Source organism: Mastigoproctus giganteus, chromosome 5, assembly GCF_048544385.1.
Source record: "Mastigoproctus giganteus isolate SK-2022 chromosome 5, ASM4854438v1, whole genome shotgun sequence".
Classification (NCBI taxonomy): Eukaryota; Metazoa; Arthropoda; class Arachnida; order Uropygi; family Thelyphonidae; genus Mastigoproctus; species Mastigoproctus giganteus.
The window spans coordinates 54,629,926-54,774,104 of record NC_143579.1 but is presented as its reverse complement, the minus strand read 5'-3'; the positions used below and the strand labels follow the sequence as shown (position 1 = coordinate 54,774,104).

General features: G+C 37.6%; 1 protein-coding gene across 2 annotated transcripts; it reads right to left on the bottom strand.

Moving 5' to 3' along the window:
• Positions 1 to 63,047: 63,047 nt before the first annotated feature.
• Positions 63,048 to 143,973, bottom strand: LOC150085403 (PITH domain-containing protein CG6153). 2 transcript variants are annotated; one of them, XM_090373204.1, is made up of 6 exons: positions 143,723 to 143,973; positions 132,103 to 132,146; positions 110,161 to 110,238; positions 100,167 to 100,271; positions 86,026 to 86,134; positions 63,048 to 63,243 (listed from the first exon to the last, which is right to left on the bottom strand). In XM_090373204.1, the coding sequence occupies exons 1-6, from the start codon at positions 143,900 to 143,902 to the stop codon at positions 63,142 to 63,144; spliced, it is 618 nt and encodes a 205-aa protein (XP_090229330.1). In that variant the 5' UTR covers positions 143,903 to 143,973; the 3' UTR covers positions 63,048 to 63,141. The 2 variants fall into 2 exon arrangements, with proteins under 2 accessions (XP_090229330.1, XP_090229331.1); XM_090373205.1 differs by having other exon boundaries at positions 110,161 to 110,230; positions 143,723 to 143,908.
• Positions 143,974 to 144,179: the final 206 nt, after the last annotated feature.

Genomic DNA, 144,179 nt, shown 5'->3' with positions numbered 1-144,179 from the left:
CCAAAATTAAAGGAATGGACGCTTAAAGTAGAGAGAATTTCAGCACAGTGTCTGCAATAACAAGAGACGTGAGGGAAGATTTTTACTAATTAGTTTTGTTTCTGACAGATTGTTTTGTTTTCCCAAACGGATAATTTCTTATTCTTTTCTAGTATCCTCCAACAACACTTGCTGTGCGGATAACCATTATCCTCCATGAAAATTAAAATTTCCCAACGGTATCTGCAGTAGGGCTTTATAGATTCAAGAGTCCTCTCGCTGGACACATGAAATCCGTGCCCAATCACAGAAATTTCCATCTACACCATAATTCTCTTAGGTTCTGAAAACAGTTCTTGAACTTTTCTTAGTTTTGTCCTGATCAGAGCATGTGTGAAGTCACTCTTCTTCTTCTTCCAGTCACATAGTTCCCTGAGGAGTTGTTATGGCCACCATCGAATTCCTCCAACTGCATCGATCATGTGCTATACAAGCGGCATCGCAAAATGTCAAGCCCAAAAGTTCACTGATCCCATCCTTCCACCTAGTTGCAGGTCTTCCTTTAACAGCAGTTTTTTTTAATTGGTTTTTGTTATGCACTCTGTGGCATCAGATAATGTGGTGGTATGCCATTGCCTACCACATGGCCGATTTAGACTGTGGTGTGAAGTCACACCAGTCTAAATATGAGCTACTCAGTTAGCATCGGTAACCTCCATATGATGGGTCTCGAAGATGCAGTATTTGCTCCAAGTGATGATATTTTAGATCATTACTTGTCAGGACACTGCGTTTTACTGTTTCCTTGCCTGTGGCTTCCCAAGACACGTTCTGCAAAGTGCATGTCGCTGTTTGGTAATGAAATTATTAAAATCTGCCAAAGATGAGTACGCAGTCATAACTTCATTCCACCCCTATAAAGAAGTTTTATTTTTTTGCCTGATTGGCCGTAATCTGGGTGCGAGGTTAGCCTGTGCAGACATTGCTCCTTAAAGCTCTTCAAACAGAGAAGTTTTTCCTGATTTATTTTCTGCTTTATTAGTTTAAATTGTCATATTAACTTATTTTCTAGAGTAGCTTTATATTCCTAGTTACGATACTTAGTTTAAAGTTTAACTTAGACAGAGATTTCGTAGATATTACTTAGTATCGGTAACGGTATCAAATCCACGTGTCACAAATTGAACGAGAGGTCTTTTAACCAAATTTAGTCGATTTATTAACCAATTGTTATATCAAATTATCTTCTGTAAGTAGATTATAGACCTAGTCAGGATCCTTAGTTTATTCTAAATTAAGATAGCCGAGATTTCGAAGCTAATCAATACTTACGAGTCCGTAGAAATACCGTTCGTGAATTCCCGCCATTTTTACACGATAGCATAAGCTTAGTGTAGTATACTGCATAATATAATATTGTCAATTAATCAGTAAATCTATTAATCTTGATAAACTTTATCGTCAATTAAATTGTATTTTTAACTCTATAAATATATATAACGACTTAATCGTAACGAATAATTAATACATAACTATAGTGGTACACGTGATACGGAAGTTGTATAAAGGGAACACTAGATACCGAAAAAAAAAAAAAAAAAAAAAAATATATATATATATATATATATATATATATATATATATATAACATAACTGTTTTGGGATATAACTTAAGGATTTAATTTTTGTTTTAAATTTTATTGAATTAAATTGGAATCATGACTCTGACCAGAGCAGCAAAGCAAAAGGCTCAAGCTAATGGGAGTGCTGTGGTTCAGGGGAGAACTGAGGGGGGCAGTTGCCCTCTGAATCACAGTCTATTAAAATGCACTGTTTGCTTGATGTTTGCGGAGCAGTCGGGTACGGGACATGATACTGCCAAGGGGGATGTCTTTGTGTGTGCACGATGTAAGGAGTGCAAGGAAATCAGGCGACAACTCAGCGTTGTTATGGGCCTTTATGAGACCTTGAAGGACAGGGTGGATGCCCTCGAAGGAAATAAATTGAGGGGCCCATCAAGCTCTCAGCTGCCCACATCAACGCCAGAGCTTGCACTTGGTCATCAGGCAACACAGGGGCAGCCCCCTAGGCAGAATGCGCTGGTCCCACAGGAACTAGTAGTTGTTGGTGACTCTATTGTCAGGGAAACGGGGACCATGCTTTGTAAAAAGGATAGGTGGAATAGGACCAGGGTATGTCTGCCAGGGGCAAAGGTTGATGACGTTGTAGAGCGGATATCATCTTTTAAGGGCACAAAAGGTGATATAGTTGTACACGTTGGCACTAATGATATTAAGAGTAGGAGACCGGCAGAATTACTTAGCAAGTACAGGTCACTGTTGAAAAAAAGCCGTGAATTAGGGTTGAACTTGAAAGTGTCTGCAATTCTGCCCAGACACGATAGGAGGGAGTATATGATGAGAGCCTTGTCGATCAATTCGGCCCTGGAGGGATTGTGCAAGGCTCAAGGGGTAGAATTTTTTTCAGCCTGGACTGTACTTGTTAACAGGAGAGATTGCTTCTACAGGGATGGGATACACTTAAATAGAAAGGGTGCAAGAATTTTTGCTGATGCTGTCGAGGCAGTGTTAGGTGGGTCGGAAAACTGCTAGTTGGGGGGGATACAAGGACTAATAGATTAACAGTAGCCACTGGCAGAGGTGGAAGTGATTCTTGCACTGCTTCTATTCAAATGAGCAGAAGTCTGAAAAACAAGATGCAGGATATTTCAGAGACTGCTGGTAGTCATTGCGTTACAAGTAAACACATGGGTTGTGTTAGGGTAGCTAAGAATAGAAACAGGTGCATGTATACCTGCGTGTACACCAATGCTAGGAGTTTGGTAAATAAATTTGATGAATTTGAGGTATTGCTCAAAACATCAAAGGCAGATATTGTTGGGATATCAGAGACGTGGTGTCACACAGATATAAGTAATGCGGAACTGGAATTTGGGGAATACAATGTATATAGAAAGGATAGACAGGACAGGAGGGGAGGAGGGGTTATGCTATTAATTAAGAAACACATAAAGTCAAAGGAAGTGAAGCCAGTTGACATCGATGGACAGGGCAGTGTCGAGTCAGTTTGGTGTGACATAAGCATAGGGAAATCAAAATTGAGAGTAGGAGTGTGCTATAGGCCTAATGATTCTGATGAGTATAATAATATATTGTACAGGGAAATAGAGTGGGCCAGTAAATCAGAGAGTCTTATAATGGGGGATTTTAATTTCCCAGATATTGACTGGAATTTGTGGTTTGGTCACTCGCACACTAGCAAGGCTTTTGTGGATTTATTGGATGATTGTTTTCTACATCAGCATGTTCGTGAGGCAACAAGAGGGAGCAATACTCTTGATCTGATTATCAGTAGTGATTCTTCATGCATTAAGAATCTGCAGATAAATGAACCACTAGGTGGCAGTGATCACAGTGTGTTGAAGTGGGATTTACTCAAGGAGGTAACTACCATCAGAGGTAAAGGGAAGGGTTTTTGTTTTCGTAAAGGCGACTATGATGGTCTGAGACAGTATTTAAATTCTATACAGTGGGACCAACTGATGATGTTACCAACAGCAAACTCAAAATGGGAAGCATTCAAGGAACTAATCTTGGTGGCTACCAAGCTTTACATACCAACTAAGAAATATTGTTCAAGGTTTAGGATTAAATGGTTGTCAGATGGACTAATGAGACATGTGGCAGAGAAGAAAAATGCATGGGATACATACAAATTAATGGGTGACATGGAAGCCTATGATAGATATAGGTTGGTCTGTAACCAAGTCACAAAGGAGATTAGGCAGGCAAAGGCAGACTACGAAAAATCCTTGGCAAAGGATGCAAAGAAAAACAGAAAGGAGTTCTTTACATACTTGAACTCGAGAAGGAAAGGGATGAATCAGATTGGTCCACTGGATATTGATGGTTCAACAGTTGAGGATCCTGCTCAGGTGGCTAACAATCTAAACGAGTATTTTGCATCTACATTCACGCATGAGGAGTTATTCAGGAAGGAGAATGATGTAGGTAAAGTAAACATTGGCAGTGAGCTGGATGATTTTGTAATAACTGAGAGGAAAGTGGAGGAGAGATTGTTGAGGATAAACATAAAAAAAGGCACCTGGGGTGGATGGGATCTATCCAGTTATATTAAAGGAGGCAGCAAAGGAAGTATGCAAACCCCTAGCCATAATTATGAGAGCTTCTTTGGACTCAGGGGAGGTACCCATAGACTGGAGATGTGCAAATGTAACCCCAATTCACAAAGGAGGATCAAAGGCTGACACAAGTAATTATAGACCTGTTAGTTTAACTTCTGTTCCAGGTAAATTAATGGAGGCACTGGTTAAAGAAGCACTGCAGGATCATCTAGACAAGAATTCAGTTATAGCTCAGACGCAGCATGGTTTTGTTAAGGGCAGGTCTTGCCTGACCAATTTGATTGGATACTATGATGTAGTCACAAAAGAACTGGATGCAGGGAATAACTTTGATATTATATATTTGGATCTTAGAAAGGCTTTTGATACTGTTGCACATGGAAGACTGCTGCACAAATTGGAGCAGTGTGGCATTGGAGGCAAATTGCTGCTATGGATAAGGGGATGGTTGAGTGGCAGAAGACAGAGAGTGGTAATCAATGGACACTGCTCAACGTGGACTAATGTTATTAGTGGAGTTCCTCAAGGTTCAGTGTTGGGTCCATTGTTGTTTTCGGTGTTTATGAATGATATTGATGATGGGATATCAAGTTTAATGTCTAAGTTTGCAGATGATACAAAGGTTGGCAGGGTCGTTAAGGACACTACTGACGCTATGCTGCTGCAACAGGATCTGGAAAGGTTGAACAGATGGGCTGAGAGGTGGCAAATGAAGTTTAACATTGACAAATGTAAAGTACTACATATGGGTAACAGTAACCCCAGAGCAATGTATCAACTCTGCGGTACTACACTGACAGTGGTGGAGAATGAAAAGGACCTGGGGGTAATTGTGCAGGCAGATATGAAGTTCTCTGAGCAGTGCAGACGAGCTGCAAGAGTAGCTCATGGTGTCTTGTCAATGATATACAGGAATTTTTCTAGCAGGGATAAGGAGGTGATTATTCCCTTGTATAAGGCAATGGTTAGGCCACATCTTGAGTACTGTATACAGGTCTGGAGGCCTCATTTCAAGAAGGATGTAGAGCTGCTGGAACGGGTACAGAGAAGGGCAACAAGATTAGTAAATGGAACAAAGGGTTGCTCTTACGAAGAAAGGCTTAAGTTTTGCAAATTACAGAGTCTGGAGACTAGGCACCGGCTAGGTGATCTGATAGAGGTGTATAAGGCTTTGAATGGTTTGAGCATGCTCAATGCCAATGGGATTCTTCATCTTTCTCAGAATAATCACCTCAGAGGGCATAAATTCAAATTGAGGAAGGACGGATGTCGGATAGATGTGCGGAAATTTGCCTTTGGCCAGCGGGTGGTTGGTTGGTGGAACCGACTTCCATCACTTGTTGTTGAAGTTGATAGCCTAAACAAATTTAAAGCTCAACTGGACAGGTATTTCGAACGAACGGAGGGGTGAAATGGGAGAGGGTTTTTTTTTTTTTTTTTTTTGGCTGATGCTGAATAAGCTTGCTTTCTTGCATCATATGCCTCTACTAATGCTAATGCTAATGCTAATGCTAATATGTGTTGAGAAAGCAAGACAGCTGCAAAGCATGGCTTCATTATTTCGTTTTCGGACTTTTTTTTAACTGTATTTTTCTAAACTCTAATTAATCGTGTTTTTCTTAACTGCAAATGTAGAACCATTAGCAAAAGTTTTGGAGGAGATTTATTTTGGGTTGATTATATTTGGATCCTAGTCTGTCATGCAGACTTATCGCTTTGGTCTCCTTGAATCAGTTCAGGTTCATTTTTTGTTGTAATCGTGTTCTAATGTTATCCCCTAGAAATAGCTAATCATCACCAGGAATATTCATAAACTAGATTGACATATTCGCTGTCGGGGAATAACGGTGAATTTCCCAACTTTGCTCCTAGTGATGATAGTTGGTTGTGATGATAAATGGTTTATGTTCGTTTCAGAAGGACACCAATGATATTTTTAGACTGAACCAAGAACGAGGAATAACTTTTCCATTGAGAAAAAGCAGTTGGTTAGGCACAATTTAAATTTAGAAATCGTAAAGTCTAAACGGTAATACTTAGTCCAATTTAAACATCAAATTCAAAAATTTCAACCCAAATATGGCAAAAAAATGTCCTGGCGACAAATAGCCTAAAACTAAAAATAAGCGAAATAGACACCGGTGCGTTGAAACACCCTGTACATCGAGTGGCTGTAGCCTAGTGGTCAATTTTAAAGTACGGAGTTACCCATACTTGGTGGTATCGGCGTATTCGATACCACCGAGCATAGTAATACTGTATTATTGTATTCTCCGTATTATAAACTCCTCAGATCCTATGTGGCCAACCCGAAGTGTAAACAGAGTATTTATTTATTTATTTATTAGTATAAGCGTGTCCACCTTCTCAAGTTCGAGTATCTCCTCTCTAAAGTTCACCAAAGAAGTGAAAATAACATGAGAAAAAAAATTGCTTAAAATTATGCATAGTATTTGCCGGGTTAGGATTTTTCTTCGTTAATTTTTTTATTCGATATTAAACTTATCTCGTGTGTTCTTTAACTTTGGATCCTCTCTTCGAAACTTAAGAATAGCACGAAAATAAAACCATCGTTTATATTTTGTATAGAGCATTCATAATAGTCCTTAGGTAGAGAAAGAATGGTAAAAAAAACGGTCTTTTCATCCCTGCACCGCGCAGTTCCAAAATTTTAAAGTGGAACATCTCACGTCTTTATCTTTGTGTAAGCTGAACGAGTACGTAAACGAGTCCTCCCACTGCGTTCCAAACAACTGAGGCTTTCGCGATTGTAGATTTTCAGCGGTTGGGAGAATAAAGAAGGTAGTTGGAAGCAGTGTGAAGTAGCGATTGTTAGCGTATTAGCGTCAGGCTGCACACTTGGATGGCTCTGAATGGCTGTCGAGGTGTTTCCCATCTCATTACATGGCTATCTTTACAGTTGGATGTCGGGTGAACCTTTACAAATAGTAGGTAGGATCCTGGTACTTTCCTCTTTAAAACTGCTGCAGGCATTCTCCTTCCCCATGTTCTGTTTTTTAAAGCAAAGGCTAGTTTTGTTTTCAATGATCTTACACAACACCGACCTTCTCCGAAACCAATGACAGTGGGCTCTATCTATTGGGCGACTATTTCAGGCTTTTGACTTTTCTCACCGCCTCCTGGGCTACGCCGAACAAGAACAAATACGATAGCTTCGATATACAAGACCCCCGTTTAAATAACTAATCTGCACGGACAGATTTGAAAGAAGCATTTCTGCAAAACCCACACATGAAAAGGAGTGGTACTTCTTATTGATTCTTGAAGAAATGTGGATAAACATCTTGCTTTTCCATGCTGTGCCAGTTTGGGATCGAACTGTTGAACGTCATTCACGAAGGGTTCATACGATGGAAATAGATTGATCGAACAGAGTGATGTCGGAATCATTGCTACTACCATTCATTGTTCCAGTCTGGTCCATTCTTTGCCACTAGTAAAAGGATACCACAAGCGTACCCTTATGCATTGAATCCCAGGAAACTTCTCAGATACAGATGTTCTCCCTAATCTTGTTCTCACTGAGTACACTGACTTTTCACTGGGTTTCCAGGCAGTGTTGAATGCATTGCAAATATCAACTACACCCTTCCCACAAAAAGATTTTTTTTTTTTTTTCATTTCTTCTTAAAGAAAGTCCCCCTTTCTTGCAGCTCTCACCCCAGTCATGTGTAGTTCATTAGAAGGTGGTACCAGTTATGTTTCATTCTGAAACAGTAAATTAAAATCTTCCCAGTCATACATGGTGATTTTTTTTCATTCATCATATTATTTATTTTCTTTACAGTTTCGCAATCTGAAAATTTTAGTATTAACAGTATTATTACTCTCTGGAGAACAGCTTGGAGATTTGATTGGCAACACTGAATACTCTCCAATTAACGTGAAAAAAATGGCGGCGGAGAGCACTCAGCAAAAAAAGTATTTATTTTTAAGGAATATTACAGATGTGGGAATCCAATTGTTTCTTTTCAAAGAAGATACTAACAATTTGATGTGCGTAATGGACCAACAAACCAAACATTGTTGAGGTTAGTGGATCAATCTGGGAGAACAGGCAGGCCGACCATTATTAAGAATGTTAGAGAGGGTTGATGAGGCTGGGAAATCTTGCTGTTTATTTATTTGGAATAATACATATGTTAGTGATAAACACTAGTTCACCTGTATGCAGAAATACTGCACAGAATAATAGAACGTACAATAATCAATTACAGTTTTGAACAAAATATGAGAAATATAGAGAATAATGTAAAAATTGACAGAATACTGTTAGACTTAATTGAACATAATAGATAAATAGTAGAATTTAAAAAATAATAATAATTTTAACGGCCAAGAGTCAGCTTCCTAAACTAATTTTTGGGAATAAAAATATCAATCCTCTGAAATACCCGACTCATAGATGGATAGTTGTTCTAAGAAAAGGCAAGGAGAACGTGCAATGAAGACACGTTTCCTTTTACGAGAAACGTGTCAAGCAATAACAATTAGAAAAGCAGGAGAGACGATAAAATTGTGGACTAAATTATTAACTCCTCTGACCTTGTGTAGTCGTCCCGGAGTATAATCAGAAATTTTATTTATGAAATGTAGTATGGATTTCCCAACACTGCTAAATATATATCAAGCGTTAATTTCTGTTTGAAATAAAATGGTGTAATGAATAAAACAACTCCCTGTGCTTCTATGTGGCAAGGTACTAAGATAAAAATAAATATATATATTTTTTATTTATACAGTAATTGCCAAAATAACATTAACTGAATATAACAGCGCCCCTAGTAGTAAGATTATGCGTTATGAAATAGATTTTAAGCTGCGAATATCATTTCTTCGTGCATTTGGTGTTTCATCTTATTCTTGTGACATTTATAAGAAAGGGAATGGAAAGTAAATACAGTATTCATTGTTCATTTTAGCGTGTTCTCTTAAGTTTTTCAGAAATTGAGCGAGATCCCCCCCCTCCCTAGAGCTAAAAAGCTTTTTTCCAGCTGTAACCTAGTGTAATAATGAAGAGAAAAAGTGTTTATATTCAATTCCGCAGTTGTTGTTCATCAGGTACAAGTGATCCTATAGCTATTACAAACGCTAAATACCAATTTAATATGTAGTCTGCAGAACATACACGAGTTGAAAGTAAACTATTTAGAAACACCAAAATAACTTTTTTTTTTTATGTGAAGCCACTTTTCAAATTAAACAGCGAAAGTTAAGTAAACAATTTTTGGTAAGGCACCTCATTATTTAGCAACATAGAGTCCTCTCTTTGAAATATATCTCGCGAAACTAATAAGTGAATATCATGAAAAAGGGATTCGTTTGGTTGCTTAATGTGCCACTTAATCACAGCTCTTTGGACTTCGTCATCGGTGTGGAAGTTCTTTCCCCCCATGCCTCTTTGAGTGTTCCAAAAGTTGAGTCATAAGGAGGGTCTACGTAGGAGCTCCTTAAAGAGCAAATATTGAAACTACGTTGTCATCTTGTAAGCATATCGTATTTTCCTGAGCATAGTTGACCCATTCTTCGTATGATTCTAAAATAGCTCCATTTTTTTCCCAAAATTGCGATTTAGCATTACCTCAAAAGGTATGACTTGGAATTTTTTTGGCTTTGGGAGCTGGAATGAGGCCACTCCTTTTTTGGTTCTCTCAGACACGATATCTAGGAAACCACCCCATTAGGCAATTTCATATCAACCAGCAACACAGAACATCAACTCGTTATGTTTCAAGCTCATCATTTTTTTTTTTTTTTTTTCAACGAAAAAATATTTTCTGACGGTATGCACTCATTAGTTTCGCGATGGAAAACTTTGGCGAAAAAAGGAAGTCTCCTCCTCTTTCAGTCAGCGTTTTCCATCGCGAAATTAATGCCTGGACTCCGTCAGAGAAGAATACACGTTTGTTGAAAAATAATGAGGTTCCTTACCACAAGTTTAATAAATAGTCGTTTATTTAACTTTTACTGTTTCATTTGGGTAACTTTTGTACAAGGTGGTCGAAAAATCAAAATCTCTTGTCAATGCTTATTTCTGAGGAATCAGAAGAACTGAGCCCCATTCAGATTTGCCGAATTTCATATTCCACTGTTTAGATTCAACATATCTCCTTCGTGGAACCACACATATGTAAAATACACTCCATCCGTACCTTGTATCTCATTTCGGATTGACTTATTATTTATTACATAACCAAGCAGAGTGAAATGAAACTTCACTGTAGATTGGTGTGTTCATGGTACGGTTTGCATGTTTTAAGAGGTGAAAAATGTGTCACAGGCAGGGACGTGAAGGGGATTTGAAGGAGGGTTAGTTCCCCGGGGCTCGGACATTGTGTAGGAGGATGGAGGAAGCAGCCATTGCCATAACTTATGGAAAAAAAGGAATTGTGAAAGGCGAGTATGTTGAGGCCCAGAGAGTGCTTTCTGGCTCTCGACGTCACTGCTCACAGGGTAAAATTTTTTTGCACCTCTGTCTGAGAGCCTCTAACTACTACTTAGAATAAAAAGACTTCTAAAGAAATACTCCGGTCGTTGATGGAATTTTAATTAGAATTTTTCGTTTCCGGTTCTTAACCTTTTTCGTGTAGAGTGCCTCATTATTAGCAGAACCAGATGATCAATCACCTGCTTTTGTGTACAGTTTCCTGTCACTGTAATACGTTATTTTATATATGATGTTGTCTTTTGTATTTTTATTTAATTTTAATATTACCACCGTCTGTATATGTAAACTTTTAAGAATAACTAGATGTACTCCCATTCTCGGGAAGTAGCCCTCGTGGGTAGCACAGTTGGTATAATCACAGTCCTCCCCAAACCTGGTCGAAAAGACTTGAGTTTGAATCTCGTCAATGACGGAAGGAATTTTTCAACGTGGCTCAGTTAGTCGGTCACAGGCGAGGAGAATATGATTTTTCTCCCGGAAACTCTGATTTTTTTGCCCAGCAAACCGACCACAGAACACGCGAAATTTAAAGACTTATACACTGTGCTGCCACTTTATTAGGTACATCCCTGCTGTGCATACAAATGGTTCTTCCCACAATGTTGCAAGTCACATTGCCACAGTTGTGGATATAAAGGCAGCAGAACAACCTTTCTAGTATCAGTTAAGCGTACAAACCGTAGCAAGAATGGGGAAAAGGAGTGATCTAACGGACTTCGAACGTGGCATGGTAGTAGGCGCAAGACGTGCACCTCTAGCATCTCTGAAACGGCAGTTCTCCTAAACTTTTCCCGCACCACAGTTTCAAAGGTGTATCGAGAATGATGCAACGAACAGAAAACATCCTCTCAACGGCACTGCTGTGGAAGAAAATCGCTTGTTGATGAGAGAGGTCAGAGGAGGATGGCTAGAATTGTGCAAGCAAACAGACGGGCCACAATGTCGCACATCACGTCAGGATACAACCTTGGTGCGCAGAACAAAATATCGCAACGGACCACTAGTCGCACTTTGTCGCGAATGGGCTACAACAGCCGATGGCCATATCGCGTACCTTTGTTATCAATCAAGAACAAGAGAGCACGCCTCCTGTGGGCACAGCAACACCAGCACTGGACTATCGAGGATTGGAAAACAGTTGCTTGGTCTGACGAGTCGAAGTTCCTGGTGCATCATGTTGATGGAAGGCTCAGAATTTGGCGAAAACAACATGAATCCATGAACCCGTCGTGTCTAACAACTACTGTGCATGGTTGGGGGGTAGTGTTATGGTGTGGGGAATGTTTTCTTGGAACACGTTGGGTCCATTTATACCCATAGATTCACGTCTGAATGCCACATCGTACCTAAACATCGTTGCTGACCAAGTGCATCCGTTCATGTTGACAATTTATCCTCAGTCAGATGGTTACGTCCAGCAGGATAATGCGCCGGTGCACAAAGTCCGAATCACTATGGAATGGTTCCAGGAACATGACAATGACTTTTCTTTGCTGCAGCGGCCCTCTTAGTCCACGGATCTCAATCCTATTGAACATCTTTGGGATGAGCTGGAAGGGGCTGTTCGCTGCAGGCCTACACCTCTGTCGAATCTCAAGGAACTGCGTGACACACTCTTGTCTGCATGGTACTCCACTCCTGCACAACATTTTCAGCATCTTGTTCAATCCATGCCTAGACGAATTCAGGCTGTTTTGAAGACTAAAGGAGACTCAACACGCTACTAGGTAGGTGTACCTAATAAAGTGGCAGCACAGTGTATATGCGCAATGTGGCCTAAGTTGCTGATGATAGCCTAAATAAGTTTAAGGCTCAGCTGGACAGGTATTTCAAACGAACAGAGGGGTGAAGTGGAAGTGGTTATTTTTTATTTATTTATTTATTATTTTTTTTTTTTTGGGCTGATGCTGCATAAGCTTGCTTTCTTGCATCAAATGCCTTTACTAATGCTAATGTGCTTAAAACCCTATAAGAGCTACAACTACAAATCTCGGATAGTAGCTATTCAGAAAGGGAATATGTGCTTCATTTCATTAAAACTAGTGCATACATCCATTGTTGCAGCTTCCAAACTAAACAATAAACTGATACTATGCCTTGAAATTATTAAAATAATAAATACCTTATGATCTAGTGAGTCTGTAGTTTCAAATAAGTTCTGTGGCCTTGTTTGGAAAGGTCTGAGTTAATTTTACTTTTTATGTTCAGTACAGAATTAATGCATTGCCAGGAAAATATTTGATTACTAATTAATGTTCGAAAAAGAGTTTAGAGGAAAGAGCGTTGTTAGCGTGAGAGCTCTTTTTTTTTTATCTTGGACAGTTGTGGAAATGGAAATATACAGATTGAGGTTAATCATACTCGTTAGGCTATACATTAAAATAGTGATCGGATTTGGGGACGTTCGCAGCAGTGATCAGCGCATAGCAAACTCAACAAGGTGGCGTGCAGTACTGAGACAGCAGACGTCACATCAGTAACTTTGCGAAAGGTTTATATCATCTGATTGGTGATTCCTTGGAGCTCAGTTATTACCGGGATAACCTTAGATTATGATGGAATCGGATCGACTGAAGTTAACGATCAGAAGTATACTTCAGGAGTGGAGGTAACTTGATAAAAGCTCCGTGATTTATCAGTAATATATGGTACGTTCTCTTCACTGAATAGTAGGACACTGGTGATAATTAGTTGTTGAGTTGGTTTCGGATTATACTGAATGGCAGAAGCAGATAATTAGGAACAGTACTTACTTTAACGGAGATGCTAACAAGTTCCGACTATTATTAGACATCGAATGTTAACGACCTGAGTTTAGGTAACTTAAAAGTACCTGCGGCAACATAATAGCGGGACCATATGATGGTAGGTTGAGCTCCATAGATAGGTAAGAAATAGTCGAATAGGAAGAAAGTTGAATGTTTATCCATTTCGGACAGATTGGGTTAGCCTTTGTTGATTAGTAGATTAAAATACGCCATAAATTATGGGTAAATTTCCGATTAAAATATCAAAACAGCTACGAAAAACTAGAGATGCATGCCTATATATTGGCTCCTATTCTCTTGACCATTATTAATTATCACATGTTTAGTAAACGTTATTCGTAGAATTTCCGCGTTCTCGCTATTGTATGGTATGTCAGTTTGTTGACGTAATTACCACAGATACTACAGCAAGCATCAACACATCTCATCTTATGTTTAATCTCAATTTTTTGACTTACGAACCATGAAACCCTCAATAAGCTATGAAACTATCGATTTTATCAGTGTATCTAGACACCTGTCTTAGAGTAATAAAAATGTGCATCAATATGCAACAAACCTTCGCTCTACTTTCAGTTAATAAACGAATAAATCATCAAACATCTTTTATTTTCTTTTTTTTTTTTTTTTTTTGCGGCAAAGCCACTAAAGTAATAAGACACCAGTGTATTCTATAGACGACTTACCAATTCTATTCGCCCCCCCCCTGAGTTTTGGGTTACAACCTCCGCCCCTACACGAAACTCGGGTTTTGCATCGAGAGGCAACAAGAGAAAGCAGTACTTGTTATCTGGGTATCAGTAGCGATTCTTTATGTATTAAGAATTTCCTGATAAAGGAACCCCTAAATGTCAGTGATCATGGTGTAATGAAGGAAATTTAGTTAAAGATATAACCACAGGTAAAGATAAAGATATTGCTTTCGTAAAGGCGGCTACAATGGTCTCAGATTTGTATAAATTCTTTTCAATGGAATCAGCTGATGATGTTACCAGCTTTACTTTTATTTTATTTATTTATTTTTTTTTTTGCGTCAAAGCCATTAAAAGCATAGGTTCGAATTCCTGAGGAATTCTAAAGTTGTTTGACATAATTATATTTTTTGAAGAGAGAGAGCGAAAACTGTAGGATAATGCCCAGCCATGGAATTGGTGACCATGGAAGTAATTTGGGTTTCCAAAAATACACACAATGGCAAGTAAACGATATTGGGAGTAATGATACTCTTGAAGTTCTTGTTAGGTATTTGGTTTTTAGGAGCATTAGCAACTAAGGCCATATTTCTCCAGGGATATGCGGTGGTCATTCCCTGACCTTTCCGCATCCTCCGTATTTGGTGATCAAGGGCTCGAACCCCGAGTCTAATCAAGAAGCGTGTGCTACGCACTGCTGCTCCTGCCCACCTGGCTACGGAGGCACCTTGAAGTTCTTAAATTGTTCCACTGTTCAATAGCAAAGATGTTAGATCGTAAACAGACAACTCCTTATCAGTGCCATAAAGTGAAAAATCTTGCGTTTGATAAGTTTTCAGTGATCTCCATATAAGCTAGAACTTTCCAACTGATGATCTACCAGAAGAGTTCCTATAAATACCACTATATAACTATATATACCACCACCACAAAAAAAAATAATAATAATAATAAAAAAAATATATATATATATATCCAGGCCCACACATGTTGGTTTCACACTGGCGTCACTGCCACTCACTTCAGTAGCATCCCTCCCTCTCTTCCTATGGCTGTTTAGACATACTTTACCCTCCTGAGTATATTTTCCACCAAGGAACGACAGAATGTTGCGGGTATAGTCCTCCATTCCGCTTTCAGAACAGTGACCAGTTGAGCTATCCATGTGGGTAATGTTGGTCTGGCCCACACCAAACATTCCACTTCATCCCATAGGTGTTCCATAGGATTCAATCAGAACTGCTCTGGCCATTCCAACACATAAGGTGAAATGGCGTAAGGCTTGTCCTGTTAAAAAAAAACATGGTTCGTGCCACATCATAAGGAGGAATTGTCTAAAAGGTTAAGTAGCTGTCGACATTCATGGAATTCCCACCAAAGGTTCACTATTTTGCAGGGACGTCTGATGAAATTGTCGTACTACTCTTCAATAGTCTCTGGCCACGTGGCGTGAGCTTTCTTGGTCTTACTGTGCGTTGCTGAACGCTTCCATTTCATGATAACATTTGGTAGAATTTTAGTGTAAATTAGTCTTCATTACAGACTGCGTGTATATCCAAGATGTCAGTGCCACATTGGTTGTAATTATCATTTTCCCTTGCCGAGTAGAAAGGGCCTGCCTTCGAATCCCGTCAATGACGCGAGCAATTTTATGGGCTTTTTTTCCCAACGTTCTGAGTTAATCTCAAGCGAGGATCATATAGTTTTCTTCCAGAAACTCTTATGTTTCGTCCAGCATACTGACGCCTCACTTTTATTTATTTATTCAGTTTAATAGCTGATACATGCCCCTGAACAGAACTAACTAGCAGAGCACTGGTGTAGTACGTTCATATATATATAACTTTTATAATATATGCTGTTTTGGTACTTAACACACGCATCTAAACTAACATAATGATTGCACTAAAGTTCATTCAAACATGCAGAACAGGCCACCAAAAAAATTAAAAACTTTGAAATCGATCATCTTTAATTGACATCAGAAGTGTAAATTGACAAATTTGATATGTGCGCATTTTTTAAAATTCAAAAGTACGCCATTTACATTATTTTCTGCAATATGGCAGAATTTTACTGTACAAAATCGATGGAAGTAGATTGTGAAGGCAATTTCAATATATAACAAAATATGCTGCAAATACCTGTCTGAGGCCACCTTAGAGCCACATCGTCACAAGCAAGATGCTATAGAGATTATATTGCACATTAACTTGATTTGAAAGTTACCACTGACTATTTCGAATCAAACTGCATGCAGGATTTTTAAAGAATGGGTCTTTATGCAAAGCAACTCTTGAGCCGGAGACAACACCTGATCTGTGATTACTAAGGTTGAGCTCCTGATCTCCACAGAAATATTCGGATTCAACGTACAAAGCGATTCTCAACAGGGAAAATGATTCCTGGATGTGAAGGTACAAAAGTTTTAATCCTGTGGATCTCTACAGGATGAACTAAAGCGTAGTGAGTGCCAGACCAACACAGTCCACATCCGTAGCTCAACTGATCATTGTACTTCAGGAGGAACCGAGGACTATACCCGCTGCAGGTTAACGTTTATGGTGGAAAGCCTACCGAGGAGAGGGTGTAGTGTCCAAAGGGGTGGGGACAAAACGCTACTGAAATTAGCATTAGCAGAGGCATATGATGCAAGAAAACAAGCTTATACAGCAAAAAAAAAAAAAAAAAACCATTCCCATTTCAACCTCCCATTCACTCCAAACGTTGTCTAGTTCTGCCTAGAATTTATTTAAGCTGTCAACTTCCACAACAACAGATGAAGGGTTGTTCCAGCCATCAACCACCCGCTGGCTAAAAGCAAATTTCCACACATCTATTCTACAACTCTTTCCTCAATTTGAGTTTATGCCCCTCAGGTTCGTAATCTGAGCAAGAGGAAGAATCCCATCAGCATTGAGCCTGATGAAACCATTCAAGGCCTTATACACCTCAATCAGATCACCTCTCGCAGGTGCCTAGTCTCCAGACGTTGCAGCTTGCAGAACTTAAGCCTTTCTTGGTAATAGCACCCCTTTGTTCCCCTCACCAGCCTCTCTGCCCTTCTCTGTACTAGTTCTAGCAACTCTACTCCTTCCTAAAATGAAGCCTCCAGACCTGTACCCAGTGCTCAAGGTGTGGCTTGACCATTGCCTTATACAAAAGGGATAATCACCTCCTTATCCCTGCTAGCAAAATTCCTGTATATCATTGACAATATACCATGACCTGCTCTGGCAGCCTGTCTGCACTTCTCGGAAAACTTCGTATCTGACTGCACAATTACTCCCATGTATTTTTAATTTTCCACTACCCTGAATGTAGTACCACAGAGTTGGTACATTTCTCTGGGGTTACTGCTACCTATATGCAATACTTTGCATTTGTCGTCAATGTTAAACGTCAGTTGCAACTTCTCGGCCCATCTGCGCAACTTTTCTAGATCCTGTTGCAGTATCACACTGTTATTACTGTCATTAACAACCCTGCCAATCTTTGTATCATCTGCAAACTTCGACATTAATGTTCTGAAACAGGTGACAGTGACGTCAGTGTGAAACCCAATGTGTCCGGATACTTTTTAAAGGTAATATATATGCAATGTGTATGTCACATCAAACCTATCACCGAATTACCTGACGTAGTGAAAATACCAGATGTTAAATTCACATCATCTCGTTCTTCGAGTTGTTTTTGGCTCTGCGAAATGAAGTGAAAAAAAAATTATATATATATTAATAATGAAAAGAAAGTAGTGAAATTTCCTTTCATTCTAACCAGAATTAATGAAACACACATGAATCGCTACGATAAACAGAAAGGGGGCGTTATGAATTTCGTAAGTATTAGAAATATAGGATGACAACGCAAATTTTATTTTCTACCTTAAATTGCTCATTTCTGTTAACCTGTAAGCATTCTGTTATAGTGCTTGGAGATCTACTCTTATGTCAAGTGCAATTTGATTGCGCTCCTTGATATCGATAGGATTGTCCATCAAGAATTAGTTCCATTGAGCTAAACTTATCAATCATTGCTACAGAGGGGTTCTGCTGCAAAGGATATGCTACGGCAATGTCTGAAAAACGTTAGGCTGTCGCTTAGTTATTATATCACAGATGCTCACTTCCAATCTGAACGTGTATCGATTTTTTTTTTCTCCAAGAGGAATTCCTGTTTCTCCGTCCTGTGTATTTCACAGACCTCATTTCCCGGGATTTCTTCTTTCTAAAGCTAAACTTCTGCCCTCGAAAGGCGGTGATATCATGACATTTCAAAGAGCTAGGAAAAATCGCAGAATGTGCTAATCAAAAACTGGGGAGGGGGGGGTCTGGAAATGCTTCTTCTTATTATTATCCATATGATGCAAGGAAGTCTGAGGCTTATGCCAAAAAAATACATTCTGAGTTACTCTGCGAGAGAGAGAGAGAGGGGGGGGGATCACCAAGAAAGAGAAGAATGATGATATCAAGCTCAGGACCCTGAGCGTTGACAGTGATAGAATTCAAGGGGGAAGAGAATGCGCGGTAAGTTGTAATTTGTATCTTTTATCTGATTGGTCCTGTGATGCTATTATATGTGCTGGCAAAAACAGATTACAATGAAGATTGAGACTCCATCGGAGTGCAAAAAGAGTTGTGTTTTTATGAGGCAAAAACTGAATGCATAATATATTTATCTGTTAGGCAATAATAGCATGGCCAACTGTACTTGAAAATAAATTACTATTCATTATGAACAGTAAAATAGAAAATTAGTAAAATGACCATCAGTTGGGATTGTCCATCAAGTTCTTTATATTTGGGAAAACAATTACAGGTTGCTTGTTATACTGACAACACGTCGGTATAACAAGCAAGCACATAATCGTAGCTTATCGTGTGATAAAGAAAGAGAAACATCCTCTATTTATTTAATGCTGTCTTTAAAAGACGTTTTCTTCATGGGGTTATTTCCATTAAGAACTAATTTTATTTAATTACACTAGCATTCCACAATTAGAAAAATGTTGATTAACGGGAAATCAATTAAGCAATATGCTAATTTATTTTAATAAATATCACTACAATATTGACGCATTCACGGAAGTCTCGAATGCTGATGGCGGTGCATTACTTCAGGGTTGAAGCAATTTTTGATTAGAAACAGGACACTCCTGCCATCTTACGGCATTTTACACAACTCTTAAACAACTTTAATAAAATAAGCTATTTCATCTTTAATTTTTCTCCCATATTTTTATCATTTTGGTGATTTTATTTTTGCCTGTGATTATTTTTTGTTATTGGCTTATTATATAGTAAACTGCCATTTAGAAATCTGTAATAAATGATAACTAATGACATTCTTTTTATTATTTCGCGGATATTTAACCCCGGGGGCTCACATCTGGTGAGTATGGGCTTGGCAAACCCAGGGTCCTGAGCTGGATATCATCATTCTTCTCTTTCTTGGTGATTCCTTTGTACTTCTCTCTCTCTCTCTCCTCCTCTCTCTTCTTTCTTTCTCAGGGGGTAACTCGGGAATTTTTTTTTTTTTTTTTTTTGGCTGGTGCAGCATAAGCTTCAGGCTTCCTTGTACCATATGGCTAATAATAATAATAATAATAATAATAATATTTTAACAATCAGACCTCCACTGGTCTGATTGTTAAAATATCCGCATTAAAATTAAGAAAATATTTTCTTATTAATATAGAAAATGCTCACTGCACATGAGATGGCAAAAGTCTCAGTTCTCTAAGTCTCCCACAAGATACATTAATTCCACATTGTGAAGCAAGTCATCAAGCTTTGTCTCGGTGTTGCACTTAGAATAAATAGTGCTCCTTAAGGAGGAGTATGTTGCCTTTTTGTATGCAATTTGTGCCATTACCCAGACTTCCGTTTTAGAGATTCTTTTCATTATCGGTTAAGTAGTCATCAACAGTGTAGGACCTCACAACCGAGTGATGAGAGATTGCCACAATATTAGAAATGCTATAAATAAACAGAAACATATTCTTCTCGGGAAGCTGCAGCATTTAACTGCAATATGAGAATAATGCAATCTTGTGCCCAACTTAATTTTCTCTTCGCCACGTACATAGACGAGGCACTGCCAAGTCATGTACAATAATGTTTCATATCCTCATCCCTGCGACTTTTGCTCCAGATTCCACGCACATAATCTAAAATGATTTAGATTATTTTCTAAATAATATAAATTAAATTATCTGTGGAATCTGTGATAGAACATTTTGGTTACTTTAGCAACTTTTATTAGTCAAAGTATTCTGGAAGAAAAAAAAAAAAAAAAAACGTGTAATGGATAAGGTATCTCTACGACGACCTGTCGTATTTATTATGTATTTGTGTGGCAATGTTCTTACTTATATCTCGCGTTCGTCAGTAAACATGGCCACATGGCCCACTTAAATCATTAGCACGTGGGTTCCAAAATTCTTAACATTACATTATTGTCTCCATCACTGGAGACAATAATTTTCCAGTATGCAAAATAGTTTTCCAATGACAACAAAAATAGCGGTTCCATCATTGAGGAACTTATAAAATATAGAAGTGCTTGTGTTTTGCTTACACCATAATACTGATTCATAATGCACTTCGGAACACCCCTCGCCTATGTTATGCGGTTTCGTAGACGAAACTATAGCTTAAAAGAATGAAGACGTAATTAAAATGTGACAGTGAATATGTCCAGATTGGTTATGAAAGTTAAGGTTGGCCCACCCCTAACTCATGATAAAATGGATCTCAATGAATTGAAATATTAGAAAGACATGAAGTCAGATTAAAAGGCAATTATACAAATTCAGAAGGCATGGCAATTCTCAAAGGAGTGAATATGGGAGAAAAATTAAAGCTGATATAATTCATACATAACAAAGCCAACTTAAATTAACAGTTCCAGGGTTCTGTGAAATAATAATAAATCAGATTATTGCTCCTTAATGAGTATTCCAAAATAGAAAAAAAAAATTTTCAAGTAATTTAAACGCCCCCACAGCCGGAATGATCAGGCGAACGGTGCATAAGTACACGTGTTTTGAGTGACTGTGGTTCAAGCTTGCGTAAACTACTGCGGTGCTGTTTCATGTATTCTCTCTGTCTTGTGAACTCCTCTGGTTGTACAGGAGTACAAACAGACAATTTATTCACTTTTTTGTATTTGAAAGGGAACATTCCACTCTCATTCTAGAATGGAATATTCTCCTCATGGTAATTATTCATTTAAGATGGAGCATGAAATTATCTTTATAAAAAAATACTTACTACTGTTGTAGTTACTGGATTTTTTTTAACCACTTATTTCAGTAGGGATGCAGTATACGAATCTAAACAATCCTTTATACTTTATAAGTTAGACATCTCATGGTGTCGATTTTCTCTTTCGATACATATATGACTAAGCATAGGATTTTTTGATTAAGTGGGAAAATGTTCCATGCGTGACACAAAATTTAACAAAATTAAAAAAGAAGATATATTATTTGAAGATACGCTGCAGTAAGTAATACAGCTTCTTAGCGTGTAAGAAAGTGCATTAAAAAACTACACGAATATCCGATCAGGAGTCCACTAACAACCAAGAAACGAAAGAATGAGTTAAAAGCATAATGTAAATGGCGATAAGAAGATTGATGTAGGCCAGAAATTCATCTTTTAAATGTTGACTGAAGACTCAGGATGTGTGATGGGGCTCAATATGACCGCCAAGAATAGCATCCTTCCTTTTAGTTTAGTACAGTGAGGATTGCATATCTCACTGGTATACGTCATTGTGAAAAAATCTGATCGCCTCCTATCTGCACGTAATTTACACACAGGACTTACCGAGTCGAACATGACAGCGCCAGCCGAACACAATAGAGTGAACACCTCATCTGTCTTCTTTTCAATAGATCAGGCAGCAGGAGATAAGTTGTTGGTCGTTAAACAAAATAGCTTTTCCTCCTAGTACACTACCCCTTGAACATTCTTTCCGAACTTCAGCCAAAGAAGGAAGACTAATCAAACTGCACAGCGCACCTGTTCCTTAGCAGCCCACAGTGAGAGATTTCTCCCTGAAGCACAAAAAAGTGACTGAAGATAAGAACTGCAGCCAACCTTGGGTCTGATGATGATTGATCGCCGCTACCTCCAAGCATCTTTACTGACTTTACAAACACAGCCACAAGTAATAGATTAGATCAACTTCTTAAGAAATTGTCCTGCCTTCATTAATGCTCGCTGGCGCGCGCGCACACATACGCATGCACATCAGGAGGAATGAATAAATTTCTTTTGAACCCCAAGAAACGTAGTTATCGGTGTCGATTCGGTAGGAAAGAAATAGGAAACACCCATCCCGTTTCCTATCGTTCTACCTAAAGTAGATAACTTCTTTGGGATAATAGATCTGTCCGATTTTGAGATTTCTTATCTCTCATTAAATAAGTTTCCTTTAAGGATTTTTTCACTGTTATATTAATGTTAGAAGGGAACTAAACTTCTCAGCAACTAGAGAAATTTTGCAAAATTGCTGAAGGGAAAATTCTCTGATCGCTTGAAAGAATAATTGACTTCTAACTTCATTTAAACTAACGTAAAGAGGATCAAATATGGGAAAGCTGACTGTTGTTCACAGAAACATTACTTTGACACATCTCTAATTGGGGGAGGGAAGGAAGCAGATAAACTTTACTTTATTAAGTAGCAATATTATTTGTATTATGCTTTATTATTTTTTTTATTCATTTTTTGCAAATTTTAAGTCAAAATTTGAACCTATTTACCAAAAATTCGAAGACTTCCCACACGAATGACTTCAGCTAATGGCCGTATGTATCTCAACCAGAGCCGATTTCACCAATTAGGTGAGAATACCAGTCCCCTGAAGTCTGCCCTCTTCCGTTTTTGGAGTTCCTCAATAACATCTATAATTATATAATATCTATATTATGAAATATAATAATTTCATATCTATTTCCCGGCCTTTAAGCTTTATTATTATTTAGGTTCACGAAACGAATATTCGCATTGTGGGCTAATAATAATATTATTATTAGCCCACCATATGGCTAATAATATTATTATTAGCCATATGGTGGGCTTCTTTGCACCATATGGCTAATAATAATATTAACCAGCTACCTCAGGTCTACTTTGCCCCGCTTTTCTACGGAAAATTAATTTCATTACCTATATATATAAAAGTCACTGCGTATTTTGGTGACTGATTTTCAAATAAATTTCATTACAAGTATATTTATTCTTTTCTACATAAAACAAGTATTTTTAATGTGTTAGAGATGGTATTGTAATTTTTATTAATTTTTTATCTCGAAGACGGAACATACTCAAGACATCAGTTCACAGATTTTGCGTTTGACCCTGATGAAAAAGCCCTACCACATCCAACTGTTGCATGATCTGCATGAAGATTTTCCACGTCGAGCAGCAATGTGAGCAGAACTTGTCGATCAAATTCAAAATAACAGTTTAATGGGCCACGTTTCAAGGCGACTTTTCACACTTGTGGTAAAATAAATCCCACAGTTGTATCTAGGCTTTCTAAAAAGCATCTGAGTTCACAGAATAGCAGAGACTCCTTTAAAATAAATGTGTGGCTTGGGATGACGAAGTCAAAAATTTATGGACCTTACTTTTTTGCAGAAGCAACAGTCACGGGAACTGTGTACCTTGATATACTTCAGCAGTTTCTTGAACCAAAACTTCTTAATTATGTTATTTCAAGTGTAGTGTTTCTGCAGGATGAGGCCATGTCATTACGCTCGAACTGTCCAGGAATACCTCAACAGGCGCTTTCCGAATCGGTGGATTGAGCGTGGAGGACCTAGACCCTGGGCAGCGCGTTCACCGATTTAACTCCCTTGGATTTTTTTTTTTTTTTTTTTTTTGCTTGGGGTTTCATAAAATCAAAGATTTATCGCAAGAAGATTCAAGATTTACCTGATCTTAGACAACGCATTCAGGAGGCAGTACATACAAGAAATTACCCCTGAAATGCTTGCAAATGTGTTGCGCAACGCGGATGAGCGATTTGAAATTTGCCGGGATTAATTAATTAAAGATAATTAATCTCTTGACTAATCTCGTATGTAATAATTTTTTTTCTGTTTCAAACTTGGATAATGTATAAAAATAAACTTGTAATCATGCTATTAAGTCATCACTGGATTTCTCAGTGGCTTTTTGGCACATCCTGTATAATATCTTCTCATTATTCGATAAATACAGTACTTCTTAAAAGTGCGCAGTGGCACAGTGACATCGTCACCGTCCTCACATCGGATGTAAAAGGCCCGGGTCCGAATACCGGAAATTACCCGAGAAAATTTCATTGCGTGGCTGAGTTAGTCAGTGTCAGGCGTAGGTAGCAAGGTTCACCCCCTTGCAACAGGCAAATCGATCAGAGAACACGCGCAATTCACGAACATAACTTGGGCAGATGAATGCATATTATGGGTGGCCCTAGTGTGATACTTATTTATTTGGTACTTCTTAAAAGTAGCGTATTGTCATATCAGAAAACGTTGCATGTGGTGGAGACACTCTGGTCAAATGTACGCAAAATATGCAGTTTAAAACCAATGGTGTCAGTTCACACACCTTTCATGCGGCAAATTTATACGAACTCTGTTGCTGTTATTAACTTACTATCTCTCTGAAAGAAGAGTCTGTGAATAGTCTCTCTGAAAGAATGAACTAGGTTGACACTATTCTTTATAGCTCTTATGGGATTTAGAAATTATACACATATTAAACGCTAATTAAACCCTGCGTGATAGTTAAGTTTCATAGTTAAGCGTGATAGTTAAGTTTCATAGTTAAGCGTGATAGTAAAGTTTGCAAGTTTATGAAATTTTAGGGTAGAAAGCATTGAATTTTAAGACAAACCTAGAATAAGGAAATTTAGACTTCTCAAATGGGGAAGCGTTACTTCTTTGAAGTATAAGAGGAAGACAACTCGTTCTGAAGCATTTCACAATAACACGTTATTATAAGTCATACGATACGTTATTACTACATCACTACGTTGTAAATGCATTTGCAAAACAATGTCATTATTTTCCCGGCCTGATGACAGGATATATAGAAGGCGTGAACTAAATGTTCGGGCCCTAAAACGTTGTAAATATCTTGAAATTGCGGCATCGTACAAGTTACAACTTGTCATAATCATGTTCGATTATTTGAAACGTATGAATTACTCGTTAGTCTGAATGATTGCACGTTTAACTGGTGTTTTATGTGTTTCGTTGCATTTTACAAGGAGGGATTTTACTGAGGAGAAAATGTGCATTATTTTTATTATTTATTTATTTTTTTTTTTTTTTTTTCGATTTAAGGAAAAGTGCAACAGAAACACACTAAACCTGAAAAAAAAAAAAAGAAAAAAAAACAGCTTTCGGAGGTGCTGTGTGTAGTTCGATGACTTTTCAGCAGTTCTCAAAGTTTACACTTTAGAGGACGCTTGTTCATCGAGTATTATCCTCGCTCTGGCCGCCCTTCAACTTCAGAATCCAATGATTCAGCCGCTCGTGATTTGATCAAGTGTGATCGACGTTAAATTATCCAAGGAGTTACGAGTGCAATCGGTATTTCTTACGGGACGTATCAGTCAATTTTAACACAAGACTTGTGAATGCAACACGTTTCAGCCAAGTTTGTACCTCGCATCTTCACTGACGATCACAGCTACTGTTTCTTTTATCATTACTGTACTTGTGATGAATCTTGGGCGGCTATGATCCGGAAACAAAGACACAGTCCTCTTAAAGAAGACACCATTGACTTCTCCAAGACAAAAATAATAATAATAATAATAATAAAATAACGCAAGACAATTCGATCAAATATGAAGATCGTGTTCATTGCATTTTCTGATTTTCAGTGGATTGTTCATTGTGAATTTCCTCAGCACGGTTAAACAACAAACGACGAATACTACAAAACAGTTCTACTGCGATTGCATATTGTCCTGAGGAAACGGCCAGAAACGTGGCTTGGCTTCAAGGAAATGACACTTCCATAATGACAACGTCCTGCACACTTGTGATGGTGTTTTCCATCACTGTGGTCTCCCATATTACGAATTTATCTTTATTTTATCATACCTCATATATCCTCTCATCAGACAGGATACACGAAGTTTCTGTATTCTATAGAATACAGAAACTTCGTTATGTTTTCTGTATTCTGTAAAATACAAAAATATCACTTTTAAGTTGTTGTTGTAGTAGGATTTTAGGAGCATTGGCGACTAAGGCCATATTACTCCGTGTATATTGTCTGTAAATTGCTTGTGTTCTGAGGACGATTTTGTTTGCTGGAAGAAAAATCCGAGTTTCAGGGAGTTAAAATCATACTGTCCTCCCCTGAGACCCACTAACTCAGCCACGTTGTGAAAAAGACCCATAAAAATCTCTCACGGCATCGACGGGACTCGAACTCAAGTCTTTTCCACCCGGTGTGGAGAGGATGACGATTCTACCAATCGTGCTACGCACGAGGGCGTTTGTTAAGTAAATGAATTTCACACAGTTAAGACTTATATGTAGTATTCAGTACACTGAACTTTATTTTCCCGTTTAATGATTGTTTCCCTCATATCTATATAATTTATAGATGAGCAATCACTAACGTCCTTTCACATTTGTGGGATTTCTAAATTTGGGGAGGGGATCAAAATTGATGTTTCTAAATGAAGTTTCTTTAAAGCTACGTTTCTCACATGAAATTCGATTTTATTTGCTTCACTAAATGTTTTCGTTTCCCTCACTAAACAAACACAATTTCTCTAATTTTTTAATACATCCATCAGTTCATGATGGAGGTATTAAAAAATTATGACCATGTATGTATTATATGTGTGGGTGGCTCCTAGAACATAAGTTCAGCTCCTCCTGGTTACTTTTTACTTTTTTTTTTTTAACAGACTGAAGGCCATTGTGTGTAGTGAAAAAAAAATTTTGCACGGGAAATTTTTCCTGCACAGGCAGGAAAAGGATAGTTAAGAGAGAGAGAGAGAGGGGGGGGGAGAAAAAGAAGAAGAAAAAAAAGTTCATCCAGGACAGGAAAGAAAATGAATACTGTCTTGTCATACTGTGTTGGGTATTGGCCTCTTGGCTACCTGAGAGCAGCCATCAACAGGATGGCCGCTTCCAGGCACTCATCCCTATCTGTAGGAAAGCAGGCCTACCCTACTATCTACTCACTCCCCCCTCCTTAGGAACGGGATTCCCAGGGAGGAAGTAGGACTATCTAAAGACGAAGAGGGGGAAGAGAGGAGGGAGACTTCTCTGGCCCATTGAAGTTCCAATCCAGGGTAGGATGAGGGAGAGAGAGAGAGGAGAAAAATAAATTAATAAAATAAGTAATAATAATTAATAAATAAATAATTTTTCTTTGAGAAAGAGGGGCTGCCCTGGGGGGCCCCAGCTCAGAGAAGCGAAACACGAGAAAAAAAGTTTTTCATCCAGCATGGGAATAGAAGGGGAAAAGGAAGGAGTGCAGAGAAGAGCTACTCCAACTCCATAGAGTGAGAGCAGTGTGGAGAGAGGAGAACGAAAAAATATATATTAATATTAGAATTAAAAATAAAAAAATAAAATAATAATGAGATTATGGTTATTAATTATTGCTGGGTTAGCATTGGCCAGCAGTGTACGATGCCTTGAAAACACAGCCTTGGCAAACTCCTGGAAGGAGGGGAGGTTCTCAGGGTACTGGATGAGTTGCTCCAGTTGGTCAGTTGCAAAGCTAGAGACAGTTGTCTTTAGTTGTTTACGTTGTTCTTCATATAGATCACATTCGAAAAGGATATGGAATCAGATTTCTTTGTTGCCACAGATGCAAAGATCTGTATCAATCCCAGTTGGTGGAGCTTGTCATTAAGGGAACCGTGGCCAGTGACAATGTATGTAGTTTCCAGACTCAATGAAAACCATGAGATGGTGGTTTTAGATGTTGCAAAGGTTACCATTGGGAGGAATTTTTTAGTTACTGCTCCAGTGGTACAGTTGTCCCATCTGGTCTGCCACAGATTGATAAGTTCATTGTAACATCTAGTCTTTTCTCACTTGATGTCATTATCGAGGTTCAGCTCTATGTCAAGTATGGAGGTCGGGACTCTTTTCTTTAGTTGAAAGCAGAGGCCTCGGAAGATCACAGCCAAATCCAGCGGGATTGTCCCCGTGATGACTTGAATGGCCACCGTGGACACAGTGCGGCAGAACCGATGGGTGGCAAGGATCATACTTCTTTGTATTGATTGGAGTTTCTCTTGCATTTTTACAATAGTCACTCAGTGAAACCAGGCCCCGGCAATGTAATTTACAATTGGCAAGAATACAGCTTTATAGTAGAAGAGGGGAGTCCTGCGAGACAGTCCCCACTCACATCTCGAAATCCTAACTATGGATGCAGTGAATTTCTTTACTTTTTCACTCAAGTGCTGGAAGTGGGGAAGAAATTACAACTTGTGGTCTATAACTACCCCTAGAACTTTAGTTTGCAGGACAAGTGGTAACTGAGTGCCATCGATCCTGACCAGACGGGGCCTTCTGATCAGTGGCGGATTTTGCACTTGAGAGGCCCCAGGTGCAATTCAGTTTTGAGGCCCCCCTCTAAATATTTTCGTACCACTACATGTGCATTCTACGCGCACGTTTTTACTATAGCACGCGCTCTAGATTTGGTATTGCGGTTTTAATCATTTTGGTTGCGCAATTCTTTCATACATATTTTATTAATTGGGAATTTAAAAAATTAATTCCCAATTATCACTTGCTATAAATGTCACGCCTCGTCAAACAATTCAGTTTTGATAAATACATAAGATATTATAGATACTTACTTGATAACAGAACAAAAATACTCCTACACTAAGACACCAACCACACCAAACTCTAGTAATTCATAACAGATTCGCGAGTGAAATGTTAGTTCCGAAAGCTATTAAAAAAGACGATGCTCCGTTACATGTGAGCCAGAGCAGTAGTGATTTCAGAGGCTTTAAAAGACTACTGCACTTGCTTATTGGTTCCCAATTAGTTGCGAATAGTTTTGAACCTCCTCCGCGAACAAATCTAATATCGTTTCTTGAGCAATATCGTCACAGGGTTCTTCACTCGTGGAATTACCTCCACTAGGAAAAAACTGAAAGTGTTTAATTTAAGCATTAATGATATGCATTCTACTTCAGATTCACTTAGTTCGCATAGATATTTCATATATGAAACTAAAATTACTGCAACATAGAGTGAAAACGGATACAAAAATAGATTCTGACAAGTTTAATAATGGGAAATATACATATATTAGATTAGATACATACAAACAAAAAGCTTTCGGTTGTTTTGTCAACCTTCCTCAGTTAAACTGACAGTTAAGAATGGAGCACAAGGGCGTGTACTGCCAATCTTGTACCTGAAGTGCGTGATTAACTGTTGGATGTTGAAGCCTGTGGCTGTAATGCAGGTGGACGTTGCCAGCGTTTGTCAATAGTCAGGATTGCTGTTTCGATGATAGGATGGACTTGGCATCCACCGTTCCTGTTGACTGAGGTATTGGAGCATTTGATGTTCGATTCCAACCAGGTGCGTCGGCGATAGTGGCGCGACTTATCCACAATCACGACATCGCGATGTGGGTCAATGTCGTGGTGGGTTGCCCAAACGTGTTCAGCAATAGCTGAGTGCTCCACATCCGCTAAGCGGATTGCTCTTTTTTGTTCGGAAAGCCGTTTTTCGAGCCGTCTCCCAGTTTCCCCGATGTAGCAGCTAGTGCAGTCACGGCAAGAGATGCGGTAGACCAATCCGCTTTGTAGTAGGGTGGGGTGGGGACAGGTGTTTTTACCTTACAGATGAGGGATCGTAATTTTCTGCCTGGGAGTTGTACGCATTTTATCCCATGTGATTTTAAGACTCTACAAACCTGTTGTGATAGGTTTGGGTAGTATGGGATAAAGGCGCTCGCGGCTGAGTCATTACCTTGTATGTTTCTGTTGGTCTCTACGTGGCCATATGTCTGTAGGTCACACTTGTCAAGGGTATTGCTGGGATAGCCACACCTCATGAGATCCGCCTTGACTAAAAATTGCGGTGCGCCTCTCATTTACAGAGCTAGAGTGTGTCCAGGCACGAGTTAGCAAGGTTCGTGCAGTGGCAAGAAGATGGCTACGCGCATGTGCTGCTGGAAGTTGGTAAATTGGCCAGCACACATTGGTTTACGATGGACGGTTGTCTTCAAGCACGTGCCCTCGCGCCGGACAAGGTGTCTAAGTATGGTATGGTGTTGTCCGACTCTAGCTCGATGGTGAATTTTATGAAAGGCGAGAGAATTGAGGTGGTCTAAGATTCGATCACCTAAATTTCTGGGGATAACCACGAACACATCGTTCACGTAGCGACACCAAAAGGTAATGGGGTCTGGTACATTTGTAAATGCATGACTCTCTTAATTCCTCCATCGTGATGTTTGCCGTGACCGAACTGGGGAACCCATGGCTGTGCCGTGTATTTGTTGGTAAATGGAGTCGTTGAACATGATTGCACCGCCTGTTAAGCACAGTCTGAGGGCGGTGGAGATATCGTCTGGTGTTAGTTTGGTTCTGCTGCCAAGGGTTCGATCGTTATCTAAGAGTTGCTTTGCACATGTGATGGCAAGTTCTACTGGGATGGAGGTGAAAAGTGAAACTACATCAAATGATGCCATGATTTGATTTGTGAGATGGATATGGTTCTGATCCATTCTATGAATTCACTACTGTTAGAGACGGTGTTGGTGATCTTGTCTACTAGGGGAGAAAGGAGCCTCGAGACAAACTTAGCTAATTCATAGCTCGGTGAGCCACAACAGGAGACAATGGGTCTTAACGGTGTACCTTCTTTGTGAACTTTCGGTAGTCCGTAGAACTGTGGAATGTGGCAGCCGGAGCACAGAGGTGATTACGTTATCTAAGAGTTGCTTTGTTTGTATCTAATATATGTATATTTCCCATTATTAAACTTGTCAAAATCTATTTTTGTATCCGTTTTCGCTCTGTGTTACAGTAATTTTAGTTTCATAATGAATCCAGAGCGCACAGGCCTCTTTAATAAATAAATAAATATGATCTTTATTGTAAGGTTCCTAGGTACACACGGGTATCCTCCTTTTACAAACCCTTCACGGCACTAAGCCAGGGGATAACAAGCGGCAGAGATATCATCTCGCCGGAAATGTAATAAATACATAATAGGATAAATAAACAGCAGATTGAATTTAGTTAAAAATAAAATATAATAACAATAATACATCAGATTAAAATAATAAAATAAATTAAAATAACACGGCAGTTTTCTAGAATTCAAGTTTCCCTGAAATTTTTGCTGAACCAGAGCAATCTCACATCAGTTGATGGTTGTGGAACACACGTGCAGATCCAAGATGCAACGTCTGTACTTTTTGTCATCGACGATTTTGCACAGGTTGGCGTCCAAGGACTGAGCTAGATGGAGCTTCTGATAAGGGAGGAACCGATCTTTAAAATGTAACCTTGACGGAAGAGCAAGTAGCTCGGAAGTGGAGCGGAGTGCTGGTTGAGGGATTCTCCAGCACACGGTGTCCCAAATGTTGGGCGCGCCGAGATTCTTCCAGAGATCATTTTGATGGTGAAGATTAGTCTTTTTTTGTTCATTAAGGCTGCGAATCTGGTTAAATTCAGTGCTTTGGCCATCAGTGTTGTGTAAAGTTGTGGTGGGAGATGACACTTCCAGGTAGCCCACTTCAGGAGCCAGTATTCCACAGCTGTCAATGGTTTGATTGTTGTGTCTACGGCCGAGCCCCACAACTCTACCCCATACAGTATACCTCCGAAGATCATCGTCCTGATATACGTTATCAGATTGGTGTTATGAATATGTAGCAAGTGCTGCTTGGCAATCCACTTTCTTGTTGAATTTTGCAGTTCTTCAATGTGATGATGGAATCTTAATATTCATATTTCATATAATATGTAGGGATATTCGCATAAGAGTTTACTAACTTCTCATCTTAAATTATAGTTTTATTCAGTAACGGTAATAAAGATGAGTTTAAAATTTAAAATGAAACAATTTTTTTTTTGAGACCTGAGATTTGAGGCTCCAGGCGTGCCTCGTGCGCCTGTGCAGAAACCCGCCACTGCTTCTGATGTCAAGCTTTGTTTAAAGATGATCATATTAGATTTTTCTGGATTAATATGGAGTTTGTGAGTATCGTCCAGGAAGACAGATGGTCGGGGACACGCTGAGCATTCATCTCAATTACTGATTGAGACCAACCTGAAACAGTGATGGTGAGGTCATCTGCTAAGGCTATTTTTGCGTTTTCAAATGCATTGCTGAGCCAACTTTGTAGGACCATGTTCCAAATTAGGGGGCCCAGGATGGAACCCTGGGGACACCCCTGTGAACAGGCCTGGAGACCTGTTGATGCTTGGATTTGACAATAATGGTGCATTCAGTAAAGTAATTTCTAAAAAGCTTGTATAGATTGGCCAGACAATCTGCTTGACGGAGGCATTGAAGGGCACTCTCCCACCATACTCTGTCGAAGGCTGAATTATGACCACCTATCTAATAGTATTAGGCCACCATTTTCACAGATAACAGCCGCTGTTCACCTATGCATTGACTCTACTAGATATGTACCACTGCACAGATTGCCCTCATGGGTAGCACAGTTGGTAAAATTGCCATCCTACCACACCAGGTGAAAAGCCGACCGGGCTAGCTGGGTGGGTAAAGTGGCTGCCTGGCAACCCAAAGGTCGCGGGTTCGAATCCTGCCCCGGGCTTGGATCAAAGTACTGCAAAAACCTTGGGAGGTGCATTATGGCCACAGAAACCAATGCACCAACAACTACCCGGAACAGAAGTTTTAACTTCTGTTCCGGGTAAAATAATGGAGTCGCTGGTTAAAGATGCATTGCAGGATCATGTATCTAGACAAGACTGCAGCAATAATTCAGACAGAGCATGGGTTTGTTAAGGGAAAGTCTTGTCTGACAAATTTGATAGGATATTATGATGTGGTTACAAAGGAACTGGATGCAAAAAATAATTTTGATATCATATATTTGGATTTCAGGAAAGCTTTTGACACTGTTGCGCATGGAAGACTATTGTACAAATTGGAGCAGAATGGTATTAAGGGTAAGTTGCTACAATGGATAAAAGGATGGTTAAGTGCGAGAAGACAGAGGGTGGTAATCAATGGGTGCTGCTCTTCTTGGACTAATGTTATTAGTGGAGTCCCACAGGGTTCGGTGTTGGGTCTACTGTTGTTTTGTATATTTATCAATGATATTGATGAAGGTATATCAGGCTTAGTGTCGAAGTTTGCAGATGATACAAAGATTGGCAGGGTTGTTAATGACAGTGAGCTACTGCAACAGGATCTAGATAATTTGGGCAGATGGGCTAAGAAGTGGCAACTGAAGTTTAACCTTGACAAATGCAAAGTACTGCATATGGGTAGAAGTCACCCCAGAGAAACGTACCAACTGTGTGGTACTAAACTTTTAAGGTGGTAAAAAATGAAAAAGACCTGGGAGTAATTGTGCAGTCAGATATGAAGTTTTCTGAGCAATGCAGACAGGCTGCCAGGGCAGTTCATGGGATTTGTCAATGATATATAGGAATTTTGCTAGCAGGGATAAGGAGGTGATTATCCCTGTATAAGGCAATGGTCAGGCCACCCTTGAGTACTGCGTACAGGTCTGGAGGCCTCATTTTAGGAAGGATGTAGATTTACTTGAGCGTGTACAGAGAAAGGCAACAAGATTGGTGAGGGGAATGAAGGGATCCTCTTATCAAAAGAGGCTTAAGTTCTGCAAATTGCAGTGGCTGGAGACTAGGCACCTGCGCAGTGATCTGAGTGAGGTGTATAAGGCCTTGAATGGGTTCAGCACGTTGAATTCTGATGGGATCCTTCCACTTGTTCAGATTACGAACCTAAGGGGTCATAAATGCAAATTAAGAAAGGACAGATGTAGAATAGATGTGCAGAAATTTGCCTTTAGCCAGCGTTAATTGCTTAACCTTTAGTTAATTGCTGAAACAAACTTCCATCTGTCGTTGTGGAAGTTGATAGGTTGAATAAATTTAAGGAGGAACTGGACAGGCATTTGGAGGGAATGGTGTTTTTTTTTTTTTTGGCTGATGCTGCATAAGCTCATACATTTGCTTTCTTGCATCACATGCCACTACTACTATAACAAAAAAACCAGGTGCAAAAGACCAGAGTTTGAGTCCCATCAATGACAGGAGAAATTTCTATGGGTCTTTTTCACGTGGCTGATCAGTCGGTCTCAGGTGAGGTTACATGGTTCCCCCCCTTTAGCCAGCCCAATTGCCTTTAGCCAGCGTTAATTGCTGAAACAAACTTCCATCTGTCGTTGTGGAAGTTGCTAGGGCGAGGAACTAGACAGGCATTTGGAGGGAATGGTGTGTTTTTTTTTTTTTTTTTTGGCTGATGCTGCATAAGCTCATACATTTGCTTTCTTGCATCACATGCCACTACTACTATAACAAAAAAACCAGGTGCAAAAGACCAGAGTGAGTCCCATCAATGACAGGAGGAATTTCTATGGGTCTTTTTCACGTGGCTGATCAGTCGGTCTCAGGTGAGGTTACATGGTTTCCCCCCCTTTGCTTTCTTGCATCACATGCCACTACTACTATAACAAAAAAACCAGGTGCAAAAGACCAGAGTTTGAGTCCCATCAATGACAGGAGGAATTTCTATGGGTCTTTTTCACGTGGCTGATCAGTCGGTCTCAGGTGAGGTTACATGGTTCCCCCCCGTGGTAATTCTGGTTTTTCATCCAGCAAACAGAAAATCAGCCACAGAATGCAATAAATTTACACAATACACACAGAACAATAAAGCCTTAGTCACTGATGCTCCTAAAACCCAATATATTAATAACCATAGGGATCTGCAGTCATAGTGCCTGCAAAGCTTTCCAGTGTCGGAATAGATGATAGTTGTGCGAGTACGCTTCACTTCCCACAGATGTTCAGTTGGGTTTGGGTCACATGGTCTCCTAAGAGCTGCCAGCAGATTTCATGTGAAACATTTGTCCATAAATTTTTTTTTTTTATGAAAATCCCAAAGGTATCAAAATCTATAGTACTTAGTACCATGCATGGGTTGAAGGAGAAGTATGGGGGGAGGGGGATGCCGGAAACTTTGCTCTAGAGACTAAACATGGGTTTCACCACTTCAAGCCTCCAATAAGCAAAGTGGTGGTATTGCACAGTCATCCTAGTTGTTGCCAGCAAAACATGTCCCATATTAAGCAACTACTGCCACCTGCCTGGATGATGAGCACTATGCACAATGGGTCCATGGACTCGTGTTGCTTACCACACACGAAGGCGCCTGTTCACGTGTTGCACCAGGTATTTGGCCTTATCCGACCAGCACACTTGTTTCCAGTCCTCCAGTGTCCACATCATGTTTTTGACAATACAGCATTCGCCATTGACAGTGATGAGGAGAGTAGTAGATTTCCACAGTAGACCCAAGGTCTCTTGGGTCTACTGTGGAAATCCATAGGTCTGAGTGTATCACCATTTCAGATAATAGTAGTGGCAATGGCAAACAATACAAGAAAGCAAGCTTATATCGCATTAGCGATATAAGCTTCCTTTCTTGCCTTCCATACCTTCCAAGAATTTTAGTTCTCCCTTGAATTTATTCAACTCATCGACTTCCACAACAGATGGAAGCTTGTTCAAATAATCAACCACTGAAAGCAAACTTCTGCACATCTATCCTGCAACCATCCTTCCTGAACTTGAATTTATGCCCCCTCATGTATGTAGTCTCAGCAAGTGGAAGAATACCATTAACATCAGATTACTCAATCCATTTGATGCTTTAAACACCTCAATAAGATCTCTGCAGGTTCCTAGTCTCCAGACACTGCAATTTGCAGAACTGAAGTCTTTCTAGCTAAGAGCACCCAGATCTACATCCTTTCTAAAGTGAAGTCTCCAAACATATATACAGTACTCAAGATGCATCCTCCTAACCATGACCGTATACAACAGAATAATCACCGCCTTTTCCTTGCCAGCAAAGTTTCTGTATATCATTGACAAAACCCTATGAGCTGGCCTGGCAGCATGTCTGCATTGCTTGGAAAATTTCATGTCTGATTGCACAATTACCCCCAGGTCTTTTTCATTCTCCATTACCTTGAGTGTAGTACCACAGAGTTGATAAGTTATTTTGGAGTTACTGCAAGCCGTATGCAGTATCTTGCATTTGTAAATGCTAAACTTCAACTGTCATTTCTCAACCCATCAACCCAATTTTCTTAGACCTTGTTGCAGTAGCTCACCCTGATGATGCCAATCTTTGTATCATATGGAAACTTAGACATTAAGCCTGATGTACCTTCATAAATAGTATTAATAATTATTGAAAATAATTGGCTCAGCACTGAACCCTGGGGAACTCCACTAATAACATTAGAACACAGATAACCACTCTGTCTTCTTCTACTTAACCATCTCTTTATCCATAGTAGTAACTTTTCCTTAATGCCACATTGCTCCAGTTTGTACAGCAGTCTTTTATGTACAACAGTATCAAAAGCCTTCCTGAAATCCAAGTATATGATGTCAAAATTATTTGTTGCGTCCAGTTCCTTGGTCACAGCATTGCAGTAACCTATCAGATTGGTTAGACAAAACTTCCCCTTGACAAATCCTTGCTGTGATTGCAGTATAAATTCATGCCTGTCCAAATGGTCCTGCATTACGTCTTTAGCCAGCCATTCCATTATTTTTGCTGGAACAGATATAATGCTAACAAGTCTGTAATTATCCGTTGCCTTTTGATCCCTCTTTATGAATTGGAGATATATTTGCACACCTCCAGTCCAGTCCACTGGGACCCATCCCCCATCCTGAATCCAAGGATGCTCTGATAATTATGGCCAAGGGTTTACCTCCTTTGCTGCCTCCCTTAATATAATTAATTGGATATATTCCATCTGACCCAGGTGCCTTTTTTATGTCCGTACTCAATTTCTCCTCCACTTTCCTTTCATAAAGTCATTTAGCTCCATGTTAGAGTTTGATAAAATTCTGGTATCCTCTTCCCTAAAGAATTCCTCGTGTGAATGTAGATTCAAAATACCTATTCAATTTGTCCGTGAGGGTCATCAAAAGTTAACCCAAAGATATCAAGTGGCCCAATGTGACTCAACCTCTTCATTCTACTGCTAATATAAGCACAGAAGTCTTTGAATTCTTTGCTAGAGACTTTTCATAATCTGCCCTGGCTTCCCTAACTGCCTTTGTGACTTGATTACAGACATTTATATTTTCCAAAGGTTCTGTATCACCTCAAATTTTTTTTTTTTTTTTTTTATGAAAACCCCAAACACGAAAGGTATCAAAACCTATAGCACTTAGTACCGTGCATGGGTTGAAGGAGAAGTATGGGGGGAGGGGGGTGCCGGAAACTTTGCTCTAGACTAAACATGGGTTTCACCACTTCAAACTTCCAATAAGCAAAGTGGTGGTATTTCACCGGTTGATGAAAGTCATCTACCACCTAGTAATTTACATGCATCCCATGCACTTTTCTTCTCTGCCACGAGTCTCAATAGTTCACCTCACATCCATTTAGGTCTAAGCCTTGAACGGTATTTCTTTATCAGTATGAAAAGCCTCGTAGCTGCTTTGATTACTTTCCTGAATACTTCCCATTTAGAATTTGCTATTGGCAACATCATCAGTTGGTCCCTCTGCACACAAATTAAAAACTGTATGAGACCTCTAGTAGTTGCCCTTACGAAAATAAAAGCCTTTACCTTTGACAGTAGTTATGTCTTTAATTAAATAGTAAGATAAAAAAAAATAAGATATTGTTTTTGCATTGTAGGAAGCTGTTCTGCTTTCTATACTGTGTAGAAAGCAGAACAGTCCATTTCTATGCAGTACAGTCCATTATGGATGGGAGTGTTCATAATTCAGTGATCACTGAGTGTATGATTCTCCATTTTACAATTTGTGTATTTTTAAGTATGCTTTTATAATGTGTTACGTGTATTTGTATTTCATTTTTAACACTCACTCAACAAAGTGGTGAAAATGAACTAGTCTAGCCTGGCCCTCTCAGAGATCTGGTGAGGCTTGGTCACTTCCAGCTTTCGTGATTCCTAATAATAACAAACAAACCGATACACAAAAAACAAATAGAGCACAAAAAATTAGTCATAATTTAATTAAATTTTGGTATTTGACATTATGCTTTTCTATGTAAAATGTACTAATTATTGAGCAAAAATTTATTTGAAAAACTCTTTGAGACTCCCTTAAACTTGGCCCCCCTCCCCCGATTAGTGACACCTACCATTATATGCACAGAGAAATTCATTAACTGATTATTTTAACACTTAGGGAAAATGAATGTATAGGACAAAAGAACTAGTCGCGAATACACTTTCTTTAGAATACAATTTTGAGCAGTCCTGACCAGATCAATATTTTGTAGGGCAATGTAACTCCCCCTCCCCACTGGCTGGGATATATTAAAAAAAAAAACATGAGAAAAAGAGCAACGACTTTTATGCACAAACTGGGAACATTTAGTTTGCATGCAACCATTAATGGTTGGCCTATGCGATATGTATGAAAAATAAATAATAATAATAATTACTGGATTTCTATTGATTCAATTTTAACGAAATCTGGGATGGTTTGACTAAGAATTGAGTTATCACATGCAGATGTATGGATATGGTGAAGACAATAGGGCATGTTAAGCATATCTAATGCCTAAAAATGAGCCAGTGGACCAGATTGCATAGTTGGAATGGTCATAGGAAATAATGTCTTAAATAATCCATCCATCTGTTTCTGTGGAAGTGGAGGCTTCCATCTGTGGCGGAAGTGGATGGTTTGAATAAATTCAAAGAAGAATTAGACAAATTCTTGGAGGGTATGGATGGAAGAAGTGTGTAGTGTTTTTTTCTCCCCTTTGGCTGATGCTATATGAGTCTGCATTCTTGCATCATTTGCCACTACTATTATTTGCATTATATTTTACTATTGAAATTATCAAGTTGACATACATTTACCATCAGTTCTTACATACACTGAAGTAACTGGGACCAAATGAATTATCAACATTTTCTTCTATAACCCTCACTGTGCCTTTTTCTGTGCAGATGATTTGCACAGAAAAAGGCCAGACAAGAATTTGTTAAATAAAAAATTAGTCTCTTTTTTTTTATAATGACCTATTTTACTATTTGCATTAGTAGAGGCATATGATGCAGCACAGCCAGGGGGGGAAACCCCCCCATTTCACCCCTCCATTCGTTCCAAATGCCTGTCCAGCTCAGCCTTAAATTTATTTAGGCTCTCAACTTCCACAACAAAAGATGGAAGTCTGTTCCACCAATCAACTACCTGCTGGCTAAATGCAAATTTCTGCACACCTATTCTACAACTGTCTTTCCTCAATTTGAAACTATGCCCCCTCAGGTTCTTAATCTGAGCAAGAGGAAGAGTTACATCAGCATTCAGCTTGCTTAACCCACTCAGGGTCTTATACACCTCAATCAGATCACCTTGCAGGTGCCTACTCTCCAGGCACTGCAGTTTGCAGAACTTAAGCCTTTCTTGGTAAGAGCACCTCTTTGTTCCCCTCACCAATCTTGTTGCCCCTCTTTGTACTCGTTCTAGCAACTCTACATCCTTCCTAAAATGAGGCCTCCAGACCTGAACACAGTACTCTAGGTGTGGCCTGACCACTGCCTTGTATAATAGGATAATCACCTCCATGTCCCTGCTAGAAAAATTCCTATATATCATTGACAAGACTCCATGACCTGCCCTGTTCAGCAAACTTCATATCTGACTGCACAATTAACCCCAGGTGTTTTTCACTTTCCACCTCCTTGAGTGTAGTACCACACAATTGGTAAGTTTCTCTTCGGTTATTGCTACCCATATGCAGTACTTTGCTTTTGTCAATGTTAAGCTTCAGTTGCCACTTCTCAGCCCGTTTGCCCAACTTATCTAGATCCAGTTGGAGTAGCATATTGTCTTTACTCTCGTTAACTCATCTGCAAACTTATTAAACCTGATATACCTTCATCAATATCATTGATAAATATACAAAACAACAATGGGCCCAACACCGAACCCTGGGGAACTCCACTAATAACAAATGTCCATGAAGAGCAGTGTCCATTAATATGAGAGAGAGAGATTCTGACAAAACACTATACACTCATCAGTGGTGATCTTCACTAGCAATGGCATCTTTTACCCCACCCCATACTACTACGCTAGATTCAATGCAGAGCAAATTAGATTCTCCCCATAAACATATCCTCCCTTGGCTCATCTAGTCTCAGAATAAGGTTTCCGTTGAACATATGCAGCATGAGCGCCTCAGTAGCCAGGTGGGAAGGAGCAGCAGTGCGTAGCACACGCTTCTTGATTAGACCGGGGTTCGAGCCCGTCACCACCAAATACGAAGATTGCGGAAAGGTCAGGGAATGACCACCGCATATCCCGGAGCAATATGGCCTTAGTTGCTAATGCTCCTAAAAACCAAACAACAAACAAACAAACAAACATGCAGCATGACATCTAGTACACTGTTTATGACTTATAAAACCAGCACTGTCCATCATGTATAGCTGTTGGATGCTCTGCAGGCAACAGAACTGCACAGAATGTAGTTCAGAGAATAAACACTATACAAAATGAACAAACCAAAATCAATGCGATGACAATATTTAGCTCACATGTTTCTAGTTTCACTCGAATTCTCTGGGGCATAATTAAAGACCTAATGGTAATTTTTGACGAATTTTTGTATCAAATTAAACACCACTGTAAATGGAACCCCAGAATTAATGTTGCTGTGATCATGCATAATGATCACAACAACTTTGATAATTCTGGATGATCAACAAGACAGATTAAGGTGAATATTGGTTGTCCTTTAAAGTGAGCTTCATCTACTCACAGCCATGCCACCATCTCCATTAACTGTGTGTATTTCCAAAATGGCTTCACATTAATGTTTTCTTTATTATTAGACCTCTCTTCACTGCAAACAATGCAAAAGGCTGTTTAAGAATATAAAAAAATTAAAGATCATCACTCTATTAAGCAAATATGCTCATTTTTTTGATGATATAATATTATGCAGGATGGCATTACATCCTACATTCAAAATGCAACGGCCGTTCCTTGGGAAACAATTGGTGAACACATTATTAACATCCTTGGACTGCCACATCAATAGACCCTACCCATACAGACATTTGGTCATGAGATTATTTGAAACAACAAGTCTTAGAAATTTCTCATCTTCTAGAGCAGAGCAGATCTAAAGTATGCATCCATCCTAGCAGATGAAGATATTACAATACCCAACTAGATTGTCCATTATAAAATGGAGGACATATAGAGAAATAATTGTTAATGTAATGTAAAATTTTGTTTAACATTTTAACATAAAAAAATGACCTCAGTACTAAGGCAATTTTTGTCTTAAGAAAACTTCTAAGTGTTCTGATTAAAATGCAAAAAAAATTTCTTGATAGGCCTACAGTTTTGAAGTTATAGATTTTTCAGTCTGCCTCAACTTTTTTTTAAGTTGAGACAGACTGTAACCACCCTATACAATAAACACTTTCAGTATTGCCATTAAGCAATAGAATATTGATTGCTGTGGTTGCAGACACTATATTGCTTAATAATAATTATTTTAAGTAGATAATACATTGCATGCATTCATATTTGTAGTATAATCATTCAATGTTAATTTACACTTAAAATATCCTTGCAGTAATATATTGGGTTCAACCTCATCATGGGAAGTATTTCTCAGCCTGAAGCTGAGAAATACTTTCCATTGGGACAGGAGGAACTTACATGGATTTCATTTACAGTTTGGCTAGGAAACTAGAAAATAAATGTTATCTATTGCTTAGAATTATGCAGGACAGTGCTACATCCTAAAATTCAATTGAATGCCTCTATGGATTACATTTAGTGAAGAAAATACATCACAAATCAACATCATTGTAACTCAGTGAACACTGAGTTACAGCTATTAATGGAAGTTAATTCTGTCCTTAAAACAGTTGCTGGGTTCAACATTGTAAATTTTAGTATTACTATTAGCAATGTCAAATGATGCAAGGAAGCAAGCTTATACGGCAGCAGCCAAAAAAAAAAAAAGCAAAAAAAAAGCCAACACTTCCCATATCACCTGAACATCCCTTCTAACAGTTTGTCTAGTTTTTCCTTGAATTTATTTAATCTACCCATCTCTGCAACATCAGATGGGAGTTTGTTCCAACAAACACACACCTGCTGACTAAAGGCAAATTTCTACACATCTACCTTGCAACCATCCTTCCCCTGTTTGAATCTTCCTCTCATGTGCAAGAGGAAGGATTCCATTAGCATTGAGCTTATACAATCCATTTAAGGCCTTAAACACTTCATTGGTGTCTTGCCTTGTCTCCAGGTACTGCAGTTTGTAGAACTGAAGCTTTTCCACGTCCTTCCTAAAATGAGGCCTCCAGACCTCTACACAGGTACTCAAGATGTGGCCTGACTATTGCCTTATACAATGGGATAATCACCTCCTTATCCCTGATGTCTTTGACAAAATCCCATGAGCTGTACTGGCAGCCTGTCTTCACTGCTCAGATAACTTCATATCTGACTGCACAACTACTCCCAGGTCTTTTTCATCTTCTACTACCCTAAGTGTGATATCACACAGCTGGAATGTTAATATGGGATTACTGCTCCCTGTGCGAAGTACCTTGCATTTATCAATTAAACTTTTATTGCCACTTCTTGGCCAATCTCCCTAATTTGGCAAGGTTTTGTTGTAGTAGCACACCCTAATTACTGTGATTAACCACCATGCCAACCTTAGTTAATAACTGGTATGTAACAAAAAGGCCCCGTCAAGGATAGCAACAATCAAAGGGATATCTATCTAAAGGGATGCTATCGAAAAGGATAGCAACAATCAACAATCAATCTTTTTCTACCAAAATGTTTGTTTGCCAAACAGAAAAGTGGCTCTCAAAAGACAGGAATCTAGACCTCCAACCTCACAAATTTGTAAGCAGATGCAGAGGGGCAGGAAAGCGAGAGGAGTAGAGAATTTTTTATCTCAATAGCTTTAAACTTACTGGACCACACAACAGCAAATCTGACAAATATGAAGCAATTTATGTTACATTTTAAAAGGTTAAACCCCCCCCCATTCAGATTTCTACAACCTACATACCACCTGACTGCACCCAACAAGGCAGAATGGAATTAATCACATTAATGGCAAGCACTCTGAAATCTAATTGCTCTACTATAATTTTAAGAGATTTCAGTTTTCCCCTACCTAAAAGTCTACAGCCTAGGAAAGCTCCAGCTAAAGCCCTTCTCACACATGACTTACATGAGCTCAGAATGCTGCCATTCAGAGGCAGTATTCCTATAAAAGATTAAATTAATGGCTACTGTTAGTAAGTGGCAGTCTTATGCAGATGACATAATTTTTTTCTAATCTCAAAAGATGCTAAGCAAAAAAGTGCAAATCACCAAATATACAGATGCTTCAAAATTTAACTTCAGTTGGTCTGGAGATTAACCCAATGAAATTTGCTCAACTGATAGTGACAAAAAAAAAAAAAGAAAGAAAACCAACACTGATATCCAAATAGGTGGCACTTTAGTGAAGAAAGTTTCCTCCATGTGGACCTGGGCCTTACATGTGACAAGGGTTTACCTTTGGAAGGCACGTTGACTACATAAAAGCCAAGATGTATGTAGCCATGTAGGCTACATACATCTTGGCTTTTAGGCCCTTAGGCAAGAACTAATGGGTGTATGGGACCCTATAGTGATGATACAATACATCTAAAGATGCCTCTTTCCTATCCCACTTTATGCTTCTGTTATCTGGTCTTCAGCCCCCCCCACAAGCACAGCTCAGCAGATACCATGGGCTAGAATACCGGATCATGAAGTAGGTCAATCAGTTAACATGTTGACCATTTACAACCTCTAGGTTGATTCTCCATTCCAACCTTGGTCTAATCCTGTGGAAAATAGAGATTTCAGCAGCAAATCTCTACTTGATAGAAAAACTCATCCCAGGAATCATAGATGCATCCTCGGTTTCAAGTATCTGGTGCAGAAGCCTAGCAGGCTGAGAACCAGGACACACAAGACTTCTGCTCTGGACTGCTGTCAACAATTTAGTGTATCTCAAAAACATCCAACATAATTGGTCTCTACAATGCACTCATCATAGATCTCTACAAATTTTGCAAAGAAAACAGCTACAGTTCTTTAAATAGGCCTCTGGGATTGGGAATGTTCAAATTCATAATAATATGAATTTGAACATTCAAACTGCAATGATACTACACCAATCGTAAAACTGATACTTTATTAAAATAAAAATAAAAATGGTATAATAAAAACTGGATTAAAATTAAATTGGTAATAAAATAAAATACACTGTTTATACAATAAAAAAAAAAGTACAATAAGATATGATGCAGATCACAGAATAAAAGCAATAAAAATATAGCGTAACTTTAGTACATCTTTAAATATCTGCAGGATCACGGTTCACAGCACATGTTACCCCAGGAGCATGGGCAGTATTCTCCATACAATGCATTGGCACCAGAAATGGCTTGGGAGCGTGCCAGGTGGAACTGTTCATTCCATCCAAGAATCACAGTTTCGAAGAGGGGATGAATACAGATTTCCCTGTCTCTATTAATAGTGCTACGCTCAGAAGAGCAAATCTGTAAACTCTCGAGCCATTTGCGGCTCCAAAACGTATGTGAATAGTCGATAATAACAGTTTCACTGGGAGAGATTTGGTAGTTCTTCTCCCAAAAATGTTCGGTCGGCAGATCTCCCATAATCTACTGTCTTTTTCGCATTAATATGTTCCCCCATACGATCTTTGAAGCACCTTTTTGTTTCATCCACATAGCACTCCCCACAATCCGTGCATTTAATTTCATATACGAACCCACTTGTACTGTCCATAGGTATGGGATCCTTCTTCTTCTTCTTGGTCCTTAGCTGGCAGCTGGGGGAGGCGGTTGGCCACGCAACCCGTATGCTGCTGTAGGTGCCGCAGGGTTTCGGACTTGCTCTGTGATGTTCTTCCATACTTTACGATCCATGGCGTCAGTCCTGGCCTGGTTAAGGTCGAGACATCGGCTCTTCAAGTCATTTTCCACTTGCTTGGCCCACGTTTTCCTAGGCGCGGTCCGTTGGATGCTCCATTGGGTGGGTCGTTGTCTCCAAAGGAGTGTGGATGGTATTCTGTTCGTGCTCATTCTACATACGTGGCCAAACCATCTAAGCCTTCGCTTCTGGATTTGGTCGGCAATGGTTGGTTGCTGTTGGCATCTGGCGCAGATGGTATCATTAGTGATGCGGTCACGAAGTGAGATGCTCAAAATCTGCCGCAGGCATCGCATTTGGAATACCTCAAGTTTGTTTAAATCTAGCTTGAGACAAATCCACATTTCTGATCCGTAAAGGAGAATGGGCAGGATCAAAGTCCGGAAGAGTCGGATTTTAGTCTTTGAGGAAATGTTGGTCCTCTTCCACAGACACCATTTGAGCGAGGCGAACGCAGTGGCCGCCTGTCCAATTCTGCTGTGGATTTCCATGGCGGATGCAACTTTCTTCTCCTGGACCAGCGACCCAAGGTATTTAAAGTCCTGCACTTGCTCGATCTGGATGCCTTCGAGATAGATGGTGGCTTGCGACCCATCTGTTGTCAGGGCCTTTGTCTTATCAGCATTGATCTTCAAACCGTATGGCCGGGCAATGTCGTAGAGGATGTCCGTGGCTTCAGAGTCGTTACCAGCAAAGATAGCACTATCATCGGCAAACATCAGGTTCGGTCACATAGTGATCCTTGTCATATTGTATGCCCCGTCTGTTTCTGAATGCTTGCCTCATAATGGCGTCGACCACAATGTTGAAAAGCAACGGGGAGGCTACATCCCCTTGGCGGACTCCAGTTTGGATGGTAAATTCCTCAGATAAATCGTTCTGGATGCGCACCTGGCTGGTTAAGCCATTGTATGCAGTTTGGAGGAGTGTGATGACTTTTCGAGGTACATGTTCGACCTCTAGTAGTTTCCATAAGGCAGGCCGATGGACACAGTCGAAAGCAGACTTAAAGTCAATGAAAACAATGATAGTTTGCTGTCCACACCGGATCCTCTCCTCTATCAGCTGACGGATGGCAAAGATTTGATCACAGCATCCTCGCCCGGGTCTAAATCCCGCCTGTTCTTCTCGACTGGTTTGCTCGCGATGTTTTTGCAGCCTTGATTGGATGATCTTCATAAAGACCTTTCCGATGATGGAAAGGAGGCTGATGCCACGGTAGTTCTTGCAATCCCGGTTATCACCTTTCTTGTGGATCGGTACAATAAATGGGATCCTTAACCTTTGACACAACTGTGTGCAACCTTTACCCTGGTAGTTGCACACAGGGTGTCTGACAATCACGTAACACTCAAGCAATTCACTCAGTTAAGCCCAGATAGTAGGGAATGTATGCAGTTGCAAAGGGTGCAAACGACTGTACATCCGCGCCCTGCTTCCCGGACATATTTATCCAAGATCCTCTGGGGGTAACGACATTTCCTGAGATCTGCTGTGACACGTTTGATCTCTTCCCTTCTATATTCGGAGGCACTACAATGGGACCTGACCCTATGCAATAGGGCCCTAACCACACTATTCTTGTGATGGTTGGCTTGTGCCATATTGACCCCAGCAGATGGGTTTTCTACACACACTGGTTTTCACTCTGGGGCAATCCCTATGAACCAACACATCAAGGAAAGGGAGGGTACCATCCACTTCGACCTCTGAGGTAAACTGAATAAAAGAAGAAAAGCTATAGAGTAAACCAAGCACCTCATCCTCTCTTCCCCTCCGTATGATGGCGAATGTATCGTCAACGTACTGTTTCCATGCCCACATGGGGAAACAAACCTGTCAAAAATCCTGGACTCTAACTCCTCCGTATCTAAATTTGCTATAACAGCACTAATCAGGGAGCCCATCACTGCGTCATGAACATGCTTATACATTGTGGTACTGGAGAGACACAGCTCCACCCTGCTCCAAATATTCTCCATCCTCAAGGAAGTCCTGTCCCTGAGAGAGGGTTGTATATGAAATCATGGTCAATGGGAATAATTGTAAATAAAGATACTTCATTGCATAACACCATGGTCTCACCCTCTTCAATTACCTGAGCACTTATAAACCGTACAAAGTGTCCACTATATTTGATAGTAAAATTCGAATGTCCCACGATAGGAGAAATTAGTCTGGCTAGAAATCTGGACAATGCATGCATAGGGCTGCCTACAAATAACACAATTGGCCTGAGCAGAACCCTTGCCTTATGAATTTTTGGCAGTCTGTAAAACCTAGGCAACTGGCACCCTGTGGCATGCAGTGTCCAATAAGTATCTTTAGAAATCTTCTCAGCATTCAACCAACCACACAAGATTCCTACGAGTAACCTTACATGTTGCCCTATCGTTCAAGAGTTCAGGGGCTTTGTTGCAATAATCTACTTTATTAAGGATCACCATTGACCTACCTTTGTCTGCGGGTAAAACCACGATGCTATCGTCCTGTCTCAGTTCCTTCCTCTGAATGATGGTAAGATTGGAAGGAGCTGCACGAGCCTGACTCAAAATCACAGAAGTTTTTGTGCAGATCTTGTTAGCCCCGAAGTCCAGTAGCTTCCTCACAGCTCTTTCAATAACCATTGCTATTTCTGCTACTGGAGGATTTGGTGCAACCAACACAAACTTCATACCTAAGTTTAAAACCTCCTCTTACTCCTTAGTTAGCTGTTTGTTGCTCAAATTACAAATAAAATTGCAAGTGGAATCCTTGTTTCTAATATTACGCTCGGCAAAAGCCTCCTCCCTTAGTCTAGCAAACTTCCCCACTTGCCTTTGTAGATATCTGAAATTCGAGCTGCTTTAGCTAGCACCACCCTCTTAATAAGAAAGATGTGCAGGAGCCACACTTCCACTTAAATTATCCAAAAGAAAACCTTTACATCTCCTAATATAGTTCAAACTTCATAGTTGAATGAACCAACACAAACATGCATTGGTTCATTCAACACATTAACATGTGTTGAATATCTGGATTGGAAAACTACGTAGTTTGAATTAAACTAGATGTAAAGGTTTGCTTTTGGATAATTTAAATGGAAGTGTGGCTCCTGCTTATCTCTTTCTTATTACGAGGGTGATGCTAGCTAAGACGCCTGAATTTCAGATGTCTACAGACAAAGGCAAGTGGGGAAAGTTCGACTGACTAAGGGAGGAGGCTATTGCAGAGTGTAATTTTAAAAATGAGGATTCGGCTTGCAATTTTAATTGTAATTTGAGCAACAAACAGCTAAGGAGCAAGAGGAGGTCTTAAACTTAGGTGTGAAGTTTGCATTAGTCGCCCCAAATCCTCCGGTAGTGGGAATAGCTATGGGTAATGAAAGAGCTGTGAGAAAGCTACCGGACATTGTGGCTAACAAGAGCCGCACAAAACCTTCTGTGATTTTGAGTCAGGCTCGTGCAGCTCCTTCCAATCTTACCATCATTCAGAGGAGCTATTTGCACCCATTGCCACCATATACATCCCCTACTATCCAGGCTTAACTGAGCGAATTGCTCGAGTGCTATGCAATTGCCAGACATGCCGTGTGCAACTACCAGGGTGAAGGTTACACACAGTTGTGTCAAAGGTTAAGGATCCCATACCAATGGAAGGTACAAGTGGGGTTGTATATGAAATTAAATGCCGGATTGTGGGAAGTGCTATGCGGGTGAAACAAAACGCCACTTCAGAGATTGTATGGGGCAACATATTAATGCGATAAAGACTGCAGATTATGGGAAATCTACCGAGCCCGAACATTTTTGGGAGAAGAACCACCAAATCTCTCCCGGTGAAGCTATTATTATCGACTGTTTGCATAGATTTTGGAGCCACAAATGGCTCAAGAGTTTAAGGATTTGCTCTTCTGAGCATAACACTATTAATAGAGACAGGGGAATCTGTATTCATCTCTCTTTGAAACTGTGATTCTTGGATGGGATGAATGGTTCCAACTGGCATGCTCCCGAGCCATTTCCAGTGCCAATGCACGTATGGAGGATACTGTCCATGTTGCTCCTGTAGTAACATGTGCTGTGAACCATGATCCTGCAGATATTTAAAGATGTACTAAAGCTACGGTTGCACTTTTATCGCTTTTATTCCATGATCTATATAGTATCTTTTTATATTATACATTTTACATTTTATTTTATTGTATAAACAGTGTATTTTATTTTATTGTATTTAATTTTAATCCGGTTTTTATTATACCATTTTTATTTATATTTTAATAAATCTGGATCCCACACATCCCGTGCACTCCAATCACTCAGCATAGAGTGAGGGCATCCTCGAAGCAATCTAGTGACATGCAAATTCACCCCAGTTTCCCTCCAGTAAGGAACAGTCAACGACTAATCCAACAGTCTGCAAAATGAAAAGCTTTTTCTTCATCGCATCCAAGCCAACATGCCTTGCACTCGCCACTTTGATGCTGTGATTAATTACTGAGCATACCGAGAAAGGAGCCAGCGGTGTGTGCTTCAACTGCCTCTGTTCATGGTGTTCTCTCCCACAAGCTGCGAAGAAGAAAATTGGGACTTTCAAATGTCATTTTGTTATTTAATCTAAATGTTATGTTACACCAGTATTTATTTAATGTAATTTCATTTAATGCAATTTTTATATCATCTTAATATTTTTATGTGACCTAATGCCATTATGGAAGTTTGTTTTTTTTTGTATCGTCTTATTAATGTTTTTTGTCACTTGATGTTATTTCATTTAACTTGTTTTATGTCCTATATCACTTAATGGCAATTTATTTATTTCTGTAGTATATCTGCTTGTTATCATCTCTATAAGTGTTAACCCCTGGCCTTTTGGCCGTGAAGGGACATTGGAACACGATCCAATCATATAACTGTCACAATTGAAGGTATTGCAATAAAAGATTCTCTCTCTCTCTCTCTAAAGTATCAGTTTTACGGTTGGTGTAGTATCATTGCAGTTATGAATTTGGACATTCCTAACCCCAGAGGCCTATTTGAAGAACTATAGCTGTTCTCTTTGCAAAATTTGTAGAGATCTATGGTGAATGCATTGTAGCGACTAGTTATGTTGGATGGGAACATGTTTTTGAGACACACTAAATTGTTGACAGCAGTCCTGTGGTAACACGTGCTGTGAACCGTGATCCTTCAGATATTTAAAAATGTACTAAAGCACGTTAAGTGTTACTGTTGATAAAGGAGATGGATGCCTTTGAAAGCTTTGGTTGTGTTTTTATCACTTTTATTCCGTGATCTATATCGTATCTTATTAAATTGTACATTTTACATTTTATTTTATTGTATAAACAGTATTTTATTACCAGTTTAATTTTAATCCAGTTTTTATTATACCATTTTTATTTTTATTTTAATAAGGTATCAGTTTTACAGTTGGTGCAGTATCACTGCAGTTATTATGAATTAGAATAGCTACAAGAAAGATGCACTCAACGACACTTACCAATTCATTGAGATGGAGCAGAGCAAACTTCCAGTAGTCATGCTGCAGCATGCCTTTCTTCTTCAAAAGAAATGACTGGTACTAGAGAACATATTTTATTGTCACTATAAAACTGTATGCAATTCCAGTCTGAATTTGTAAATACATTTATAATTTGTAAATAAGTATTAATATCTTGGTGTTAGTCATAAGTACCTATAAATTGTTTTAATCTGTTAATTGCAACCTGTACCTGAATATGTAAGCATATCGTCTTCTGTCAAATTAAATAGAAATGTTACATCAGACTTCCTCTGTTAATTAATATCTTGAATGCATACTTGAATCTTGCCGAGATGGAAATACTTTGATTTTGTATCATGCCCTTCTGGCCATGTAGAGGCAAAACCTTTTGGTTAAATAAACAGATAATAATAATAAGAAGAAGGAATATATAGTGAGGTGTTACATAATTTACTTTTCTTGTAGACGGTTTCCACATAATATCATAGTTATATTTTTCTTTGTGTTGGAATGCCTCTAGCCATGGCCTGACATCTATGAGGCACAAAATCTTCTACATGTTCTGACATTCTTTGTAATTTTCCACATTTAAAATCTTTTATATAAATTATAAAACATATCGATTATAAATATATAGACAAAATGGGGTTATTGTGTTTTATCAGATACAGGATGAAACCATACTTTTGGTTATCAATATACAGAAGCATAGCTGGGGTATGGCGAATGTCGTCATGGGCACCCATTCATCACAAGTACTGGATTAAGTTAAAGACTTAAAATAACTAAATTTATAATTTATTTTAAAAGATATGACAAACTGTTATCATCTAAATCAATGCAATATTTATTATATATTATAAAAAAGCATTTTTTTTAATATAAAAGCCATCTCATAGATAATAATTTAATAATAATTACGTTTATGAAAAAAAAAAAGGCATTTCTGATATTTGCTAACCCTATGAGCATCCATAATGAAGGAAGATTCTTTATTTGTGATATCATAAGTTGCCATACGACAGAACTGTGTCCATTTATTTTAGTAGCTTGCAAGTGAGGGTGTGTCCAACATGGCTAACTTGGATTTTCCCATCACAATATTCCACTACAAATTCACAAAGAAATCTTGCAATTCTAATTTTTAAATATAAAATTATACAAATTATTAGAGGGGATGGACAAATGATATGGGTACAGGGTTTTTTGGGGAGAGGGGTGATGCTGTATAAACTTCTTCCTCTCATCATATACCAATACTAATATCTACATATTAAACACTATACTGTACTGAAATCAGAGCAAATATATTGGAAAACACTTACAAAAGTAAACAATCTTACTAAGAGCATCATGTTTCCTCTTCAGCTTGTATTTTAGGCCTAAATGGTTGTCAAATGAACTAATGACTCTCGTGGCAGAGAAGAAAAATGCATGGGATGCATATAAATTATCAGGCGAAACAGACCCCTATGGCAGATATAAGCTAGTCTGTAATCAAGTCACAAAGGAGATAAGGCAAGCAAAGGCTGATTACGAGAAATCTTTGGCAAAAGATGCTAAGAAAAACAGCAAGAACTTCTTTACTCATATAAACGTAAAACTAGATAGCGAAAAACATAGCACTATGTTAAAAATCTGTTAGATTAATATAGTATTATCAATTAAGTCAGTAAAATTTATTAATCTTATTAAAGTTCATTGTTAATTAAATTATACTTAACGGAATCATGACCCAGACTACAGCAGCAAAGCAGCATTCACAGAATAGCCAGAGTGCTGTGGCTCATGGGAGAACCACGAGCCACAGCACGCTGATGCTAATGAAGCAGTGTTCGGTCGGTCAGAAAACTGCTAGATTGGGGGGGGGGATTCAAATGGAATTCACAGACTAAAAGATTAATGGTAGCTGCAGACAGAGGCAAAAGTGATTCTTGCACTGCTTGTACTGTAATGAGCAGCAGCGTAGAGAGCAAGTTGCTGGGGACAAGTAAATACATGGGTTGTGTTAGGGTAACTAAGAGTAAGAATAAGTGCATGTAAACTAATTCTAGAAGTACAGTAAATAAAATTGATGAATTTGAAGTGCTGATCAAGACATCAAAGGCAGATATTGTTGGTATATCAAGACACGGTTCACACAGATATAAGCAGTGCGGAATTGGAATTTGGGGAGTACAATGTGTACAGAAAGGACAAACAGGGTAGGAAGGGAGGAGCAGTTATGCTGTTAATTGAGAAACACATAAAATCTAAGGAAGTGCATCCAGTTGATGTTGGTGGACAATGCAGTGTCAAGTCTGTTTAGTGAGACATAAACACTGGGAAAGGGAAAATGAGAATAGGTCTGATGAGTACAATGAACAGTTGTGCAGAGAAACAGAATGGGCCAGTAAATCAGAATGTCTTGTAATGGGGGATTTTAACTTTCCAGATATTAACTGGAACTTGTGGGTTGGTCACTCGCACACTGGCAAGACTTTGTGGATTTATTGGAGGATTGTTTTCTACAGCAACATGTTCAAGGAACAACCAGAGGGAGCAATAACCTTGATCTGATAATCAGCAGTGATTATTCATGCATTAAGAATTTGCAGATAAAGGAACCACTAGGTGACAGTGATCCCAGTGTACTTATGTGGGATTTACTTAATGATTTAACTACGATAAAGGGTAAAGGGAAGGGTTTTTGTTTTTGTAAAGGTGGCTACAGTGTTCTCAGACAGTTTTTAAATTCTATACAGTGGGATCAACTGATGATGTTGCCAATGGTGAATTTTAAATGGGAAGCCTTCAGGGACTTAATCTTGGAGGTTACTAGGCTTTTCATACCAACTAAGAAATACTGTTCAAGGTATAGGCTTAAATGGATGTCACATGAATTAATGAGGCTCATGGCAGAGAATAAGGATGCATATAAATTATCAGGCAACACAGAAGCTTATGGCAGACATAAACTAGTCTGTAATCAAGTCACAAAGGAAGTTAAGCAGGCGAAGGAAGATTACGAGAAATCTTTGGCAAAGGATGCAAAAAAACATCAAAGAGTTCTTTACTTATGTAAACTGTAGAAGGAAAGGGATGAATCAGATTGGTCCACTTAACATAGATGGTTTGACTATTGATGATCTTGCTCAAGTAGCTGATAAACTGAATGAGTATTTTGCATCTACATCCACACATGAGAAGCAGTGGTTTATTCAGGCTGGAACGACGTTCTGGTACTTTTTTCTAAATATCATAACAGAAAATCATTAAATTTATACGCCTAATATTATGAAACAACAGTATAAATCAAAAGGAAGGGAGAAATATCTATTTTACCCATTGCTACTAAAAATATATATTAATATTAATCTTTAAAATTAATAGATTTCTTTAAAAATTTAATTAAAAACAAAAAACAAAAAAATTTCACAATGAAACTTGAACGTTTCTTACTAAAGTACAATGTGTTAGATAAAGAGATCCAGCAAATGAGATATACTGTGATGTGTGCAAATGCTGCATTTTGATTTGCCATGAGCTGGTTGAACTGGTTCATAGAACAACCACTAGAACTGGTTGTTCTATGAACCGTGAGTCTGAAGTCTGATTCAGTTACTGTACGGTCGATGTGGCGTTTTCATATAGGCTTCTGGAAAATGAGTGTTCCGGTACTATTTTTTTCAGCAATACACCTCTGATGAGGAGTTATTCAAGGAGGGGAATGCCAGAAGTTTATCAAACTCTAACAGGGAGCTAAGGGATTTTGTAATAACTGAGAGCAAAGTGGAGGAGAAATTGCTTTAGTTAAACATAAAAAAGGCACCTGGGGCAGATGGAATCTATCCAGTTATAATGAAGGAGGCAGCAAGGGAAGTAAGCAAACCGTTAGCCATAATTATGAGAGCATCCTTAGAATCAGGGGAGGTCCCCATGGACTGATGATGTGCAAATGTATCCCGAATCCACAAAGGGGGTTCAAAGGGTGACAAATTATTATAGACCTGTAAGTTTAACTTATGCTTCGGGGAAACTAATGGAGTCACTGGTTAAAGAGGTGATACAGGATCACCTAGACAAGACAGCAGTAATAGCTCAGACACAGCATGGGTTTGTTAAGGGGAAGTCTTGTCTGTCTGACCAATTTGATTGGATACTACAATGTGGTCACAAAGGAACTGGATGTAAAAATTATATTTTGATATCATATACTCGGATTTCAAGAAAGCTTTTGATACTGTTGCACATGGAAGACTGCTGTACAAATTGGAGCGGTCAGGCATTAAGGGCAAGCTGCTGCAATGGATAGAGGGATGGTTGAGTGGGAGATGGCAGAAAGTAGTAATAAATGGACACTGCTCTACATGGACTAATGTTATTAGCGGAGTCCCCCAGGGTTCGGTGCTGGGCCCATTGTTGTTTTGTGTTTTTATCAATGATATCAATGAAGGTATATCAGGCTTAATGTCCAAGTTTGCAGATGATACAAAGGTTGGCAGGGTTGTTAATGACAGTAAAGACAGTATGCTACTGCAACAGAATCTAGAAAAGTTAGGCAGATGCTGCAACTTGTAGAACTTAAGCCTTTCTTCATAAGCGCACCCCTTCGTTCCTCTCACCAATCTTGTTGCCCTTCTCTGTACTCGTTCTAGCAACTCTACATCCTTCCTAAAATGAGGCCTCCAGACCTGTATACAGTACTCTAGGTGTGGCCTGACCATTGGCTTATACAAAGGAATAATCAGAAGTGGCAACTGAAGTTTAACATTGACAAATGGAAAGTACTCCATATGGGTAGCAATAATTCAAGAGAAACGTACTGTGTGGTATAGCACTCAGGGAGGTGGAAAATGAAAAAGACCTGGAGGTATTGTGCAGTCAGATATTACGTTCTCTGAGCACAGTGCAGATGGTCACGGAGTTTTGTCAATGATATATAGGAATTTTGCTTTAGTTATGATTTTGTAATAACAAAGCTTATACAAAGGAATAATCACAAGTAGGTGATTATTCCTTTGTATAAGCCAATGGTCAGGCCACACCTAGAGTACTGTATACAGGTCTGGAGGTATCATTTTAGGAAGGATGTAGAGTTGCTAGAACGAGTACAGAGAAGGGCAACAAGATTGGTGAGAGGAACGAAGGGGTGCACTTATGAAGAAAGGCTTAAGTTCTACAAGTTGCAGCATCTGGAGATTAGGCACCTGCACGGTGATTTGATAGAGGTGTGCAAGGAATTGAAAGGTTTGAGTAGCCTCAATGCTGAGGCTGCTCAAACCATTCAATATAAATGATACTGGAACCATTGGGCTATAAATTCTAATTATGGGAAAAGAAATATAAACTGAATTGTGGAAAGTTTTCTTTTATCCGGCAACTGTTGAAAGACAGTTCCTCAAATTGAGGAACTGTCTTTCCTCAATTTGAATTTATGTCCCCTCAGGTGATTAATCTGGGTAAAAGGAAAAATCCCATCAGCATTGAGCACGTTCAAACCATTCAAGGCCTTATACACTTCAGTCAGATTACCTTGCAAGTGTCTAGTCTCCAGACTGTAATTTGCAAAACTTAAGCCTTTCTTCGTAAGAGTAACCCTTTGTTCCATTCACTGATCTTGTTGCATTTCTCTGTACTCGTTCCAGCTCTATACACGGTACTCATGGTGTGGCCTGACCATTGTCTCATACACAGAATAATCACAACCTTTTCCCTGCTAGAAAAATTCCTGTATATCATTGACAAGACACTATGAGCTACCCTTGCAGACTGTCTGCACTGCTCAGAAAACTTCATATCTGACTGCACAATTGGCCCTAGGTCCTTTTCATTCCCTACCACCCTCAGTGTAGTACCACACAGTTGATATGTTACTCTGGGGTTACTGCTACCCATATGCAGTACTTTGCATTTGTCAATGTTAAACTTTAGTTACCACCTCTCAGCCCATCTCCTCAACATTTCTAGATCCTGTTGCAGTAGCATACTGTCATTAACAACCCTGCCAACCCTTCGTGTCATCTGCAAACTTAGACATTAAGCCTGATATACCTTCATCAATATCATTGATAAATATATAAACAACAGTGGGTCCAACACTGAACCTTTAGGGACTTCACAAATAACATTAGTCCACGAAGAGCAGTGTCCACTGATTACCACTCCCTGTATTCTCCCACTCAACCACCCTTTTATCCATTGTAGCAACTTATTCTTAATACCATACTGCTCCAACTTGTACAGCAGTCTTCCATGTGCAACAGAATCAAAAGCCTTCCTAAGATCTACGTATATGATATGAAAATTATTCTTTGCATCCTGTTCCTTTGTGACCACATCATACAGTAGTATCCAATCAGATTGGTCAGACAAGGCTTCCCCTTAACAAACCCATGCTGTGTCTGAACTATAACTGGAGTCTTGTCTAGATGATCCTGCAGTGCTTCTTTAACCAGTGTCTCCCTTAATTTCCCTGAAACAGAAGTTATACTAACAGGTCTGTAATTACTTGTGTCACCCTTTGATCCTCCTTTGTGAACTGGGGTCACATTTGCACATCTCCAGTTCATGGGTACTTTCCCCGGGTCTAAGGAAGCTCTCATGATTATGGCTAAGGGTTTGCTTACTTCCTTTGCTGCCTTCTGTAATATAACTGGATAGATCCTATCCACCCCAGGTGCCTTTCTTATGTTTATCTTCAACAATTTCTCTTCCACTTGGGTCTGAGTTATTACAAAATCATTTAGCAAAATCATCACCACCCCTCATTGTAAACGTAGATGTAAAATACTCATTCAGTTTGTTAGCTGCCTGAGCAGGATCATCAACAGTTGAACCATTGATATAAACTGGGTCCAATCTGATTCATCCCTGTCCTTCTATAGTTTACATAAGTAAAGAACTCTTTGTTGTTTTTCCCTGCATCCTTTGCCAAAGATTTCTCGTAATCTGCCTTTGCCTGCCTAACTTCCTTTGTGACTTGGTTCCAGACCAGCTTATATCTACCATAGGCTTCTGTGTCAGCTGTTAATTTATATGTATCCCATGCATTTTTATTCTCTGCCACATGTCTCATTAGTTCATCTGACAATCATTTAGGCCTAAACCTTGAACAATTTGGTATGAAAAGCCTAGCAGCTTCCAGGATTAATTCTTTGAATGCTTCCCATTTAGAATTTGCTGTTAGTAACATCATCAGTTGGTCCCACTGTATAGAATTTAAAAACTGTCTCAGACCACCGTAGTCACCTTTACTAAAGCAAAAATCCTTCCCTTTATGCCTGATAGTAGTTACATCTTTAAGTAAATCCCACATCAGCACACTGTGATCACTGCCACCTAGTGGTTCCTTTTATCTTCAGATTCTTAATGCATGAAGAATCACTACTGATAATCAGATCAAGAGCATTACTCCCTCTAGTTGCCCCCAAAACATGCTGCTGTAGAAGACAATTATCCAATAAATCCCCAGAAGCCTTGCTAGTGTTTGAGTGACCAATTCCCAAAGTCCAGTCTATATCTGGGAAGTTAAAATCCCCCATGATAAGACACTCTGATTTACTGGCACACTATTTCTCTGTATAATTGTTCATTACACTCATCAGAGTCATTTGGCCTATAACACAATCCTACTTTCAATTTTGCTTTCCCAGTGCTTATGTCACACCAAACTTAGTTGACACTGCCCTGTCCACTCATGCCAACTGGCTGCACTTCCTTAGATTTTGTGTTTCTTAACTAATAGCATAACCCCTCCCCCTTCCTATTATGTCTATCCTCACTGTACACACTGTACTCCCCAAATTCCAATTCTGCATTCCTTATATCTGTGTGACACCACTTCTCTGATATTCCAACAATATCTGTCTTTGATTTACTCTGAATTACACAAAGTTTAACACTTTCGCTGCCCCATATTTGAGGGAGTGCATTCAACATGCTGTAATTTTCAGAATGTTGAGAAATAACAACATTCTAAAAATCTGTAAAAGTCTGGAATTCATAATTAAAAGTGAACACTTACTTTTGGGCTAAGCTGTGAACCAGAACAAAACTCAAAATTCTATCAAAAGTTTATTCTGTATATATAAATTAACCTCAAGCAAAAATACCAATAAAAATGTGCCAAGCTTAAACAAAAATGAAGTGTTGCTACTAACAGCACAAATTTAGTGTGCTGACAGAATGACTGCCTAGATGCACAGCACTTGTAGTACTATTTAATGCTTTTACAGGCATCAGGCACAGCAACCATGTTAAAGGACACACTGCAAAATTAAAAATAAAGCTTATTAACTATTTTAGTATATTTTAATTTTGCCTTTTGGAACATGTAATTTAGTAACCTTAGTTCCTTCAACAATGTAAAGGTGAAGTTTCATCATAACAGTAAGCTTCTGTTTATACTCTGAGACAGCTATGCAGTAAGAAGATTTTTAAAAATTTCATTGTTATAGAAATAAATGTACACAATGCTCAGTTAACTATGGTCCAAGCATTTTTTGTAGGAGGAAATGAATTTAAACACAATGTACATGTAGCCCTAACAGGGCTAGTTTATCCCCTCAACTTTACCCATTTTTTCTTCCAATTATATATGAAAAGTTATCAATTCCATCTTTTATCCACAGAAGAAAAAACAGAATGTTTAGAAAAACAATTAATTACAAAATTCCACGCTCACAGAAAACTTAAAACATATCTGACACCACAAGATAAGGTTTGGTGTCTATGCATGAATATAGTTCTGACAATACTTCAGTGGTAAATACAGAATTACCTTTGCATGTGAAGTTACACAAACTCAAGAGCAGACCCACTTATACTGGAGGAATTCAACTGCATCCTATTTTAGGTATAGAAGCAATTATTTACAGAGGAAATTATCTGTTCCCATGAATTTTTTTAAGCATCGATAAACGTGATTAAGTTTGTACCTGTAGTTAAAAAACTGGTTAAAAATGTAACAGCATTAGCGTGTTACACCCTAAGCAAATTTTGTCCATTTAAAGATGCAGCATTTAAATTTTTTTGGAAATTGGTTAAATAATGAGCACTTAAATCTGTCTTGAATGTAATCTGCTTTAATTTTTTTTAAGAATTACAGAGTATTCTCAATTTTCATGATATTTCCTATAGCACTTCAGTGAATTCCTGTAATGGTATGTGAGGCTGATGGTGTCATTAGGACAACATTGCAGCAATTCACCGAGGAAGCAGTACAGGAAGTATCATGAAACATTTGAGAATAATTATTTTAAAAATGAAAGGCAGATTACACACCATGCAGGTTTAAGTGCTCATTATTTCATTAATTACCATTTTGATTATATTTGTGCACCATGCCACTAAAAAAATATATTTAAGATTAAAATTTTTTTCAAGTTCTGTTATTTTAAAGTTTTAAAAGCCAAGGAAACGTACTTTGTAAAGAAAAATATTTTTATAGTAGTTAGTATAAAATGATTTATCTTCATCTAAATTTAAAAATAGATATTTTTAAATTTAGTCCTTCTATGAAGAAAAATATAAAAAAACAGATTGAAAAATGACAACATAACAAAAAGATGTCTTATTTTTTCACATTCAGGAACATTAATAAATTAATATTATGAATGATTATGCTCCCTTTCAAAAAAACAGCAATTTTTAAATAAAATCTTGCATACACTAGCCATAAAAGTTATTACACTTGCACTATATTTTTACCTCATAATATATAAAGCAAAAATATAGTCACACTTTTTTTCTCCTGGTAGGTGGGATGTTTTTCTGATCTTGCTCTGATTTTGTTGTACAGTACAAGTCTTAGCCTGCCTAGTGATTTTGTCTCTTCCCAAATGTGTTTTTTTTTTTTTTTCCTGCTGTAACACTAAGAAATCTTCATCTCTTGGTATTATTTTTTGTTAGAAACCATAAACAATGACAAGTTTTGTGCAGCTACAAAATGAGAAACCAATTTCATACACTGCATTTAAGAACCACTGCACTCTGAAAAGCCTTGGGACATGTGAAACTCCACCACAATAATGCTGGGTTAATATATTATAGGGAATTTCTCAAAGATGTTTTCTGAGTGAAACTATTTCTGCTAAAACAGATAATTCCATCCAGATACAGGTATCAATCTATGTTTAAGGTGTGGCATTAACGTGGTACTACTGGCACCTAGTCTGACAAACCCCAATTTTCCTTTTTATTTATGAAATTTTTTTTGTTTTTTTTTTTTTGTTTTTTTGTATTCTGCTTGTAGCACACTTGTGCTTAACCTTTCATTAATGGATTGCAGTACATATTAATGTATTTATTTTAATGAAAAATTTCATTAATTTTAAAATGAATTGTAAATTGTTTTTTATAACAATTTACAAAATGAAACACTATTCTACCATGTTAAAGGAAATGTTGCCAACTGCAACAAGTAATGCTGAAGAGTTGCAAACTGTCACCTTCATGCCAACAAAAAATTAAAAATTAAACTACCAAATAAAATACCAAACCAATACCAAAAATATTCCAAATAATTTTCAAAATCTTACAATTTGGTAGTGAATTTGTTGTCATGCTTTTTAATTTTAGTTAATAGATGTTACATTGCATATTTGCGTTTTGGCTGTGGCCAGTCAATTTTCTGTCAACATGAAATTCATATGCATTTTCAGTTTGCCTGAGTTGCCTCCTATCAGTGAGTTAAACATATTTAAGACGTCTTCTCTTGTATCTGTCTCATTTTTTTGCATAGAAGCATCCATGGTGCTTTCCCATTACAGGCCATGACAGAAATGTGAGTGTTTTGGAAATTTCCATAGGACTGATGCCTCCTTGAAGCGGTTACTGTGGTTTCCTCTAAACTTTTTTGTCCTTTTCTTCTTAAGTGGTATCTATATTTGCCCAATGGGTTGTATGCAGTAGGGAGGAGTTCCTTGATTGTTTCTGGCAGCCATTATACCATTCTTTATACAGGAGACATCTGGCTTGCCTGGATGAATGTAAGTCCCTGTGACTGTTCTGTATTTTAATTTTTTTATTTGAAATTTCATTTTTAATTTTTTTCTGGTATAAAGGTGACAGCTGGCAACCCTTCACCATTACTTGTTGCAGTTTGCAACAATTCCTTTAATGTGGTATAACTGCATTTAATTTACATTTTACTGTTACTGTTTTTGTATGTCTGTTATTTTCAACAAAACCAAAACTTCATTAATTCTGCTGAAACAAACATAAGTAAAACTATTAATCTCTACTGTAAGTATCAGACCACATTTTTACTAATACAATTTTGTATTAAGAAACCATTTGAAGATAGTGATTATAATGTATTAATGTGGGACATGCTGAATAAATTTAGGACAAAGGCCTCATGCTATGCCAGCTATAAAAAATTGTAAAAGAAGGGTATAAGCTCATTTTGTGCATGTGCGTAAACACAGGTACAGAAAGGTTGTGCTCTTTTTCTACAATAATGTGGGCTGTATCTAAAGAAATAACTGTTGTCAAGGAGAAGGGTTTAATTTTCATAAGGGGCATTATGATAGCCTTAGGCATTATCAGCATTCTATTTGATAGGAATGGTTGGTAAACCCAATGAGTATAAATGCTAAATAGTAACTGTCCAAAGATGTAATTCTAGAATCTACCCATCTTTTATTACTTTTACAATTTTATTATTTTTCTAGACCTAGGCAAAGTGGATAACCACTAAGCTGATGAAGTCAGTAACAGAAAAGAAAGTGCATGTGTGCAATATATATTATCAAGGGACACTAAACATCATGACTAGTATAAAATAATAAATTTACTCAAGAGAGTAAACAAATTAGTTAATGTATGCAGTGTGTTACATTGTAGGTGTGTCAGCAAATAGTATTAACTTATGAATAATAAAAAAAAAAATTCACCAGGATTCAACATTAAGTTTTAACGAGAAAGCAAAATTTTAAGCATTGGAGTTAGCTATATACTTGTTGATGAATTAATGTCATTCCTTATACAGAGAAGCAATAATAAATTGCTAATAAAAAATAAATAAATTATAAAGTTATCCTTAGGTGATTCTTGATAAATATATCTCCTGAAGCTTATAGATGATTTTTATAAATGAAGCTAACAAGATTATGAACACTGACTTAGAGGCAGTAAGTAAATGTTCATAAGAAATAGTATTTGAATTCATGTCTAGTATTCAATTACACAAACATACTTATTTGTAATATAATCCTTTTGTATATAGACACTGATCGAGAAGATTTCATTCAAAACTGCATATACAAACTTTACTTGCAAAGTCAAATTGCATATCACAATGTTAATAACAAAGCCTCATAAGTTTGAAGTCCAAGTTGTCAGTTAGTGGATCTGGTACGATAAAGGATTAAAAGTCTCTGTTTTATGATCAGCAGGATTGGGTGCAGATTCGTAGGAACAAATGGTTATTTCATGCCTGTTCATCTAGAGATTAAAAAATAATATATATATGTAAATATCAAAATCAGCATTTCAAAATTTCAGTTATATTTGTTAGGTTATCCATAATTTAGTTGACTGTCATTTACATAACAACCAGAATCACACAACAGTGCATTAATTTATAGATTTTAGTATGTTCAAAATAAAATTATACATACACTGAAAGTAAAACCTAATTAAACTAAAAGTTAGCAATACTTTAAAAATGGGCAAAAAATTCCGATTAATGAATTTTTCGTTATTTTGTTATCACAGCATTTTATTCAAATACTCTTGTAGCAATGCAAATGCAGAAAACACATTTTTTGTAGTGATATATTTACCATATTAACATGATGTATTTTGGTTTTCAGTCATTTATCACTACTAGTTACTCAATTTTCTAATCTTGTAAACAGGTGGCAGACAATCAAAAATGATAATTAATGAAGCCATACATTCTTTATATTTTGAGAGCACAGCTTCAAAAACAGATTTGAAGATTAGCAGTTACACAGTACACTGGACCAATCCCACTGTTAATACTTGAGGAAGCCTGCAGATCAGTTAGCAAAAAATCTCACCACTACTATTCTGCTAGATGCAACTGCAAACAAGTCCAAGCAGCAGAAGTATGGACTAACCCGAGTGATTTCTATTTCTTCTTTCCTTAATTTAAATTTCCTTATCCTAATATTTTTTGAGTCATAATACTAAGATCATTCTTGTAAGAAATAAATAGCACATGTGCTGAGCACGTGTGGTTGATGGTTTTATGTGAAACATCCTTGGCTTGTAAGGATGTTTAGAAAACATTAATTCGGTAGAGTAAGTAGCAGGTGTGAGCCACTACTTACTTTACTGAATCAACATTAGTGACTGCATTAGCATCATTTAGGAAGTGATGCAATTTGTACCATTTCCAGTTTACATTTTCATGACTAATTTGGTACAAATTCGTGACAAATTTGGTAGAGTAAGTAGCGGGCTCATGCCCGCTACTAACTCTACCGAATGTCTAGTTACAATAATTTGCATCTGGACTGTTGTTTTAAATTTCCTTATCCTAATATTTTTTGAGTCATAATACTAAGATCATTCTTGTAAGAAATAAATGGCACATGTGCTGTTATCATATATGGCTGATTTAACAGTGCTCAGATTTATCAGCAGTTTCTCCTTGCAATGAAGGGGCTTGCTTCTGTAAAGATTAATGAAAAATTTATTAAACTGTTTAGCGAAGGAGGCTTTGCACGTGCGGAGGCTGCAGATGAAGTCACTTTCGCATCACATTTCTTGTGACCAATCAGATTAACTTGGTTGAGGTTCCCCCAAGAAAGTTTCAGATCAATAAATTCTTTATTCCTCATTCCACTCAGAACTCTCCTGCTTTATTTAATCCTTGGTTTTCAAACATCTGTCTTTCCTTATAGCCACCTCTGATAGTTTTATGACCTCTTCATCTAAGCATAAAGCTGACCTAATAATACCTTAATCTTCATATATTTTCTACAATAAGAAGCAGCAAACCCAGCCCACTCAATGGCTCCTTTGTTTTTGCATCTGAAAAGATATTAGAAGAATCCCAATAACAGCAAATCTCCAGGCTATGGCAACACTTTGAGAACAACAGCATTTCTGTAGCTGTTCTTAAAACCACTTCTTTAAAATTAACTCCCATGTTACCATTTTACACTTGTATCCCACTGTTTTGCCTTCTTAGTGGAAAGTGAGTTACATTTAGCCAATTTATATAAAAGGGATACAAATTTCTGCAATCCAATATTTTTTCTACTGTCAATAATTGAACCCTTTCTAAAGAAAAGAAATCCAGTAACTGCCAGCTCTAGCTCTTATACTGTCTTGATCTTCCATGCGATTAATGATCATTAATATAAAGTCCAGAGGTGTAACTAGAGTATGGTGAATGCAGTTCTGGCCATATATACTGATACATCACGCATGTCAAAATGAAGTAAAAAAAAGCTTCAGAATAAAGAAAAATATCACTATACCTACTATTATTTAAATAAATTGCTATAAAGTTACATGATTTTCTGTAATAATTTAATAATTATTTTATTTCATTATTAAATTACAAAAATAGAAAGTGCCTTGTTACAGAAGAGCTCAATCTGTTGCTCCTTAATTAGAGCAAGTGAGATGAAAACTGTGCATAGAAGACAAAATACACAGAGCACCAATTAAATAACGACATTGCGTGTGTGCTCTGCGTTTAGTATTAACGTAAGAGGTGAAAACAGTACATGATTAGATTCACTACAGTGTGAGCTTTCCAATGAATGCAAATTGAAACTTGTCCAGTCTGTAATTCGTGATTTATGATAGAAAGAGTAACACAGTGGAATCTCATTAATACAAAGTTCAAGGGAGCTCGATTTTCACATTTTGTAATAACAAGGTTCCCCAAAAGTGTCAAAATTTTACCATCATTTATTATTATTATTTCTTTTTTTGGTACATACTGTATATCTAAGAATAATAATAAATAATAATAATATCAAAAATAAATTAATAAAATAAAATAATAAAAATAAAATAAAAACAAAAGCCTTGTCTAACAATACAGTAATAGGAATAACATATTTTTTAAAGATTTTATTTTATTTGTATGATAAACTAAGAGGAAAGCAATATTAACGGAAATGAAAATATTGTACAGTATATATTTTGATATATACAATATTTTAGTATCACAGTAAAAATAATTACAATAATTATAAAAGGAGACATATAAACCATTAACGTTTAAATAAATTAATCTAATTTAAAGAAAGAATCCAATGTTGTTTGCACAGTTTTTGTCCTATATGCATTTTTAACTACAGCACAGATGTTATCAAATGCAATAGTTGTTTCTTTATCAACGTTACTGCAGGCCAAGACATTCTCTATTATGTTCAATGCATTTAGGGCATCTTTTTTTAGATGGCAGTGTGCACATGTCTTCACTTTCGCTGATGCTGGTAACAAAAACAGCATCGTTTTGTTTGGTACCCAGCAGCTCTTCTGGTGTTGGCACTGCAGTGGTAGCAACCACTGCAACTTCATCATCCACCTTCACAAACTCTCCAAATTCGCCAACAAAATTCATATGCTCCTTCAAATTCTTCCATTTTTCGATGATGTTCTCTCCAAAGCCACTCTTTCTGAAGCACTTGATTATTACACTTGATGTAATATTTTTCCAAGCAATAACAAGATTACAGATAGCATCCAAGACATTCCAATTTGACTGCAAATTGTACCTTATCAGGCGGGCTCTATATGCTCTCTTGAAGTTATAAATAATGCCTTGATCCAATGGTTGCATTAAACTGGTGGTATTGGGGGTAAAAACAACAGCTGTATATTAGTAAACTTAAGTGTCTCGGCAGAATGTGCTGTACAACAGTCTAGAATCATCAAAATGTTCCTTTTTTCTGAAGCCATTCTTCTGTCCAATTTTGATAACCAAGACTGAAAAATTTTGACCGTAAGCCAAGCACTTCTATTAGCCTCATAATCAAAGAGAAGTTGGTTAACTGATTCAAAACATCCTGGCTTGGAAAACTTACCAATCACAAGTGGGCGTAGTTTTGTACTGCCATCTGAATTGCAGCATAACAGAACAGTGAATCTTTGTTTACTTAATTTTCCACCATGACAAGACTCTCCTCAAACAGCAAATGTTTTGTTTGGCAGCAAATTATAAAATAAACCTGTCTTGTTGAGATTAAAAATATCGTTTGCCTCATATTTTTCAAGGATGGACTGTACAGAACACAACCAGTCTGTAGCATTTTCTTTGTCAACTAATCCAGACTCACCACAAACATTTCGTGAAACCAAATAATTCCTGTTTTTTCAAATCTTTGGAGCCAGCCACTGCCGCATTTGAAGTCACTAATCCCATGTTGCAGAGCTAGATGATTTGCCTTTTCTTGCAAAATCGGACCTGATATTGGCAAATTAGATGCATGTATTTGTTGATACCACTCGAAAAGTTTTGTTTCAAGCTCCTAGTGTTTTGCACCATGAATTCGTTTCCTGTTTTTATCGCTGCTCCAGTGTCATGCACTTCTTCAAGTCTTTTTCGGTTTTTCAGTATTGTAGATAAAGTAGGTAAAGGGATGTTGTATTCTTTTGCAATGTCTGTTTTGCTTCTTTCCATCCTATCAGCCTCTTTTATAATTTTTAGTTTAATTTCCAGGCTTAATTCTGGCCATCTACATTTTGTCGCCATAACACTGCTAGATAAGATTTAATATAAACTAATTTTAAATTAATTTAAAGACATGTTCTGAAAAAGACGTCAACTCAGATAAAATGGCACAAAAAATTGATTGCTGTATATGATAGCAAAGACTCTGAACTGGGGTAACAATTGCAACTGACCTTATTCCCATGGAGAGGGAGGGAGTGCATGTAAAAAACTTAGAAAAACTTTTTATTCTTTTGTTAATTTAACAACTCATCCTTCAGAAAGATGTTTTTCAGAGTGCACTTGATGTTGTAGCTACCATAAACTGCTTTTGTTTACACAAAACTAATTTCTAACAAGTCAGTGCCATCCTTTGGGAAGTAGGGAGCCAAGGGCAATAATCGGGTCGCTCTGCCAAGATTTGTATTAAACATACAAAATGACAATATTTATTTCTCATCGGGTGAAAAATAACTTTGTAATACATATTAACCGAATTTTGTAATAAATGAATATATTTACATAGAAAAGCCTATCCTTTTGCAGGGGAATGGTATGTGCTTCATATAAACAAGTTCTTTGTATAAACCGAGTTTGTATTAACGAGATTTTACTGTAGTAGTTTTGTCCATGTCGTCTGAAAATTGAAAATGGAGCAAAGAGCAGTTATCAAATTTTATTGTAAATTGGGAAAAAGTGTTACGGAAACTTTTGATGATTTAAAAAAGTTTACACTGATGAAGGTTTGTCTCGACCAAGAGTGAATGATTTTCTCGTTTTCGTAAAGGACGTGAGCTGTTAGAGGATGATCCTTGATCTGACCAACCAATCTCTGTTCAAACACTGGAGACTGTCACAAAGGTTAGAAAAATTGTGACTGAAGACAGATAAATTTCAACTAGGTTTCTTACTTGCTGAGATAATCGGTACCAATAAGGAAGCTGTATGAGAAATTCTAAAGGAAGATCCGGGTAAGAGAAAAATTTGTTCCCATTTTGACAATGCACCCACATATTCTGCCATCGACATCAAGCAATTTTTTGGCAAAAAAATCAATTCCAGTCATCGAATACCCCTATTTCCAGATTTGGCTCCCGCAGATTACTTTTTCTTCCCCAAAATTAAAACAGCCATGAAAGGAACACAATACGGGATGATAGAGGACATTCAGGCTGCAGTGACCGACCAGCTGAAAGTGGTATCAGAAGGAGTTCCAGAAATGTTTTCAAAACTTATATAAAATATGTAAATAGTGTGTACACATCGGAGGTGATTACTTTGAAAATATATAACCTTACTTTGCTGTTAGTGTTATTCTTTTTGTTTGTAGTAGCATCAGTCTCGTTTGAATTAAGTTTGAATTAAATCTCGTTTGATTTAATTAAGATTAAGTCCGTGCGGGCGAAGTTTTTAACTCCAGCTAATAGAAGTTTTTCTTAAATTTTTACCATTTTATTGACTTAATTGGCATATTAATTTATTTTTTAGAAGTAGCTTTATATTCTTAGTTACGATACTTAGTTTATTTTGAACTTAGATAGAGATTTGGTAGGTTATTACTTAGTATCAGTAAAACTTGTACCGTTCGAAACTTTCCGCCGTAGTATCGATACGGAATAGCATAACGTATACCTCGAACTTGATAGTGTAAGGTATGACGTATAGCTATATAGCATAATACGTAGCACTGTAGCACAAATCTATTAATCAATTAAATTTATAAATACCTTTTAATTTTTATGTTAATTAAATTGTATCTTGACTCTTGATATTTTAAGGATTCCTTATGTGCTGTGATGTAATGACCAGATCGTAGGTATAGCTTAGCTTAATTTTTCAGCACTCACCTCATAGTAATCCTCTTATTTGGTGGAAAGTTTTATCACTTACATAGTGATTATGAGATTCTAATAACTTACGGGGATTATAAATTTAAAAACTAAGTTATGGGCTTTAAAAATTTTTCTAAGAAAGGAAAGTGCAACTTCCATTCTATGGTTGTCTAATTAAAATAAATTAAATGAAGAAAGATAAAAGCTAATAGCCGTGCACGAGCGACTTTTGAAATCGTCTTCAGTTAGCTATAGTGGGGAGGGAAGAGCACGCGAGTGTGTTATATACGGGTTGAGTTCCCGAAATGCATTTCACTGCACGTGGAAACTTAATACGTGCTAAATTCCAAATAGGGGAGAAGTTGGCGGGAATCTTTTTGTTTAATACGTTAAGTGATGTGTGGCGCTTAAACCACTCAATGACGAGGGCTTCGTTTTGAAGGATTTTATAGCTAGAATTTAATTTAACTACTGTAATGGCTGAATCGATGAGTGGGTTATGATTATAAGATTGGACGTGTTGTGTTAGTTCTGTACTTGCTAAATTAGATTTGAAGCTATTAATGTGGTAGTATGCACGCATGTTAGAAATTTTCGATGTCCCAAATATTGCTATTGTTTTTTTTATGTGAACCCCAAACACGAGAGGTATTAGAACCTATAGTACTTAGTACTGTGCTTGGGTTTTGAGAAGACGAAAGAAGATATTTGTTGACATTGGACTTGAACTTCTGTAGACTGTAATTTTCAGGTAATACGTATGAAGGAAGGTTGTTCCAGAAAACGGCAGTTGAATGAATAAATGAGGAAGATGAAAAGTTGGTTCTGTGGGTTTGAAGTTGGACAGTAAATGGATGTTCGCTGGTGGCGGCACGTGTTCGGACTGTTTTGAAAGAGAGAACGGGAATTATAGAAGCCGATTCAGAAGATCAGTGCCCATGGAAGTATCTGTAGAAGAGGCATGCAGCAGAAACAGTACGTCTATGAGAAAGCGAGTGGAGAGACTCTGTTAGAGATGAATCATTAATAAACCTAACTGCCCTCTTCTGAATGGAATCAAGACGCCTGAGAGAGGTTTTGGGGGCCCCACCCCAGATGTGGGAACAATATTCCATGGCAGGGCGGATTTGCGATTTATACAGAGTGAGCAGCTGTTTGGAAGAAAAGTAACACCGAGAGCGAAAGAGAAAACAAAGTTTTTGAGATGCAGAGGAAGCAATATTTGTAATGTGCTTGTGCCAAGAGAGGTTAGAAGTCAAATGTACTGCCTATGTAACATGCTTGGCAATCTGATTGGCATCTAATCAAATATATAATGTTGTTATAATCTTGTGTCCCACACTCGTGTGTTGTCTTGTATGAATTGAATTTGGAACTTAAATTTGTTATAAGACGTGAATATTAATTTGATATCTGTATTCTTAAAAATCTGTTGAAGTCTTCTAGCATATTGATGGTATGGGAGGGGGATAAGGGGTTTATGTATCTTATTCTTATTCACATGGTTGTTAATTTTGCTTGGGTTATTGGTGTTATTATGGACTTTGGTAATGGTTTCTTTTGTTATTGGAATGGGTATTTTCTGTCGATGAATTTTTTGGTGAGGTATTAAATTGTATTTAAACGGAAATCATACTCAGACTAGAGCAGCAAAGCAAAGCAATGTGCACAAAGTAGCGAAAGTGCTGTGGTTTGGGGGAGAACTGAAGGGGATGATTCTCCAATGCATCACAGTCTAAAAAAATGTGTAAAATGTGACATATTTGCGGATCTCTCTCGAACAGGACATGATGTAACCATGGAAGATGTCTTTGTGTGTACTAGGTGCAGAGAATGTGAAGAAATTAGGCACCAACTCAGCGTTCTGATGGGCATCTATAAGAACTTGAAGAGACGGGTAGATGCCCTAGAAGGAATTAAAATGGGGGCACATCAAGCTCTCAGATGCCCAACTAAACACCAGAGCTCACTCTTGTGCACCAGGCAACACAACAGCAATCTTCAGGGCAGAATGCGCTGGCCTCAAAGGAGCTAGTTATTGTCAATAACTCAATTGTCAAGGAAACAGGAAATATATTCTGCAAAAAGGATAGGTGGAATAGGACCAGGGTATGTTTGCCAGTTGATGATGTTGTAGAGCAGATATCATCTTTTAAGAGTACAAAATGTAACATCATTGTACACGCTGGCACTAATGACTAAGTAGGAGATCTGTGGATTTACTTAGCAAGTACAGGTCAATGTCGAAAAAAAGTCGCAAATTAGGGTTAAATTTGAAAGTGTCTACAATCCTGACCAGACATGGTCATCATCAGCAATTTTCAATCCACTGCAGGATGAAGGCCTCTCCAGCAACTTTCCAGTTCCTTCTGTTTTGTGCAATGGCCATCCATTTACTACCCACAAACTCATGAATTTCATCTGTCCATCTCCATCGTCGTCTTCCAGGTTTTCTTCTAGCTCCTCTTGGGTACCATTCTGTTATTTTATTAGTCCATCTGTCATCATGTCTTTGAGCTATGTGTCCTGCCCAGGACCATTTTTGTTCTCTAGGTTTGATAAGAATGTCCTTTATTTGAGTTTGCTGCCTAATCCATGTGTTTCTCTTCTTATCTAACAGTCTGATTCCTAATATAATTCGTTCCATTCTTTGCTGTGTAGTTCTCAACTTCTCTTCCATTCTTTTGGTGAGTGCCCAAGTTTTACTTCCATAAGTCATGGTGGGAGTATACATTGGTTCATTATTTTACGTTTCAGACAAATTAGGATATTGCTCCTCAGTATGTGACTATATTTCCTGAATGCTATCCATCCAAAATTTATTCTTCTCTTGACTTCCAGCTATTTATCGTTATTACAGCTAATGACGTGGCTATAATGACTAATGCCAGGCATAATGGTGTTTTATATTCATTTGCTTTTTCCATTAGCTGTGATATTACGTGAAGGTGATCCATAGTTGAGAATCCTGTCCTAAAGCCAGCTTGCTCTTTCGGTTGATTCTCATCAAGTATTCTTTCTAATCTGTTAGTAATGACCCTTGTGAACAACTTGTAGATGTGGGATAACAAACTAATTGGTCTATAATTTCCAATTTCTGATTAATCTCCTTTCTTATGCAGCAAAACTATGATTGGATTATTCCACTCCTTAGGCATCACACCTTTTCTAATGCATTTTGTGAAGAATCTTGCCAGTTTTTGGGTCATGTCTCTTCCTCCCAATTTTAACAACTATACAGTAACTTCCTCTTTCCCCGGGGCTTTGTTATTCTTCATTTTCTTCAACGCATGTTCTACCTCATCAGGAAGGATATCAGGTATGTTGTATGTGTTACTAATTTGCGATCCATCTTCCCTACTGCTGGCATCATTCCCTCGCTCCTTGTATAATTCTCTATGGTAGTCTTCTGCTATTTGAATTATGCCTTCTCTGCTATTTATAAGTACACCATCGCTATTCTTCAGTGTCAGTATCATTTATCTTTCTGTATTACTGCTCATGGCTGCTGATTTAAATCTTTTGTTTTCCCTTAATACTTGTTCCACTTTTCTTGTGTTAAATCTTCTTATGTCCTCTATGAGTCTCTTTCTAATGGCTTTGCATAACTCAGTATACTCAGTTTTCTCCTTGTCAGTGTTTTTCTTGCTCTTCATTTGTTGTCTTCGGTTCATCATGACAAGTGTTTCTTAACTAAGTTTTTCTTCTTTGGATTTCTTTTTACCTTGGGCTTTATCACTTTCAGAAAGTTGTAATATTCCTCATCGATATCTTGGTCCTGAGCAGTCTGCAGAAGCTCAAACTTGTTCTTAAGTTCCAGTACATATTGCTTTTTCTCCTCTTCTGTTATCTCAAAGCCCATATCATTTACTTGAGTCAGTTTTTTCCTTTCTTTTCTTACATCTATATCAAGTGTGGATCTTACCATTCTGTGATCACTTCCAACATTTACCTTGTTCAGGACAGTAACATCATTCACGATATATCTTCTGTTAGTGAGGATGAAGTCGATTTCATTAGTTGTTAATCCATTTGGGCTCTTCCTGTTCACTTTCCTCTTCCTGTTCACTGTCCACTTTCTGTTCACCCTTTTCTTGAAAAAAGTGTTCATTACTGACATTCCTCGAGATTCTGCAAATTCCACAAGTCTTTCACCAATTCCAAATTTTCCTATAGTTCCCCTTTCTGTGCTGTTTTGTCTCTTTCCAACCTTAGCATTGAAGTCCTCCATAATGATAGTGTAGCGAGTTTTCTGTTAATCTAGAAGACTCTCAAATTCGGTGTACATTTCTTCAACTTCATCATCATGGCTCGATGTTGGTGCATAAATCATTATAACCTTTAGCTTATACCTCTTAGAATCCTAAGTAGCCAATTTGACACCCTTGGTGATGTACGTTTGGATTCCAAAATGTTGTTTTTTATATCTTTATGGTCCAGAAAGCCAACTCCACCTTCACTGTTTTCATTGGTGTACAGTAGATTTCCACTTGATAAACTCATAAGTGATTCATTTCATCTTCTTGTTTCAGCCAAACTGATGATATTCCAATTCACATTTTCTAATTCCTTTTCCAGCTCTAATATCATGGTAGAAGGGAGTATATGATGAAAGCCTTGTCAATCAGTTCGGCCCTGGAGAGACTGTGCAGGGCTCATGGGGTAGAATTTTTCCCAACTTTGTCTGTGCTTGTTTAATAGGAGAAATTGCTTCTACAGGGATGGGACACACTTAAATAGAAAGGGTACAAGAATATTTGCTGATGCTATCGAAGCAATGTTAGGTAGGTTGGAAAACTGCTAGCTTAGGGGGATTCACAGACTAATAGATTAATGGTAGCCGCAGGCAGAGGTGCAAATGATTCTTGCACTGCTTCTATTGGAATGAGCAGCAACCTGGAAAGCAAGTTGCTGGGAGTCATGAAAAAGTAAATACATGGGCTGTGTTAGATTAACTAAGAGTAAGCACAGGTGCATGTATACTTGCTGTACACCAATGCTAGGAGTATAGTAAATAAATTTGATGAATTTGAAGTGCTGGTTAAGTCATCCAAGGTGGATATTGTTGGAATATAGAGACGTGGTGTCACACAGATAAAGGAATGCAGAATTGGAATTTGAGGAGTACAATGTGTACAGAAAGGATAGACAGGATAGGATAGGAAGTGTTATGCTGTTAAGAAACATATAAAATCTAAGCAAGTGCATCCAGTTGACATTGGTGGACAGTGCAATGTTGAGTCAGTTTGGTGTGAAATAAGCACTGGGAAAGCAAAAATTAGGGTAGGAGTGCATTATAGGACAAATGACTCTGATGAGTACAATGAACAATTATACAGAGAAATAGAGTGGGCCAGTAAATCAGAGTGCCTTATGATGGGGGATTTTAACTTCCCAGATATATACTGGAACTTGTGAGTTGGTCACTCGCACACTAGCGAGGCATCTGGGGATTTATTGGATGATTGTTTTCTACAGCAGCATGTTAGAGGGGCAACAAGAGGGAGTAACACTCTTGATCCAATTATCAGCAGTGATTATTAATGGATTATCAATTACAGATAAAGAAACCACTAGGTGGCAGTGATCACGTGTACTGATGTGGGATTTACTTAAAGATGTTTGTTTGTTTGTTATTTGGTTTTTAGAAGCATTAGCAACTAAGGCTATATTGCTCCGGGGATATGCAGTGGTCATTCCCTGACCTTTCTGCATCCTCCGTATTTGGTGGTCACGGACTCGAACCCCAGTCTAATCAAGAAGCGTGTGCTACGCACTGTTGCTCCTGCCCACCTGGCTATGGAGGTGCCTCTTAAAGATGTAACTACCATCAGGGGTAAAGGGAAAGGTTTTTGCTTTCATAAAGGTGACTGCAGTGGTCTCGGATATTTTTTAAGTTCTATACAGTGAGACCAACTGATGATGTTACCAACAGCAAATTCTAAATGGGCAGCATTCAAGGAAGTAATTTTGGAAGCTACTAGGATTTTTGTTCTAACTAAGAAATCTGTTCTAGGTTTAGGCCCAAATGGATGTCACATGAACTAATGAGACTCATGGCAGAGAAGGGAAATGCATGGGATGCACATAAATTGTCAGGCGACACAGAAGCCTATGGTAGATACAAGGCAGACTGTAATCAAGTCACAAAGGAGGTTAGGCAAGCAAAGGCAGATTATGAGAAATAATCTGGCAAGGGATGCAAAGAAAAACAGCAAAGACTTCTTTACTTATGACAGATAGGTTCACTTGATATCAATGGTTTGACTATAGATGATCATTATCAGATAGCTGCCAAACTAAATAAGTATTTTTCAACTACATTCATACGAGGAGTTATTCAAGGAGGGGAGGGCCAGATGTTTATCAAACTCTAACAGGGAGTTAAATGATTTTGTAATAATTGAGTGCAAAGTGGAGGAGAAATTGTTGAAGTTAAACATAAGAAAGGCACCTGGGGTGGATGGGATCTATCCAGTTATATTAAAGAAGGCAGCAAAAGGAAGTAAGCAAACCCTTAGCCATAATTATGAGAGCATTCTTAGACTCGGGGGAAATAACGACAGACTTCACCCGAGTCCATAGGAAATATGTGTTACAACTGTGTGTATTGCAATGCAAGATATTGGAGACATGAGTTAAACACATCAAAAAATAAACTAAATGATGTCATGATGGAAAGGTTTCACTCAATCCACTGTCCGAAACACATACTCTATTATGATTACTGCTTACAGGGGATACACGTGAAGAAAATAACTACAGAGAACATATACAAGAATACAACTCAGCATTGGTGTTCACATCAATTGGTGCAGATATTAAATCACCGCCTAGAAATGGTCCATACTGTTTTAGAATACACTGCCAGATTTACCATTTGGTCTCACCACTATATCCAAACAAGGCAAATAAGCCAGGATATGGAACGACTTTATATTTTTGATTCTGCTGAAGCAACAACAACAACAAAACGCCTTGAAAAACAATCAAACCAAGGGTGTATGGCGAAGTAATGCAACAACTGGACAAGATGCTGCGACAAGTTAACCCATTTGCTGAGTCATATAAACAAATGCATCAAATAACCCAGGCCAATCCAACAATGAATGTGCACATGGTATTTATAGAAGACCCAGACTTAGATAAGAGACAATATAATGCACCTACATCCAAAATAGAGGTTGCTGCAATATTTGTTGGAGAAGACAAGGAGCGACCTGCAAATAGAGACATATGCATATATCCCACAGGTGACTGCTGTAGAATTATATCACCGCTAAACAAGAATGGAGACCCTATGGTGTATCCATTGCTATTCCTGTGCACAAGGAACTACAACATGCACAAGAGGGAAGAATCACAAAATGCATTAGAGTAACACAGTTGCAATTTTTTGCTTATAGACAAGGCCTGGTTTAAGACCTGGTTTTAGCCTAATTCATAGCAGTGGGAAATTATTTCAGCAATACATTGTAGACGCCTATGTGAAGACTGAAGGATCTAGATTAATGCCATAATCAGAAAGATCTATGAGCAGAAATGTACCGTGGACTATTGGATGCAGTAGAAGCAAGAGCTCAGAACCAAAACTTGAGAGCAGGGAAGATGATAATTCTGCTTTTGACTTTCCAAGGCAGCCCAGGTACATGCAACAAACTATCAAGATGTGATGGCAATTGTACGAAAGTTTGGAAGACCTGATCTATTCATTACATTTACTTGCAATCCTCCCTAGACTGAGATTGTGAATGCAATGGAAGGAAAGCAACTACCCGAACACAGACCAGGCATAACCGTGCGAGTGTTCAAAATAAAACTTGTAGAAAAATAAAAGCTTGACAACATTCTCAAGTGGAATCTTTTTGGTACTGTGATGGCCTTCATCAATGTAATCGAGTTCCAGAAACGTGGACTACGACATGCACACATACTCATCACTCTGTCTACAGATTCTAAAATATGCACAAAAGATGACATTGACAGAGTAGTAAGTGCAGAGCTACCATGCTTAAAAACAAATCCAGGGTTGTTTTAAATCGTCACAAAGTGCATGCTACATGGTCCCTGCGGCACACTCAATGCACACTCTCTGTGAATGAAAGAAGGTGTATGCAGCAAGGAATTTTTGAAAGAGTTCATAGATACAACAGAAGACAATGTAACAGCTATCCAATATATAAAAGAAGAGAAGGACCTGTTGTTAAAGTAGGAAAGTATGATGTGGACAATAGATGGATTGTACCTTATAATCCAAGGTTTTCGAAGAAATTCAATGCCCACATTAATGCAGAAGTGTGTGCCTCCGTGAAGAGTGTAAAGTACCTCTATAAATACATTTATAAAGGTCATGATGCGGCATCTGTATGATTACAGAGGGAAGGTACTGATGGTAGTTTGGTGTTTGATGAGATTCAAACTTTCTTAGATGGACAGTACGTTAGTGCACCTGAAATAATGTGGCGTTTGATTGAGTTTCCGATGTTGGAGAAGTAGCAATCCATTATAAGATTGGCAGTGCACCTACCTGAACAACAGCAAGTGATCTTCCAAGGGGAAAGAGAAGAGGAGGCCTTGCAGTGGGAAATGTCTACAAAGACCATGCTTGAGGCATGGCTTGAATTAAACAGAACAGATGTGCAAGCAATGCTATTAAATTAAGCAGAGATATCAAAGTACTACGTATTTGAGAAAAAATCAGGCAAATGGAAATGTACGCAAAGAGGTGGAGATGGTATTATGGGACGTATGCCTGTTGTACGTGTTCAAGACAGCGAGCGCTACTGTCTATGCATGTTTCTTACAAGAGTTACAGGAGTTACAAGTTTTGAGCAATTGCAAACAGTCATGGACAACTCTGTGAAACATTTCAGCAAGCTTGCAAAGAACATGGACTTTTGAAAGGAGACAGGATATGGCACAATACTTTCTGAGGCAATCGAGGCATGTACACCAAGTTATATAACGGTTACTGTTTGCAATGATATGTGGATTTGGAGAACCTGAACTATGGGAAAGACATAAGCAGGGAATGAGTGAAGATTTCATAAGACGCTACTCTGAAGAAACTGGCCCTATCTATGCTCTTGCAGAAATAAACGAAATGTTGAAAAATTATGGTCTGAGCCCTCGAAAAGTGCATCTATAAGCTGTTGAAATGATGACAGCACCTCTGCATTGGCAATCATTTGACATTTTGGAAGAACAAGCCAAAGCGATAGCAAATACAGAAAAATTAAACAACAAACAAAAAATGGCATTTGACATTATTATTCTTGCCATATACAGTAAGTCAAACACTAATCATAACTGATTTTTTTAGATGGTCCGGCTGGAACTGGAAAAATGTTTCTTTACTCAACTATACTACACACCATGCAAGCAAGGGAACATTTGCTAGTAGAGATAAGGAAGTCATAATCTAATTATAAAAGGCTATTGTCAGACCACACTTGGAATACTGTGTTCAAGTATGGAGACCGCACCTAAAGAAAGACATTGTGCTTCTTGAAAGAGTCCAAAGACAGATAACTAGCCTGGTGAGATTGGCAAAAAGGGTGTCCATATGAGGAAAGACTTCAGATATGTGGGTTGCAGAGCATGGAAGCTAGGCACCTTTGAGGAGACTTGATTGAGGTGTTTAAGGCTCTAAGAGGCATAAATAAAATGAATGAGGACAAAATTTTTACGGTTATAAGTGATTCTAGAACTAGGGGGCATAATTTCACATTATGCTGGAGACTAGGCACCAGCGAGGTGATCTGATAGAGGTGTATAAAGCCTTGAATGGTTTAAGCATGCTCAATGCTGATGGGATTCTTCCTCTAGCTCAGAAAAATCACCTGAGAGGGCATAAATTCAAATTGAGGAAAGACAGATGTAGGATAGACGTGCGGAAATTTGCCTTTAGCCAGCGGGTGGTTGGTTGGTGGAACAGACTTCCATCCCTTGTGGTGGAGGTTGATAGCCTAAATAAGTTTAAGGCTCAGCTGGACAGGTATTTTGAACGAACAGAGGGGTGAAGTGGAAGTGGTTTTTTTTTTTTTTTTTTTTTTGGCTGATGCTGCATAAGCTTGCTTTCTTGCATCAAATGCCTCTACTAATGCTAATGCTAATTTTATATGTATGCCAGTACAATATCGGAGAATATATCAATGAATGTATTTCAGAAAAAAAATTCTTCCAAGATTAAAAAAAAAAAACTATTCTTCTTAAGGAATAATAATAATAACAAGGTATGCACAATCTTGTGTGTACTATCAGCTTACATGACATTTTGATTTTAATAATCTACTGTGCTGAACTTAAATTTAGTACATCAAAGAAAAATTGATTGAAGTTCAATTTTGTAAAATAAACTGGTTGAAGTATAATTTCTCTTACAAAAGAAAAGACCTCTAAGTGTAGCAAACACCTTGGTTGTACTGAATTAAATCTACTGTTTATGCACATTAAATAAATAAATAAATAATAAATTTTCTGTTTATACTCCGGGACAACCAAATGGTCAGAGGAGTTTAGAAGATAGACAGAATACAAGAAACAGCACATTATTCAGCAGTCACGGGCTTGAACCCCGGTCACTCAAGGCACATGTACTTATGCACCCACATACCTCACTGTTCTCTGAAGAGGTCAACTATAGATTTAGTGACATATTTTTCCAGCTGTTCCCATACTAGGCACTTTCTATCTCTGCTCAGCTTCAAATTACAGCTGTAATTTGCAAGAGTGCTTTGCACTAAGTTATGAATTGAGTAAGTGATAACATTAAAAGAGAAAAATGGCACTCTCTTTTGCATGGATTTTTAAAGATAAATGTAATTATGAAAAAGTGTTGGATTACTTTCTTATGTTTCCTGATTGAAAAACCTTGTATATTTCCCAGAAAACAAAGTGAGAGCCCTGCTATATATATACATATATGCATCCATCTGTAAATGGGCACCATGTCAAAGCCAGAATTATGCAGAACTGAACATGAGAGTGAATTCAGCCTATTGTGGCTGAATGAAAGGTTTGCAGACAACTATATATAACGGGGAGGGGGGGGTAAAGAAATATTTGTATTCACCCAGAAGTAGTTGTGACAGAAGGTTGAAACAAACACAGTGTATTACACTTTTTCAACATAGTCACTACACAAAAAGAAACATTTTTGCCACCTCTCAATACACTTCCGCAGGCCAGTTTTATAGAAGTACTCTGACTGTCCTTCAAACCACAACTCGGCATCAGAAATCACCTCATCATCAGCAGCAAAGTGTTTCTTCGAAGATATTACTTTGGAGCAGGAAAGATGAAGAAATGCAACAGTGCAAGGTTGCACAATATTTCAAACACACATTTATGGGGCATCCCCCCCCCCTTCACTGCAGCAGGTGAGGAATGTGCGAGAGCATTATCATGGAGCAGGCGTGAACCTTTTGGCAGCTTTCCCCATCTTTTTTCTTTTATAGCAGCATGTAGCTTCATGAGGAAGTTGGAATAATACTTTGTCAACACAGTACACCCCTTCTGAAAGTAATCTGTTATTATTACAGCAATTGGTTGCACCTTTGTCTTTTTGGGGAGTGGTGATTCCATGTGCTTCCATTGTTTTGACATATTGACATTTGCTTAGTTTTGGGATCATAGTGATAGATCCAAATTTCATCCATGATGACTAGCCATGAAAAACAACTCCTCTTGCTTTTCCTGGCAGATCGACAACATTTCATGTGCGCTTTCCTTCTTCTGGTAAGGGGTGAGAAGTCTCGGAACCCATCTAGCAGACACTTAACTCACATGCAACTGTTGATGGATGGTGTTCTCCACAGACCCTACACTAATATAGAGCTCTGCAGCTAGTTCTTTGTCACCAATACAGTGATCTTCCAGGATTAATGTCTCAATTTTTGCAACACTCCCTTCTATTACAGCAGTTGCTGGGCATCCTCGGATTTCTTCATCATGCACTGAGGTTCTTCTACATTTGAATTGTTTATAAAAATGTGCAAGAACACTGCAACCTGGGCAGTCTTTTCCAAAAACAGCGATCAATTTTTTTGTGAATTGTTTTGGGTGTTTTTCCCTTGCAGAAAGAGGAACTGAATCACTGATCTGTATTACACTTTGTCCATTGTGAAACTTCATCCAGTGCTGCAAAGAAAAATAATGAACTGTCAGATCGAAACCAAAATTTTTGTGGTTGCTATAGAGATTTCAAGGTATCAAACAAAATAAATTTCATCTTTTTATCACGACTACTAGGTGGATACAAATCTTTTTTTGAATTCCCCTCATATTACAAGGAAGGCTATTATGCATCAATAGGAATTGCCAGCCAATACAATAAATGTCAATTTTTCCACCGAGGCTTGTTTGGTTTTGAATTTAATATTCACTAGGGGGTCTCTGCCCCCTGCTCACTTTGCTAGTCAACCCCCGCGCACACTTTTCTAAGTAATATGTAGAGGTATGACGGAGTAAGTCAAATCTTTTCTACGTAAGAGACACATCTGTCAAAACACACTAATCGATATCTAATCTAATACATAGAAGAAAACAGAAAGTGTAAGAAAAAACTATAAAAAGTAAAATTGTGGGAATGAAAGTTATTATTAATTGCATGTTCTATCTTAGCCTCTTCACTGGACAAACTGATGGCTATGCAGGCCCTCAGGGGCCTCATGGTTATCCAAGCTAACACCATGCTGTAGCTTTTGCTAGCTGGCATGGTGTGGGATGTTGACACTAGCCATTAGGACCCCAGGCCAATATGGGACAGAGCTGCAAAAAGCACGCTCCACCATAGGAATCTCTTTCCCTATGCTCTTTTATTCCTACCACTTGGGGTGGTTGAGTCTCCTTCCCCCACCCTGTGTGGCCCTACACCCTTTTGCCTGGTGGCACACCCTACCATTCAATTTCAACTCCCACCCTCTGGACCAGGATGGCATCCTGTACCAGGGGTCCCCTTATTGTCTCCCCTTTTAAATCAGGCAAGTGTTTCAACACTGCTCCCTCTGTTCTCTACCCCTTTTATCCCACCCTCTTCCTATCTCCCCATTATCTCCTTTCCAATAATTTTTTTTTTCTTTTTTGGACTCTCCTTGGATGCCTAGGCTACCCCAGGGTTCACCCCGCCAGAGCTTTCTTCTCTCCTAATGTGTCCTGGCCCGCTTCTCCATGGCAGTGACGGAAATTGAGGTTGTTATTGGCTCTCCACAGCTATTCCAGGCTAAGTGGTCAGAGGAACAACACAACCTACACTAATACTTCACAAAACACACACCCTGGGCTTATGCAAAGTATTGTATTCTACACAGAGTAAAAACACAGAGTTGGGGGAGATCCCCGGTGCCACCAGACAAAAAAACAATATGTCACTGTGATCAACATCTAATCAGGAAATGACCTATGTAATTATTTACCTGTGCATTTGTAGTGTGCAGCATTTTCAAGGTCTAATAAATGTCACTATGTAATTATTTACCTGCGTTCACATAGGTCACTTAGGAAAAGGCCTTTTGCTTCGGGTTCCCATAATGCATGAGGAATATTGTTGCATCCGAAAGAGCAGGACAAAAATATTTAACTAAAATATTTACAAACTATACAAATATTTAACTAAAATATTTACAAACTATACAAATATTTAAAATATTTACAAATGTACAATATTCATTAATATACAAAACACGTTACAATGGAAAATCAACTCCTGTTAGACAGCGAAGAACGTGCACGAGGTTGGTGAACGTTATGAAGGCGGTTGTCAATAATTAATTGCATTTGTAGTGACATAAATGCCTTGCTCTTCTCCCATTGGCTCGAATAAATATCACTAAGAAGAAATCTTTTTTAACGTAAGGAGAAATAATTATCTGTAGAGGGATAACTACATAGAATCAAGATGTCACACTCAGAACTGTCAACCAATTGAATTGAACTCAGGAAAGACTTGGACCATAAAATAAATACTTCAAATTAATTGATACTTGTAATAAAGTAATAGGTAAAGCATGGTACTATTCTACTCTTATGACTCTAACGCTCCTACATCAAAACAAATAAGTAAACATAAAAATAAGATTAAAAGTAGAAAAGAGAAATACCAAAGAGACACATGCCCACACCCTTAAAGAACAAGTACTACTTAAGTAATAACATAACAGAAAAATACCACAAATAGAAACAGAGCCCACAAGCACTATCTCTTCAAGAAACACAAGCACTTATGAACTCTAAAATGGGTCATATTGCATTCACAGCCAAATATCAGTGGATGCCATTCTAAAGTGACATTTGATGTCACTTTAGAACAACTGAGTTAAGAGAGGGAGGTTACAGTTGGTTGTGTGGAATCAGCAAGTCACTATTTATGGAAGACATTCACCATGGATTTACCATATATTTTAAAGTGTCATATATATATATATATATGTTAAATACATGGTGAATGTCTCCATAAATAGTGACTTGCTGATTCCACACAACCAATATAACCTCCCTCTCTTAACGCTCAGTTGTTCTAAAGTAACATCAAATGTCCCTTTAGAATGGCATCCACTGATATTTGTCTGTGAATCCTTTGAAGAATTGAAAAATCATTAAAAATTTGAACGTCTACTTATAAACTTAAATTAAAGGCAAGTGCTTAGGATTAGAAGAGATAATTAATACCAAGATATTTATAATTTATTACATATATATTTTTACACAAATATACATTGTTGCCAATCTTTTAAAATACAAGGATTAGTTCATCTGCATCAGATAAAATATTTCATGGTTTAGTCTGATAGTTGGTAATGTGAACAAGAGGAAGAGAATCCTATCAGAATTGAGGCTGCTCAACCTGTTCAAGGCCTTATACACCTCACAGGTGTCTAGTCCCCAGATGCTGTATATTGCAGAACTTAAGTCTTTTTTGGTAAGACCAACCTTTCATTGCCCTCACCAATCTTGTTGCCCTTCTCTCTACTCACTCAAGCAACTCTACATCCTTCCGAAAATAAGGCCTCCAGACCTATGTGTAGTATTCAAGGCGTGGCCAGACCATTGCCTTATACAAAGGGATAATCACCTCCTTTTCCCTACTAGCAAAATTCCTGTATATCATTGACAATACCCCACGACCTGCTCTGGCAGCCTGTCTGCACTGCTCAGAAAATTTCATATCTGACTGCACAATTACTCCGTGGTCTTTTTCATTTTCTACCACCCTAAGTGTAGTACCACACAGTTGGTATGTTTCTCTGGGGTTACTTCTACCCATATGCAGTACTTTGCATTTGTCAATGTTAAACTTCAGTTGCCACTTCTCAGCCCATCTGCCCAAATTTTCTAGATCTTGTTGCAGTAGCACACTGGCATTAGTCATTAGCAACACTGCCAACCTTTGTATCATACTGCAAACTTCAGCACTAAGCCCGATATACCTTCATCAAAATCATTGATAAATATACAAAATAACAGTGGGCCCAACGCTGAACCCTGGGGTACTCCACTAATAACATTAGTCCACGAAGTAGCGTCCACTGATTACCACTCTTCGTCTTTTCCCACTCAACCACCCTTTTATTCATTATAGCAACTTACATCCCCTGTTTTGCATTTACACAGACGTGATGATCGATTTCGTATCGCGTGTTTCCATATGATTTCGTATGGAAACGGAAGTGGCTCGGGAACGTACCATACGAAATCGATCATAACGTCTGAGGACAACCGCCTCAAACAGGGGGTGTAAACGTATACCCCTAGGACAGGGGTATACGTTTACACCCCGTTTTGCATTTACACGTATGTGATGATCAATTTCATATGGCACACTCCCGAGCCACTTCCGTTTCCAGTGTGCAAGTGGGAAATGCTGACTATGTGCCTGGTGAATCATGTGTTTGAGTGCCATGGGCCTATTATTTAAGGATGTGTCGTGCCAATAACAGTACGCTGTCTCCTTCCTGTTGAGGAAGGAGACAGCGGTCTCCGAAAGCTTTGGTATTTTAGTATATTTTAACGATTTTAGCATTGTTTTTAATTGTTTTAACCTATTTCATTGTAATTATTGTAATAGTCTCTTTTTATCCGATATTTGTATCATATTTATTTTTATATTATTTTATTTTATAGTAAAATTTTAACCGCTTGGCTGGTGTTTGAGTGTAATTATTTCAATATGGAATTACTCAGCCCCATAGGCCTTTTTGAAAACATTCTGAAAATTTTTAAATGGTTGCAAAGTAAGTTTGGAATTCATAGCTAAAAGCAAATACTTTCTTTTGAACTGTAAATCAGAACAAACCTCAATTTCCTATCTAAAGTGTATTCCATGTATATAAACTTACTCAACACAAGTGTTGGCACACTGACTGAAATCTTTACAAATAGTAAAGAATTCCATCAGCTTGTGAACATTGAACAGTGTTAATTTCATGTGCCTTTACTTTTATAGCACTCATTTAATGACTGTTTAAGAATGACCACTCATATGCATTACAGTACATATTTTGGGTAAGCAAAATATATTGGATGCCTTTTGAATGCTTATATGCATAATGCAACATCCCTTCTACCACTATTTGAAACTTTTATATGACAGAGGCAGTAAATGTGCTGTGTTAACAATAGCCATACTGAATAAAAATTTAATGAATTTTGGTATAACTGAACAGTCATCACTTGTAAGATCTCATTCTGAAAGATTTTATTTATGCACAACCAAAAATTTGCTAAATTTAGAATAGTAGTAAAATATATTACCTCTGAAAATTCTCCTCTAAGGCCAATATAATAAACTTTAGTACACTCAGCACCAAAATTTTTTGGAAAATGGATTGAAAGATTATATACACTGGAGAATTTCACAATTCTAGAAAAATATTAAAAAGTAACAAACGATTAATAAGTTATATCATATACCTCTAGAGCAGAGTTCTGTAATTGTGTGTTATGCTGTGGCACAATCATTATACAACTTTCACTAGGTTTCAAGAGTATGAGTGAAATTCCTTAATGGAAAAGAAAAGATGCTTTCAAACTTAACAATGGGATATGCTTGCCTGCATTACTTATATCATTTCTCCATCCCCATATCTGTGATGTGCCTACAAGTGTCTTTGATACTTTTAGACCTTTGTCAGAGTGTCTTTGACAAATTTAGTATATCACAAGCATACTAAATTTATAAAAGCCAGAAGGTTGCAGAACACTGCTCTAAAGAATATTTAAGAAATTACCATATTAACCAATGATATAAATATATGTTTTTCTGAAAAGAATGTATTTACCTATTCAATAGTATCAAAATTCAGAATTTTATATCCAACACCAGCATGGTGTCTGAGAGGTGACACTTTTTAAAAATTTTTGTTACTTCATTAAAATTTGAAAATAAAAATAAATCTTCCTATGTACCTTTTTCTATCAATATTCTCTAAATGATTAAGCAGTATTTTATTTTTTTTCAATTCACTATGAATTATGATAATTCAATCTTTCTGTTTGGCCTTTATCAGATGTCATGTGAGCGATTGCAACTATATATCTGTAAGAATACCAGTGAGAGTTGTCTAATTTTCCATAGAGCTTTAGTTTTTTTGGATTTGCTTCTCTGAAATTTTGCCACTCGGTAGTGAGGAAATTCTTTTTTTTTTTAATAATAAAACTAAATGTCATTAAAAATATAAAAAAAAAACATCTACTACAGTGTCAAAACTAAGAACTGGCTGGTAAAGTGCCACCCTTTATGACAATTTGAAAAAATCTGAATGACTGATGCTCATCATTCAAATTTTCTGCTCTTTAAAATTCTAAGATTAAAAACTCAACTAATTATGTTCGTTTATTTTTGTTCTCTATTTTGTAAACCTTGTGAATAAATATCATGTTCAATTTAAGTTAACAAATAAAAAATAAGATAAGAAAAAAGGAAAATGAGAGACAAGGCACCAGCAGCTCTGGCATCTAAGAAATGAACCACCAACAGCTGGAGTGTCTGAGTAGCTGTGACATTCAAGAAATGAACATCAGTAGCCATGGAATCTGCAACACAAATACCAGCAAGCATCTGCATTTCAATTTAATGGATAAGTGCCCTCATAAATTCTAAGGAATACCATGAAAACATTCTTTGTTATTAGTGGTTTCACCTGTATTTTTTTTCCAATATTTTGTAACTGAATTTTTTAAAATTATAATTAATAAAATATTGGTTTCAATTCAACAAAAAAGCTAAACTTTATTTTCAATTAAAGTAAATGGTGTCTGAGAGTGACGACGATGAGAGGAGCAAATTATAAAAGACTAACAGGAAAACACTACCATAGTATCAGAGAAGAAATCTCATTCCATGAAGATGGAACCATTCTGTTGCCATTATATCATATTTATTTATTTATTTTCATTTTTTTAACCTTCACATTAATTCACTAATTTTGTTACAGTAATTTATCAGGTCCTTTGAAAATTGAGGCAAGAGAAAAGAACCAGTTGCCAGCATAGCCTTTTCCAAACAAAATGCATTATTCATTCATATGCAAGTCACCATACTATTTGCCTGGCATTCTGCCAATTAAATAGCATAGTGATAGATAAGGTACATACAGGGTGTTTCAATTAAAACACAGCAAGGTCTATCTCCTTATTTTTATTTTTAGGCTACTTGTTGTTGGAACTTTTTTTGTCATACTTGGTAGAAATTTATGAATTTGATGTTAAAACTAGACAAAACATTATCATTTACATTTTACAATTTCTAAATTTAAATTTGACATTATCGACTGCTTTTTTCTCGATGGGAAAATTGTTCCCCATCCTTTATTTAGTCTAAAAACATTGGTGTGCTTCTGAAGCAAACGTAAATCAATTTTATTTGAAGAAAAAGCAATCAAACAAAATGACTGTATGTGATGATTGCTTTTTGATAAGTTCATTTAACTGTGCCAAACAGCTAGTTATACAAGGGCAGTTATGTGCCACGTCTCCTCTTCCAAATAATGACAAAAGAAATAAAATTCAAAAGAATTATTTTAAAAAAATAAATTCTGCAGTGGAAAAGCAACAATTTCATGAAATAGAAGTTTAAATAAAATAACAAATTCATTTTCAGGAAATAATAAAAGGGATGAAATAGGAAAAGGAGATAAATGAAATGGGAAAGGGAATTTCTGTGCTTAACTTTGTGATTTTAGCCATTTGTTATCAAAGATCAGTAGCATTCAACCTTCTATTCAACTATTCTAATCAGTAGCATTCAACATTCTATGGCTGCTGCTTTTTCCACAAATGAAGCTAATAATGTACTAATAACAATGGCAGATAATAACAATGGCAGATAGTTCAAATAATTTGAAACATATAACAAAACAGGAGCACCACACAAAAAATTTACAATATTCTACATTGTTTACAGGAAAGAATGGCACATCAAATAATTTAAATTATTAAAATTAAGAATAACATTATCATTTCTATTACTTATTTCAGTGTAAACCACAGTACAAAATAAAGAGCCACTGTCTGATTTAAATGTGGGAGTTGTCGGTTTGAACATCCCATGAATTTCCATGTTCTCGACAGTCCATTGGCAATAACAAATACCTTGCAGTACAGGATTTTATGCAAATATGGACACAAATTGACCCTTCAACTGGTGCAGTAAAATCTGAAACACACACTAGTGTGCTGCAGAGCATAAAATTTACATATCTCAGTGTTGGCTAAAATGAATGAAGAGCACAGAAAAATTCATTAGAAGTACAACTTAATGTTTATTTGCATGCACATTTTTAATATTGTATATTTTCCAAAAATAATTTGAGAGGATATTACTACAGGGAAAATGCAGCTGAAATGCTGTAACAAAGGCTGGAAATGCAAACTGGAGGCATGATGCATTAAAAAAAGGATACAAATGTGCACAGAATTTGGTACATGTCTAGGGAAATGCTGTGGCCTTCTTCTGAAATCCAACCAGCAATGTCTGGGAAACTTCTTCCGCACGTGGGATCAAGAACATGTAGCTTTGGAGGATCCTTCAAAATAACAAACTGCATCCCTATCGACTGACAGTAATGGCAGTGTGCTACTGCAACAGGATCTAGAAAATTTGGGCAGATGGGCTGAGAAGTGGCAATTGAAGTTTAACCTTAACAAATACAAAGTACTGCATATGGGTAGAAGTAACCCCAGAGAAATGTACCAACTGTGTGGTACTACACTTAAAGTTGTAGAAAATGAAAAAGACCTGGGAGTAATTGCAGTCAGATATGAAGTTTTCTGAGCAATGCAGACAGGCTGCCAGGACAGGTCATGGGGTTTTGTCACTGATATATAGGAATTTTGCTAGCAGGGAAAAGGAGGTGATTGTCCCTCTGTATAAGGCAATGGTCAGGCTATGCCTTGAGTACTGCGTACAGGTCTGGAGGCCTCATTTTAGGAAGGATGTAGATTTTCTTGAGCGTGTACAGAGAAGGGCAACAAGATTGGTGAGGGGAATGAAGGAACCCTCTTACCAAGAGAGGCTTAAGTTCTGCAAATTGCAGTGGCTGGAGACTAGGCACCTGCGCAGTGATCTGATTGAGGTGTATAAGGCCTTGCATGGATTGAGCATGCTGAATTCTGATGGGATCCTTCCACTTGTTCAGATTACGAACTTAAGGAGGCATAAATTCAAATTAAGAAAAGACAGATGTAGAGTAGATGTGCGGAAATTTGCCTTTAGCCAGTGAGTGGTTAATTGCTGGAACAAACTTCCATCTGTCGTTGTGGAAGTTGATAGGTTAAATAAATTTAAAGAGGAACTGGACAGGCATTTAGAGGGAATGGTGTGATTTTTTTTTTTTTTGGCTGATGCTGCTTAACCTCATACTTGCTTTCTTGCATCACACGCCACGACTACTACTGTTTTTACAATAAAGTTTTCACGAAGCTGATGATACGTAATGCTTTGATTTTCGCAATTTCCTGTTAACCAAGGTAGAAGAAATTCCCAGTTTTCTGTGGGCTGACAAAACTACTTTCACTTGAGATGGCTTCACCAACAATTCCCACCACTGGGCAACTATCCATCAAAATCCATACTGTTGCAGAAACACTCACCATCAGGTGAGACGGTCTGTCAATGTGTGGTGTGACATATGAGGAGATTAAATTGCCAGCCAGGTTTTCTTAAAGGCACAATGACTTGGGTGAAATATTAACAATTACTTCCCATTAATATATTTGACTGGTTAAAAAGTTCCCTAAATATCGAAGTCCCACATCTTGGGTTCCAGCAAAATGGAACCCCACTGCACAAAATTGTAGCAGTACAACAGCGGAGACGTTGCACATTTAAATGCAGGTTTATAGGATATAGGAGTTAATGTACCTTGACCCCATTTTTTGTTGTGGTTTTATTAGAGCAAAAGTGTACAAAACACCCAATGACAATTCAGACAATCTCAAAGGGAGACAATCTCAAACTGTGCTGCCTACAGTCTTTCATTAAGAATGTTGTAAATTAAATGTGTGTGTGCGCGCACGCTGTTTTGATATACAATTAAAATTATTAGAGCCTGCCATTGTTGTTATTGGTTACATTGTTAACTTTCAATTATGAAATAATAGCAGCAGCTATACAGTGTTGGTGAATTATACTGATAACTGATCTTAGATAACAAACAGCCAACATCACAAAGTTTAGCACCAAAGTATCCATTTCATTTATCCCTTTTATTTCATTTTGTGACAATGAATTTATTATTGCACATTTGTTTTTTTTTCCTTAAACTTCTATTTCATGAAAATGCTGCTTTTCCAACCTGGAATTTATTTTTTTTTTTTAATAATTCTTTTCATTGTTTTTTCTTTTGTTGTTATCTGTAAGAGAAGATGCAACACATAACTGTAACCACCCTTGTATAGCTAGCTGTTTGACCGAGCTAAGTGCATCTATTAAAAAGTAATTCTCACATACAACCTCTGTACTTTTTTTTTTTTTTTCAAATAAAATCCATTTATGTTCGTTTCAGAAGTACAGCGATATTATTTTTGGATTAAACCAAGGAAGGGGGAATCAACTTTCCCACTGAGAAAAAAACATTTGGTGTAGGAAAAATTTAAATTTAAAAATCATAAAATCTAGATGGTAATACTTAGTCCAATTTAAAAATCGATTTCAAAATTTCAGCCCAAAAATGACAAAAAAGGTCCGGACAAGAAATAGCTTAAACCTAAATAAAAGCAAGATAGACCCCAGTGCATTTTATTTGAAACACTCTGTATACAATGTGCATATATGTTCATTTCCCCTATAATCAAATATTACTATCACATAAATGACTTGTATTCATTTAATATAATTAACTTAAATTAACTAACTAACCAACCAATAGGCCAAGTTATGCTAAGTAACCCAATCTAACATAATTTGATGTGTCAGTGGGATTGTTGTTGTTGTGTTTTTGGTTTTTAGGAGCATTAGCAACTTAGGCTATATTACTCTGGGGATATGCGGTGGTCATTCCCTGACCTTTCGTATGTCAGTCCCACTGACATATGGAGGCGCCGTATGTCAGTGGGTCTGACATACATCAAAGTGAACAGATACCAAAATGGGGCTTTCAATCTTTCCAGTTAATTCTAATATCTTGAGGCAACCAATAAGATGTATTACAGCATTTGACTGAGCATACAACACCAGTGTAATAGTGGTACTATGCTCTTAAGTTAAATTTAAACTGTCTAATGGTTTTCATAACGAACAGAGATAGATAAGCATTAATAAAACCATAATTTAGTTCATATATTTAGGCACCTCTGTAGTCAGGTGGGCAGGAGCAGCAGTGCGTAGCACACGCTTCTTGATTAGACCGGGGTTCGAGCCCGTGACCACCAAATACGGAGGATGCGGAAAGGTCAGGGAATGACCACTGCATATCCCTGGAGAAATATGGCCTTAGTTGCTAATGCTCCTAAAAACCAAATAATAACAAGTTCATATATTTACTTGCAAAAAACATTTCACTACAAATGTTATAGCCTGAAATATAACTGCTTATTAGGAAAAGTAAAAACATCCCACATTTTTAAGACAATAAAATGAATCCGACCCTAAGATGCACTCACGTTTTAGAGAAACAAATATTTTATTGCATATATTTGAAACACAAATTCTTACTAAATTTTAAAATGAAATAATTTAAAATAAAATAAATTTTTAAATAAAATTTCCTTGTAAAATGAAACTTTTACTCATCGCATAATGCCAATAATGCTTTGTTGGTACTGTCATGCTTGCCATTACTGAACTTTCTGACACTTTCTTCAAAGGTGCACCATATTCAGAGCCATAAAATACATTACCGATTTCACATTTCTTCAAAAGACTTTACAACTGTTTTGTGTTTCACAAACACTTGCTTATTTTTAACCCATTTTCACACCTAGGAAGTGGTTAGTTACTTTTTTCAATTGGTATCAAATTACAATTTGGTGCCCCATCCATATGGCCCAGTCTTCATACCTGAAATAAAGGTTTATTAATTGAAATGTTTAACTGCAGCTGGCCAAGGTCTCCTGGAATTACAGCTAATTACATGTTTAACTGAGCAATTGTTCTTTTTGTTATCTCTGCTGCACATGATCTGAACTAATCAGACACCAAGCAATAGTTTTTTTATTTAATTTTCAGAAGGCCACCTTGATGTTTTGACCATTCTATCTCTGTAATGGCTACAGATAAAGACATCACTGTAATTACCCAGTATACCTTCAGACTATAAGATGCAGGGAAATTTTAGGCACATTTTCCAGGAAAATAAATGTCTTATGATCCAGAAAATATGGTAATTCTAATCAGGCAATAATTAAGATGAAACTACTTTCTAAGCACTACTAAGAAGGAACAACATTTACGCTATGCTATGTTACTAAGCAAGAAAAATTTATTATCACTTGTTGGTTTCGGAAATAGCTACATATTTTTAATCTCAGAGTGAATGGAGGATATCCAGGTTACAAAAACCATAAAGGCTAGCTATAATCCTGAATATCCACCAGTCATATTAAGGATGAAAATATGCAACCATTTCTTAAACCATAAATTATGGCTTTCTAGGTGATATAGCGCAGTTAGTGTTCCTTCCTATTAACAATTAGCCTAACACCTACATAATGTCTTGAAACTGTTATATGAGAAAGTACTTCCTGATTACAAGTCAAATACCAAGGATCCATATTTTTTTCAATGAAAAAAATTAAATTTACATTGATATTTTATTCTGAAAACTTTAGTTAATTTTCAAATTATCAAAATAGATGCGAGCATTAACTATGTTTACAAATTAAATCAACAGTAAGCCCTTTACAGTAGGCCACAAGTCTAAATTATAGAAACTTTTAAGATTTAACTACTTATTTCAATCAAATTATGATTATGCAAAATAAAGTCATAATTGTTTTGAAGCCAAACAAATGTCAGGGCACAAACCACTTAAACAGAAAAATTACAGATGTGAAATAGACACTTTGATGAAAACATGACCTAATACAAATACCAAGATCACATAGTAAGGTTAAATAACATAAACCAGCAGAGAAGACAGAATGTAAAAATTAAATGCCAAATAAAAGAGGTCAGCTAGAAAACTGGACCTTAATGGGCCCATTTTATACTTTGATTTTATACTTCAAAGAACTACATACATAATCCCCCCCCCCCCGCCACAACAGCAGGTGTATCAAAAGAGAGAGAGAAAAAAAAAAAAAAAAAAAACTGGTGTATGCTGGTCATCATTTAGTATTTTTGGGAAAAAAGGCAAGAAAAGTTTTAAAAAGTGCACAACATTATACTAAATAATATACAAGCATTCCCCACTTGGCATTCTTAGTTGGGGTCATAAAAACAGAGCAATAAGTGAATCCACATTAAGCAGTAGAGCTTTATCCATAGGAAATAAAGTAAATAACTAACTGGTTGGCATGGTCAATGTTTCTGCTGATGCTAAGGCACCATTTCTCTATATCATCATCATCATCATCAGCCATTTTCAATCCACTGCAGGATGAAGGCCTCTCCAGCAACTTTCCAGTTCCTTCTGTTTTGAGCACTGGCCATCCATTTACTACCCAAAAAACTCATGAATTTCATCTATCCATCTCCGCCTTTGTCTTCCAGGTTTTCTTCTAGCTCTTCTTGGGTACCATTCTGTTATTTTCTTAGTCCATCTGTCATCATGTCTTCGAGCTATGTGTCCTGCCCAAGACCATTTTAGTTCTTTAGTTTTGTTAAGAATGTCCTTTACTTGAGTTTGCTGCCTAATCCATGTGTTTCTCTTTTTATCTAACAGTCTGATTCCCAATATAATTTGTTCCATTCTTCGCTGTGTAGTTCTCAGCTTCTCTTCCATTCTTTTGGTGAGTGCCCAAGTTTCACTTCCATAAGTCATGGTGGGGAGTATCCATTGGTTCATTATTTTACGTTTCAGACAAACTGGGATATTGCTCTTCAGTATGTGACTATATTTCCTGAATGCTATCCATCCAAAATTTATTCTTCTCTTGACTTCCAGCCATTTATCATTATTACAGCTAATAACTTGTCCCAGATAAGTATATGACTCCACCATTTCAATTACTGCTCCTTCAATCATTATTTCCCTTTCCGTGGCATACTTGTTCATCATTACTTTTGTTTTAGCCATATTCATCTTTAGTCCAAAATCTTTACTAACTGTGCATAACTGATTAAGATTTTCCTCTAATTCTTTGGGATCGTGGCTTATAACCACAATATCATCTGCAAATTGTAAATGGTTTAGGTACTCTCCATTCACACTGACTCCTTTCTGCGACCAGTCTAATCTTCTGAAAGCTTCCTCAAGGGCAGCAGTAAACAGCTTCGGAGATATTGTGTCTCCTTGTCGAACTCCTTTCTCGATTTTAAATTTGCTACTGTCTTTGTCTAGTCTAATAAAGGAGGTAGCACTCTCATATATTTTCTTCAAAATCATAATATATGGGGTATCTATGCCTTGTCTTTCCAGTGCCCGAAACATTGCCTTATGCTGTATGGAGTCAAATGCCTTTTCATAATCCACAAATGCCAGGCATAATGGTGTTTTATATTCATTTGCTTTTTCCATTAGCTGTGATATTACGTGAAGGTGATCCATAGTTGAGAATCCTGTCCTAAAGCCAGCTTGCTCTTTCGGTTGATTCTCATCAAGTATTCTTTCTAATCTGTTAGTAATGACCCTTGTGAACAACTTGTAGATGTGGGATAACAAGCTAATTGGTCTATAATTTCCAATTTCTGATTTATCTCCTTTCTTATGCAGCAAAACTATGATTGCATTATTCCACTACTTAGGCGTCACACCTTTTCTAATGCACTTTGTGAAGAGCCTTGCCAGTTTTTGTGTTATGTCTCTTCCTCCCAATTTTAACAACTCTACAGTAACTTCATCTTCCCCCGGGGCTTTCCGATTCTTCATTTTCTTCAATGCTTGTTCTACCTCATCAGGAAGGATATCGGGTATGTCGTATGTGTTGCTACTTTGCAATCCATCTTCCCCGCTGCTGGTATCATTCCCTCGCTCCTTGTATAATTCTCTATAGTAGTCTTCTGCTATTTGAATTATGCCTTCTCTGCTGTTTATAAGTACACCATCGCTATTCTTCAGTTTCAGTATCATTTGTCTTTCTGTATTACTGCTCATGGCTGCTGATTTAAATCCTTTGTTTTCCCTTAATGCTTGTTCTACTTTTCTTGTGTTAAATCTTCTTATGTCCTCTCTGAGTCTCTTTCTAATGGCTTTGCATACCTCAGTATACTCAATTTTCTCCCTGTCAGTGTTTTTCTTGTTCTTCATTTGTCGTCTTCGGTTCATCATGACAAGTGTTTCTTGACTAATTTTTTCTTCTTTGGATTTCTGTTTCCCTATAGGTTTCTTGGGCATTATCACTTTCAGAAGGTTGTAATATTCCTCGTCGATATCTTGGTCCTGAGCAGTCTGCAGAAGCTCAAACTTGTTTTTAAGTTCCAGTACATACTGCTTTTTCTCCTCCTCTGTTATCTCAAAGACCTTTGTATTATTTACTCGAGTCAGTTTTTTCCTTTCCTTTCCTACATCTATATCAAGTGTACATCTTACTATTCTGTGATCACTTCCAACATTTACCTTATTCAGGACGGTAACATCATTCACAATATATCTTCTGTTAGTGAGGATGAAGTCGATTTCATTAGTTGTTAATCCATTTGGACTCTTCCATGTCCACTTTCTGTTCACCCTTTTCTTGAAAAAAGTGTTCATTACTGACAGTCCTTGAGATTCTGCAAATTCCACAAGTCTTTCACCTCTTTTATTTCTTTCACCAATTCCAAAATTTCCTATAATTCCTCTTTCTGCGCTGTTTTGCCTTTTTCCAACCTTAGCATTGAAGTCCCCCATAATAATAGTGTAGTGGGTTTTCTGCTCATCTAGAAGACTCTCAATTTCGGTGTACATTTCTTCAACCTCTTCATCATCATGGCTCGATGTTGGTGCATAAATCATTATAATCTTTAGCTTGTACCTCTTAGAAATCTTGAGTATTAGCCTTGACACCCTTGGTGATGTGTTTTGAATTCCAAATTATTTATTAATTATTATTAATAATTAATAAATTATCCAAATTAATTATTATTTCTCTATATAATAATATTAAATGTAGCAGAACATTTAAACTATAAATTTCAAATATGTAAATTACACAATAAAACATATACACAGTACGTGTTCAAAAAAAAAAAAAAAACTTACTTTAAAATTACAGAACTTTATATATATGCTGTATTTACATTTACAATACAGCATATTGTAAATGTAAATACAGTGAATGGCTGAAGCAGCTGTTGAATATTGAACATGTCTGCCACAATGAAAACAACCAAAAGTCAGTAGGTACAAGGTGAAGCAAGTATATATATATATATATAGAGAGAGAGAGAGAGAGAGGTGTGTCAATAAAGTTCCTGGACTGGTGCAATAAATAAACACAAAGTGAAGGAGAACAAAAAGGTTTTATTTTTATTATTTTTATTCAAAATAATTACCACATGACTGAATGCACTTATTACATCATTACCACATTTCATTAGAAATGTCTTCACAACATGTGCACAATGGCAGAAATGTTCTTCAATAGTCTTTGAAGCACTTGTACACAGAATGCAGCATTAATTCTCTCCCTTTCGTGTACAAATTCCTTGGGAATCACACCCTATTTGTCAAAAAAAGTTATCAACGTCATCTTGATCCTGGGTGAAACTTTCTGGACCTTGGTAATGATTTTGAAGTACACTGCATACTCTGGCACTTTGGGTTGTACACTGAAAGGATAGAATTCATGGGATACCTAGTTCCTGGACAATGTGACGCTGTCACCCCTCTCACTAGTGGATGAATCCACCACTCGGCAGATATATAGATACACTGCATCACTGCATTCACGTAAACATTAATTTGATGTCAGTATGAATAAACATTGTGAGTTAACTGACTTTGAAAGAGGGATGATAGTGGGTGTCCGACGCATGGGTCACTCTATCATGGGGGTGATACAGAAATTGTACCATCCCTGTTCGACAGTATCAAGAGTATATCGGGAATATGCCAATTCTGGAATAACATCTCATGAAGAGGTGAGCGGAGAAAGGTGGTGGATGAACGTGGCCGTCAACATCCGCCTTGAATTGTTTCAGCCAACCGGAGACCAACAGTGGCACAAATCACCACCTACTTCAACAAGGGAGGTGCCAGAAATGTCTCCACCAAGACGGAGATGATCATTAGCCGCAATAGGTTATGGGAGCCACCAACCCACCAGAGTCCTATTGCTAACACAGGACTCTACACCTCAACTGGGCGAAAGAACATCGGCACCAGACCTTGAATGATTTGAGATGGGTCTCTTGGTCCAATGAGTCCCGTTTCCAGTTATTTTTAGTGGACGGGAGGATGCATATCTGGCAGAAACCGCACAAAGCATGTACCTGTCATATCAACAAGGAACTGTTCAGGGAGATGGATGGTCAGTAATGGTCTAAGACGTGTTCAACTTGCCCACGTTGGGATTTCTGGTACATCTAGATCTTCCTTTTCTCTGAACGGTCCAAGTTGCATGTCCATCCTTGCAGACCATCTGCATCTCTTCATGGTCATCATGCATATACAGGGCAATGGACATACAGGGATATACAGGGCAATGGACTCTTCCAGCAGGACAATATGCCTCTCCACAGAGCCGTGGTGATTAGAACATGATTTGAAGGGCATTCCGCAGATTTTACCACCATGCAATGGCTTCCCTGTTCACTGGACATGAATCCTGTGGAGCATCTTTGGGATGCTGTGGAAAGGTCTGTTCGAGTTTTGGACCCTCCACCCAGGAATGTGACGGAATTATGGACAGTGGTGCAGTAAGCATGAATGGAAATACCTGTGGAACGCTTTTGTGAACTAGTGGACTCAATGCTGTGCCGTGTGACTTCCCTTATCCGGGCAAAAGGTGGGCCTACCCGTTACTAGGTAGGTAGGTAGGTATCCCATGATTTCTGTCCACTCAGTGTACTGAAACACTACACACTCACCTCCAATGACAATACAGTCAAGAAAATTAGGATTGTGTTGACAAGTCTTGATGAGGTCTTTGCATGATGAGACTCTTCGTTGCTTCTGCTCATCTGTGAGGCTGTGCAACACAAATGTATCACAGACCTTCCTTTTCCCTAAATCTTCATGCAGAATTTGATGAATCATCTCCTTATTCATATCTAACTCATCAGCAATCAGTCTGAGGGTCAAATGATGATCTCTTGCCACAACTTCCCAAACTTTTGCAACTGTCCTATTTCAAGAGATAGACAGACATCCACTTCTCGGATCATCACGAACATCCTCGTGTGTCTGTCTTTGAACTTTTAATACCATTCAAACACACACTGGAATGGCTTATGTTTCTTCACCATAATCAACTTTTAAAATTTCATAAGTTTCTGCTGCAGGTTTAGCATTTTCCCAGTTTAAAGAAAAATCTGATATTCATTTGTTACACAATTGCAAAATTGTGACACAAAATGTTAATGCTCCTAACAAAACTGGTTGTTACTTGCAATCTGTCAGCATACTGGACAATCTCTGTACCACTATCTTCAAGGAAGTTTGAACTACAACATACCACTTCAATTTATTTTTAAATTGGCATCAGTTCAGGAACTTTATTGCCACATCTCATATATGGGTATTAGCTGAGGTATTCCTGGCAAATGCTTTAACAAACTGAATAATGTAGATATCATTTTTCTAATGCAGGTAGCAAAAATATTTGCTTAAATTAAGAAAGGATTATTGCAGATCAGATACAAAAAAATTCTCTCTTAGCCAAAAGATTTTAACTATTTTAAGAAATTAGCACATAATCTCCCAGTACTGGAGAACTTAAATAAAATTAAGAAAGGGTTGGACAGATACCCAAATGAAACCAGGTGACTTTTGTTTTTTTTAAAGACTAATGCCAAATATGCCTAGATTTCTTGATTCGGCAATTTGCCGACATTAGCATTAGTTGAGGCATATGATGCAAGAAAGCAAGTTATACAGCATTAGCCAAAAAAACTTTCCATTTCACCCATCCGGTAACTCCAAATGATCTAGTTCAGCCTTAAATTTATTTAAGCTATCAACTTCCACAACAACAGATGGAAATCTGTTCCAGCAATCAACTACCCACTGTCAACAGTGGGTAGTTGACATAAGTACTAATAAGATTTGCTTCTCTGCATCATTTTGCCATTTTAAATACTAATGTTAAAATCAAAATGTTCTGAAATGATATAGACATGAGAAACAAGAAATATGTACATATACTATACTTACTTAACGGGATATTCTACAGTACCAGATGAATCTGGATAAAGCTCAAATTCTTGATCTGGAGTGCCCTCAGCATCATCAAATGTAAGATTAGGCCTATTTTTGAAACTAAATTAAAATGAATAACTATAATTTAAAAAAAATAAAACTTCCATAGACACATATGAAAATACTTCTTTATAATAAGTAACTTCTACATTTTTACTTTCTATACAAATAAATACTAATCTGAGTTAAAAAAAAAATCCTGTGGGAGGTAACCCAACAGAATTTAAGAATCCATACATGCTTCTGAGTTATGCTGAGAGAGAGAGAGAGAGAGGGAGGGGGGGAGTCAGAAGTAGAAGGGAATCACCAAGAAAGAGAAGCTCGGGACACCCAGGGTCCCAAGCTTCTCTTTCTTGGTGATTCCCTTCTACTTCTGACTCCCCCCCTCTCTCTATATTACCCCAGGGGGTCAGATGTGAGCTCCTGGGGTAATATTCCAGTTTAACCATCAAATAAGCTGACTTGTAATGCATATAAGCTAATAAGCTCAGATGGCTGAGAAATACACAAAAGATTTTCTCTGACTCAAAATCTGATGTTTTACCTATTTATATTTTCTGTGAGAAGGAATACCTTAAAAGTTCTACTATTTTATAATGGTGATTTAAAACATTTACAATGCCGCCAAAATTATAACTCTACTGGCTCTATTAGAATTGTTCAAGGATCTTTTGGTCATGCCACTCATGCCAATAAAGATGATGTTGTTGTTGTAATAATTATTATCTCTTTCTATTTATTATCTCTAATGGGCATTTTCCCATCCTGTGATAGCGCTGGTGCCAAGTGCATGGTGTGGTTGTTATTTCTGGTCTCCATTATTGGTTAAGGAACTCTCACTATTCTACAGGTGTTCAAGGGTTGCACCTTTCTGGAATGTCATGTAAGCATTGTCTGGAAGGTCTATTGCTACTAGGCTCTTATAGAGGCTCTTTGGAACCATGCTGGTGGTTGACACAGTGATTAGAATGGTCATTACTTGTTCTGTATGCCACACTTCTTTGACTTCCTGTCTTAGGCCTGTGCACTTCTTGATCTTTTCCTCATAGCTTTTCTGGAGGTTGCTGGTGTTAGTCATCGCAAAGCCAATCAGGTAGGTAACAATTTCCTTCTTGTCAATGACAATTATGTCTGCTCTGTGGGATCTTCCTGTCTGTTATTATGGCATAGTTCCAGTATAGTTTGCAAGTAGGGGGTTTCTAGCTACAGCCTAAGGTTCATACTTGTAATATAGTACACTTTCTTTGATCAAATGGTATTTTTTGGCTAGCTTCTGATGTATTATCCTGGTAACCTAATCATGTCTATGAGTGTATTTTGTCTGGGTGATAACCTTGCATCCTGTGGTGATGTGCTAGATTGTTTCTGGGGCCAGGTGGCATTGTCAACAAGTTTCATCTGTCACTCTGGGGTCCTTGACGATGTATTTCCTGTAGTTGATCACCTGGTCATGGATGGCAAACATGAATCCTCCAGTCTCAGGAAAGAGCTTCCCACTCATGAGCCTGGCATTTGAAGCCATCTTATCTATGTAGTTTTGATGGAAATCATCGTAGTGTCTGCCACGGAGTGCCTTCTTTGCCCATCTTTCTGTCTTTATTTCTTCTGTCTGTGAGCATGGCATTTCCTTTTTGAGCAATGAGTGCTATTTGTCTATCTTCTTTATGGCTTGGAAGATTGGTGCTGTGTTTTCCTGGAAGTAATCCCTCAGGTTCTTAATTGCATTCTTTTGTTGTCCAATGAGATGTGTCAAACCACTTCCTCCTTTCCGGGCTATGGTCAGTCTCTCGCTGCGAACATTGGGTGGTGTTGGGACCTGTTGGTTGTCATTATCCTGGTCAATCTCATAATCTCTTCCAGCTCAGATTTAGTCCAATTTATGATCCCAAAGGAGTATGGCAATACTGAGACTGTATAGGTATTTATGGCTGTGACCATGTTCCCACCATTCAGCTTTGATTTTATCAGGCTTCTCAGTCTCTTATGGTATTTCCAAGTGAGTTTAGGCTTTGATCTCCTTGTGCTCTAAATGGTAGGCATGCAGCATTTCTGAATATTTGTAGGTCTCTCCTTCTGTCGTGACTTTAATTTTTTCACCAGTCTTCAGCTGGTAGTTTTGACTACCTGGATTCCCTGATGCAATCCACAGGTCTTGCATTTGCCTAGGCCAATTGGTGCTGTGTTTTCCTGATGTCAGTGCTGAACTCCTCAGTGATCCAGAGTAGCTGTTGGAGTTACTTCTTGGTTGCCACATAAGAGTTGATGTCATTTATGTACATCAGGTGAGAGAGGGTGTACACGTTCTTCTTCCCTTCTTTTAGGATATATCCATACTTGCTGTTGTTGAGCATAGTGGACAGTGAGTTGAGTGCTAGACAGAACCACAGTCAGCTCTGGGCATCTTCCTGGAAGATTCCTCTTCTGATGGTGATCAGTCTGGTCATGATGTTCTTGATCTTGATGGTGATCCTCCATTTTGCCATGGTTACTTCTAGGAAGTGTGTCATTTCTTTGACTTTGTATATCTTCAATGTCTCTATCAGCCAGCTATGGGGCACAGAGTCGAAGGCCTTGCAGTAAGTGATGTAGGCTGTGTACAGGCTGCGGTTCTTCTTGTAAGCTTCTCCAGGACTGTCACATCAATGGTATCTGCTTACATCCCTTCTGCTGATCAGCAATGATGTTCTGGGTCTTCAAGTGGTCTGATATCTTCTTGGTTATGCAGCTGCTCAGCATCTTGTACATTTTTCGGAGACAAGTGATCTGTAATTCGCTGAGTTCATGGTGCCTTTGTCCTTAGACTTCAGATAAGTGATTCCTTGAGTCAGAGATTGGAATTGTGTCAAGGTGCCTTATCATGTGGGAGAACTACTGCACTATATGCCTGTGTATGCAGCTGAACTTCTTATACCAGTAATTGTCGATGTTATCAATCCCTGAGGTTCATCAGTTGTGGTACTTCCTGCCTGACTATTGTACTTCCTCTTCTTGAATCTCTCATTCTGTCATCACTTGTATGTTCTTCCATTCTAGGTCTATCCAGGAGGAATGGCCATTACAGCTAACTTTGTGCTCCTCCACAGGTTGCCCCAGAACTCCTCTGGTGGTTTCTGTTTGGGGAGTCATTGCTTTTCTCCTCTTCTGATTTTTTAGAAGGTTCTCTGGTTTTCATCAAATACATGGTTTTTTGTTTTGCTCTGAGTACATTCCCTGTATCTGCAAAGTCTCTTGCTGAGTGCCAGGAAGTTCTCTTGAGGGTGTCAAGGTATACTTCAATCCTTTGTTCATAAGTCTCATGTTTGCGTGGTTGTTTGTTGTCTTTCTTGAGAACGGTTTTCCCCTTTCTGACCCTGTACTGGGTCAGTTGGTCAACTGACCCAGTACCAATAGGATAACAGAAGAAACCAGAAAAAAACCAGAGACCAACTGGTTTCTCTGCTGTTCATCCTGGTGGCTTCTACAGCAGCACATTAAATGGCCGAGGATGACATCTAGTGTTACTTTGTTCTTGAGGTAATCCAGATATTATTTACCAATTGAGATGGTCTGTGACTTACTATAGGATTCTGTTGGGTCTCTGCTTTGGTATGGCGTGGATGTTTGTGGGTTCCATTCCCTTGAATTCTGCTAGGGCCTTCTTCGACTCCTCCTATTCTGAATATCTCAACCACGTATTTTTCTACTTCAGCTATACTGCTGGGTTGTATTTCTTATATTTGCTGGTTCATACTCTGGTTCATTTGTGTTAGTATTCCCTGTAGTTGAACACTCACATCCTGCTTGAATTTTTTCCAAGATTGCAGACACTATCAGGTTCTTCTTCATGACGATAGTCCAGCTCTCATCTGCTATTCACTGTTCCAATCACTTGGTATGTACATTATCATATCAGTCTCCAGACTGGTTACTTCATAGTATGCTTGCATGATGAACATATTCATTTCAACACTCGACTTAATGTATTGGCTTTTTCTTCCTTCCTGAGTGGTTAGTAGTGCAGTTGCACAGGACGTACTTCCAGCTGGTTGGGCTGGATGGTCTTGCCTTTCAATTGTGGTAGCCATCGGCGGACAGCACCACTTGCTCCACTGTTATCTTTGGGATGAAAGTGAAGCAAGTGGTGTTATTATTACTACCTTGCAAAAATATTTGCAATTTTAAGTCAAGATGTACATTTAGATAGAAAAATAAGAACTACTTGGTTTTTTGGTGGGTTATTGTTATTCTGCCAAAAAGGAATTATTTGGTTGTCAGAAGAGGTGTAAAAACTCCTTTTTATGCAGAAAAAGGAGTTAGCATTTGAAATCTGAATAGCATTTTATTAAGAAATTTTTTTCAGCATGTTTTAATTTTACACAACGATGCAACCAGTGCTAAAAAAATGGTTGCATTACTGTTCTAATGTTCTACAGTCACTTACAAAATCAGTACATTCTGTCATGATGCAACTTTAAAAGTGCAGCTATGTGCCATTCACAACTGACCGTGCTATGGTACAAAAGTTTGTTGCTACAAGTGCTGAAGTAAATCGAAGACTGGGTGAAAAACAAGCAGTCATTTCTATGAAAATTATGAAAGTGGAGAGCCTGTTATGTCTCAACTGTCAAGTCTCATGATATTTGATAAAAAAATGACACTATTATAAGCAGGATTACATGGAAGAAAATCTTGAAAAAAATGTCCTTAAGATACCACAAGTGGACCTCAAGACGGGTGTTGGATGGGATGGTCTAGTTCTTTATGGACTGACATTAATGCAAAAGGTAACCACAGATCATCTTCAAAAATTGGTGTCATGTTACTCGTTTTATATACTCAGAAACCTGTTGGGTCAAATAGCCATGCATATGAAACATTTTGTTTTTTTTTCATTCTTTTATGTTTATCAACATTGTAGTTAATTACAAAAGTATATATTTAGTTGGTATTGGTGAAAGGTACTGACATATGAAAAATGACCAGCTACTTAACTTAGAATTCACTTTTAAATATCAAAGAATTTATTTCAAGTATAGACAAAACAAATAATTATATATAATATGAGTCTATTTTAAAATAGGAAAAAATGTGAAAGGAAATAAAAAACAAAGTATATAAAGTGTGCATAAGAAATGAAGTTCCTACTGTTTGGAACCATAACCTCAAAGTTTCCATGGTTTGATAGAAGCAGGCAAAAGGAGTCATTTCAGCCCTGATGATTTTTTAGATCTGAACTCTTTGAATAAGCCTGTCCACACAACTGATATTCAACATACCATCAAAGAAAATTATTTTCTTTGTTTAGTCTACTGAAATTCAAGAAAACTCTATTAATAATCACACAAAGAAGAAAAATGCATAATAAAATACAAAATGTACTAAGCTTAACTCTTTTTTAGGAGATTAACTCTTTTTTTGGTGGAATTTTCACAGCTGATAAAACTGCACACAACTGGTGAAACTAATAATCTGGACCTTAGGAATCCAGTGCTTAACAGCATACTGACCAAATGTCAGTATGCTGTTAAGCACTGGATAATCTGGGTGGGTGAGGTGATTTTTTTTATGAAAACCCCAAACATGAGCGGTATTAGAAACTGTAGTACTTAGTACCGTGCTTGGGTTGGAGGTTGAGAAGATGAAAGAAGATATTTGTTGACATTAGACTTGAACTTCTGTAGATCGTAATTTTCGGGAAATAAGTATGAAGGAAGGTTGTTCCAGAAAACGACAGTTAATGAATAAATGAAGAAGGAAAGATGGTTCTTTGAGTTTGCAGTTGGACAGTAAAAGGATGTTGATTGGTGGCAGCACATATTTGGACTTAAAGAGAGAATGGGAATTACAGAATCCAATTCAGAAGCACAGTGCCCATGGAAGTATCTATAGAAAAGGCATGCAGCAGAAACAGAATGTCTATGAGACAGAGAGTAGCGAGACTCTGTTAGAAATGAGGCATTAATTAACCTAACTGCTCTCTTCTGAATGGAATCTAGTAGCCTGAGGGAGATTTTGGGGGCATCGCCCCAGATGTGGGAACAATATTCCATCGTAAGATGGATTTGCGATTTGTACAGAGTGAACAGCTGTTTGGAAGAAAAGTAATGCTGAGAGCGAAAGAGAAAACCAAGTTTTTTAGATGCAGAGGAAGCAATATTTGTAATGTGCTTATGCCAAGAGAGATTAGAAGTTAGGATAATCATCAATAAAGATATATCACCTTACCTAAAAATCGGAGTGTCACCAAACATAAGCATAGGAGTGGAAGAATCCTTTTTGCGAGATGAGATATAAGACAGGATTGGGTTTTAGAAGGATTGAAATCAACTTAAGTTATCTTTGCTCCACTAGAATTTCCTGGAGATCGGCATTTAAGAAATTGGTAGTGGATATTTGAGAAGTGGAATGCAATGTGCTATTATCAGCAAAACTATGAATAGGATTTCCGGTCAATGGAAGATCATTTTCTGGTGATCATTGATCAGACAGGTTTCTAGACAATTTAAGAGTTAGCAGTTAATTAATTTTTCCATTACTTTAGAAAGAGTAGAATGGGATGATAATTGGATGAGAGGGATTTGTCACCCTTTTTAAAAACTAGCTGGATATGTGCAAATTTCCAAGCAGAAGGAAAAACACCTTTGGAATAAGAAAATGGAAAAAAGGTGACACAAAACAGGAATGAGTCTGGGAGCACATCTTTTGAGAACAAGTGTAAAAGTACCATCAGGACCTGGAGCTTTCTTAGAATCAAGATTTGTTAAAATCCTTCTGATATCCTTTTGACAGAAGACCACAGGAGGCATTGAATGGAGCATGCTGGGAATGGTGGAAGGTGTTTTACCAAGATCATTAATACGAGTTGGAAGAAAAATAGGATGCTAGCAGGTCCTTGGCTGAAGTGGCAATAGAACCATCTGGTTTTGACAGAGATGGAAGTGGAGATGGGCAAAAGTTTGCAGCCAATAGCTTTGGCAAGACACCAGAATGCTCAGTTATCATTAAGCTGAGCAAGTTTAATGGGCAAGAAGGAAGTTTTTTACTCTTAGCCTGTTCAAAATCTAGTTTGGACTGATTAATAACTGCTTTACAATTGTAGTGAGCTCTGGTGTAGGCAGAAAATGAAACTGAAGATTTGGAAACAAGCCAATTATGACATGCAACATTCTTCTCTTGAACAGTCTTAACACATTTATTGGAAAACCAAGGTTTACATAAAGGATAAGATTTTAAGGTGAAGTGTGGAATAAAGGATTCCATCCCTACAAGAATAATTTCACTGACACGATCTGAGCAAACTTTGACATCAGAAGATTTGAAATAGTAATCCAACCAAGGAAAAGAAGGAAAGAAATTTCACAGACCATTCCATTTTACATTCGTGTAATGCCAAACAACACAAGGTTGAGAATGGCTATGAGAGAAAGGTGTCATTGGAGAAGAGACAATCACCAAGATCTGAGGTGCCTAGAGGACCACTCACTTCGACCGTGTACTTAGAAGGGTTGTTTTTGAGAAAAACATCAAGCATGTTGGCTGTGTGGTTAGGATTGTCTGGCATTCTGGTAGGTAAATGAACAATCTGTGCGAGGTCATTAGTAATTGCAAAAGCCTCAGCATCTCAACCAGCTGGGTCTGTGTGACTAGAAAATGGAAGCCAGCTGGAGTTGTAAACATTACAACATTCATTTTAGGAAAGTTAGAGTGGAGAAAGCCAAGTTTCAAAGTTAGGAAGTCAGAGTTCCAGAGTTCTGAGAGTTCCAAGTGGAGTTGGGAGAATGATAGAGGCAACAGATGAATCTGACAGAATGAAGTAGAGAAATTTTAAGCCAGAGAAGATTGAAAAGAGGAGATTCCAAATTAAGAAGTCTCTGACAAGGAATATCAGAATGGATATATGCACAAGTACCACCTTTTAGGTGAAAGGAATCATACAGAAAATAATTTGGACAACTGAGATGAGCAGTGATTGAATCAACTGATAACTGAGATTCTGTCAGAAAAAGTACATGGAGTTTAGCAGACTGATGCTACGATTTGTCATTTGATACAAATGACCTTTTTAGTTTAATCTGTTTCCTAGAAGTGGCATTATTAGTTTAATCCATTTTCCACAAGTAATAACATAAAACCTAATGGATTTTAAAAAAAATATTGTCCATGCTGTTCTTTCTCAAAGAAACACCAGTCACACTCTGCTCTAATCATTCTAAATGTCCAAATTTTTAAATTAAGCATAGTCTCATCCACAGGAAGACCATTTTAAGCCTTTCCAAGAATAATTACCTACAAACATGTGAGAACTGTGGAAGGTTTGTTCTTTCACTGCAATCATTGTTGTAATTATTTATATGAATAGCACACAGGTTGATGAAAGAGAATCTTTTCATTCAGTAAGCCAGATACTAATAATTTCATTTATTACATAAAATTGTTTTTATTTATCATTTTATTTATTTCATAAAATATATATTATGGTTAACTTCCAAACAAAATACTAAGTCAAAAAAAAAAAAAAAAAAAGTCTGAAAGCTTAATTCCAAGGCAGAAATACATGTGCTGAATTATTTTATCAATTCTAAAATCAAAGTGCCTAATAATTTCATATTTATATTTTATGATTGTTAATGTTGGTCTTTATTCATTTTAAGCAGAATTAATAAAACTTGTGTTGTAAAGAATATTTTTTTTACAGCTAAAGCTTCCAAATTACAAACTGGAGGAACAAATACTACAATTCATACTGATATAATTCTATTCTTCCTTAAATTAAGTAAGGATCACTGATGTAAGAAAAATTTTTTTAGCCAAAAGGTCATTAACTACTGGAACAATTAACCACATAAACTAGAGAGTGTATGTAAATTTAAGGATAGTATGAACCAGAGCTGTAATGCTCAATACATTCTACGTTGATATCAATATTTGTAAAATAATAAGAGAAGTTTACCTCAATATAGTATGTAGAACACTCCCTCTGAGTATACTAATAAACAAAAATACCTTTCCCAGGTTAGAAAGTTCACGATAAATTAAAAAATTATCTACATCCTAATGATTGGTCTGTATTGAAGACCTCCATAGATTTGCGATATATGAAGATATATGAAGTGTTCTACGTACTAAAAAAAAAAAAAGTAAATTGCAGCCATTATCAACCCACTCCTCAACAATTCATGCTGAGAGAAATGGACCATTATCTGCCACACTGGTCCAGTGTGGGTTGGCAGATCGACCGTATTTAGCAGTCAGGGGCTTGAACCCTGGTCTACTCAAAGAGCGTGTGCCACTGCACTCCCGCTCCTGACCACTCGGCTACGGTACTACGTACTATAATATAATAACTTCTCTTATTATTTTACAAGTAAATTTAAAGAAGATAAATTTTAGACAGATACCTGGAAAAATGGCAACTTTTTTTAAGGCTTATGCTAAATAAACCAGGTTTTCTTGTCTAATTTACCTTTATTAATATTAATACTAACTCATCAAGAGAAATGTAGTGAGTGTTCTTTACCAAAGCATACTCTTCAAATTTTGTCTGGTGTAATGATGCAATGCAAGTGACTTGTCCAACTTGCCATCTTTTAGGACAGAGCACACACACACACACACACACACACACACACACACACACACACACACACACACACACACACACACACACACACACACACTTCATCAAATCATTTTTTCCACTGTTCTGCTAAAGTCAAAGAAAAAATTGTTCTTCACAGATCGCACATATTATACAAAAACTATAACTAAGAAAATTAATGCCTTTGACAGTTGAGTATGCAATACATTGTTTGTTATTGTATGCATACAAGTTGTTGACTTGCTTTCATTTGACTAATACTTGTAATAATTTATCTGATTAGGCAAATTGATCAGCGACTTCTTGAAAAAACTTAGGTTTCAAAAATTATCATAATAATAACTGACTGTTTACTAAAACCATAAAACTTACAGTCTCATTCTTGAGGGATGAGATTTATCTTCTCCACCTACAATGATTATTCCTTTCAGCTTTACATTTCCTGTAAAACTAAAGAAAAATTTAATTGTACTACTCATACAAAAATATGGTCATATTATTATTAGCCATATGGTGCAAGGAAGCCTGAGGCTTATGCTGCACCAACCAAAAAAAAAAATATATATATATATATATATTTCTGAATTACCCCGAGAGAGAGAGAGAGAGAGAGAGAGAGAGAGAGAGAGAGAGAGAGAGAGAGAGAGAGGGAGGGAGGGAGGGAGGGAGGGAGGAAGAAAGAGAGAGAAGTGGAAGGGAATCACCAAGAAAGAGAAAAATGATGATATCCAGCTCAGGACACACACTAAAGGAAATTGTGTACGTCTGCATGTTAATTTCCTATTGTTCTTGAATGGAATTGTAGTTGATTGTTTTATAATAGGATGGATTGACTACGTAAATGTTTATCTTTCGCATATTGTTTATAACGAGATTGAAGGTTATGTCCTATTTTTGACTCAGGAAATTTCATCCATACTCATTTAACTGTTTTGTCGTACTCAAATTCGAAATATACTAAAGTACCGATTGCACCATTTGCCAATCCATCGACCACATCTATATTTGTAGTAATCATGTGCGGATTTCGTTTCAATAATGGTAGAATGTATGGAAGTTCTGCAGTTTCAGTCACTGACATTTTATGAATTTTATTTTGGATACTTGCTAATCGTTCTTCAGAATGATAGCCATGGTATCCATGATATCAATTGTGTCACTTCATGGGTTTCATCTGCAACTAAAGCATTTGTATTATCGGCATTTACATCACTATTTCTTAAAAATAGTCGCATCTCTTGTGGACATAAATTAGTAGCATCTTCTTTGGTAATAAATCTCAATTTTATAGGTATAGATTGACTCCTTATGCCATTGCCTATTTTTGTAAGAATTTTAGAAAATGTACTATCAGACTGTCGAACAACTTGTACTAATTCATGAAATTGTAGTGAATGCTATAATTCTGGAGCAATCTCTAATGACTTGTTTATAAATTCTTTCGATTCCAATATAGAACGAATAATGTTAGCTGTTATTCTTACTGATTTAAATGCAATTTGCAAATTTTCTGCAGTACACATTTGCATAATTTTCATTGCCATATATAGCAAATGTTGGGGAGTTACTCCAGAATGATCAGATCTATGAATTTCATTCAATGCCATCATAAAGGGAGTAATTTTCAATCCATTTTTAAAATTTCATGCATGTCTCAAATATATAGCTGGAAAAGAAAATTCTTCTGCATGTATATCAATATATCAAATATGAAACTTGATGGAAATGATTTATCTTCAGACCATAATAATGTTTGTTGTTGAATTAACAATAGTTCATCATCATTGTTGATAGGTTCCGCAATTTCATCTGATGAATGTTCCTGTTCACTATCATCACTTGTCCCCAAGAAATCGTCACTCACTTTTATGCCATAGAATTTATAAAAAGGTAAATTTATCAAATACTGTAACCATATTTTCTTCTGCACACATCCTTGTAGATATGATGATTTATGCATGAGTCTTCGTTTTATATGTACATTAATGGCATAATCGTCATCTAATTGTCTAGGTAATTGACAAACCATCATATTTACGTTAACTGGTATATTTATTACTTGTCCAATGATCCCATATTGTCCATGTTCGTAACATACACAACGAATTTGTATAAAGAGTAATCGTGGTGATATCAAATGCTCAATTACAACATCCAGTGAAGGCAAATGAGTAGGATACGTTGGATATATAAATCCATTTGATGTGGCCATCGTTGGTATCCATCTCTTTTTTAATGAAGTATGACGTGTATTACACGTCATGAAAGTACCCACTTCTTGTAAAGGAAATTCATTTTGAAGTAATTCATATGAAGTCGTTGGAAATGGTTTCAAATATAATTAAAACCATAAATGATCACAAACATTACAACTAAACCCAATTAGTGTTTGTACACTAGTTTTTCAAACTCACTGTCAGCTCATGTAGATACTATAGGGATGTAATCAGGAATCTCATTATTAGCCATTTCTAATTTTGCTTTTTTTTTGTGCACGATATTCCTTCATTCGTTCTGCTGGAGTTTTAGATTCCTGATAAGTATCAGGCATAGCAGAACTCTGTGGTTGACAAGTATCAAGCATAGTAGAACTCTGTGGTTGAATTTCATTATGATTCGGAATAGTTTGAATTTCTAATTTCCTTTTCTTCCGTTCACAATATTCCTTCATTATTTCAGCTCGAGTTTTTTTGGGTGCAGTTTTAGAACTCCCAGGCATAATGAAACACTCTTGTTGAATTTCTTCTGGATTCACATTTCTGTCCAACTTCCCTTTCTTTCTTTCACGATATTCCTTCAAAAGCTGAGCACAGTCACTTGCGATATTGGCACAGTATCTTGCATATTAATCATTATGCTGATATAATGGTATAAAGTAGCACGTCACTGCAACTTGTTGCATCGCTGCACTTGTTGCGTACAATTGAGTTTTCTTGGCCACATGCGTTGTACTTGTTGCATCAGTGCAGCAAAAGTACAATGCATGTGCATCAGGTTTCGTGACGATTTCTAGGTAATGTACGCTTTTTTCCAAATAACGCCAGTAAAAACATAAATAAATTTTCAGAATTTTTTTCTTCATTCCTTTATTCCAAGATTGTTTTGCATCACTTTGTGTCTGAAGTAAAACAATATTGTGAAGATAAAAATATTCCTTTTCAGGTGATTCTGGTTTTAGATAATGCATCTGGCCACTCACCATTTCTGCAACATCGCCACTCACCATTTTTGCAACATCGCCACTCTAATATTAAAATAATTTTTTTGCCACCAAATACAACACTACTTTTGTAGCCAATGGACCAGAGCATTATTTCAACATTTAAAGTGCATTAACTTCAGGAGACATTTGACATGCTATTTAATGCAACGGATAAGGAGGGAGTTACAACTCTTAAAGAATTTTGGAAAGAATTCCATATTTTAGATGCAATTAAAATAATACAACGAACCTGGGACAAATTTATGGAAAAAAGCATGAAGGGTGTTTGGAATAAACTGTGTCCTCGGTTTATTGATAGTTCTGAAGATTTCAAGAACCAGCAGAGATCATACAAAATGAAACAGAAGCGGTCATTACTATTGCTAACCAATTGCAGCTTGACATTTCTTCAACTGATGTCACTGATTTGGTTAAACACACACAATGAAGACCTCTTTGAAATGCAAAATGTGAAGAAGCAGATTTAACAGTTGAAACTCCTGTTCATTCCTTTACTCTCAAGGGGCTTGAAGAAGCTTTTCAACACACAGAAAAAGCAATTGAGATTTTAGAGTCACAGATTCAAATTTTGAGCGTACTAGTTAAGTTGCTACATATTTAAAAAATGCTTATGCATGCTATTGTGAAATTTATAAAGAAAAGAGAAGACTATCTTGGAAACAAATACCTCTTGACACATTTCTGAAGAAGATGAGAGTCCTTGTGCTTCCAACAAACCAACAACAAGTGATCAATGAGTATGCATTTAGTTGATAATGAAGAATAAACATTCTTTATCATTTTTAAGTCATAAATAATTTCTTTATTATTATAATTTGCATGATTTTACAAGCTATGTTTTTATTTCTTTGGATAAATCAATCATTGTTTAAACAAACTAATTAGCTAACTAATTCCATTAACATTATGTCTATGAGAAATAAATTCCCACTTTACAAGTGCGCACTAGGAACGAAGTAACTCGTAAAGTCGGGAACTACCTGTATTAATGCTATGTGCAAATACAGTGTACCCCTCCCGCAAAAAGCTGGAGTCAAGCTCATCTACCTATTACCCCATGCCATGTTTGGGTATTCAGCTATATTCATCCCACCTCAGGTGAACACATCTGGTCCTGATCTCAATAGTTAAGATGTTAACTTTTGTTACAAGCCCATTTAATTTTTATCTTGTTTACAGTTGTCTTTATTTTGGATATTACTAGTGGCAAATGATGTAAGAATGCAAGTTTATATAACATCAACAAAAAAAAAAATAAAATAAAATAAATTTTTTTTTTAAAAATGAACACTTCCCATTTCACTTGCCACCGTAGCTGAGTGGGCAGCTACAGTGTGAAGGTGCATATGTACATGTGCTTTGAGTGACCAGGGTTCAAGCCTGTGACTGCTAAATATGGTGCTCTTTCTTGTATCCTCTCTATCTTGATTAATTGATTAATTTATTTTATTTAACAATTTATCTAGTTCTTCCTTCAATTTATTCAAACTAATGATGCCTTTACAATAACAGAAGGGAGTTTATACCAAAAATCAACCACCCTCTGGCTGAAGGCAACCATCCTTCTTCAATTTGGATTTATGCCCCCACGTGTAGTCTGACCAAGAAGGATTCCACCAGCATTCAGCTTACTCAATCCATTCAAGACTTTAAACAAGTCAATCAGATCTCCTCATAGATGCCTAGTCTCCACATCCTACAATTTGCAAAACTGAAGGCTTTCCTGGCAAGAGGAAGAAAGCATCCTCTTCCTTCCATCAACAATATAGTTGCTCTTCTCTGCACCTGTTCCACCACATCCTTCCTAAAATGAGGCTTCCAGACCTGTATGCAGTACTCAAGACGTGGCCTAACCATTGCCTAACAAATAACCTCCTTATCCCTGCTGGCAAAATTCCTTTATATCAATGACAAAAGCCGTGAACTGACCTAACAGGCAGTCTGCCCTACTAGGAGAACTTCATATCGGAACTACATGATTACATCTTTTTCATTCCCCATTACTCTGAGTGTGATAACACACAGCTGGTATGTTAATCTGGCATTAGTGTTCCCCATATGAAGTACCTTGCATTTGTCAATACTATTCTTTGAGTGCCACTTCTCAGCCCATCTGCCTAATTTGTCAAGGTTTTGTTACAATAGCACAACCTGATTACGGTGATTAACCACCATGCCAACCTTTGTATCATTTACACACTTACATATAAGGCCTGATATGCATTTGTCGGCATCGTTAATAAATACAGAAAACAACAATGGGCCCAGCACTGAACCTTGGAGGACTCTGTATTTTAACATTAGTCCAAGATGAGCAGTGCAGTTGATAATCACTCTTTTCTGCTTTGCCCACTCAACTATCCCTTTATCCATAGCAGTAACTTGCCTGTAATGCCACACACTGCTCCAATTTGTATAGTAGTCTTTTATGTGCAGCAGTATCAAAAGCTTTTCTTAAATCTAAGCATGTTATATCAAAATTATTTTTTGCATCCAGTTCCTTTGTTTCTGTGCCATAGCATTCAATCAGATTGGTCAGACAAGATCGTTCCTTAACAAATCCCTGCTGTGATTCCAGTATAACTGCATTCGTGTCTAGAAGATTCTGCATTACTTGTTTGTAACTCCATTATTTTCCCTGAAAAAGTTATAATAATAGTAACTTAATTACATCTGTAATTACTCACGTCACCTTTTGATCCCCCTTTATGAATTGAAGATACATTCACACATCTACAATTCATAGAGACCTTCACTGAATTCAGGAATGCTCTTATAATCACATCTAAAGATTTGCATACCTCTTTTGCTGCCTCCTTTAATATAACTGGATAGATCCCATCCACCCAAGTGCTGATTTTACATTTAGCTTCAACAATTTCTCTTCCACTTTCCCCTCAGTTACCACAAAATCATTTAGTTACCAGAATTTTACTCACTACTGGCATCCCATCCCCTAAAAAAATTCTCGTGTATGAATGTAAGTGCAAAATACCCATTCAGTTTGTCTACAGCCTGAGCAGGATCATAATAGTTAATCCATTCATATCTAGCAGACCAATATGATTCATTCTCTTCCTTCTAGCGTTTACATAAGTAAAGAAGTCTTTGCTGTTTTCTTTACATCCTTCACCAAAGATTTCTCATAACCTGCCTTCACTTGCCTAACTTCCTTTGTGACTTGATTACAAATTAATTTATATTTACCATAGGTTTCTGTGTTGCATGACAATTTATATGCATCCCATGCATTATTCTTCACTGCCACAAGTCTCATTAGTTTATCTGACAACAATTTAGGTCTATGACGTGAACTGTATCTCTTAATTTGTATCAAAAACTTAGTAACTTCTGTGATATCAACCCTGAATGCTCCCCATTTAGAATTTACTGTTGGTAACTTCAACTGTTAGTCCTAATGCAAAGAATTTAAAAACTGTCTGAGACCAGTGTATTCAACTTTACAAAAGCAAAAGCCCTTTCCCTTGCCTTTGACAGTAGTTACATCTTTAAGTAAATCCAACATCAATACATTGTGATCACTGCTGATGATCAAATCAAGAGTACTGCTTTCTCTTCTTGCCTCTCTAACATGCTGGTTTAGGAAACAATCATCCAATAAATCCACAAAAGTCTTGTTACAATCAACAAGTTCCAATCAATATCTAGAAAGTTAAAGTTCCCTATTATAAGACATTCTGAGATACTGGTCTACTCTATATATCTGTACAGTTGTTCATTATACTCATTGCAGTCATTAGGCCTATAACACGTTCATACTCTCAATTCTGTTTTCCCAATGCTTATATCACACCAAAATGACTCAATATTGCACTGGCCGCCAATGTCAAACTGTATGCACTGCTTTAAATTTTGTGTGTTTCTTAAGTGCATAACCTCACTCCCCCCACCAAATCCTGTCCATCTGTCCTTTCTGTACATATTGTACTCCCCATACTCAAATTTTGCATCACTTATATCTGAGTGACACCACATCTCTGATATCCCCACAATTTTTACATTTGATGACTTAGCCAGCACTTCAAATTCATCAAATTTATTTACTATGCTCCTAGCACTGAAGTATATGCAAGTATATATTACCACGGACCATGTATTTCCTTGTTCCATGATGACCAACAGCAGGTCTTGAAATCCCCGGTACCCTTGCTTTCCAGGCTGCTGCATATTTTAATAGAAGCAGTGCAAGAATCATTTTCACCTCTGCCTACAGCTACTGTTAATCAATTAGTCTGTGTATCCCCCAGGCTACCAGTTTTCTGATCCACCTAACACTGCCTCAAAAGTATCAGCAAACATTCTTACACTCCTATTTAATTGTAGTCCATTCCAGTAGAAACAGTCTTCTGTTAACAAGCACAGACAATGCTGAGAAAAATTCTACCCCATGAGCTTCACACACGGTCTCTCCAGGGATGAATTAATTGACAACGCTCTCATCATGTACTCACTCTTATCATGTCTGAGCAGAATTACAAACAATTTCAATCCATCTCATAACTTTTTCTCAATATTGCTCTGTACTTGGTAATTAAATCCTCAGGTCTCCTACTTTTGATATCATTAGTACCAACATGTACAACAACATCACCTTTGTTGCCCTTAAAAGATAATAGCTGCTCGTCTACTTTAGCCCCTGAAGATATACCCTGGTCCTATTCCACCTGTCCTTTTTTGCATAATATATTTCTACCTATAGCTACTTCTTCCTGTGGGACCAAGGATCTCTACTGTGGAGGATCTCTTTGTGTTGTCTGATGCTGGAGTAGGGCTCAAGTGTTTGGCTGGGCATCTGAGTGCTCAATGAATCCCTCTCTTTTAATTCTTCAAGGGCATCAAACCTATTTTTCAATGGCAGCAGAATTGAACATTTTTATTAATACAACAAAATGGCAGCAAAATTTGAACATTCTTATGCTCTTAACCTCGTCATGCTCTCTGACAAATACACACAAAGGCATCCTCTATGGTTGTATCATGTCTTGCTAGAGGTAGCTTTGCAAAAAGAGCACAACATAATCTTAACTTTTAGAACTTCCATTGTAAGTTTTTCCTGGTAACCAAAGCTTTCCTGCTAATTTGAGCCCTTTACTTTTTCTGCTTTACTCTGAGGCATAATGTTAGCCTAAATTTAATTTAAAAACAACACATGAAACTAAGAGATTAAAAATAATAATGTTATGCTAATCCTGCTTCTTTAACAGCAGTCCAAAACTACATACTTTTATATTATGTTACACATAATGTAATAAAGTCACGTTATTAAAACATGTTTGAATTGCTATAAACTATAGTTTACAGGCTTCTTCTGATACTATCACACTGCTACAAAACTATATAGGAACCTCCAAGTATCATCTATATCAATTTTATAATAATGGCGACACAATAAAATGGCAGCAAAATTCGAACATTCTTATCGATACAACATGCGGTAGCAGAAGTCAACTGTTGTTTCTTAAGCAATTACAAAGGCCAAGTAAAGGAAAAGTTCACCAACTTAATCAGAGTATCACAAATAATAACTATTACTAATTTTAAATCAAAAAGTTACAAAAAAAAAACAATTTTTAAACAACATAGTTCCACTTAGCACCTTGAGAAAAAGCTTCTCTTTCAGACAGCCTCATCAACAAAATGGCATAAGAAAAAAGAGGCTATATTTTTATGAGGGTTTTTGGTTTGTTCTTGCAGTTACTTTCATTTAGCTATACCTAGAGCTGTTGGGAGTATCACAATGTGCATCCCAGCAGGATTGGGGCAGACAAGGGAGTGATTAGCAGCAGTGTGGTGGGGGGGAGTACAACCATTCATTCTCAGATATAGGTCTTTCACTCTAATATTCGTACCTATATCCTGCACTCATCTGCAGTCACATGTGTATCATTCGTGCATTCTCTTATTCTCTCCTCCTGTGCATGTGTATGTTACAGTTACTTCCTCACATGGTAAGTACAATAACTAGAGAGAGAGAGGGAGAGAGGGAGAGAAGGGAATTCATCTGTAATGCTACTAAATAACACTGACTCGAATCTGTAAAACGTCTTTATTATGATAAAATAAAATAAAATAAAATAAAAGAGAAGGGAAGGTAGGGGTTGTGTAGTTAATTTGTCCTCCTGTTCTTGTCTGTACATTTCTTATGTCTAGTCATAATGCTTTCCTCTTCTTAAATACCTTGTTATTGAATTCCCATGGACAGTGGTTGCTTCATTTCAAATAACATTGCCATTAGCATTAGTAGAGGCATTTGATGCAAGAAAGCAAGCTTATGCAGCATCAGCCAAAAAAAAAAAAAAATAAAATAAAATAAAATAAATAGTTAAATAAATAAATAAAAAATAACCGCTTCCACTTCACCCCTCTGTTCGTTCGAAATACCTGTCCAGCTGAGCCTTAAACTTATTTAGGCTATCAACTTCCACGACAAGGGATGGAAGTCTGTTCCACCAACCAACCACCCGCTGGCTAAAGGCAAATTTCCTCACGCGTATCCTACATCTATCTTTCCTCAATTTTGAATGTATGCCCTCTCAGATGATTATTCTGAGCAAGAAGAAGAATCCCATCAGCATTGAGCATGCTTAAACCATTCAAGGCTTTATACACCTCTATCAGATCACCTCGCTGGTGCCTAGTCTCCAGACACTGTAATTTGCAAAACTTAAGCCTTTCTTCGTAAGAGCACCCCTTTGTTCCATTCACCAATCTTGTTGCCCTTCTCTGTACTCGTTCCAGCATCTCTACATCCTTCTTGAAATGAGGCCTCCAGACCTGTATACAGTACTCTAGGTGTGGCCTGACCATTGCCTTATACAAGGGAATAATCACCTCCGTATCCCTGCTAGAAAAATTCCTATATATCATTGACAATACACCATGAGCTACTCTTGCAGCCCATCTGCACTGTTCAGAAAACTTCATATCTGCCTGCACAACCACCCCCAGGTCCCTTTCATTCTCTACCACTGCCAGTGTAGTACCACAGAGTTGATACGTTGCTCTGGGGTTGCTGTTTCCCATATGTAGTACTTTATATTTGTCAATGTTAAACTTCATTTGCCACCTCTCAGCCCATCTGCTCAACCTTTCCAGATCCTGTTGCAGTAGCATAGTGTCAGTAGTGTCCTTGACAACCCTGCCAACCTTCGTATCATCTGCAAACTTGGACATTAAGCTTGATATACCATCATCAATATCATTTATAAATACAGAAAACAATAATGGACCCAATACTGAACCCTGAGAGACTCCGCTAATAACATTAGTCCATGATGAGCAGTGTCCATTGATTACCACTCTCTGTCTTCTCCCCCTCAACCACCCCTTTATCCATAGCAGCAATTTGCCTCCAATGCCACACTGCTCCAATTTGTGCAGCAGTCTTCCCATGTGCAACAGTATCAAAAGCCTTTCTAAGATCCAAGTATATAATATCAAAGTTATTCCTTGCATCCAGTTCTTTGTTGACTGCATTATAGTATCCAATCAAATTGGTCAGGCAAGACTTCCCCTTAACAAAACCATGCTGTGTCTGAGCTATAACTGAAGTCTTGTTTAGATGATCCTGCAGTGCTTCTTTAACCAGTGCCTCCATTAATTTTCCAGGAACAGAAGTTAAACTAACAGATCTATAATTACTTGTGTCATCCTTTGATCCTCCTTTGTGAATTGGGGTCACATTTGCACATCTCCAGTCCATGGGTACTTCCCCTGAGTCCAAGGAAGCTCTCATAATTATGGCTAAGGGTTTTCTTACTTCCTTTGCTGCCTCCTTTAATATAACTGGATAGATTCTCTAGCTTACTGCCAGAGTTGAATACACCTCTGGCATTCCCCTCGCTGAATAACTCCTCATGTGTGAATGTCAATGCAAAATATTCATTTAGTTTGTTAGCTACCTGAGCAGGATCATCAACAGTTGACCCATCGATATCAAGTGGACCAATCTGATTCATCCCCTTCCTTCTAGAGTTTACATAAGTAAAGAACTCTTTGCTGTTTTTCTTTGCATCCCTTGCCAAAGATTTCTCGTAATCTGCCTTCGCCTGCCTAACCTCCTTTGTAACTTGGTTACAGATCAACTTGTATCTATCATAGGCTTCTGTGTCATGTGTTAATTTGTATGTATCCCATGCATGTTTCTTCTCTGCCATATGCCTCATCAGTTCATCTGACATCCATTTAGGCCTAAACCTTGAACAATATTTCTTAGTTGGTATGTAAAGCCTAGTAGCTTCCAAGATAAGTTCTTTGAATGCTTCCCATTTTGAATTTGCTGTTGGTAACATCATCAGTTGGTCCCACTGTATAGAAGTTAAATACTGTCTCAGTCCATCGTAGTCGCCTTTACGAAAGCAATAACCCTTCCCTTTACCCCTAATGGTAATTACCTCTTTGAGTAAATCCCACTTCAGCACACTGTGATCTGCCACCTAGTGGTTCATTTACCTGCATATTCTTAATGCATGAAGAATCACTACTGATAATCAAATCAAGAGTATTACTCCCTCTAGTTGCCTCCCGAACATGCTGATGTAGAAAACAATCATCCAATAAATCCACAAAAGCCTTGCTAGTGTGTGAGTGACCAGCCCCCAAATTCCAGTCAATATCTGGGAAATTAAAATCCCCCATTATAAGACTCTCTGATTTACTGGACCACTCTATTTCCCTGTACAATTTCTTATTATACTCATCAGAGTCATTAGGCCTATAGCACACTCCTATTCTCAATTTTGATCTCCCAATGCCTATGTCACACCAAACTGACTCGACACTGCACTGTCCAGCAATGTCGACTGGCTTCACTTCCTTGGATTTTATGTATTTCTTAACTAATATCATAACCCCTCCTCCCTTTCTATCCTGTCTATCCCTTCTGTAGACATTGTACTCCCTAAATTCCAGTTCTGCATTCCTTATATCTGTGTGACACCACGTCTCTGAAATCCCCACAATATCTGCTTTTGATGTTTTGAGCAATATCTCAAATTCATCAAATTTATTTACTAAACTCCTAGCATTGGTGTACACGCAAGTATACATGCACCTGTATACTTGCTACTGTATACTTGAAACTGTATGCTTGAAACTGTATAAATGCAACTGTATATGTGAAATAAATATTCATTTCTGACAGAAGGGCTGTTGAAACGGGCAGCCATATGTCTCCTATGTAAACAATGTGCACACAAGTTTGGTTTGGTTTGGTTTTGGTTTTATTGGCGCATTAGCTACTAAGGCTATAATGCGCCAAGACGAGGTCATTTATAAAAAATTTTAAACTTTCAGTGACCTAATTAGTTAGGTCACTATGTCAAAAGGTATAACAAATATATAAAAGAAAAATGTAAAAATTTTATATACGAGTAAAAATATTTATTGATTTTAAAAAGCTAAAAACAGCAGACACATTGTCATTGTTAGATAAAATCTGACTGAGTGTATACGGCTCAGTCAGATGGTTAAAAGTGGTAAAACGGATATTGCTAAAATCTGGACATTCAATTAAAATGTGTCTAATTGATAAAATTGTGCCACAGGACTCACACATAGGAGGGTCATCAGCCCTCAGCAAAAAAGAATGACTCAAATGACTATGTCCTATGCGGGTTCGGGCAAGAACAACTTCCTCCTTATGATTCCTGCGCAGACTAGACTGCCACGGTTCAATTACAGGCTTTATACGATATAGTTTATTCCCAGTCTGTCCATTCCACAAATCCTGCCATTGGGAATGTATCTTCTGCTGTATTGTTTGCCTGTAGTCTGTATAGGGGACTGACAGGCAGCGATTATTATTCGGGGATTGCTGATTTGGCTGCGGTGTCAGCCAAATCATTTCCCCTAATTCCAATGTGGCTGGGAATTCGGCAGAAGCGGATATCATATTCACGTCCACGGAGGAAGTGAATCTTCTGCTGGATACTAGACAGAACTGGATGAGGATTATATCTCACAGATATTAAAGCCTGTAACATGCTGAGCGAGTCGGAATATAAAATGAACCGTTGGTATTGGCATTCACTAATCTGATCCAAGGCTAACTCTATAGCGTGCAGCTCTGCAGTAAATATGCTGCATTCAGAGGGAATCTGCTCCGATGTAGTAGTGTCTGTAAAGACAGCAGCAGATCCCACATATGATTCCGACTTCAAACCGTCTGTGTAGACTGCTGCGAAGTCAGAATATTCAGTTCGGTGTGCTGAATGAAGCTGCAGGCAGACAGATGATGGAGTGTCCGACTTTCCCCAATTTCTAAGAGACGAGTCACATGCTGGGACATGAGCATGCCAGGGTGGAAAGGGTTGCTTTGGTGTTTGGGCAACTTGTCTACCTTGATATTAAGTTCTTTGAGTGCTCTTGGAGACGAATACCAAAAGGATGATTGGCAGTCTTACGGGTATTGTATAAATTTTCCCATCGTGGCTCAAAAATGAATGGCCACGTAGGATGGTCTGGCAGGGATTTCAGTTTGAAAGCGTACTTTAAAGACAACTGCTTACGTCGAAGCGATAACAGTGGTTCGTTTGCTTCGACGTATAAGCTCTGGACAGGAGATGTGCGATATGCTCCAGTAGCAATACATAGGGTCTGATGATGGACGGGGTCCAGCCATCGCAGGACACTGTCTCTGGCTGAGGAATATACCTGGGACCCATAGTCTAGTTTGGATCGCACAAGTGCACGGTAAAGCCGAAGAAGGATACATCGGTCTGCTCCCCAAGATGTAGAGGAGAGCGTGCGGAGAATATTAAGCCCACGTGTGCACTTTGTGCGGAGTTGACAGATATGATTCAAAAAGGTCAGTTTTTTATCGAATACGAGTCCCAAGAATTTTATGTTCGCTGCTACTGGAATAGCATATTGTCCGAGCCTTAATTCGGGTTCAGGATGAAGATTACGCTTACGACAAAAGTGTACGCAAACGGTCTTCTCCGGCGAGAACCTGAAGCCATTAGCAAGTGCCCAGAAATTCAGATTATCAATGGCTTTCTGCAGTTGTTTTTCAATAACCCTCATGTTGCACGACTGACAAAAAATGCTAAAGTCATCAACATAGAGGGCACTGTTTACAGTTGGAGGAAGTTGTTCTGTGATTGAATTTATTTTGATGGCGAAAAGCGTGACACTTAATACTGATCCTTGTGGTACTCCCTCCCTTGACAGAAGGAGGGAGAGAGTGAGGATCTCACGCGAACTTGGAAAGATCGATTGGCTAGAAAGTTTTTAATAAAAATTGGGAGTTGCCCCCTAAGACCAAGGCTATGCAGATCTTTTAAGATGCCAAATTTCCAAGTTGTGTCATACGCTTTCTCCATGTCAAAGAACACCGACACCAAGTGTTCGCGTTTTAGGAAAGCATCCCGGATGGATGCTTCCAATCTAATAAGATGGTCCAAAGTGGACCGGTTCCTTCGGAAGCTGCACTGGATGCTGGAGAGAAGGTCATTTGATTCTAAATACCATATTAAACGAGAATTAACCATTCTCTCCAGGATTTTGCACAGACAGCTAGTCAGAGCAATAGGATGATAATTGGTGGTGACTTTTGGATCCTTTCCTGGCTTAAGAAAGGCAAAAACGATTGCCTTTCGCCAGGAGTCCGGAAACTGCCCTTCAATAAAGATTCTGTTATACAGAAGGAGCAGACAATCCATAGATTTTGGTGAAAGATGTTTAATCATTTCATAATGGATGCCATCTGGTCCAACAGCACTTGCTTTGGAAAGAGTGAGGGCTCTTTTCAGTTCCTCTATAGTGAACGCCCCGTTGTAGGGATAGAGGCCCTTGGACATAAAATTAAGTGCACACAAGTTCTCAATATCATCGCATAGGCAGTTTCTCATGCTGACGCAAAATTTTTTCATTCATTTAGCTGTGGCCTGTCAGTAGGAAGGTGATATAGATTCCCAGCATAAACCGCAGTCAGGTCTTAGAGTGAGCAGAGTGACCTGTAGGGTGAATTTCTTCCTAGTCCTATGTCTGCCATTGCTGTGTGAGGTATTCCCATATTCTCTTGCATTATTTGGTGCTGTATCCATTTGAATAGGTATGAGTCTATGCAGGTAGTAGCTGAGGCTCCAAAAACTTTCCAAGAAATCAAGTTGGAGCCTTCTAGCTAGTATTCAAAATCCAGAAATGGATTTTGTTCTGCACAAATCATTATCAGCAACATTTGGCATTGTACTGTGGCTAGTGAGTCTATGACTGTTACCTGGGTTGTTTTTGGTAGCCATATATGCTAGCTGCATAAGTGACAACAGGCTAGAACACACATTTATAAAGGAGGATAAGAACTTTTCCTTTTATTCCCCAGTTTGCCTTGTTATCTTAATTATCATGGAGATGAACCTTTTCCCTTTTTCTGCTATGTGATATGAAACATGAATGTAAGTTCAAACAAAGTAATATCTAGATTTTTTTGTAGTACCATATGAGATATGGAATGAGCCCCCCCCCCATGTGGTTCTAGGCAATTTGGGTCTCTAACAGAGTGGTTGTTGTTTATTTTATTTTATTTGCAGGCAACACATTTTAGGGTTTATTTTTGTTCTTGCATTATTCCTTATACTTGTCATCTGCCTCACAAGTGGAGGAAAGTGCCCACCAGTGGACACTGGCACCATGTCCACAGGTGGGGTCAGTTTCTGTGAAATGCTGTGCTAATAGCCTAAGTACTTGTAGCATCTCCTCACCAGGACAAAATCCCTATATTTATAGGACAACCATCCTAAATAAATCCTGTTCTGTTCTATGAGAGCTTTCCTCCACTTGTGAGGAAACCCAGTTTTTGCCTAATTTGGTCTTGTTGAGAATGCTGGAGTGAAACTTGATCTAAATTTTCTTTTTGTAAAAGCTAATTCCGTTTTTTAAGATTTTTGTCGAACAGATCCTTCATGAATTCTTGTTAGGTTGCTATATCATATATTATGACTTCAGGAAGGGCTTTCTTTGGTTGTTCTACTGCGATTCTTATCTTGGTGATCTCTGCTTCCACCACGATTCTTCATATCAAGCTGGTTGTCTGTCTCTCTGCAGTAGCTGCACAAATTTTTTATGCAGCTGTTTAATGTTTTTCTCTTTTAGGCTCTCAACATTCTCCTTTAGAATTTATAACTTGTTGTTTAAGTGCAAAGCTCATTTTCACTCAAATGTGCTGTCTTCATTTGACTGTAATATTATTGCTTGGGTCCTCTTGGGTGGGAGATGGTTATCTTCTGGCCTATATTCTTGTGAAAAAGTAGGTCTTGTTTGTTGGGTGGTTTGCAGGTCCGTGTGCTCTGATTTAACTTTAAGGCACTCATTTTTATGGGCAAGTCCATTATTCCCTTATCAATCACCCTCATTTCTGTCATTACAAACCATTACAGTTTTTGTAAACTTACTTTTATTTTTAACAAACAGCAACTTGTACATTCTGTCCCTAGTTTCTTCAATGATCTCCTTGGCTTTTCTGTGGGAATTGTTATTCTGTGACAGCTCTTCCAAATTTTATGCAGACTGTCATGTGCATATCCCCGCTCACTTTTTGAAAAATTTAAAAATAATGCAAAAATATATGTAAAGGCAGAAGAATTCCTTTTATGATGAAAGACATGCTTTATAAATAATATTTATTTTCCTTTCTATAATTTACTTTAAATAACTAAACCAGTTCACTATTTTAAATAACTAAACTGGTTATTTAAGTTTAAAACGAGCTTTGCACTCAAACAACAGGTTACCAAAATTCTAAAGGAGAATGTTGAGAGCTTATAAGTGAAAAACATCAGACATCTCCTTGGCTTTTTTGTAGCAATTGTTATTTTGACAGCCGTTCCAAATTTTATGCAGATAATCACATGCTTATCACTTTTTGGAAAATTAAAAATAATGCAAAATATATGTAAAGGCAGAGGAATTCATTTTATGAAGAAGGAAAATCGACTAGCCTTATAAATATTTATTTTCCTTTGTGTAATTTATTTTAAATAACTAAATCAATTTGTTTTTACAAGAAATATTCTTGGATGGCAAATAATTTAACACACACACACTAAACAACATTTTATCCATCTTAATTATCTATCTGTTTATTTATAAACTTCTTTTACCATCCATTTCTCTCCTTTCATTTTTCTTAATCGAAACTCAATGTCTGTTTTAAAATAAAGATAAAAACAAAAAAAATTTCAACAGACATTTTTACTAGTAATAGTAAAAAATGTAAAGAAAAATAAAATGGAAAACTCCATTATGTATCAACTATTTCCTGAAATCTAATAAATGTTTTTCAATATCTGCAATTCATGAAATTTCAAGGACTGCTTTATTTAGTCTTTAATAAGAATTATCTTCAAAATGAGTTGCCTTGGTACTATCCCATCTCGAATAAACAACATTTACACACTGAGAAGTATTACTATTAAGGTCATTCATCTGAAATAAGATGCTACATATGATGGCTGTTTTTATGGATCTCCATCTCACAAAAAATGAAAAATAACCCAATAAGTACAATTTGATAAAACAATTAGGATTTAATAGAAATCAATGCTATTCCCAATTTTTTTTTTTTTTTTAAGAAACTTTGGTTTATATATCTAGTATAGAACAAGAATGTGTCCTGCTTTTGTTAATGGACAGGGTGGCTATAAAGCTCATCTACACCAATACATTGATGGTAACCAAACTATGGAGCTAATGCAAATGAGTTATATGAAAAAAAGTCAGTTTCAAAAGGTACCACTAGGAACACAATGACACATATTAAGCCAACTATGGACACACAATTGCATAATATCAAGGAAGGAACTATTCAGTATATTTCTTCCTTACTTTCAATTATGATTCATAACAAAGTTAAAAAAAAGCACTGCATTTTCAATTGTAACAAGTAAAATATGAAGCAGAATGTTGAAAATGTGACATATGTGATGCTTGCTTTCAGATACAACAAGCGGTGGCACTGATAGACATTTTTAAACATAACAAAAAAATACAATCAAGTTAATGGTTGATAAACATTTTTTTCACAAAAAAATATAACATCAAAAATCATTTGGTTTGGTTTATGAACAAAACTATCAAGAACAGACAGTAAATAAATATAAATAAAAATTAAATACCATGTGCAGCATGGTCAGATGGTCACAATGGGTGGGTGTGTTTTATAGGATCAGCTAGGTTCTGAGACTGTTCTACAGAAATGTAGCCCCCACATTTTTCTTTCATAAAGAAGTCCCGAGCTCATATTTGTTTGATGTAGACTGAAATACCTGTTACTGGCATCTCACCAGACAGTTCTATAAATGCTTAATGGGAGCAAGGGTGAATGACTGAGAAGGTCATGGATGAGGGCCAACTTGGCCTTTATGATGCTTGAACCACTAGGTGATAAGAATGTTCAGTATGGATAAAGCACTGTTATTCTGAATGACATCCCTCCCAGCAGAAATGATATACTACTATTATTATTAAATTACAGTTGCTCAGAGCGAAACGGATACAAAAATATAGATTGTGACAAGTTTAATAATAGGAAATATACATATATTAGATTAGATGCATACAAATAAAAGCTTTCGGTTGTTTAGTCAACCTTCTTCAGTTAAACTGACAGTTAGAATAGAGCATGAGGGCGTGTACTGCCAATCTTGTACGTGAAGTGCATGATTAATTGTTGGATGTTGAAGTTTGTAGCTGTGATGTATGTGGACGTGGCCAGCGTTTGTCAATGGCCAGGATTGCTGTTTCGGTGATAGGGTGGACTTGACAACCACTGTTCCTGTTCACTGAGGTATTGGAGCATTTGATGTTTAACGACTCCAATCAGGCGCGTCGCCGATAATGGCGGGACTTATCCACAATCACGACATCGCAGTGTGGGTGTTTTTTTTTTTTTTTTTAAGGAGCATTAGCAACTAAGGCCATATTGCTCCGGGATATGCGGTGGTCATTCCCTGACCTTTCCGCATCCTCCGTATTTGGTGGTGACGGGCTCGAACCCCGGTCTAATCTAGAAGCGTGTGCTACGCACTGCTGCTCCTTCCCACCTGGCTACGGAGGCGCCCGCGCACGGTGTGGGTCAATGTCGTGGTGGGTTGCCCAAACATGTTCGGCAATAGCTGAGTGCTCCACATCCGCTAAGCGGATTGCTCTTTTGTGTTCGGAAAGGCGTTTTTCGAGCCGTCTCCCAGTTTCCCCAATGTAGCAGCTAGTGCAGTCACGGCAAGAGATGCGGTAGACCAATCCGCTTTGTAGTAGGGTGGGGACAGGTGTTTTTACCTTAGAGATGAGGGATCGTAATTTTCTGCATAGCGACCAACAGAAACATCCAAGGTGATGACTCAGCCACGAGCGCCTTTATCCCATATTACCCAAACCTATCACAACAGGTTTGTAGAATCTTAAAATCACATGGGATAAAATGCATACGACTCCCAGGCAGAAAATTACGATCCCTCATCTCTAAGGTAAAAACACCTGTCCCCACCCTACTACAAAGCGGATTGGTTTACCGCATCTCTTGCCGTGACTGCACTAGCTGCTACATCGGGGAAACTGGGAGACAGCTCGAAAAACGCCTTTCCGAACACAAAAGAGCAATCCGCTTAGCGGATATGGAGCACTCAGCTATTGCCGAACACGTTTGGGCAACCCACCATGACATTGACCCACACCGTGATTTCGTGATTGTGGATAAGTCCCGCCATTATCGGCGACGCGCCTGGTTGGAGTCGTTAAACATCAAATGCTCCAATACCCCAGTGAACAGGAACAGTGGTTGTCAAGTCCACCCTATCACCGAAACAGCAATCCTGTCCATTGACAAACGCTGGCCACGTCCACATACATCACAGCCACAGGCTTCAACATCCAACAATTAATCACGCACTTCACGTACAAGATTGGCAGTACGCGCCCTCATGCTCCATTCTAACTGTCAGTTTAACTGAAGAAGGTTGACTAAACAACCGAAAGCTTTTATTTGTATGTATCTAATCTAATATATGTATATTTCCTATTATTAAACTTGTCACAATCTATATTTTTGTATCCGTTTCGCTCTGGGCAACTGTAATTTAATAATAATAATGAACCCAGAGCGCACAGGCCTCTTTAATCATAATGATATACTACATCATGGGATGCATATAATCAATCAGGAAAATAACAGCATGCTGCATAAAATTTGTCTTCTAATGAAATGAGCAGAGCCATGCCATCCTAGACACATCATTAGAGCTCCTTAATCACTGCACACATGCACATCCATTTTTAAATTGTACATTACTGAAGAACAATTTGTCAGTCTATAGGATGTTCCTTCAATAAATAGCAGTTCATGCTGATTTCTGCAAAACTGAATGCAAACAGGCATTAAAAGTAATCTACGAGCAGTTTATGTACAGAAACTAGGCTACAGAATTCTATCCTGTGAAGTTCCTTTTGAACTGTTTTCAGTGATATGTTTTATATGGCTTTTGCCACTAAAGCATCTGAAAAGTGCAAACTAGTGATTACACCTAAATAAAAACTCACTGAAGTCTCCACTCAAGACAATGACTTGTCTAAAGCCATACTTGAGGTGCGTTCTACTTAGATATACACCGATGAGCCAAAACAATATGACCACCCTAATATGATGTTGGTCCTCCACTTGCAGCCAAAACAGCTCATACCCAGTAAGGCATGGACACTACAAGATTTCTAAATGTGTCTTGTGGTATCTGGTACCAACACATAACCAGCAGATCCCTTAACTCCTGTAAGGTCATGGCTGAGATACCACAGATTGGAGTTGCTGTTCCAACACAAACCACAGAATGCTCAATGGGATTCATGTCTGGGGAATTTGGAGGCCAGGGCAATACCTGGAAGTCTTCCTCATGTTCCGTGAACCAGTTTGCAGGTTGCGAATTTTTTGCATTATCCTGCTGAAAGATGGCACCGCAAGAGGGGGGAAGACCGTTGCCATGAAAGAGTGTACCTGGTCAGCAATGATGTAGATAGGTGGTAGATGTCAGAGTGTCCGGCACATGGATGATTGGACCCAGGGTATACCAGCAGACCATCACCCAAAGCATGATACCACTGCCACCGGCTTGTTTTCATCCCACAGTGCATCAGGGCACCATCACTTCCCCAGGTAAACAACGCATATGTACGCAGGCGTCCACATGGTGCAACAGGAAACATGATTCATCGTACTCAAATATTCATCGTACTAATTTATTCGATTAGTAGTGACATTTGCTGCAAGGAAGCAAGTCTAAAGAGCATCAGCAAAAAAAAAAAAAAAAAAAAACTTCATCTGTACATCCCCTTCTTTCAATTTTCAATTACTCAAGGTCCAGTTTCAATGCTCGTGTGCCTATTCAGGTGCTGTAGCCAGTGAATCGTGGTTAGCATTGGCACTCGGAGCGGCTACACCGCCCCATTTCAGCAGGGTTCGATGTAATGTTTGTTGTGATACATCACTCCCATCACCAGCATTCCAATTACTGGTTAGCTGCGGCACAGTAGCCCTTTTGTTGCCACGTACCATCTGGGAGAGCCTTCACTCACCTCTAGCATCAATGAGCCATGGTCTTCCAACACCTCGCCGGCAGTTCGTGGGTTTCCCCTCCTTGGATCACTTTCAATAGGTACTAACCACGGCTGACTGTGAGCATCACACCAGCCATGCCGTTTCAGATATGCTCTGACCCAGTCGTCTGGCCATTACAATTTGGTGTTTTTCAAACTCGCTTAAGTCTGCTGCCTTTCCCATCTGAAGAACAAGAATAACATTGATTAATGGAGCTCAGTATCAGATGTTTTTTTACAGTGTCCCGACCTGGGCACGCACCGTAGTTCACCTGCAGATGCTTCGATTTGCCTAACGACTCACTGGTCATAATGTTTTGGCTCATCGGTGTATATGATGAGAGGACTGCTGGGAAGTGTCAGTGTATTTTATCTATCAGTCTAATATGGAGGTGATATACCTGGTACACAGCTTGTATATCTGGTGTTTCTATTTTTCATTCACTACTTATAATATTCTAAATAATAATTCAAGAAACAAAACATATACTTACGGAATATTAAATAGAAGCTCTTCATCAGTATCACTTTCCACATACTATAAAAATAAAAATAAGATTCTAGATAAGTTAATACCATTATTAGTAGCAACAGAATCTTTTTTATTTCACAGTCATGAAAACAATAGACATTATCTGAACAATTAACTATACTAACAATTTATTTTTGTAGTCCAATAATGCACTCAGTGACCAGAAAAATTTACATTTTTGTCGTAACTGGCTATGGCAGCTGATAAACTAATGCCACAGTTAACAGTAGGCCATGCATTTTTTTGGGGCAGCACATGGATTTAATCATGCAATATTCACATCATTAGTAACCATGTATGTTACTCCAGAACAATATTTAAATACAATAAGTTTAAGTTATGTTGTTTAACACTTTCATCAATATATATGTAAAGCTATGTTTGTCCTGTACGGTCTCTGGGAAGCATGCATGCTGATTTACATTTCATGAGTGGATTTGTAGAATACATGTGTACATACATCTACACTCTCAATGTCTTTTCAAACAATGTGTTTGTATACATTCAAATATATTCTATTTCCACACAATGCATTCAAATGTGTACAAATTGTTTTAAAACTTTTCTAGTAGATGACTGCCTGCCATCTTTTATCAGTGTTTTCAAATAACTGCAGACAGTTTATAGCAGCATTAGTAGTGACATTTGTTGCAAGGAAGCAAGTCTAAAGAGCATCAGCAAAAAAAAAAACTTCATCTGTACATCCCCTCTCACAATTTTGTAAAAGTTTTCCTTAAATTTATTCAAACTACCCAGTTCCACAACACTAGATGGAAGTCTGTTTCAACAATTAATTATTCTCTAACTAAAGGCACATTTTGCACGTGTATTCTTCAATCAATTCTTTTTCAATTTAAATTTATGTCCCTTATATGTGTCATCTAAGAAAGAGTAAGCATATCAGTAGCATTTAAACTAAACTGCTATTTACTTTAAATTTGGCAAGCTATTTCACAAATAAGTTGTAATCAGCATATGGATATACTGAGATTGGTTTTTATAATTAGTTGTTGCTTCCTTTTCTATTCTCATGGTAAGCTTTACTTAACCTTGAATATAGTAAATCTTCCAGACAACAATTCTGTTGTGATTTTAAAATTCACTCCTGTTGTGTCTAGAGTCAACAGTCTGTTCTGTTAATCAACAGGAGTGGATTAACAGATGAGACTGTTTTAACAGGAATGAGATACCCTTAAACAGAACAAGTGCAAGAATATTTGCTGATGCTAGAGAGGCAGTAGTAGGTTGGTAGGAAAATTGCTAGTTTGGGGGGCAATCATGGACTAATAGTTTAACAGGAGCCACAAGCAGGGTCAAAACTGATTCCTGACCTGCTTATACTGGGGCAAGTAGCAGCCTGGAAAAAAGAGTGGGGGATTACTGGGCCTGCTAGGGGTCCTCATGGGAAAAGCACATCTATAGGCCTCCGTAGCCGAGTGGGCAGGAGCGGGAGTGCAGTAGCACACGCTCTTTGAGTAGACCGGGGTTCAAGCCCCTGACTGCTGAATACGGTCGATCTGCCAACCCGCACTGGACCAGCGTGGCAGATTATGGTCCATTTCCCTCAGCATGAATTGCTGAGGAGGCTTCCATCCTGCAGTGGGTTGATAATGGCTGCACTTTACTTTACTTTTTTTTACTTTATGGGCAATGTTAGAGTAACTAAAAGTAAAAACAGGCCCACATATCCATATACTATAATATACTTTATACTAAACACATATCAATACACTAATTCCTGGAGTATAGTTGATGAATATGAAGTATTGGTTAAGTCAGTGGTTCTCAAAATTTTTCAGCTGACAGCATCCTAAAATTATGCACTATGATTTGTAGCAACCTTTTAAACTGGACCATAACTTGTGCAGAGTGACAGGAGCTCTCCAAATCTGAATGCATATTTCATACAGCAGAACTAAGTCTTTCAATTCAGTTCTACTGCAAAATAGTCTATTGAATTTCTTTTACAGTAGAATGCTGATTAACAAATTGACCAGTTATCCAAACTGAAAAAAAAAAAGTGGACGATTTACACAAAGTTTGTCTCTCAAATCAGGTAACTTTCTCACAATGGAAATTCAATTACACAAAGAAAGCAATACTCCTGATCTCATTAACAGCAGTGACTCATCATGCATTAAAAATATCCAAATAAATGAACCACTAGGTGACAGTGATCACAATATATTGATGTGGAATATACATAAAGATATAACTACAACAAGAGTAAGGGGAAAGGATTTTCTTTATCTTTAATAGTCATCTTAGACAATTTTTAAATTCCTTTCAATGAGAGCAGCTGACGATGTTAGTGTAGTTTAATTTAGTGTCAGTTTAGACTCCAGAGCAAAGCTCTGGCAACTCCGACCCCCCCCCAACCTCTTCTATCATGCTGTATGACTGATGTCTTTTGAGATTATGATGGGCATCATGGCGAGATCCAATCTTCCTTACATTTCGAGGGTACAACTCTAAAATGGTGTTCACAGGCCAGCTGCTGGAAAGCCCACTGGACAGCCTATTGGTAACTCAAGGAGAATTCCAGATCAGCTAGTGTATAATTTCAGCTCCTCTACTCTGACAGATAGTGACTGCTGAGTTCTGAGTAGTGTGTATACAGGGGTAGCATTGTTGAGGTCACATTATGTCAAGGAGCTGGGTATATATATATTCTTGCTGTGTGTACACCATATTCAAAAATTTTATTACGTCCCCACCCACCTCTTCTTACTACTGAATACATTACGAATAGTCAAACTAACAGAACAAACTTATCTTTGAAAATATCTAAACCTCCCAAACACTTCCTCATTCACAAATATAAGTGGTCTCAGTTCCAAACTCAGTGATGTCCATTTCCATTTAGATCTGCCAAGCCACATATACTTTCTCTGAAAGAATTCCAATTATCGATTGATTCAACAACTGCTCATCTCAGTTATCCTAATTATTCACTATACATTTTCTTTCACTTCAAAGGTGGTACTTGTGCATATGTCCATTCTGATTCCCTCTCAGACTTAGTAATTTGAAATCTCCTCTCTTCAATCTTCTCTGGCTTAAAATCCCTCTATCCCATTCTGTCAAATTCATCTGTTGTTCTATCATTATCCCAAATACCCTAATCACTTGGAACTCTTTGAAAGTTGACTTACTCCAGTCCAACTTTCCTAACAGTGAGGCAATTTTCCTTGGTGAATTTAATGTTCTCAACTCCAGATGGCTGCTATTTTCTAGTCACAGAGACCCAGCTGGTAGAGATGCTGAGGCTTTTGCAATTACTAATGATCTTGCACAGATTACAGTCAGTCCTCGTATAAAACGTGTTTACACTACACGAATTCGATCATACACGATTGATAAATAGGGGAACGATATCTTATATAACAAGAACCGAATTCGCTTATGCACGATTCGCCTTTGTGTTTACAAGAAATGGCAGTTGAACCATTTTCACAAGAAATGGCAGAATCACCGCAAACGAACGCAACACGATAGGAATGAAGAGTTATTTGTTATTTGTTGTTATTTGGTTTTTTTTTTAGGAGCATTAGCAACTAAGGCCATATTGCTCCGGGATATGCGGTGGTCATTCCCTGAATGACCTTTCCGCATCCTCCGTATTTGGTGGTGACGGGCTCGAACCCCGGTCTAATCAAGAAGCGTGTGCTACGCACTGCTGCTCCTTCCCACCTGGCTACGGAGGCGCCTGGAATGAAGAGAAGATTCTGAAAATGTATTTATGTTTTTTATATCAGTGAAGGAGAACACATTTCACCATAATAACATAAAAACCCACACAATTCCAGCTATCGGTATAATCGCAAATGCAATTAGATCGCGTTTACTACCAGTTTATAAGAAATTCCACTAGCAGAAATGCAACTGGAAATTGTTTTTATTGTTTTATGGTAGTAACCCCTAGAAATGTGCTTTAGTAAAATGTGAGGTGTTAAGAGTGTATCTCTGCCTTTACGGTGTTGTTTATTCAGTTGCTACACGCGTGCAGCTTTGTTTATGTGTATCAAGCGTGCCTCCTCGTTTTGTAACTTTGCTTTATTCCCTAAAAATGAGTAAAATACTTAAAAGGTGTAAAAAGGAAAGGTCCTGGTGAAGACACTGCAAGATTCAGAGAGAAAAAGAAAAGCAATCAATAAACAGAGGCAGACTGGGTCAAAAATTCTTACCTGGGAAAATTTGTAGTGGCCTCATACTAGCGTTTATGGCTAAAATCACACTGGCCTCCGGCCCATGGGGTTTCCCCATAAGGCTTATGGGCCAGTCCACCTCTGTCGATTGAGAAAAAAGATGAAATTGTGAAACGTTTTGAGCGAAATGAAAGACCATGTGATATTGCCTAAATGAGGCAACGCTGAGAATTACAAAGAATGCAGAGAAAATAAAAACAACTTTCATAGCAGGAACAACTCAAAGTGTAATTAAAATCCATTAGATCAAGACACAAAGAATTGGAAGAGATGGAACAGCTGTCATCTGTTTGGATAGAAAATCAAACAAAAAACAAGTTTGTTTCCGATAGAAGCAAAAGCAGTAGCAATATTTTATTACGTAATAGTTGTAATAAAATACAAATGTATTTTATTACGATTATTTATTGTGTTTGGTAATGTTTTGGTTACAAATGTGTGTTCAATCTTGGGTGGGCGGCACCTAACCCTATTTTTCCCATAGGGCCTCTTGTTTATATTGCACGATTTTGCATTGCATGAGGGTTTCTAGGAACACAACTATCGTGCTATACGAGGACTGACTGTATTCATTTACCTATCAGAAAATCCTAACCACACAGCCAACACTCTTGATCTCTTTTTTTAAAAACAACCTTCCAAGTACACTCTCAAAGTGAGTGGTTCTCTAGGTGCCTCAACTCACATCTTTGCAACAGTCTCTTCTCCAATGGGGCCTTTCTCTCATTTTTTCTCTTCTTTTCCTTGGTGGCATTACTGTTTTAAATCTTCTGATACTGTATTTCCTGTATTTATTAATAATACCAGGAGGGTATATCAGGCTTAACATCAAAGTCTGCAAATGATACAAAGGCTGGCAAGGATGTTAATAACAATAATGAAAGTATGCTGCTGCAACAAGATCTAGAAAAATTAAGCAAATGGGCTGAGAAATGGCAACTGAAGTTTAACATTGACAAATGCAAGGTACTGCATATGGGTAACAGTAATCCCAGAGTAATGTATCAACCGCGTGGTACTACACTCAGGGTAGTTGAAAATGACCTGGGGGTAATTGTGCAATCTGATATGAAGTTCTCTGAGCAGACCAGACAGGCAGCCAGGGTAGCTCATGGGGTTTTGTCAATGGTATCCAGGTTCTTGCTAGCAGGGATAAGGTGATTAACCCATTGCATAAGGCAATGGACAGGCCTCATCTTGAGTACTGTACACAGTTCTGGAAGCCTCATTTTAAGAGGGATGTAGAGCTGCTGGAATGGGTACAGAGAAGTGCAACAGAGATTTATGAGAGGGAATAAAGGGGTGCTCTTCCCAAGAAAAACTAGTTCTGTAAACTGCAGCATCTGGACACTAGGCACTTGCAAGGTGATCTGAATGAGGTATTTAATGCTTTGAATGGCTTGAGCAAACTCAATGCTGATGCAATTCTTCCTCTTGCTCAGATTATGTATGAGGGAAGGGGACATAAATTCAAATTGAGAAAGAATGCTTGTAAAATTGATGTGTGGAAGTTTGCCTTCAGCCGGGTGATTGCTGGATCTAATTTCCATCCATTGTTGTGGAAATGGGTAGTTTGAATAAATTAAGGGAAGAACTAAACAAACTACAGGAGGAGATGGATAGATGAAAAGAGATCTTTTTTTTTTTTTTTTTTTTTTGGCTGATGCTGCAGTATAAGTTTGCTTTCTTGCATCATTTACCACTTTTAATACTAATACTAAATGTTTTCTCAAATCGTGTCAGTGAAGTTATTCTTGTAGCCATGAAATCCTTTATTCCACAATCCACCTTTAAGATGGTGTGTGATTAAAATCTCACCCTTTATCTAAACTTTGGTTTTCCAATAATTGCTAAGGATATTCAAGGTAAGAATGTTGCATTCTGCAATTGGCTTACACCAAATCTCCAAGTTCGTTTTCTGCCTACAAAGCTCAACAATTGTAAAGCAGTTATTAATCAGTTCAAACTGCATTTTGAACAGGACAGGAACAGAAAATTTGCTCCTTGTTCAAATGGTAGTCAAGTATTCTGCTCCCTTGCCATAGCTATTGGCCACAACTTTTGCTCATCTCTATTACCACCTCTGTCAAAACTGGATGGTTCTATTGCCCCCTCAGTGAAAGTAAAGCTGACCTGATAGCATCCTATTTTTCTTCTAACTCATGTATTGATGATCTCGGTAAACCACCTCCTATCATTCTCAGTACACTTCATTCAATGCCTCCTGTGGTCTTCTGTCAAAAGAATATCAGAAGAATTTTGAACAGTCTTGATGCCAAGAAAGTGCCAGGTTGTAATGATATTTCTCCGCTTGGTCTCAAAATCCATGCTCCTGAGCTTACTCCTGTTTTGCATCACCTTTCACATTTTCTTATTCCGCAGGTGTTTTCCCTTCTGCTTGGAAATTTGCTCATATCAAGCCAGTTCATAAAAAAGGGTGACAAATCACTCCCATCCAATTATCAGCTCACTGCACTTCTAATCTTTCAAAAGTAATGGAGAAATTCATTAACTGCCAATTCCTAAACCATCTAGAAGCCTTTCATCTGATTAGTGATCGCCAACAGATTCCATCAGTGTCGAACCACTGGTAATATACTGGCTTATGTTACCCATCTATGGACAAATACAATAGAAAAGTTTGGTGAAACTCAAGCAGTTGCCCTTGACATTTCAAAGGCTTTTGATCATGTTTAGCATAAAGGTGTTCTAAATAAGCTTAACACCTCATGGTTTGCCAACTGTTTTTTGTAATTGAATATCCAATTTTCTCTTTGACCATTTCACTGCAGGTGATGGTCTTCTAATTTCTTCACTAATGCTGGTGTTCCCCAAGGTTCAGTTCTTTCTCCCACTCTTTTCCTCTTGTATATTAATGACCATCTTCCACTGACTGGAAATCCTACTCATAGTTTTGTTGATGATAGCACACTGCATTCCAACTTCCAGTTTGAGAAACCTTGCCCCATACACAAACCGCTTCAACTTCTCGAATATCCACTACCAATTCCTTAAATGCTGATTTCCAGGTAATTCTCCAGTAGGGAAAAGATAACTTAGTTAGTTTCAATCTTTCTAAAACTCAGTCCTGTCTTATATCTTGCAAAAAGGTTTTTTCTCCTCCTATGCTTATCTTCAATGACACTCATATTTCTAGCCAAGATTACATATCTCTATTAGGGATTACACTGACTTCTAATCTCTCTTGGCATAAGCACATCACAAACATTGCTTCCTCTGCATCTAAAAAAACTGGGTTTTCTCTTTTGCTCTTGGTGTTAATTTTCTTTCAAATACCTACTCACTCTGTGCAAATCTCAAATGCATCCAATAGAATATTGTTCCAACATCTGGGGCAGTGCCCCCAAAATCTCTCTCTCTCCAGGCTTCTAAACTCCATTCAAAGGGTAAATTAATTAATGATCCATCTTTAACAGCCTCTCCATTCTGTGTTGCACAGATGTTTTGTTTCTGCTGCATGCCATTTCTATAGATACTTACATGGGCACTGTTCTGAATTGGCTTCTATAATTCCCTCTCTCTCTCTCTCCCAAACCAGACTGAACATATGCCATGCTCCAGTCAGCATCCTTTTCCTGTGCAACTTCAAACTCCCAGAACCAACTTTTCTTCTTCCTCATTTATTCCTTCAATTTCCATTTTCTGGAACAACCATCCTTCATGCATATTTCCTGAAAATTACAATCTACAGAAATCCAAGTCTAATGCAAGTATCTTCTTTCATCTTGTCTACCTTCAACCCACACAAAGTACTAAATACTCTAGATTCTGATACCTTTCATGCTTGGGGTTTTTATTAAAAAAAAAAATCAAATTCTAAATGGGAAGCATTCAAGGAAGTAATCAAGAAACTACTATGCTTTTTATACCAACTAAGAGATATAGTTCAACCTAAATGGATGTCAGATCAATTGATGGCACTAGTGCCAGAAAAGAAAAATGTATATAATGATCATAAATTAGCAGACAACTACAGCAAGTACAAACTAGTCTGCAATCAGGTCCCTAAGAAGGTTAGGCAAACTAAGGTAAATTATGAACAGTCTTTGACTAAGAATGCAAAGAAAAGTAGCAAAAAATTCTTTGCTTATGTTAATACTAGAACAGGGATGAACAGCTACTATGGATGGTATAACTACTGATGATACTATTCAGGTTGCTGAAAAACTAAATAAATATTTTGCATATATATTTAAAAGTGAAGACGTTTTCAGAGATGGAAACACCAGAAGTACAAGTTATAACTGAGAAATAAAAAATTTTGTCTGAGAAGGTAATGGAAGTAAACAAGGAACCTGGGGTTGATGGGATCTATCCAGTTATATTAAAAGCAGCAGCAAAAGAGGTAAGCAAACCCTTAGCCATAATTATCACGGCATCTTTGGATTCAGGGGAGGTTCCCATATTGGAGGTGTAGATGTGTCCCCCCTACTCATAAAGGGGATCAAAGTGCAAAGCAAGCAATTACAGACATGTAAGCATGAATTCTGTTCCAGGTAAAATAAAGATTAAAGAAGTATTATGGGATAACTTTAACAGGAATAGAATTATATGGAAATCACAGCACATGGGTTTGCAGGGAGGGATGCTGTCAGACCAATCTGATTAACTACTATGACACAGTAACAAAGGCTGGATGCAAATAATAATTTTGACATCACATATTTAGATTTCAGTAAAGCTTTTGACACTATTCTACAAAAAAGACTTGTATAAAAATTGGAGCAGTGTAGCATTAGGGACAAGTTACTGCTGCAGATAAAGGGATGGTTCAGTAGCAATAGACAGAGGTTGGTTATAAATGGGTACTGCTCTTCTTGGACTAATGTTACTAGTGGAGTAATATTTACAATATTTATTAATGATACTGATGAAGGCATACCAAGCTTATTGTCTGAGTTTGCAAAGTCTGCCAACAGGAAAAAGGAGGTAATTATCCCATTTTATAAGGTTAAGCCACATTTTGATTACTGCAAACAGGTCCCTAAGTCTCATTTTAAGAAAAATGTGGATCTCTTGGAACAGATGCAGAGAAGAGCAAAGAGATTTGTCAGGAACACAAAGGGGGGGAACTTATCATAAAAGACTTCAGTTCTGCAAATTGCAGTGCTTGGAAACTAAGCATTACAAGACCTGATTAAACTGTTTAAGACTTTAAATGGACTGAGTGAACTTCATGATGATTGTGTTATAACTCCTTTTTGGATAATATACACAAGAGCATATAAACTTAAATTTAAAATGGATGGCTGCAGGACAGATGTGCAAAAATTTGCTTTCAGCAAACAAGTAATAACCAATCCAATTGTCGGAACAGTCATCTGTTCCAACAATTGGTTAGTGGATGTTGTGGAAATGGACAGTTTGAATAAATTTACAGAAGAATTAGATATATTACTAGAGGGGATGGAGAGATGAAATGTTTATTTTTTTTCACTGATGCTGCATAAGCTTGCTTCCTTGCATCTAATACTAATAACAGGACAAGGGTACTAATATTACTATTGCAAATGATGTGTGGAAACAAGCTTATACAGCATCAGCCAAAGGAAAAAATACTCTCCTCATCTTTATATCCCTCTGACAATTTGTCTAATTCTAAATTTGTTCAAACTATCTACTTCCACAATACAAATGGAAGTTTATTCCAACATCAATTACTCTCTAGCTGAAAGCAAATTTTTGCACATCTATCCTGCAAACATTTTTCAATTTAAATTTATATTACTGATGATATTTTTAAGGAGTCCTTATGTGCTGTGATGTAATGACTAGATTGTAGGTATAGCTTAGCTTAATTTTCAGCGCTCACCTCATAGTAATCCACTTAGTTGGTTGAAAGTTTTACCATGTACATAGTGGTTATGAGATTCTAATAACTTAAGGAAATTATAAATTTAAAAACTAAGTTATGGGCTTTTAAATTTATATTATCTATGTGTGTTGTGTCAGAAGGGGGGGTATAGGTGCTACAGCATCCAGTTTACTCAATCCATTTAAAGCCTTAAACACTTTAATCAGGTCTCCACACAGGTGACATTTCAAGATGCTGCTACTACCCTTTAATGTGCAGAAAAAAAGTAAAAACAAATCTTTCTGCTTTTTCTGCACCTAATCCAACAACTCCATCCTTCCTAAAATGACAATTCCAGACTTGTATGTAGCACTCAAGATACAGCTTAACCATTTCCCAATTTACAAACAGTGTGTTCCATTGAAGCAGTTTGTAAATTAGAAGTGATTTTCCAGATACATATAATGTTCATGGGAAGATGTATGCCAAAGAAAAAATGTTCATGTTTTTGTTACAGTATCATTGGTATTATAATGGTCAAATGATACAAGGAAACCATTTCTCAGTGCATTTCTTATTTAATGCATACATTGCATTTTATTTTCTACATTTTACATTAAAAAAAACACACACACAAAAGTCTTCAATAATATTACGTTGTGTTATAAAACAGAAAAAGCAGTAAAGTGTCAAAAATAGTTTATTCCAAAATCTGGCCACCAAAACACTAATTTTACAAAACAAAATTGTACTCTATTGTACTGTACATGATTAAAATACACATTAAATACATAAATGGTGAAAACACTTAATTTTCATTCATATTTCTTTGAAAAAGGCAACGTGCTGCACAGTTACCAGAGTGTGTGAGGATGCTTGTGTGTTTAGGATTATACTCCACTTTATGGGTACAACCTCCGGAGAAAGTGGCTTCTTTTGCTTGAACCTGTCCCGAATTACTGGCATAAACTAACCTAACTTTTTTTCACTAGCCAAAAATGAAAGTGTAGTAAAAAAAACCACACTTCTTTTGCTTGAATCCATCCCAAATTTGGCCATGCCCACAACGCAGTGACAAGGTATAACCATAATCTGGAATTCAGCCATAATTAGAAGTGGTTTCTATTGTTAAGACCACTGCTATAGTGGCATTATGGGTTTTCAGGGGTGGGGTTCAGCAAACCCTACAGCTTACTGAATAAGTGGTGAAACATCAGGATGGAGGAATCCAGATGATGAAAGATTTCCTGTTATACCAGTGTATAATCACTCTGTTCCATTCTAAAACTTAATGTATGTTCCTATGTTTAATATAAAAGAAAATAAATAAATAAGAATCTAAGTGTTTACATTAGCAGAGACACAGCAGAGACATGCAAGAAAGCAAGCTTATACAGCATCAGCCAAAAAAATATATATCTATTTGCCACAAAATATATTTAGTTATAGTAATCAAAAACATTTGATAACTATAATATACACTTCATATTGGTGTGCTCAACTGGAGCGAGGATCCCTCCCCAACCTCAACACTGCTTCAGACTAATATGAAAACAAACCTTGGAAGAATCCAATCGATCTTCCCAAGCTTTAAACACCAGTTTTCCAGATCCCTCCACCTGTTCATTTAAACATTCTACACGATCTAAATCAATTTTTGTAAACAAACTATAGTGAATACCAAGTTCTGCGGGATTTTCGTGTTCTGATTTACCACAACAATGCTTATGTCCGGCCATAAATCAAAAATTCTGTAACCTAAAAATCGTTTGTTAATATTATACACAATACAGATTCTGCAACCAAAAGATAATCATACACTGGCCACCAGGGTTCGAACCTTTCGGCAAAATGTCGCCATCTCTGAGCAAAGGCCAGAAATGTAATAATAATAATTTAACTATTAATTAAAATAAAATTAAGACACATAATGGAGTTTATCCAGTGGCACATTTATATCAAGGTCTGATGAACTGTTACTTTATGTATTTAAAATGTAGATAATAAATAAATATA

Excerpts from the sequence above, each read along its gene's own strand:
- LOC150085403 (XM_090373204.1), bottom strand. The coding sequence starts at position 143,902 with ATGGCCGGACATAAGCATTGTTGTGGTAAATCAGAACACGAAAATCCC. Across the intron at positions 132,147-143,722 it reads ATCGATTGGATTCTTCCAAG|TATGTGGAAAGTGATACTGA; the intron begins GTTTGTTTTCAT and ends TTATTTTTATAG. Across the intron at positions 100,272-110,160 it reads CATCCCTCAAGAATGAGACT|TTTCAAAAATAGGCCTAATC; the intron begins GTAAGTTTTATG and ends ATTTTAATTTAG.